Source organism: Xenopus tropicalis, chromosome 3, assembly GCF_000004195.4.
Source record: "Xenopus tropicalis strain Nigerian chromosome 3, UCB_Xtro_10.0, whole genome shotgun sequence".
Classification (NCBI taxonomy): domain Eukaryota; kingdom Metazoa; phylum Chordata; class Amphibia; order Anura; family Pipidae; genus Xenopus; species Xenopus tropicalis.
The window spans coordinates 43,940,910-44,085,088 of NC_030679.2; the positions used below are offsets into that span (position 1 = coordinate 43,940,910).

General features: G+C 38.5%; 2 protein-coding genes across 2 annotated transcripts; one reads left to right on the plus strand and one right to left on the minus strand.

Moving 5' to 3' along the window:
- The first annotated feature begins 14,981 nt into the window (after nt 1-14,981).
- ppargc1b (peroxisome proliferator-activated receptor gamma, coactivator 1 beta) lies at nt 14,982-77,723 on the plus strand. Its single transcript, XM_002936698.5, has 12 exons — nt 14,982-15,083; nt 57,499-57,666; nt 58,733-58,927; nt 62,356-62,472; nt 63,039-64,020; nt 65,026-65,059; nt 65,852-65,916; nt 66,265-66,991; nt 68,846-68,921; nt 70,179-70,297; nt 70,557-70,711; nt 71,314-77,723. The coding sequence occupies exons 1-12, from the start codon at nt 15,012-15,014 to the stop codon at nt 71,415-71,417; spliced, it is 2,814 nt and encodes a 937-aa protein (XP_002936744.3). The 5' UTR covers nt 14,982-15,011; the 3' UTR covers nt 71,418-77,723.
- Nucleotides 77,724-82,858: 5,135 nt separating this feature from the next.
- Nucleotides 82,859-120,480, minus strand: pde6a (phosphodiesterase 6A). The gene is made up of 22 exons (XM_002936704.4): nt 119,774-120,480; nt 104,897-105,049; nt 103,752-103,841; nt 101,851-101,991; nt 101,369-101,443; nt 100,626-100,690; nt 98,964-99,030; nt 98,764-98,811; nt 98,316-98,465; nt 97,703-97,846; nt 94,657-94,722; nt 94,430-94,576; nt 93,713-93,820; nt 92,437-92,546; nt 92,007-92,094; nt 91,769-91,869; nt 89,499-89,606; nt 89,248-89,311; nt 88,531-88,605; nt 87,215-87,298; nt 85,177-85,333; nt 82,859-83,856 (listed from the first exon to the last, which is right to left on the minus strand). The coding sequence occupies exons 1-22, from the start codon at nt 120,245-120,247 to the stop codon at nt 83,771-83,773; spliced, it is 2,601 nt and encodes an 866-aa protein (XP_002936750.3). The 5' UTR covers nt 120,248-120,480; the 3' UTR covers nt 82,859-83,770.
- Nucleotides 120,481-144,179: the final 23,699 nt, after the last annotated feature.

Consider the following 144,179-nt stretch of genomic DNA (forward strand, 5'->3'; position numbering starts at 1 on the left):
AATGGACTTAAAGCCTTCATTACTTGTGCACATATTCCAGTTGTCAGCAGGTATATATATATAAAAAAAAAACCTTGAAATGTCTGTGTGAGCTCAAAGAACTCATTTTGTAGACTGGTTCCCGCACACAGAATGTGGTAGGTGGGTGGTGGTACAGGTGTCCCCACTACCATGAAGAGAGTTGAGAAATTTGCCTCATACAGCAGCACCCCACAAGTTACCGGGGGTGGTAAAAAGTCACTCCTGGTAAAATCTGAATTTGCAGTTAAACCAGAATTCAGCTATTCTAGTGAGTTGTGGCTAATATTTTTAGTTATAGGGTTGCCTCATAGTATGTGGCATTAGCATGCTATTTTTTTGGCAAAAGTCTGCTGCACCTACTGCAACCCACTGTGGAAACCCTAGGTTTACTGCCACATTCAGTGTGGTGCCAATTGCAGGGTTCCCCAGAATCAATAGATGCACTTGGGCACTGTTTAACAGAAGAGGTAGGATGGACTCAATGATATATGGAAGTGCTAGAAGCATACTTTTATGCAAGTACTTTGCAATTTAGTGCTTGAGCACTTGCGGCTGACCCTTTATAGATTACTTGAATATGTGCATCAAACATAAAGCAAAAACATTATTATAAAGTCTTAGTTATTTGCTGCCAATAGCTCATATCCAATATAAATATTCCATTAATATTGTCTAGTCCCATGTAAACCTTGTTGCTTTTGTAGCAAATGTTTATCAAGTTTTGTCAACAATTCTTTGCAGACTTTTCCAAACATATCAACACAACATAAGAAATGAACCCACTGCCTTTCCTAGAGGATTGAGAGACAGGACAGGTGGTCAGATTAAGTAGTGAAAAGGTCAAGTGGAAAGGCAGAGGGGAGAAGGAAATGCACGAGAGAGACACAGCAGGGGGAACATAAACCACACTGAAGGCGTGTAACAGCATATTATGCACCAAACTTGCTTCTCTCATGTAACTGACAACTGTGAGCTGGTTCCTATTTCCTTATACTCCTTATAGACAATGCAGGATAAAAGTAATGAAACCCTATGTCTGCGGGCTTTTTACCCCCGCTCTCTTTTACGGCTGTTATTCAGCCTTTTGTCATGTTTTTACCAAGAACAGGTTCTGCCATAACTACCGCTAGGATAACTCTAACGGACAGAAACCAATTGAACTGTACTTGGCATACAGACTTGAAGCTCAAACATTGTACTGTTCTGGCTGTTCATTGTGTAAATCTAAGGAGACAGTTTATACATAAAACTCATTGTCACAAACACAATTATATATGCGTTATAAAAATAAATGTTGTATGCACAGCAAAAGGTTAGAAAGATATTAACTGCCTTCTTGAGCAGAGCCCTTTCATATGAAAAAGGAAAGTTAACGATATATTTTCTTCTTTGATACATGCTGTGTATTAATCAGATAATTCACATTTTTAAAAATAATTTCCTTTTTCTCTGTAATAATAAAACAGAGTACCTGTACTTTGTACTTGTTTCCAACTAAGATAAAATTAATCCTTATTGGTTTAATTCATGTTTTAATCATTTTTTAGTAGACTTAGGGGCTGATTTACTTACCCACGAACGGGTCGAATGGAGTCCGATTGCGTTTTTTTCGTAATGATCGGTACTTTGCGATTTTTTCGGATTCTTTACGAATTTTTCGGATCCAATACGATTTTTGCGTAAAAACGCGAGTTTTCCTATCCATTACGAAAGTTGCGTAAAAAGTTGCGCATTTTGCGTAGCGTTAAAACTTACGCGAAAAGTTGCGCATTTTTCGTAGCGTTAAGTTTTAACGCTACGAAAAATGCGCAACTTTTCGCGTAAGTTTTAACGCTACGCAAAATGCGCAACTTTTTACGCAACTTTCGTAATGGATACGAAAAACTCGCGTTTTTACGCAAAAATCGTATTGGTAACGAAAAATTCGTACAGAATCCGAAAAAATGGAGATTCAAATTACAGAAGGATCCAGAAAACCCCAGGTCGCGAGCACTCTGGATAACAGGTCCCATACCTGTATACATATTAACACTTAAAAGGCACACATTTTTACATATTTTCCATTGATAAATGTTCTTGCATACAGTCAAATTTTGAAGAAAAGAATCTGAACTCCATGGGCCCGCAATTTGCTTTATAAAAAACCCTTTGATTGTTGTGGAAGCACAGTGATGAAGTATAAACCCGCAGACAAACACTTGCCCTTTGTTTAATGTACTGAAGCAGCTTGTAATAGTCTGTAGACAGTTCACAACAGATATATTTATTGAAGGGAAAATGTCCTCATATATAATAGCCCCAGAGAGCAGGGCTGGATTTGTGGAAAGGCCACAAAAGCCAAGGCCTAGGGCGGCACAAATTGGGGGGCGGCACGACGCCCTGCCGCACCAAAATATTAAAATTTTTCTTGCATACGGAGCAATGGGGACCTCTCCCCACTGCTCTGTATGCGATTATAAAGAGCCACGCATGCACGATCGCGAATTTGCGCATGCGCGTGGGGATGTCGGACAGGGCGCGGCCTTGGGGCGCCCAGCTTACAAATCCGGCCCTGCCAGAGAGTGGTGAAGAAAAAAATGCTTTATACGAATAAGAGTATGGCAACAGTATAAAGAAGACAACTGATACTTTATACACTTATGTACAAAATGCAGAGTGCAGGATGAGACAATAAGGGAACATGCATAACCACTGAGATAGTAGTTAGTTCTTTAAATGGAAAGAAACCATTGGAGGTGTTTAAAAGGCATTCTGTATATGGTTCACTGGCTACATTTGCATTTCAGTCATCGTTTCTTTGTGTTATAAATATGACAGTGTGTCGGACTGGGAACTCACTCTGCTGCAGGTCTCAGGTTTATCTCATTTGTAGAGAAATTCTCTGGTGATAATCCTGCCTATTACACTTATTGGTAGAATGTCAGTGTTTTTGTGCATGATACTGAACATGCTGAACTCTTGTGGCCTAGCACAGCTTTGGTTTAACAGTTAAAATAGCATCGCTTAGTCACAACTTACATCCCCATGCAATGTAGTCCAAATGATACACATACTCATCTTGTTGTGATCCAACCAGCCTGATCCAATTTCACATGAATTACAAATGAATTGATAAAATTCTGCCACAATTGGCAAAGTGCTGTTAGCTTTAAAAGATTACTGATGTCATAATATTGGACAATATTAATAATACCATTTTATTTTTATATATGTGTTATTTAGCTGAAAGCTGATATGATTGGGTGGAGAATAAAGTTGCCCCATTTAAGTTACACTGCACTTAAGATGGCCATAAATGGCAAATGGCAATGGCCACTGTAGACCAAGTTGGTAGCTTATCTGCCAATGGCCTATCTGATAGATATCTTGTTGAAATTGGGAAGATATGTATCAGACAGGTTTCAAATGTGGCAAGGACCACGCTGATTTGTTGGTGCAGTCCTCTCGTAATGGCCTGCATAGGCATGTTCGCTTACTATGATCTGAATGTTTGGTTCGAGGACCAAATATTTAGGTCAGCCTAGTATCGACCTGTGCAACATGACTGTATTAAGAAAAGATTTATATAGCTTTATCCTGCATCCTTCAAACTCTATAAAACTCTATGGGAAAATTAAGATGGCTATATATATATATATATATATATCACATACCACAGTCCACATTTAACAGTTTCATATAAATAAAGCCCTTTGATAAAAAGTATACTTTTCTACTAATAAATACAAGTGTTTGCTTGGAACTATATCACACTCAGCTTTGAAGGGATGCTGCAAGGCTTTTGGTTAATATCCCATTTGGAATCCTGGCCAGTCGGACACTACCAATCAATCACACCTGAGGTGAAGTTTAAAGGCACCAGAATGATTTTGAAGTGTGAAGCTGCCCCAGACATTTGACTGTGTGGTCTGCACAAAAGAATTGGTCCACACCTGTTTCAGTTGTCCCTACCTTCCTTCACAGTAGCAACATTTCACACTAATTAAGGTGTTAACATTTAAACCAAGTTTACCATTTAAATCTGCCCCTGATAGATAGGAGAAGAGGAATCATAAATCCAATCTGCTTTAACAGCTGCAAAAATAAAAAGTAGGACTTGCAACACTGACCACAAAAGGACAGATGCCTTTTTGCCGTATTTTCCCATGCTCACACCTATTCGCCGACTTTTATATGGCCTTGCTTTCACTTCCTGCATCTTAAGTTGTTCTCCAAAAAGGATTATTTTGTGAATTCAACCTCATGTGTTGTGGTGTACACATCCCATCGTCAAAGCATAAGTATTAGATGACGTGGACACAATCTGTCAGGCAATGGGGGTCATTTACCAAACATAATTAAACACAGTACAACACAGCTGCCACAGAATGTTAAGTGCTGCACCCACATAGTTCCTATTTGCCAAATGGAGTACAAGTGATCACTTACACAAAGGCTCACCTTATACACTATGCCTGAGACCAGTAGTCTGTTCTTGGCATTTAAATCATGTAGCGACACCTTCAACACCATACTTGCTATTACTATTTATACAGTACATGGGAAACTGACCCACGTGCCATTAGCCTTACATATATGGTACAGTAACATTTTCAGGAGCAGCACTGGATCTTCAGTTAATAAACAGGATGATGTAAAAAAGCAAGCAGTACGGGATCAAAGGCCATTCACTATGAGAAGTTGTTTGGAACCAATGTATATATAGGGACAATTAACATACTGCTGTAGAAATTCTTTAAAAGCAAACTTGTTAACTGCCATTCTGCAGTTTCAAATCCAACCCAGTTAGAGTATTTTTTAAGGTTTTAGAAGCAGAAGACCTCTGAATATCAGTTAAACAAAAAGGCCATTATGGGTGCTTCCTGAGAGAGGGACAGTTTAGTAAAAGGCCCTCAGCTAATGGCTTACTTGGAAAAGAATGCTACTAAACTCAGAATGCAGCTTTTCATCACTGCCCTAACTGGGCTCTCTAACTGTTGCCATTAAACTGCAAATCATAAAAGGGATTTAAGCAAAACAACAGCTGCAGGACAGAGGCTGAAGCGTCTCTGCTAGTATTACAATGGCTACAAAGTTGACCAAATTCACATAAAATCTATTTAGGATATCTATTTAGGATATCTAGTTAGTCTATATGTTTAGGATAGGCTACACATGTAACATATTCCATGGAAATATGAAGATGCAACTCCATGCAAAATCATACCATCTTGTACTGGTACACTGAAATGCAGCTATTAGGGAGAAGACACAAAGAGCTACTTAGGAGCAGCTACTTGTGACGGCTACTAAACACCAGAAAATACCCTGCCATGGACAATACTGAGAATTGCCTCTGCTAAAACACACGTAGAGACAATTATCAGTAAATGATCAGCATTGTCTATTTCTGTAGCCATGACAAGTAGCTCCTATTAGTAGCTCTGTGTGTCTTCACCCATAGAAATGTAATGGCAAGGCAAATGCAGTACAGGTACGGGACCTGTTTTCTGGAAGCCCGTTATCCAGAAAGCCATCTCCTATGGACTCCATAATTACTAAATAATTCAAATTTTTAGAAACAATTTCCTTTTTCTCTGTCATAATAATACAGTAAGATAAAATGAATTCTTATTGGAAGTATAACCATCCTATTGGGTTTGTTTAATGTATAAATTATTTATTAGTCTACTTAAGACACCTTGATAAAAATTATGTAAAGGCCCCTTATCCTAAAAACCTTAGGTCCCGAGCATTCTGGATAACAGGTCCCATACCTGTACCACGAATTGCATGGTTTATTAACCATTTGATCAAACAGAAGTGCTTTGTCTCAGGTTTGTATGTTGCTACCTCTTAAAACAGTTTCACCCACATTATTTGGCCCTCCATGTCATGTGAGTCTGATACCTGTTAGAAAGATCGGTATGTCAGAAGTACAATTATGTGTTTATGAAAAGCAAAGTAATGTTATATAGCATTCATCCAAGTTACAGGTGCTATAGTAACACCAGCCTGGGATTTCTGCCAAGTTGAACATTGTTGCATATATTGATTCATTTGTTTTAACGTACTATTCCAGGCAAAATGCCAGGTGGCAAATTTTAAACTCCCGCTTTTCAAACTTTGAGTGCGGTAATTTGAAATACCCATTCTTAGTTTTTTCTACATAGTTTCTTGATGTGTTTGTGTTTACTTTTTATAATGCCTCTCATTTCCTATGTTACATTTCTTTATCACAGAATACAATGTTTTATTATGATTTACTTTTTTTATAAGAAAAGCTAATGATTTGCCTTGCGAAGGGCAGTAGATTGTGATTTTCATGTTCTGGGAAGTCACCTAATGGACTCTGATCTCCATTTGTAGTGTGAATTAACAGGAATTTTGATTAACAGGAACTATTTATAGAGAATGCCATCTGAACCACTTAATGTAGAAACATCACCTATACATTAAAGTCTATACACATAGTGCTTACTTGCTCTTGTTTCTAATTACTGTACATAGTATGACCATTTAGTATGTACAATATAAACAGACTTAGTAGTGCAAAATCTTTTCTTCACCTTGTTAAATAATCCATTTTACACATTGTGTTTAACTGAAATGCAGGTTTCTCGAGCGATTAGTCATACTACTTTGTGGGAATCTTCAGTGTTTCCATTCTACATAAACAAACAAGGGATAACACTGCTGGCTGTGCTTTGCTGTACCTAGTGCCAGTAACTCAGAATAGTGCAGGGCAGGGTGCACATGGGCAAAAACATGATGATTTGCACTGTGGACCATTCCCAGCACTTTGTAGATGACCTCTCTGGTCATTTAACAGCCTGAACAACAAATCCAGAATATTTAGTATACAACTACCACTGACTTCCTATTCTGAAAAATCTAATTAGAATGATAATTTGACCATGCAGAATTTTTCCCCACCATCCAATATAATAGCAGCTGTGTGCTGATTTCCACTGAGCTGGGGATTGCATCATTTCCACTTGGCAATAAACATAATTAGAGTATGACTCTTTGGGCACAGGAACACTAGAATTACTGCCACAGCACAGCAACTCCAGGGTTCCCCAACCTGAATAGACTCACTTTCACATAATTCATCAAAGCAGACTGGACTGCAATGGTGCAAAGTGCAAGGAGCATGTTTGGACACAAGTACCTTTAATAAATGGTGTCAATACACTCACCATTTGCTTCTATTTTTGTGCAACCGTAGCTGCATTCGTAAGTGACCCTTAAGGACTGTCCAGTTTTCAGTGTTGTGTGGGAAAGTAATACAGTGATTGGTTGCACTGCTAAATGTCGCATTGCAGTCAACACTGGTTTGTTTAATGGCCAGCAATGGACAGCAGCACAAGGTTCTCTCTCTAGTTGACTAGAGACTGTCACAAGGTTCTCCAGAAAGTGTTTCTGCTGACACTTATCCATTTAGGAACAGCATAACTGGGCCACAGTACAACACTGCAGGACACATGCAAAGACTTTCACCTCCTAACTGTCCTGTATTAAATCTCCTAGTAAGTATAAATGCGGCCTCTTTGTTAAATAGCAGGAAAGTTAATATTGAACTTCTCCACTTGCAGGGGTAGAAACAAATCTCCAACGAAAGCACTGAAAGAAGTAGGTGAAATAAGTTTTGTTCAAATGTTTGTGCAAGTAATAAAGTTAGCAGAGGGAATAAAAGGAACAGGGTGTAGAGAGGAGGTGGTCTTTTTGAAAGTGAAGAGTCAGGGACAGCAGCTTCTGGTAGGGAAAGGTAGGCCTCAAAAGCAGCACGGGGACCCAGAGAAAGACATTTGCTGCTACAAGGGTATCCTGTGTATGTGACTTGCAACAGCTGAATAAAAGAAAAAGTAAACAAGAATGTAAATCGCCGGTGGGATGGCATACACGGCGCTGCGATTTGCTAAAATTGCCGAAGTTGTCTTGAGAGGCGACTTCTGCGATTTCGGCACAGCGTATGCCATCCCACCGGCGATTTACATTCTAGCTGGTGGGATGGCATATAAGGGAGATTAGTCGCCCGCGACAAGGGAGATTTGTCACGGCCATAAGTTGCCGTGACAAGTAGCTGCTACTAAGTAACTCAGTGTGTCTTCACCCTTAGGAGAGACTGTTGAAGATGTCTAATAATTGTTGTGGTGATCGACAGGCACAAGAACATGTCTGATTTTCAGAGGAGAGTAAGAAGGTGAAATATATTTTATTTAAATGTTCACTGTACTAATAAAGTTGGTAGAGGGATGGAATAAAAGCAACTGGAAGTAGAGGAGGGGGCCTTTTTGGCAGTAGAGAGTCAGAGACAGCAGCTCTTGGTAGGGACAGGTAGGTCTTAAGAGGGGCACAGGGACTCAGAGACATTTTTGGCTACCAGGGTATAATGTATACATTACTTACAGCTGTTAAATAAAAGAAAAAGTTGACAAGTCTTCCAAATACCATTATTTGATTTTACAAGCAGGCAACCAGTGAGGCTGTGCTATGGGCATACTATCAATTAATGTACACTGTAATAAGCAAAATTAGTAAATTATTTCTATTATTGTATCCAGGAGAGATGAGGTTAGGCTGTGCATCACTGGGATACAAAAATTAGCTGGGGCATGGAAGAACAAAAACAGAAATTGGCCCATAAGGTCCTAAGGTCAACAAGTGACCCTTAAGCAAATGACTTGAAAACAAAAAACAACAGTCTTAAGGTGGCCATACACGTGGCGATCTGACGATGTTTCGTACGACCATCGGTCGCACGAAACATCGTAAGATCCGCCACACACCATTCAGGGATGAATCGGCAGGTAAGGAGGTAGAAACAATAGGATTTCTACCTCCTTCTGCCGATTCAGCTCTGAAGGGAGAATTTTGGTCAGGCGCCTTCTATGGCGCCCGATCAAAATTTTCAAACTTGTCCGATCGGCGAGTCGTCCGATATCGGCAGCTTCCTGCGATATCGGTCGACTCGCCGACATGCCATACACGCACCGATTATCGTACGAAACGAGGTTTCGTACGATAATATCGGTGCGTGTATGGCCACCTTAACTCTTTGTTAACAGGCAGAGCAGGATCTTTCTACAGGAATAAATAAATTAATTTGCTTGCTACTCATTAAGTTCAGGGAACAAATCAGAGGCTATAGTCTAGAGATCACAAAACATTTTCTGTAGTCCCCAACTGTATATACTGTAGGTATATAACTGGATCCCTTTAAGCTAATAAGCATATTATTCATGTGATTCAGATAGCTGAGAAGTAGTAAAAGTCTCCCTTGAATTTAATCAGTTGTTGCTATTGAATTGTACAAGAAAAGGACAACTAACACCTTTCAGTTTTGACACTTCACAAGATAATGTAATGCAAGTGAGCATGATAACACTTATTATGCTTGTTAATATTTTTTTTTTTAGAAATGGCAGCCTCCCACATACACCAAATTAGGGAGAAGAAATGCTGTCTGTTTTTTTTTTCTCTGAAGGGGTAACGCAGGGTTTTCAGACTCCCAATACATATATATGCTGTAGTACTTGTTTTTTTAAATTTGCATTATTTTCCTATTAGAGTGCATCAGAGCGGAAAATCCCAGGCGCCACGAAAAAAACAATAAGAAAACAAATGAAGCTACAAGTAGGGTGAAATCTGGAAAGCAATATAAAAAATTTGTGAAATGCAGCTACAGCGCATGAAATAAGTTGCAAGGTAGCTGCATTTCTCTATTTTTGTTGCCGTTTTGTGAATTTTTCAGCATTTTTGTGAATTTTTTTAATGTGACCTCGACTTGTTTGATGTGACCACAAACTTTTTCTCCCTCTACAAATTTTGTTACAGCAAATTTTTTCCGAATACTTTTGCTCATCACAATTTAGGGAACATTGGGTTTCTTGCAGGATTTACAGAAGCTTTAACTTATTAGACTTTGTTTATGACATGGGACTTTCTGGAGGTTTCTGGACACACCAAGCTTATTACTTTGGATTTTGCTCCATCAGAATACCGGGAGCAACAAATTCCCCTGGGTGTATGTAGTTCTGCTTCTCCATCGTCCCCTTTAGGAAATCCGCAACAAAGGCATAGACTCTTCATAGGACTGAGACAGCATTTGTCCAGTTGTCACGGTCTTCATGGACATTTGGACAGTGGACTGGGGGTGGAATTTTGGTTTAATAGTGTCAATTGGAATTTACCTGAGTTATGTTAATCTTTTCTTGTAAGGTTTTCATTAAAAAACATAAAATCCGGCTGCTCTCCCTTTTACCGGCATGCCCTCCTCTATACTGAGCTCTCTCTAGCACTGAGCTGCACTCGCTGGAAGATGGCGGACTGCAGCACACTGCTGGATGAGGAGCTTGAATCTTTCGTCTTTAATTATCTGACTGACAGCCTTAGGGAGGGGAGTCTTGGCTTTGCCTGAGCTGCTCTGCAGGCACCTGTCAATGGCACAGACTGGGCCATTTATTACATTACTGACAGGGCCTGTGCACCCCAAACTTTTTGTACCCCATTTGCATGCTCCTCACTTGACATGGAGGCAAGATTTAGGCGCAGATCCCCAACCCTAATAACACTGGCAATAATTGCACTTCAAATGCCCACATGCTTGAGATGCACCCTGCTGCTTCACTGCAGTAATATCCAACCTGCTACCCTCCAGAGCTAATGTTGGGCTACATTTCCCAGCATACCCCTTAACAACCTTTAAGGTGCAAATACCAGTAGTCTTTCTTCATACTGACGAGCATACTAAGGCAAGGCTAATGCTTTTTGAAATTCTAATTTTACTATAGTCATTATGACTTTAAAGTCCCCCTCACCCTGAGCTGCCACAAAAACTTTGTGGTGCTATTAATTGCCCAAGAGGCCCTTTTTATTGTTCTCCTTGCAGCAGCCCAGGACAGCATGTTCTAGTTATCCAGTGTATGGCTGGAAGACTCCACTGCAGAAAAAACTTAAGGTTGGGGGTACCCCATTGATTTCAGTGTAGGAGTGATGGGACCTGGCTCCTGGGACATGTGAATAGAAAGTACCCGCCTTGCCCATGTGGTGTTCAGCACTCAGCAGGATGTTGCATGTGGAGCTCGGAGAGGGGGTGTGGAGCCCAGGCTGCTCCTTCTGCCTGTGAGAGCTCAGATCAGCACTGGAAACTCTGTATCTTTCCAGAGCAGCTATCTCATTGCTGGGGCTAGGGTTGCCATCTGGCTGATATTTTACTGGCCTGGCCAATAAAAATGAGGCTTAATGCCAATGTTATTAATAGGGAAAAATATTAAAAATATAGAAAAGCCGGTATTATTTTTGGCAACCCTAGCTGGGGTTCAATTTACCCTAGCAACCAGGCAGTGGTTTGAATGACAGAAGATGAATAGGTTAGGGCCAGAATAGAAAGATAAGTAATAATAATAAAAATAAAATTGTAGCCTCACAAAACAATTGTTTTTTGGCTGCAGGGGTCATTGGCCTCTTTTTGAAGGCTGGAAAGAGGCAGTATTTGGAAGAAGAACAATTCAAAAACTGTTAATTGTTACTAACTACAAGACATTCTATAATAAATTTAAAGTAAGCATAAAGGTAAATTGTTATTAGATATTTAGGGCAGCTTTTTGTTGTGCTGCCTGAGGCAAGGCAGAAGAGCAAAACTCGGTTTTGTAAGTACTCCATTTGCCTGGTTTCTGCTTAGGACAACACAAACTAAAGCATGTCAGTTACTCAGTCCCTGTGACTGCTGTAGCATTCTGGTCATCACTGCAAATAGAGGTATGGGATCTCTTATCTAAAATGCTTGGGACTTGGGGTTTTTCAGATAAGGGATCTTTCTATATTTCTATCTTTCATTAAACATTAAAAAAAAACCAACAGGATTGTTTTGCCACCAATATGAATTCATGCAGCTTAGTTACCATCAAGTACAAGAGACTTTTTTTTTATTACAGAAAAAAAGGAAATAATAAAATTAAATTTAGAATTATTTGCTTAAAATGCACTCTATGGGAGTTGGCCTTCCTGTAAGTCAGGGCTTTCTGGATAACAGATTTCTGAAATAGAGATCCCATACATGTATATGTAATTGTTCACTGGATGGTTGACTGCTACCAGAAAAACATAGTATGTAAGGCACAGGTCTTGGAGTATATATGTACATTATCTTTGGCTTGTTTTACATGCAACTCTTCAAATAGACTGTGTTTAAAATAAATAAATAAAAAAAAGTCAAATGGGCAGCAATGGCTGCACAGGAAAACTGATTGTATTGCTTAAAGAGGTAGTTCACTTTAAATTAAATGTTAGTATTATTGCTGTGATATTTTTGCAAGTGGTCTCTACTTTTAATGTTTTTTAAAACATTTAGCTTTTGTCCAGTAGCACTCTAAATTTAGCAGCTATCTGGTTGCTAGGCTTCAAGTTGCCTAGCAACTAGGCAGTGGTTTGAATGAGAAACCAAATGAAGACCTGAACAGGAACAGAACATTCTATAACATACTAAGGGGCAGATTCATGAAATAACAAGTTCGAATCCCGAATGGGATTAATTCAGATTGGATACGAAAATTTCTGAAGAACTCAAATATCACAAAAATGCTTACAAAAAAATCGTATTTGTCACGATAATAACCTATTGGCGATTCAAAAGTATGTTTACTATTATTTGCAAATTTGCATATATATATGAGTGGGGGCTACCATGTTGCTTCCTGCTTTGGCTTTCCAATGTTGCAAGTTTCCTCCTGCAAGCAACTTTGCCCAACTTCAGAAAGCTGAAGCGATGTGTTGGCCTTTCCACCAGTGACTAGGCCCAGATTTGTGGCAAGGCCCCGGGTCTAGGGCGGCCCAAATTTAGAGGCGGCATGCCACCCAGCAGCACTGAAATTTTGCACCCATACAGAACCAAGGGGATGGGACGTGCAGAAACTTTAGCGCGTCCTCTCCCCACTGCTCCGTATGCGAGTTAAGTGGTGCGCATGCGCGGGGGGAGGGGGTGGGCAGGTGGCGAAAGGGGGCTAGCTATTCTCAAATCCGGGCCTTCCGGCGACACTTAGGGGCACATTTACTAATCCACTAATCTGAATCCTGAATGGGAAAAAAACGGATTTGAAACGAAAATTTTGCGAATTTTTTCGTCGCTGTCGCGTTTTTTTCGTATTTTGCGCAATTTTTTCGCCAGCGTCACGACTTTATCATATTTTGCGCGACTTTTTCGTTGCCGTCGTGATTTTTTCATATTGAGCAATTATAAACGGCGGAAAAACCAATCCGATTTTTTCGCGACGGCGGCGAAAAAGTTGTGACAATTCGCGAAACAGTCGTGACGGCGAAGAAAAAATCACAAAAAATACCAATCATTACGGAAAAAATGCATTCGGGCGCTTTTCGGACGTTCGTGGATTAGTAAATGTGCCCCTTATTGTTACCGGAGGAAAGGCATTTTGTAATGGTTAGTCGCCAAAGGTAGCAGTGATCTATTGCGATTAGAGCAACTCGTTATGTGGGTCCTTAGCCCCCCCTCCCCCCAGCAAACCAGAGGTATAGCTTCATCCCAGAGTAGTAGATTGTCTCTGCCTGGTCACTGTATACATTTGTCCCATAGCAATGCCACTGAATAGCTGCACAGAGGGCGCAAAAAGAAAAAGGAAAAAGTGTATTGCTCTCCTGATAAGATAAGCAGCAGCCTGTGCAGACTACTCACTGCCCATTCTCCCACTGGTTTAGTAATAGATCAGTGGGGGCTGTCAGACAAACTATCTCTGTTTTAAGACCACTAGATTCCCCTGGACTAAAAGCTCACTACTTTCTTATTTACATATATGAGACTGTCTATGCCTGTTTTCCAGTACCAGTAAGTCCCAGACAGGATTCCCACAGCATCTGAATGTTTTGTCTTTAGCTGAGCCCTGCGATTGGAGCAGCACTTACCAGGGCTACTATGCCATGTATCTACTTCCAGTGATGAGTGTCACAGATTCTTCTGTGCTCAAACTACAAAGTGGGCTGTGTACAAGAAGGGGAGTAAAAAGTACTCCAATCCTTTTCACAATAAATATGAAGTTGGCACTGCATTTATATACTGCTATGTGTATTTGAGTATTAAACATCAAGCTGGCATTTGTATACTGTTATGTGGGCATTAAATGTGAATTAATTTGACACTGCATTTATAATGCTATGTGCCAGACATTGAAAAATGAAGTTTCCATTGCATGTATAATTTATAATATACTGCTTTCTGTATTGGCAGCCATTATACATTAAGTTGGCGCTGGATATATATCATGCTATGTGTATCGGCAGCAGAGTGATATACTTTTTCTTGGGGCTTGCACTGTACAATAGACAGTGCACAGGGTGACAAAATCTGGGCACCCCTGAGCTCAGGCATTATCAATTACTTTATGAGCAATAGTACTATTGATGTGCAGCCATAACACACTAAGCTTTAATGCAGTGTATGAAGAATGTTTCAGAAAGTATATATAGTTTACTTTTTTGGTTGATCATAAATAATTGTAAGGTGCCATGTAGACTGTAAAATTTGCTATTGGCAAGAAATGGAGAGTTCCCTAATGACATATTATTGAGAATAAAGAGCAGTTGCTACATTTGCAAGTGCTGTGGTTCATAAGGCAACCATTCACCTACAGTGCTGGAGTCACAACATGGAAGGGGGCAAGTTAGACATTTGCAGCCCTTACACAAGCAGGACTATATTTGGAGCAGTTCATCTACAGCAAACAGACCCTATTGCTCACATGGTAGTGGCTGGCAGAAGTTTAAAGCAATTGCATGAGTTGCAGAGCTACAGGTGGCTGAAGGACTATGGCCCATGGGAGGGTAGAGGTGCCTGCTGCTAATAAAGTGGGAAGAAGAAGCAGTGAGAGAGAATTGCTGTCAGTGTAGAACCAATCCCTCCCTCCTGCCTGCCCCTGAGCCGGCTGCTCTCCCCTCCCACTTGCCGGCTCCCCCTCCTCTATACTGAGCTCTCTCTAGCACTGAGCTGCACTCGCTGGAAGATGGCGGACTGCAGCACACTGCTGGATGAGGAGCTTGAGTCTTTCGTCTTTAATTATCTGACTGACAGCCCGGTAAGGAGCCGTGGGGGGAGAGGAGACATGGCTTTGCCTGAGCTGCTCTGCAGGCACCTATTGATGGCATGGACAGAGCCATTTATTACATCACTGACAGGGTCTGTGCACCCTAATCTTTTTGTACCCCATTTGCATGCTCCTCACTTGGCATGGAGGCAAGATTTAGGCGCAGATCCCCAACCCTAATAACACTGGCAATAATTGCACTTCAAGTGCCCACATGCTTGAGATGCACCCTGCTGCTTCACTGCAGTAATATCCAACCTGCTACCCTCCAGAGCTAATGCTGGACTACATTTCCCAGCATACCCCTTAACAACCTTTAAATGATCAATGGAAATACCGGTAGTCTTTCTATATACTGGAGAGCATGCTAGTCTGTATGAAGCAAATGTGGCAAGTGAAAGTTAGAAGACTGTTTTTTGAAATTCTAGTTTTACTCTAGTCATTATGACTTTAAAGATCACCCTCGCCCTGAAATGCTGCAAAAACTTTGAGGTGCTATTAATTGGCCAAGAGGCCCTTTTTAATGCCCCCCCACCCCCCTTGCTACCATGTGGAGCAGCCCAGGGCAGCATGTTCTAGGTATCCAGTGTATGGCTGGAAGACTCCACTGCAGAGAAAACTTAAGGTTGGGGGGTACCCCATTGATTCAGTGTAGGAGTGATGGGACCTGGCTCCTGGGACACGTGAATAGAAAGTGCCCGGCTTGCCCATGTGGTGTTCAGCACTCAGCAGGATGTTGCATGTGGAGCTCGGAGAGGGGGCGTGGAGCCCAGGCTGCTCCTTCTGCCTATGGGAACTCAGATCTGCACTGGAAACTGTATGATTTTACATTTTGTAGTGTGATTGAACTAAAATGAGAAATGTGTGTGTGCTTAGTGGGAAGCGGATAGCGTGCAGCAGCAGTCCTGCTTAACCCCATGCTGGCAACTTAGCAAACCTGTGGAGTAAATGGTTAAAAAAAAAACCTTCTGTCTGAAATTCTGCACATCTCCTTTGTATGGGTTCCTGTAGAATGGATTTGTATTGGATGTCTGATGTGGAGTACAAGGAATCAGCAGCTGAGAGCACAGTTGGAGTGATTATCAAGCCAGCTATTATAAAACACAGGAGCTCTGTGCCTGCCTCCTTGCATTTGCTCTTAGGGTCAATAAACTGCGCAGTTATAAATCCATATACATATTAACATATATACATAAATAGGCTCCTCTAAAGTAAGTAATGTATGTCTTTTAAGGGCTGTATGTATCATTACAGAAGTGGCGTGGATGGCAAAGAGTTAAATGGCATTTGTAATTCGCTACACACCAGCAGGCGGTTAAAATATTACAGTATAGGAATGGTGCCGCAAAAGCAGTTTAATAAGTGAATAAAAGTAAAATAAGAATGTGCCTTTGTACCTCGGATGCAGATGTATTCATCCTTAACCCTTTATTGCCTATGCTAATCCCCAGAGCCAAAGTGCGTTGGTCGATCTGTACTAGCAGGAAGCAGGTCTGTGCAGTACAAAGAGCAGCACTTCCAGATCTGCTAAAGGAATCCACTGTTCCCTAATAGCAAGCCATGCTTAGAAGTGTGCGTGTCTCGGGGCTGGGAGTTTCATAACCGCAGTCTGCTGCTTACAAAACAGGAGTATTCTGGGCATGTGTGAGATGCAGCTTCACTGATGGCTATTATGGGCAGGGAGATCTCTCATTATTGACATTGTATAATGGATAGCGGTGGCCAAGCCTGAGATAAAATCTTCACTGAGCTAGATTGATCAGATTACCAAGTTTTATCAAGCACATCCAATAAAGAATATCTCTTACATAAGATCCCTTACCCACTAAGGCATAATTAATGCAGGTTTGTGCAGTGCATATTCTATGAGAGATACAGTAGGGATTATGTTATCGGGGATAGGCAACCTTCTGTACTCCAGATGTTGCCAAGCTGCAACTTGCAGGGGATGCGCATCTGCTGTCATGCTAAGGGTGCCAAAGATATTGGCAACATGAGTGGCTGATTTTATAATTGTGTTTTGCACTTTGCTTGGAATAATGTCAGAGGATGTTATTAATACTATATGTTCTGTGTTGTCCGATACCACAGGGGTGTGTGACACAAGTGTAACCCTCTTAATGCCTGGAATTGTTGCATTGCCTGTGTGATCCAGATCTGGCTGGCATTCGCTCCTTTAAGCATAGTGTTCACGTGGCGTGCTTTGCGCTACTTGAATTGCATATGAAGTCAGATTGATACCTTAACTATCACATTGCCTCCCCACCCAAAAATAATGTTCTGTGGAACAGTTGTTGAATTTAATTGGTGCTTTTGCTGATGCAGCAGAAAAAAGGTGTGTTATAATCAGCACTCAGAGGAACAGACAATAAGCCTTTTCCTCCCCTGGGACCCACACCTCAGGAGGTAGCATGGCCCAATAATTAACCTAAGATATTTCGCTGTGCTGTGCAAACACTTCCTTAATGAGAACCCTTAATTCCAGCCTTATGATGTTCATAAAAAATTGATTGTAAATTGCAATCCTATCAGGGCCAAGAATTATTGATAACTAACGTAGCCCTATAAGTTCTAGAAACTGCAACCCAGGATAGTGCTTTCTTTTGATATTGATAAATAGGCCCCAAGGCCCTCTGGTACAATGTTCTTTGGCTCATTATTGAGGTGGTGTTTGCTTAGCAATGACTGCTAGTAGTGAACAAACTTCAGTCAAGGTGATGAGAAAGTGACTGGAGCTAAAGGTGTGCCCTTTGCCTTCCTCTACTGCTATGATATGACACCAGGAATGAATGCTGATAAAGAAAGTATAAAGGGTGCCCTCCCCCCTTTTACACTCAATTCTAGGAACATGTGTTTTTTCTTTTCTGCTGCCTTCAGGTGACATTGGTTTAAACTTTTGCCAGCCTCTACCATGTGAGCGATAGGGTCTGTTTGCTGTAGATTAACTGCCCTAATATAGTCCTGCTTGTGTAAGGGCTGCAAATGTCACTAGCACAGGGGTTTCTAACCTGCCCCCTTCCATGTTCTGACTCCAGCACTGTAGGTGAATGGTTGCCTTATGAACCACAGCACTTGCAAATGTAGCACCTGTTCTTTATTCTCATTAATATGTTATTAGGCTGTCTCATAAGCGCCACACTACTTTAAATTTAATGATATGGGAATCATTAGGGAACTCTCCATTTCTTGCCAATGGCACATTTTACAGTTCACATGGCGCCTTACAATTATTTATGATTATCAAACAAATTTAGACTATATATACTTTCTAGACAGCAGCATCAGGGTGGGGGTGTGAAACCCTTTATGAAACATTCTTCATACACTGCAGTAAAGCATAGTGTCTTGGCTGTTCATCGATAATACTATTGCATTTATTTGGTTTTTAAACCACTGCCTAATTGCTAGGGTAACTTGGAAAACAGCAACCAGATTGCTGCTAAAATTACAGGCTTAAGGCTGATACCACACATGGCGTTTTTATGCTGCATATTTTCTCAGCCTAAAAACGCCACACAGCCCCTGACTGGCGTTTTTCAGCCTAGTACTGGTGACGTAGCAAATCCCTTTTCCCATGGTGCTATTAGTGCGAAATAGTAAAAAAACGCAGCGTATTTCCGCTAGGTCTGGCAGCTGCCTTTGTGTATACATAGGAATAGGCTGCTGTGCAAATAACGGCGTATTTCGGCAAATACTTGAAAAATTTGTGGTAAGGCGTTTTCTAGCGTATTTACGCATTGTGTGGTTTCCTTCGAGTCTTTTCAAGTTATTTCTATGGATGATGATATTGTGCGTTTTTCAGCCACCGAGAGAATTAGAAAATACGCAGTGTAAAAACGCCACGTGTGGCATCAGCCTAAGTGCTGCTGGACAAAAAGCGAAATCATTTCAAAACATTATAAGTAAAGACCAATTGCAAACTGTCAGAATATCACAGCCATAATACTAAAACTTAATTTGAAGATGAACTACATCTTAAAACAGTAAAATCATTGTTCCTGTGGGACAAACAGTCTTTGCTGCTTATTTTACTTTTAGTTATAAGTGGTTTAGAGATGCAAGTAAAGATTGCATGACTGAGCATACAAAATAAGTATTAGACCTGCTGTGTGTGATTGTGCATATAATGATGTAAAATAGCTTGAAAGCCACCTATGGGCAGTTTTATCCGAAAGATCCACTAGTTTTATTACTATTTGAACACAGTGAACCTATGTGCTGAAGAGGTATTGCAAACACTATAAACATGGGTCGTGGTTGCAGGTTTCATTTCCAGTCAGAAGAATAGAGTTAAATGAAATAAGATGGCGTACAATGTCTAGCTCCTATGGAGATAACACTGTATAAAGGTCACATGGAGCAATAAATCTCTTACTCATAAACCTCATTGTCACCATGAAAACTTAAGTACCAGATTAGATTTTTTTATTCCTTTTTTTTTTTTAGAACTAGAGTGCCTCTGTTCATAATAGCAATTTACATTCACTTGTACGCCACTGAGCATATAATGGGTTAAATCATTTCTTAAAAAGCCCATTAATGCTTGATTTCATAGGGAAACCAGGCCCATGCATGAAATGCTAGGTGTGAAATAGGATCTGGGAAGCAATAACTGTTTTTTGCTCTCAGTGGGAATACTGAAGGTACCTTGTAGAAAAAGTGTTGTCACTCTATCAATGAGAAGTTACACATCTGTGATGCTGCTGATTTTCATTTGAAATAAGACTTTTGCGCTATGCTGTTCTCCTTAGATGCTGGCTAAATGTGAATGCTGGGAGCTGTAGTTTAGAGTTTTATTTCTACTTGGATCATCAGGGATATTCTTGTAAGTAATTTTTGTGACATGCACAGTGGGATTTTGAGGGAGGGACATCCTTTAAAATATCTAACAATTGTTAAGCAACAATATATGTAATTACATCAGCACTCCCATGATCTGTGGGGGCCCAGGACCCCTCTCTGGCCAACCTTACAGCAACCCCCTTCACTTTCTTTTTGACTTGGTTAAAGCGATTGCTTGCCTGCAGTTCTAAGGGATCACGCCCGCCTGTGTTGGAAGCGTGCACCTCTAGCCTCTGATGCAACTGCATGCAAAGCTTCCAAGAGCAGTCACATGCTCTCCTGCTGTAAGTTATAAATGGGAGGCATATCCCATGACTGTCGCTGACGTCCTTTCTTACTACATCACCAACCCCCTTCACACCCCCTCCTGCTTACAACTGGCTTTCATATCTGAATGGAGACTCTAGGCTGCTTGAGCAAAGTCTGTTTGGCTTTATCACTCAGTTACATGGAGGACATAAGGCAGCTCAGAGCCGTTTCCTCCATACAAATTAATCCTGAAAATCTCTTATCCCTCTTGCCAAGATACCCCCCTCCCCTTGGTGCTTTTGTTTCAAGCAGTATTGCAGAGGGTCTTCTGATCTGGGGGTAACTCTCCATATGTCATACATAACTGCAGCCTTGCTACAGAAATTAGAAGTTACACTTATACACTGATACATTATCTGAACACAAGACACTCTACTTAGTATTTTTAGGTTGCATCCAGTATTGTATCCCTTTGTCATTGTGTGCAATTTAGAAAAAAATGAATGTTGCAATGGTGTACAGACACTGTGACACTTTGCTACTTACTTGCTAAAGATATCCATGTATATGCCCATGTATACAGAAATGCAATGATACTTTAGCTAAGATAGTCAAGCCGTGAGTAGGTAGTACTGGCATTGTGGAGCAAACACAGCAGGCAGCAATGATGCCATAGGAGTTTGCCACCTGCAAAGCTGACAGAGATGTAGTTTATAACTGGGGGCAGATTTAGCAACATTTCAATTTGACTTTTACCACAATTTTGTGGTAAAACCACAACTTTTACCACATCTTTTGTGGCAAAAAAACAGGAATTAACTCACATTTTTTACATGTGAAAAAAAAAAAATCAAATGAAAACTCAATATTGAACTCAATGGGAGTTGTATTATCAAATTTCTTGGCTATTTTTTAATTTGAGTTCTGAAAATTTTAAATTTGGCAGACTGAATTATGATTTAAAATAATGGGTAGAACGTATTTTCACTGTATTCAATTTGTTTGTGTTTTTTGTGTGTTTTTACACAATCAAGTCTTCTGGTGACACACCCCTGACTTGTCTTCTTGTCATAGGCATTCTTCAAAGGCTGATGTTATGGTAGGGCTGAGCAAAACATTGGCATTCTAAGAGCCTTATATAAGATCAGACTACCAGCAAGATGGTTAGACTTTTGTTGGGTCTGACTTCCAAGCACATGGGTTGGCAAATGTAGCCTGTCCCATGACACTCTGAATACTAGTACTCTGAAGAAGTTAAGGAGTTCATTAAGAAATTATTAACTCAATGCAGCAATGTATGCAGTGTGATTGTTTTATCAATAGCTAGATACCAAAGAGCCAGTCTTCTCTATGGTATCTTAACCACACACAAATGAAGCAAGAGATAATTGGTGGCAGGTATGTCTCACAACTACTAGATAGAGCCATTCTGATAATTAAATTGTGTCATGATGTGAAGGGTCATTAGGGAGTTATTTTTCTTCTCTCCTCCCTAATACCAGCCTTTTGTGTGACCAGTTGCATCTCCTTTTTTAAAAAAAAAAAAAAATGTACAAGGCATTATCAATATACTGAATGGGCAAATTCTTTTAAAATCAATATACAGACATAAACTTCACAGAAACAGAAATCAATCGTTGTGATTATCCAGCACATAATAAGTGACTATTATCTCCCAACAATGAATGACTTAAGTGATTTATTAGTCTTTTCAGCTAACACTTGATGGTTCTTTGTTTTAGTCATTCATTGTTGGCAGTTCTGCTTGCATCCCCCCTTTTGTGTGCCACTAAGCAAGCCATGTATTGGTGCTTTATAAATAAACCTAGATAATCTAATTGGATTAAGTGAGCTTTTCCAGTTGGCAGTGGTAGACACTGTAAAATACTTCTCTATCTCTTCCCAGTGTAATCCATTTTACTCTGTTGAGTAAAATTACAGTTCAGGAGCCTTTATTGGCTCAAAATAAAAAAACAGTACAGAAATGAAATGGGAAGCTATTATTTGTAAGTGACTTATCTAGATCTTAGACTAAAGTAGTTTCACGTAGCAATAAAGTCTAAATTGTTAGATATATAGAGATGTAAATTGTGGAATTCATTTGTATAGAGTTTTACCATTCTGCATTAACTATGTGAATATATAGTAGAATTTAATGTCAAATAGGTATTTTGTATTATCTGGTTACTGAATCATCCCCGCTCAGGAAAAGATATTGGTTTGGTTACATATGCAATACTTGGGCCTAAAGGTCAGAATATCTATTGGTCAGAAAATCGATCAGGCCACTTGTTTGCAGGACCACGCAGGTAGTTTTTCTAGATTTTAGCTCTTGTGTTACATGGGTGATACCCAATCCTCGTGGGATGCTGAAAGCGAAACACTATGCCTTGAGCCAGTGGTAGATTTTTTTTTACTATAGACATGTGGCCTTATTGACATGAGCATATTTAGCTTAAGTTTTCCTTACTAATTACAAGAGAAGACTGGACAGATTGGATATGTTTATACAGGAGAAGCTATTTTTCTGTATCCAATCATATTTTATGTTGGAACACAGAGTTTATAGGGAACATTTTTATTCAAGATTGCAAATAAGTCAAAAGGGCATTTACTATGATTAAAGAGAGAAATTTCCACTTCAATAAAAGGTCAGAACTCAGGAGACCTTATAGGGTGACCTTGGCAGCTGAAGAAGATATTACGAATCAGCAAACTAAGTGGCTTATTCAATAAAATTGCTAGTAACATTCCTAGCTCAGTGCACCAGTTAAATGTTGTCTGTGAAACTGGGGAGTTTAATGAGATATTGTTCTTTCTAAAACACATTCAGAAAGCCAGGGTGCATGACTTAAATAAATGCACATAATGAAATGGCCTGTGCCTATTCAGCTTGGGATCATGGCATGAAATTAAAACTTAGTCTTGTAAGAGAAATGGAATAGTGAAAGCACAGAGCACCTAGATGCAACAATAAATGCCATTTTGTAAGGAGCATGTACTGTACCAGTGTGCAAAGACTATCCATAGCAAAAGCTAGCCGGCACAGGCTGGAAGGAAAAACACAGTAGATTGCTTTCATCCTTAAAAAAAAAAAATCATAGGCCAGGAAAGGCCTACGCATCATTTTCCAAAGTTGCGTAAAGTTGCCTGCAGGAGGAATTTTTTCTTGTGTGAATGTTAAGAGAATGCCATCCTCTGCAAGGCAGTTTGTACTTGTGTAATACAAGGGTATGGTGACAGTATTATTATTTTATAGCTTTATAGTGTAGACATATGTAGCAGTGTTTTATAGAGATTATATTGTATGCTCCACTAGGGAGAATGTATTAAAGTTCCTATCACAATTGCATACTATGGTATGATTTATCATGTACCTCAGGAAACCCACGCAGACACAGGGAGAACATGCAAGGTACTTGCATATAGTGCCCTGGATGGAACTGAACCTACAACTTCAGCATTGCAAGGCATTAGTGTTAACCACTGTGCCATCATACTGCTCTATGGTATCTGACCCTATAGTAACAACAACAGGGTTATAGGCTATAGAGATTTTTTAACCCGTGAAGGAAGGAAGAAGATTGATCGCCTGCATTTACCCCATGCGGGTGCAGTTTTCTCCTAACAGGAGCACTTCTGGGGGTTTCAGGTAAGCAATTACAATCCCTGGGGGGTGTCTAACATTTGGCACCCCCTAGTGATTTAGCTTTTCTTTCATCTTTAAACTGATGCAAAGCTTGTCTAAATCTGGCTGAATAAAGCAAATAGGAAAAATATAAACTATTTCCATAGTTGCACAGGTCAAAACTGAACTTTTTAAACATATTAAACCTGAAGCTCTTGATAATTCAAATTAATGTATTTATGCATCATTCGTAAATATAAAAGCAGAAATGAGCCTAATAAAAGTCTGGGATCTACAGTGTGTTACTCTGATGCAGTTCAGCCTGGGAAGAATGTTTGCCCTGTTCTACTTTGGCTGCTATGCAACTGGGTCAGTATATTCTATGGAAGAGTGCAATTTCCCAAAGGCTAGAGTTTGCATTCATAGCGTGTGCACATTATGTTGTGTCATAGATGCTCCTTGGTGAGGGAAAAGTGATTCAAAATAAGAATCAAATTGCCTTGTTTCTTGTGTGTGTATTTGAATTAACTAGTTAACAGTGTTTTTGCTCCAGGCTGCTTTTCTTCCTGCTTCTGCAGCTCTTTCTCTTAGTTCTACTGTAAATGTAAAAATATATATACTTGTAAGAAGTAATGGGATTTTAGTTATTTAGACCTTTTACTTGCATTTTGCTTACTGTATTTTCCAATAAAAATGTACTGTAGCAAGAACACAGAACTGTCCACAGAACAGTACCACCCAGTGGTTACAACTAGCATCTTTTTTACCTTTGATTTCCTGTTTCTCATTACTTTAATAAATAAAACTAAGCATAAAATTACCCTTACAGTCATTTACCCATTAACCTGTTGTGCAAAATGTGAAAATAACAGTTTGTAGTTGATTGATTGGGGGTACAAATAAAAGGTAGTTTGGCTGCAGGTATAATCTATTTATAGCTAACTTTGATAAATAGTATATCATGGACTCCTTCCATACCACATAACTCCTTTTCAGTCTTGTAAATGGCATTGCCAAGGCTGGGGGCTGTTAAATCTAATAGTATATCACATTTTATGTTTAACTTCTGGCTGCAAGCACTGGGAATAACCTTGGTTAAATAAAATGTAAGTTATTCATTGGAAGCCCAAGGGCATCCATGCATTTAACTGGCCTGATTGTCTGCATGCCTCCTGAGACCCTGCTTGCCTTTAATTTCCCGTAGATCATTAACACGGAGAAGGGAGATGGTCACAGGTGAGAGCACAGCCCCTCACCCCATGCAGAAAGTGGTACTGAACAGGGCTGGGTTACCTGTATTGTGAGTTACGCCGATTCACATGTTGCATATGCAAAGTAGTTTCCTTGCCTTTCTGCTTATTGCAAAATTTGTTTTTGTTCATAGGAGGAAGTAATTCTGCACGTACATAATTTCCTGCAGGCCTAATAGGGAAGCCACACTCAATCAATCTGGCAGCATTTCTTTGGTTTAGCAGTTTGTCTTGCAGAACCAGCATATTGTCTTATTCTAACCAATGTGCACTCCCCGATGCACTAAATCTGCAGTTTTCTTTTGGGCAGGGGAGGGGGTGCACTGTCTGTAACTTTTCACCTACAAATGAAATAACCATTTTTTTAAGCGCTGTTCTTGCATGTTCCACCAGGTTGTTAACATTCTAATCATGATTTTCCTGAAATCTGCAGAAAATGAAAGCAAAATGAAGCAGACATTTGAGCACCGTCTATGTGGATATGGCTTGCCTTGGCATGTAAAATAATAAAAAATAGTAAATGATCTGGCCATGGCAGCCACTTCTAAAGCCATGTTGTAATTCTAGCTTACGAAAGGGTGACAGTTTGCTTTTACAGGCAATATGCACACCCATTTGGCTAGGATAAGGTTTAAAAAGGCAGCAATGTGCACCTTGGATCAATACCTGTGACAAATACATGTGATCTATGCCTGCTGTGTGACAATCTGTCATCTGTACTTGAGAGGGTGTCACATTTGGCATCCTTCTATAACCAAGAGGTTTGGACAAGTCCAGTTGCCATCTAGGTGCACTTTATATAGTGTTGGGGAAAGGGTACATGAAAAAAGGAATCCAAGTTATTGCCACTTCTGTTTTTTAGGCCCTATGCACAATGTAATTGTCTGCTTGTTCTGTCCAACCAGAGCACATTGGCTGCCAATACTGGCCCAAGTATGGGCACCTTGAGTTTGACATTATTACAGCGAGATCCTGTAGTTAGTACTTCAGTAGAGCTAAATCGGGTCAAGAGAATCAAGGGCAGATTTATACAGTCTCATCAGGTTACTCCTTGTGGCATTTATGTGAGGTATTGCTAGAAGGTTAGGGGCTGTCAGAAGATGTAGCCATAATCATTTGTGATGTGCTGCAATGTTCAGAGCTAAGTGAACGCTTGGAATAGTGCAGATTACTGCGGTATCTGAATTTCAGTAGCTATAAGCTTTACAGGTATCTGAACAGCACTGGCGTCTGCAGTCATTTGCATTCTGTCTGTAATTTAGTTTGGCCCCAGCTCCTACATATCCCTGGCTATTATTGGTAGATCAGTATTAACCATCTCATTTTGAGAACAAGGAATTTCCAACACAAGACTTAAAAATGCTGTATTGGAATCTCTGCATATCAAGGCTTGTAAGCAAGTGCTTCCTTGTATGCGGTTTCTAAGAGATGGGAGGCAAGCTTTCCAGATTTAGAACACGTTCCACTGCTCGCTCAAGTGCTGTGTGACAAGTCTTGTGACTGTGTATCAGAGTGGAATGCGTGAGAGGGCCTGCCAGCACTGCCCCTCTTCTCTACTGGCCTGTTCAGCTGCAGGATTCTTTTTTCCACCATTTCCTTTTAAAGGCATGATTCCAAAGAAAAAAAACCTTTCCATGCTCATGGGGACGGCGAGTGTGACTGCTCTCAGCAATGGTCTTTATTTCGCCTTCCTTTTTATAGTATAAATACACTTTTAACCTCAACAGGGTGCAGAACATTTCTTCCTGTTCCACTAAGTCTGTTCTAGTATTTGGCATTTAGCTCTTAAGCTATGATCCCATGCAGGGATTTGATATTTAACCTGTCATGTGTAGCAACAGCTGATTATTGTACAGCGAGTGCTGCATATTAGAAACACTCTGCTGGCAGATGCATGGAATGCAGTGTTAGTAGGTGGCCTTATTATACCTGACTGTACTCTTTAGGTGCACTGATAGTGATGAGGGGCATATTCCTTAGCTTGTAAGTGAGTGGCTGAGGCACAAGTCTAGGTCTGGACTAGGACGCAAAGTAGGCCCTGGCATTTTAGTTACACGGAGGCCCAAATAGCCCCCCCCACAGACCCAATAAAATGTTCCAGAAATTTCAGTTTTCCAGTCTGCGCCAGAAAATATACAATTTTTTTGTCAGTTTCTGACTGAACCGTATAACCACCTATGCATGAGTGTCTGGCTCCAAAGCCCTGCCCTCTTTACGACAGCCATATTATATTTTAATTCTCTTGGTGCTACTCAGGTCCGGATTGGCAATCTGTGGATTCTGGCAAATACCAGAGGCGCTGGTGTAAGATGCCATAGACAGTCACTATTAATTGGGCTGGTGGGGGGCTGTTTGGACCTCTGTGTACTTGAAATGCCTGGGCCTTCCCCTTAACTTCAGTTTCTTCTGTACCACCCTATTGTCGACCCTGTCATGCATTGAATATGCCAAATAATGATCTTTATATAAATGTATTAGTTGTTCACTGTTAACTAACTTCTTTGGCATTTATACTTGTTATCTTTGAGTAATTTACCTCTGTAGTTTAACAACTGCATTACAATAGGAAGCCAGGAGCTGCTTTATATTCATCTGTCCAGCAAAAAAATGGCACATTTAGATATACATATGTAATTGAGAGTATTACCCCTCCCTCAATCCACCACTCAAATTTTTAAATTCTCATTGGAGAAGGTTAATCATATGCTAAGGAAACATGTTAATTAATAAGGTTCTTTCATCTGTACCTTCTGTAAGCAAAACCCCCTCCCCTCTTTTGTATGTACAAAGCTGAGCAGGCCGTATAGCCTCTGCTTCACTGATCAGCAAAATTAATTTTCAATTCGCTGGCTGAAAAAAATACATTAGTCCATTGGAGCTTTTATTTCTACAGGTTCTGTACATTTTCCTGCCGTTTAATCCGACTGTATCATTGCTCACTGGCAGGCAGTTAAGAAAAGTATGATCTAAATGAAGATGGCAGTGTTTAGGCCAGCACACTGTTGGGTAATGAGAGATCGCTTGACTAATGTCTCCTAGCCTTGAACTCTTCCCCAATGTCATGCTAGGTATTATGATCACTGTGACTTTTTCAAGGGTAACATGCAATGCAATTACATGCAATGCGATCTTGAAGTAGGACACGCTAAAATATTTGGGTGCATTTATTACTGTATTAGTGTTAGTGTACTTTAGAACAATGCTGTCCAACATATTACACGTAGTGCATCAATAATATTTCATATAGCATGTTGGAGGACCAGGTTAAATTAAGATGGCAATGTTATATATTGATGTCTATGGAAGCTCTGAGCAGACTTGGGGACATAATCCTTTGTAAGGCCCCTGGAACTTCAGTTGGACAGCCCAGCTTTAAAGAAATGCCAAACAATGTATACATTATGAATTAGAGTTGCCAAAGGGTTTGTTTCACAAAAAGGTTTTGATAGTTATATTACACTTTTCGTTCTGTAAATGTGCAAGGATAAGACTTTGGGTAATATGATTTATGAGCCATGGTACTTTTGTGATCAATACATTTACTATTTTGCAGTGAGGCTGGAATTAGGTACAAAGCTTTGATGAGGTTTGTTTTACAAAGTGTAGGTGGTTGGAAATGATAACCAACAGTATATTCCAGAACCTACAACATATTACAGAAATACCCGGTGTTTCCATGGCCTGGGCACCTCAGTGGAAACAGGATACTTCCATCCATTAATGGATTCCATTTCTTTAGCGGTCTGGCTCAGAGGAGAGATCTGTATTTCTGCAGGTGAACCAGGTCATTCTATTCCATTACGCCCTGTGCTTTTCAAATCATTAGCTGAAAGGAAAGGAATCCCCTGATCCCGATGTAACCTTTGTTCCAAATGATCCATATAGATCATTTTGTAAGATGGCACAACTGAGGCTCCTTGGAAAAAATGGCTTTATTTATATGACCACTAGAGGTGCAGTTTATTACTATCAACGTAGAAAATAACATTGATGCACCAATAAATATATATAGGCAGGGAAATAATATTCTGTTCACAGATAATATCAATGCACAAACTGCAAGCCCTGATATTAACAAAAAGTAGGGGGTGGCAGTTTGTTAGGTACTTTGTAGTCAATCTAATTTCTAGCCTCCTGGTGATGTTGGGTTTAGTTCTGAATTAAGAAATTATGCTGGCACAAGGTGCATTTGCGTCTTTTATAAGACTGTAGTTATTCACCATCTTTCCATAGGGTATGGAGGACAACCGATCTATACCAATAGCACAAACCTTATGAAAACATTAGTCACAGTATAGAAGTGTACAAATCGGGGATGTCAGAGATTTAATTTATAGAGTTCAGAGTACAACTACTGGCCTGCAGGTTTGAGGTGCATTGGACACGATTACAGAGGAGCTAATTATGTGTTCTCTAAATACCCTGTAAATTTACGCACCCTTTACGCACGCTTGCAATTTTAGGCATTAGTTCATAAATACTTACCAGACGTACAAGCACAGAAACAAGGCACTTCCAGTCTGGAGCAGTTAAAGACTAGCAGAGACTCTTCACTGCTCCAAGAATGCTCATCCTTTATGTACAGAGTTACATTTACACATGAGGCAGTGCTACAGACAATTTCCCTTATATCAGATACATTTTTAACTAAAATAAATATCAGTAGACAAAATACTCAAATGTGTACACACACACACACACACACACATATTTCTGGGCCTCACATGCTTTGTTTGTCTCATCCGGGTCTATTCATTACTGGGAGGATCTTTCCCTGAAGTAATTTCTTGTAAAAAAGACTGTTTGGTGATAATTCTGGCTGTAAGGCGGAGCCCACACGTTGGAACATATCGTTCCTGTGTGCTTTTGGGAATTGTGAGTAATGATGACTAAGTAAAAATCTTCAGGAACAAAACTAATTTCAATTTACAAGTTGTACATGTTGTTAGATCTCTGGATAGAGGCCAATTGTGCATATAACTTCAGTGGTTTAGTTTTTTGCACCTAAAGGCATATAAATGTATGTATATACTGTATATAAATTGCTAGTCTGGCCCTGTGGACAGGGATAGGTGTTAGTCACTGCTCACTTATTTTATGAAGCTACATTATGTTTTCATGGAAATTAATTAGGCCAGAGGGCTCATTTATGAATGTTGTGCTTTGGGCAAAGTGCAATTTTTGGAGGCTAATCTACTTAGTTTTTTTTTTTTACCCCAAGGCAGCCTTGCAAGATGAACCAAACACAAATTTGTATTCATTTTAATATATTATGTGCAAGTTTCTTGCCATTAAATTTCTCATTAACATCTAATCATTAATTGTGGCTACTGATGCAACCCTCTAGAGCCTGGCGGCCTGGACCTGTTGGTAATTCTAGGGTGTTCCTAGAGTCTAGGGGAACCTTAGAATTACCTACAGGTCCAGGATACTAGTAATTTCCTTGCATCAAGGTGTGTACTTGGCAGTAACTGTTCTGAGCAGGCTAGGTTGGCACATTGATGCTGGCTAAGGTTTTTTTCTTTTTCTATATGGCACAATAAGCTTAGAATGGGAGATAAAGGACTTGAATTGATAGGGAAAACATTTACTGTCTCGTGAAACACACCCGTTGCAGCAAGTAAAATCTTTAGCTTTACCATTTTAATCCTGTTTGCCTTCTAAGATACAAACCTATCCCTTAAAAGATAAGAAAAAAATCCATTGTGCCACTGGTACGATTCCTAGATGTCCCCTCTCCGCAGCACTGGTCGATCAAGAAGCGTATGCGTCATTCTGACAGATATGGACGTGCTGTTGTCTGATCCACCTGGGCTCTCGGTTAGGATATCTCCATTGTGAATTTATAAGATATACTGTATGAGTACGAGCTTTAGCTTATTCATGGAAATTTCCATTGTGTTGGATTATACTGTGTTTGATTTATTATCCCAGGGAATCTGATGCTCCCTGGATTTGTATTGTGCAGCGCTGAATAAATGAATGGGATGTACATACAACTGCTCAAAAAAAAAAAAAAAAAAAAAAAGCATCCTCTTTCTGTAATCATTCTTGTTTTTACTGGGCATGTCCTGTTGCAGATGTTAGTGAGGTGGAGCAGACATGCTCAGACTGATTGTGCCTACGTGAGATTTTTAGAGAACAATTTTGTGTAAGCATGACTAGGTGAATCTGTTATTCAATTCAATTCAAAGAAATATTGTACATTTTCAGTTTTGCTTTTCATCATTTGTATTATGTTTACCATATTGATTTAGTTATTTGGATCTACATAAGGGCTTGATTACTATGCTGTCATGAAGAGTGCAGCAGCCCTGTACTGTCTGCCTTTCAGGTACTAACCTTTAAGGTGAACACACAGAGCTACTAGTAGCAGCTACTTGTCCCAGCTACTAAATGCCAGAAAATACCCTACCATAGACAATACTGAAAATTGCCTCTACTAAAACACACGTAGAGACAATTATCAGTAAATGATCAGCATTGCCTATTTCAGTAGCCACGGCAAGTAGCTGCTACTTGTAGCTCCGTGCATCTTCACCCTTACATGGTGGGTCCATAAAACTTGCCTTGGGCTGCAGCGCCCCTGAAGTCTCCAGGGTAGGCAAGCTCTCTGCACTAGCAATGTGGCCCCCTCAATGCAAAAGAACCTAAGCACTAAAAGGAAGGCTGGGATAGAGTATAGCTAGGTTAGGGGTACAAGATTATATTCTTTGTATAAGAGATGACAGTACCTAGGACATTGCCTATGGCAAAAATTGATGTTCCAGCAATTGAGCTTTTGCCATAGTAACAAACTGAAACAAATACCACAAATGTCACTGTTGTGCTGAGAACAAAGACTTCTTGGGCTCAGTACAAAGCACACCTAAAAGTGCAGTGCACCTGCTGCAATGGGGATTGTTCTGCTCCTGTGAATAATAAGATTTGATATAAATAGGATTTGTTGACTACTACACCTTTTCCCTGCTTAATGCAAATCTTTAATCATTTTAATTCAAATTTATATTTTAGGTCTAAGACCATCAGTGTTTGCTATGTAGGCTGATGCTTTATGGGGCTGATTCCTGCCCAGAGATCAATTGCAGGCAGAGAATCGGGCACATGCGGGGGGTATCCGCAAAAAATACAAAAGAGTTCACACAATGCTTCCGGGTGCAGGCAAGGTAGTGGGCTGTTGGTAGCAGAGGGACTTGTTCTTGGCAAGTGTTTTTCCGTAGGCTGAGAATTCAGGAAAAACATATTTTTTTTACCCACAGAATGAGACAAACAAAGTAGTTGTCAGATGTTTGCCGGTAAAGTTGACAAAATTGAGGCTAATGAGAGAGTCAGCCCCGTGGTGGCTTCAGCCTAAGGCTACTTTTGTGAAGTGGGCTGCTGTAGATACCAGTGCGTCTGCTAGTGATGAGCGAATCTGACGTTTAGCGTAGCCAAAAAATTAGCAGAATGTGGGTACCACAACACACAACTTTTTTTCACCTTTTCTACGTGACCGCACCTTTTTTTCCCCTTGACTGCAATTTTTATTTTTACATGCCCGCAATTTTTTTGCAGCAATTTTTTTTTTTTACACAAAAATGCCTATTTATATAACCATTTAGCTTTTGTAATCTGTTTTTAATTTCAAACTACCCTAACTTTAATGCTTTTTTTATATGCTTTTTATCCAGTATTCTGAAGCAGATTATGTATTATAGTCCTCAGTTTCTCATGGTCTGTTTATTTCTGAAGTGACCTATGGGGTGGGATGTTTAAAGCTCTGTGGGAAGAGACAAGGGTGGTACATTAGGAGTGCAGCTATGGGATTGTGTGTCCTAAAAAGCGTAATTACATTTCAAATATGAGAAATTTGTCATCTGTGCAGCTGTCCTTGAACATAACTGCTTGTCACCCAACCTTGCCCATTCATCAGGAGGTTGTGATTTATGGCAGAAAAGGTTAACTTGTGGCACCTCAGGGGTCTTTCAGCCAATAAAACCATACTTTTATATACCTGGGCACATCATCATTGCTTCTTTCTATCCCAAGGCTGCATTGCTTCATGAGGCAGCTGGGATTTGCTCTATGTTTGGACATAATGACAAAATAAAAGTGAAGACCCAACATTATTGCATTGAGGGTAATGGATTTTAGGACAGCATAACTGTGAATTACAGCTAACTAGAAGTAAAGCTTCTTTGATCAGTGTCTGGTAACCATATGGGAAAAGAAAATGAGAATAATGGCCTTTTTGGCCTTAATTATAGATTCTACAAACATAAAATCTCCAGATATTTAAACTTATTCACAGATGGTATATCATTTATGTGAAAGGTGCTGCAAAGGAACAGAGGTTCTCAGGGCAATGCAGATAGAAAGATACTCTATAAATAATAGATGTTTAACCTGCTTTTTTTAACTGCAGTTTCCCCTGCACCCTGACAGCCTTTCCCAGTCAATGGGATGCTGGAAGTTAAGTAACTGTAACAATGATTATACTAATATGTATTCCTAAAGATATTTATTGCCCATGACTCTGAGGCTTGCTCTGTGATAGGAGGCCTTGCTGCAAATGCTATTGTATATTTTCGTCTTTAAAAATTCCCATTTCATAAACATATTCGTTTATGTATACACAGAAAAGCACAAAAGGTTTGTACATATGTATGTATTTTTCAACAGTTTTTTTTTCCAAGTATCAGTTATCTTAAATTTATAAGGCATATTACATGTTCAGAAAGAATTACTGCTGCTAAAATACTGGTGAATGAGCTAAGCCAGGCATAAATAAAATATTTTGCCAAGAAGGGTGGCACATAAAGTTTTCATAGTTCATGACTTGACTGCAAGCCAAAAGTTGAGAGGCTTTGAGCCAAATTCAATCACCTTAGAAAGCCATTACTTCCAGAGAAATTATTAAACTGTATGTGACTAAGATATGCTTGGCAGACTGTCTCTGATTGGTTAAGGATGTAGTCTAATCTGTATATTTCATGTTGCAATGAGTTTTCCTATGAGGAAATCAAATTTTTATTGGCTCAATACCTTCTTATCACATTAGGTGTGAAAAAACCCTCCTGCTGTAAGTTCTAGTGGTATTTAACTGTGACCCCTCATACTAAGCTTTTTGCAGTATTAAATGAATTCCATAACTCGGTTAGTAGAGCATATTAGAAGCTGTGTTACCTTTAGATAATCCCCTTTTATAATTTTTTTTTTTTTTACTGGTCCATACACATACGAGAACATCTCAAATTAGTCTGCCTGATGTGCTTTATTGTGATTCAAATAGGTTCCCATATGTACTTGCTTTTGTGTCCCTGTCAGACTTGGATTTGTGGCGAGGCCGCAAAGGCCTGGGCCTGGGGTGGCACAAATTTAGGGGCAGCATTCCACCCAAGCCACACAGAAATTTTGCTCACATATGGAGCAGTGGGGACCAGACATGCAGAAAATTCAGCCACATGAGTTAAATGGGCGTGGGGAAAGGGGGTGGCCTTTGGGGCGCAGACTTATCAAATCCGGCCCTGGTCCCTGTGTTGCGTTTAAATGAGCATTTTGTGCTGAAACACAAGGACACTGTTGAGGTCTGCCAGCTTTGTCAAATTCATATATACATCTTGATTTCTACTTGTACTCATCAATAATGTCAGATATTCAGGTGTATGCACCCTAAGGGTTTGTGTGCACATACTCACATCTGTTGGGTATGACATGCAGTATAACGCAGATGTTGGAGGTGGGACGCATACACTGAATGTGCCTTCAAATGCAGTGCAAATATCAATGTTAACTGCAAGGTAAGGTTCCTGCTCTTAACAATGCAGGTCACATCTAGCAAGCCTTGGCAAGCTTATTTTGGTTGGCATGGGCTCCTCTGCCAAGTATAAACGTGATTTAAGGAGCTTTAATATCAGAATAAACAAACTCCTAATGTAGCCGAGATACAAGTTTAGCAGAAATCAAGGAACAAATTCAGAATGGGATTTTCCCTTGTATTTTCAGTTGGATTCTTGGCTCACTGAGATGTATACAAAGAAAGGCTAGGCATGCATTCAAAAGACAGTATTTCATTTATCTGTCTGAACTGTGTGAAAGCTACTCTGTCATTTTTTTCTAGCATAATGCACAATCGTTAAGCTGCTCCTTGTACTAATCAGCCAGAGTCAATAGTACCAGACCTACTTTAAGCCACTTCTTGGGCGTGCATATTCGATTAAAGACGCTAATAAGACATCGATATCATAATTATTTCAAAAATAAATAAGATTAAGCTGTTTTTTTAAAGTGGAACAAATAATGAAGTGGGATGGTACTACAAAAGAGTATGCTCACCAAAATTTTGGGATCTGAAGTGAGGATTATATTTCCAGAAGCCTCTATTAACTGCACGGGGAAACTCTAGTAAATACACCTGATACATGTATACTGTAACTTTCAAGTAACTATACCTGGCACACATTTCTTCTAAAAACCTCTAGTAATAACCTGGAACACACTTCCTCTACAAACCTCTAGTAACCACCTTGCATACATTTCTTTAAGTAACTATACCTGGCACACACTTCCTCTTGAAACATCTAGTAACCATCTGGCATACATGTCCTACAGTAACCACCTGGCATACACGTCCTACAGTAACCACCTGGCATACCTGTCCTACAGTAACTACCTGGCATACCTGTCCTACAGTAACTACCTGGCATACACGTCCTACAGTAACCACCTGGCATATACGTCCTACAGTAACTACCTGGAAGACACTGGCAGATTGCTCTAACTCCACCTGGCACATACTTTCTTTAGAACACCCTTGTACCTGCAACTGGCGTACTCTTCCTCTAGAATATCCTAGTAACTACTCCTGATGCACAATTGAAACCTCTAGTAACCACCTAGCACAAACTAATTTGAAAATTACAGTTTACAGGCCATTTTGCTTATATTTATTTTATTTTTATTTCTTGTGGGGCAATGTCTGATTTTAATAGCAAAACTATTGACACTTTAGGAATGTGTAGCTGTCTGATTTTTTGGATCAGTTTTAAGAGACTCTGCATGTGACCTTTTGCCATAGTGTAAAAATGCAGATGTCCTTTATTTCCACACTTGAGTTTCAGGGGAATGTTTGATTTTCTTGGAAAAGCCATAGTGCAACCCTTAGTAACCTGCCAAGCATTACGAAATACTTCTGCTTTGGAGTCTTTGTTTATTAAATAAAACCAGCTAGAGACCTACTGCTTGAGGAGGCCTTCGCAAAGCTTACTATCCTAATAATCCCTCCATCTTGTGTACAACTTTTTCTGGCATATAACTGTTTGATTTTTACACTAAAAATATATATTGATGACTACTTGATGGTATCCAGCACACCTGGCTACAGATCTGAAATATGCCATTTGACTGTACACCACCTTTTATGACTGGAACGATCCAACTTACTTCCAGTCAATATCCCTTGAAAATGTTGCCTCTTTCAGGGAAGTATTTTATTGACCTTATGAAGAGTCCACAGAGTCTCCACTAACACTGTAACATATAGTTATTGACTAAATATATTATTTGGTCACAAAAACGCTGCTATAACCACAAACATTAAAAACATTTGACATTCAATGTGGATAGCTGCAAACTACTAAAATCGGCTTATACACAATATTTTAGCAATAATAGGATATCCCTATAATATTCAACATACCCCTTGAGTTATCTCATCTACACTGCATCTCCTAGCACTGCACTAAGGGCTCTGGCACACGGGGAGATTAGTCGCCCGCGGCAAAACTCCCTGTTCGCGGGCGACTAATCACCCCCGTGTGCCAGAGCCCTAAAAAGGCCTATACTAACTTAAAGGTGGCCACACACGTGGCGATCTGACGATCTTTACGAAAGATCGTCAGATCCGCCACTAACCTTCAGGGCTGAAACAGGCAGATAAGGAGGTAGAAAAAATAGGATTTCTACCTCCTTCTGCCGATTCAGCGCTGAAGGCAGATTTTGGTCAGGCGCCTTCTATGGCGCCCAATCAAAATCTTTTAACTGGCCCGATCGGCGAGTCGGTCGACTCGCCGACTTGCCATACACGCACCGAATATCGTACGAAACGAGGTTTCGTACTATATTATCGGTGCGTGTATGGCCAGCTTAAGTCGTAGACAAGTCTAACATCCCTGTATGGTTCCATATGTTACCTTTGCTGTCACACTGTACCTCTCACACTGTAGTCCAGAAGTGGAAACCTGTAATCCTTGTTGTAATGCCACTTGTAAGCATTTACTGATTCATGAATGAAGGTTTATATTATACTAATGGTTCTCTTTTGTGAAGGTTGGAAACGCTATACCCCTGCTGAATCAAGGTATTGCATATGAGGATTTTTATTTTTAGTTGGCTGGAATAAACTGTTTTCCTTAGAACATCTCATATCCTGCCATGTCATACTCCAGAGTGGGCAGGGAAGTGATTGCTTGATCTGCTGCAGGGTCATCTTACTTGCAATGAAGGAAACTGTCACATGTATTTATATAACTGACGCAACTTAGTTGCTTTCATAAAGCACATGTAGTGCCCCTGTACAACTGGCATCTTTAGCACTGTAGTGCACACACACAGTATGTGACTGAATCCATGGGAATCTAGTCTGCTGGTGTTAATCTTCCCTTTGCGTCTCGTGCCCTAAGCTCTTGTAACACTGATAATAGAAACAGATGCAGTCATTCCCCATTTCCTTTTAGAGTAAATGGTCGAGAGTCTTGATGAAGCGGGTGCAGTTATTTCTCTTTTGCTGCGCTTTGCCTTGTTTGGTCCTCATGTCTCATCTTTATGGCTTACATGTTCCTGATCAGCCTCTTCTTGCTAGTTCTATACATACTGTGCATGCTAAACTGCAGGCTTATCAGACATTTTCTCTCAGCCAGGAGCTGCATTAAATAAATACTGCCTAGGCCAAAGATGTGAGGCTTAAAAGGGACGTACATCATAGTATGATGTAGATATCGACATCATGAAAGCATTTTCAGTTGGTAATTTTTTTATATTTTTAGAATTTTGGTGTCTTAACTTTTTTCCTGCCTCTTTGGAGCTCTAGGTTCAAAGTGCCTGCCATAAAGCAAATTTTTATAACATTACATTTACATGCTCCTTTTTATCTTCTAGTCTGCAATTTATACTACTCGCTTTTAACTTAGGTAGGACCATAGCAAACAGATGTATCTAAATTCCCAATTTGAGATCTGCAGAACAAAATATTAATATAACACTAAAATATTAACACTAGAAAGAAAAAAACTTGTTTTCCACAAAGTTGTTGCTATGCTACTTGGAATCTGCTGATCCTAACATATACAGGGCCATTAAGTCTTTGGTATGAATGGAGTGCAAAGTTCTGGTCATACTGTTGACAAATTAACTAGGGTTATTTGCATAGATCAGCATAACAATTATTAACTTGTGCTACAATAAATTTGAATTTGAACTACAGCTCCCAGCATCCCCCTTTGTTTTTGTATGGAGAAGAGTGGAGCAGAGTGCTGATGCAACCCCTATCTAATGGGATTTTTTAACCTGCCCGTTGGGAGGCTAAATATGTTGGTTAGTAGACTGCCACCTTGGTCTGAAGGGGCTAAATTTGCAGTTTTTATAGGCCTGTGCATGGCCAGCTTAACACACAAAAATGGTGTTTATGGAGATGGGAATTGTAAAAGAAAACTGTGTACACACTGTCATTGCTAACACTGAACAATGAGTGTATTTTTTTTTTACTTTAACAACTTGAAGGAGGATGAACTGTTCTCCAAATTCCAGGGTGGAAGACATTTATTGTAATTACAACACATCAAGATGAAATGTCTCCCTGCTTATGTCTAACACATCTTTACTCTCATTTTTTCATTTGGCCTCAGGGTGTCTTCCATTTCATGTTGTGCAATGCTGCATTCTCCCTTGAGGGCCCTTATGCTCCTCTCACCTACAGGCAGTTGGTGTAATTAGTGCAGACTGGTCTAGTTCTTTCAGGAAAAACCAGAAAGAACACCATTTCAGTGTCAGGAAAAACAATATGTTTATGGGGTACTAATAAATGTCATTAACAGAAAATATGCCAAGTGCTAACCAGTTTTCCTTTGCACAAATTAAAAAGAAGTTTTGCCAACCTATAATAGTGTTTAGTGAGTCATCCACCAATGGCAACAAATGTTATAATATGTGTCAGTGTGCAGTCTTGCTAATGTATGATAAAAAACTTCTTCTGTTTCATATCAACTAAAAAAGTGCATGTTTACAAACAAATATTGGCTTATACGAGGGTTAAAGGCCCTACTCAATAGAGATAAAATATATAATCATTATAATTCTTATATATCATAATTGATAAAGCTGGTAGCTCGATCAGGCATGTATCGCAGAATGACAGTTGTTAATAGAAAGCTTGTTTGAAATCATAATACAATACATTTACCTTTTCAAAGAGCAGCAGCTTTTTGTAGTAAATATGGGAGGAGTAAGGGAGTAGGGGCTTTAGGTGTGGGATAACCTATATAGCTGTCAGACATATATATTGGTGTTGCTCAATGATAGCTTGTGGTTCCTCATTCTGTTTTTTTCCTAGAAATCTCAGCACTCACCAACAGCCTTCATTATAAAGTCCTGAAAAAAGGCCACTATGCCTGGAAAGAAGAAATAGTCATGCAGCTGCCATTGTAACACTGCCTTGGCCTATTTTTCTAATGTCTAATGCCTAACAGCCTCTTAGATGTGGCAGGAAAAGGCGGCTTACTAAGGAAATGAGCTTGCTAATCCATAATGTTTGATATTCTGAGCTCAGTGAAAAGGTTTATTTTTTCCTATGAGTTAAAAGGAACACTACAGGTACAGTACTTAAAAAAAAAAAAAAAAATTGGTCTTATGTTTAAAAATAAGGTGCTATTAGAAAAGTTTAGGTTTATTATGAGACTCTTGTAAGGACCTATTATCATTATGTTATTATTATAAGAAATGTTGTTATACCAGCTCCACCTAATTAATTCTTGATAGATGTTGTGTGTAAACAGTTTAATGTGTACTAAGTAAACAGTCCTTTCTGTGCGGTCTGTGTGTTACTTTGTGTATATGTACACATGTACCTGTCTGTGCAAGCAGTGCCTCTGTTTAATCTAAATACTGGCAATAATAAGACAATATTATTTGTTAATATATATGAATATATATATATATATATATATATATATAAAATTATTATTATTATTATTATTATTATTATTATTATTATTATTATTTTTTTTTTTTTTTTATAAATTTGTTACACTTGATTCAGAGTTATAGGCTGTAAAACTGAAAGGTGAACTGTGCTGCACTAACTTGGAGAAGGGGTTGGTCGGACATGCTAACTATAAATGCCTCTTATGACCGTGTTGTTTTTTGTTCTGTGTTCAACCACTACCTGAACTTCCAGGGAATAGGAGCTTTCATGGTTTACCCTTTCTTTTTGAATCTTCACAGGCATATCAAAAGCAGCCTGCGGCAATGCAAGTTTTCAGGAGGGCAGAAAAACCATCCTACGATCACGCTCGGTCGGGCAGTGATAATAAATGAGGTGGCTATATTTAGCCACTCACTCTGTAGTATTGTCACGTGGCTGTCAGCACATTTTACTATAATGCGTACTCAGTCGCCTCCTGCCTACTGTTCTATCTTCTCACAGTTCGTCATTGGGATCCTATTTATTACTGTGTCAATTGGAGGCTGAAGAAAATAGCAAACAAATGACAAACCATTTTGCTAGTTTGCTCTTTTTAGTGAACGATCGCTTTGGGACAAATATACGACACATAAACCTTAAAAGGAAGCAACAATTTCATTTAATGGACTAATACTTCCAATTGATTGTATTCCCCCATTTCTTATAACCCCTTTTAAAATCTACACCTTTTTAATTCATTTCTTGTTCCTTTCTTCCTGATTTTTAATGCAGCCCTCAAGCCTTCTCTTCTGCAATGCGTGGGTTTTGAGAATCAGAATCTTATGAGAGTGTTATTATTTTGTTGGTGGTGCACCTGCACCTATTGGGTTGCTAGTGTTTGTCATGTATTATTAGCGAAACGATGCTGAGCTGACCAATGGTAAATAGGGCAATGTTTTTCCAGGGACAGAAATATTACAGTAGTAGAAGGGGTCAGTGGGCCTTGTGCCCCATACCTCCCATGTTGCTAGCGGAGCTACAGTAGGTGTACTTAGTATTATTTCACATTTTAATATTTTAGGTACTTCCTTTACAAGGTTGGATATATTTCTTCCTTTCCAGCTATTTGTGAAAGTGTCTTCAAATCAATCAGCATGAGGTTTCCTTTCAAATGGAGGGTGGCTCACATATCAAAATATCAGTAGTAATCTGACACCCAGAATTTTCACCGTGACCTAATTTCAAAGAGAAGTCTCTTTAAGGTACGCAGTACAATGCTTGGTTTGCGTGGCGGTGTTGCACTGAGAATTCAGAGCACATCTTATTCTTCCAGTAAAATAATTCCCAAGTGTAAAGGATAGGAAATGCAATCATAGGGGAATTTATTTGTACCATTCTTTCTGTGATCACAAATTGCTTCTCTGTGGGTTTAAAATGTATATTGGGATAATTAAATGGAAACCCTGCAATGAAAGCTTGAGACACTGTGCCTGCTGGTTGTTCCCTTGGAGCAGTCACTTTCTTCTCCCAGAGTCTCTGCACATACAATGCAGCCAAAGATGGCTACCTTGCTTTCTATGGAGCATCTGTATTCCCTGGAGTGCAGCACTGTATAAATCAGATGTATTATACAGCATAGCATATAATAACATACACTGACACCTACTTCTGTAAACACATCCATATGACAATATGACCTGTGATAAATCACATTTTACTGGTAGACGCATATGCAGGATTTGTCCTTCTAACTAGTTAGACTAACTAATAATTAATAATTAGTATGAGTTCCTGCAGTAACTAACAAGGACACACTTTATAGCTTTTCAAGCAATTTCCTTCTGCTCTTTCATCTATAACAAGAAACAGAATAGAGTACAAAACAAATTGCTCCATTAATCCCTCAGATTATAGAAATATCACTTGTTCATCAAGATTATGGTAGATTTAGAGGTAGACATGCTCTTGAATGAAATGCTGGCATTTCAGGCCTTACCAGAACTAGAATGTTGTAAAAGGGTCCTAAAGTATGCCTGCAGTGCATCCTAAAGAACAGACCCTGTACGCTGGATGTGAGTCTCCAAAAGATGTTTTGCTCTATGCCTTACCAAAGGCCCACAAACATTTTATACAGTGGATTATTGTCCAATGACATAGAAAAACAAGACAACACTCTCATAAAAAACACCTGTTCCTCTAACATTGGCATAAATTGATTTTGACCTTCACAAAAAGTCTTTCAGAGGCTTTTTCTCCCTGTGCTAAAGTGCATTTTACATACAATTTTTAAAAACAAACCATGATCATTTTAGAATTCATCTTCCTCAGGTTAATGATCAGAAGAGAATAATGGACAGACTGTCCACTCCAAGATAACACCTCTGAATTGGAGTCACTACTGCTACATAATACAATTTCTTATAACTGGTTTTCATTTTATCAAAGGGCTCTCTGCTGTTTGATACCCACAAGGCACATGCTTTCTGGAAAGTGGTGCAGCCCATCAACATTTTTTACCCATATCAGTCAGTGGTCTATCTCCAATTGCTACTTGAAACCCTGTTAAAACAGTGAAAATGCGCACTGACATTCCTATTGGCTGTCTGTGCACTATTCCTTTATTGCTGCAGTAGGCTTTCCTGCAATCTACGTATGTAAGCTTTGCCAGTAACCCTAGCTGGAGGACAATGCAAGGTCTGACAATTCAATTGACATTTCTTCCCAAGGGAGAAGCACTGAGTAGAAAACCAGGCCATTCTTTCTCAATATGCTACCTACATTTGCTGTAGGCTTTCTCTGAAACAGTGCTTTACTGCATTTTTATGTGAATGCAGTGGCTTGAATGATGCTCTTTTCTCTGTCAGGATCTCTATCTGTTAAACAGGACGATTGGCCAGAACACATTTATTCTAAAACTAGAAAAAATAGCATATACTCAGAAACGCCCAGCTAGAGGCAGCAACATATTCTTTGGTCATCATCACTTTAAATAAACTGTGTACTCATAATGCACCATTTGATGTCCACCACAGTCAATGTAACCATTCAGACAGATATGTAAGTTCATACAAACAGACTTTATTGTTTGTGAATAAGTCACAAGGCACAAAACCTTCTGCTTGATTGTTTTATTAAACCACTAATCCTATTGAACCTGAGGTGGAATGAAAGAATTCTTGTTCATGACAAACGCAATAAGGCAAAGGCTACTTAAGCGATTTCTAGAGGAAAAAAAAAATACATTTCCATGCATCGCTGGGAAAAGATTTAAGGACTGACGTTGGTTACGATTTTAGTGAGGCATGCACACTATGGCTTTAAAATGTGCACATGCAGGTTTTGATTCTGACCAAAGCCTACATGTGCCATAACTATGCCATGTAACACACCCATTATCTGTACAACAAGGGATACATACCATTTTGTGGAAATGCTGTGGACTCTAGTCTGGGGGGGATGACCCTCATAACAAATTTACTATGGAAAATCTATTAGGTCAGATTGTGTTACTTACCTAGATGACACTTACTGAATGTGGATCTGTAGTTCTCAAGGAGGTTATATCATCTCCTTTTTCACAAAACTGTTTTTCATTGATTGCAGGAGGTTACTATAAAGGTCTGGCTCGGTACTCTCAGGGTTCCAGTCCTGAGTTCTAGAACTAAACCTTCTTTTATGTAAATATGACTGAAAGTGAACCTCAATACAGAACCCACAGTCGCATTCTGTAATAACAAGGAGCATTTTGCATTTCCCAATGTGCCACTTGATCAGCTCTCGCTTTTTATTACAAAGTAAATGCCTTTTTGTGGCATCCAATTCATCGTGTTGGGGGAATCACTGAGAGAAGAAATGGGACTGAAATTCCCATTGTAATGCAATTATTATCTAATAACGTTTTCACTTAGAGTAATGTAAAAATCTAATTTCTGTGGCTGGCGGAGTAGGCAATTTATTTGAGTGTAGAGATAGAGAGGAAAAGCAGAATCGCTCTCTGAAGCCTTGTCAGCATATATGACTAAGCTTGAGCATTAGAAATGAACAAGGCATGAAAAGACCGTTTCCATCAACATAGCAATAGCCTCCCTTTTATCTAAATTGGGTCTGGAGACACATTTCATGTGTATAAATCAGAAAAGTCTATTTGTTTAAAATAAATAATGTAAGATTGTCTATTTTGATAGACGCAAGCATGCCCCTCATAGTAATATAGTAGATTTGCTTTGAAAAATAGACCATCAGATCCAATTTCCATCATGTTGGACTGTACAAGCAAACCAATTTATTTTCTTCCTGGTTCAGTAACATTGGACACTCTCAGCTTTTTGGTCTCTAGGTGTAACAATGTTGTGTAGTCGTACTTCTTATTGTACAGCATGGTGGGAAAATTGAATTTATTTTCAGCTATTGTTTAGTACATAGGCTTTCCACATTAAAGGGATTCTGTCAAGGCAAAATATGTTTTTTACTAAATGCATCAGTTAATGGTGCTCCACCAGCAAAATTCTGCATGGAAATCCATTTTTCAAAAGAGCAACCACATTTTTGTGATATTTAAATTTAAAGTTTGTTGCTTTCTGAAAGCACAGGATCAGGCACAATGCCCTAAGATGGCTGCCTACAAAACAATATTACAATTAAAAAAAGATAAATTTCTTTGGTTTAATAATAAAATTTCAAATGGTAGAATTAATTATTTCTATCTACACCATAGAAATCATGATCAAATCCCTTTAAATGAAAGTCCCATATTGGTCTGTGCTGGTTGTTGATGACTTAGATAGCAATGCAGTAAAGATAGCACTAGTATATTTTGACCATCCAGGTGGACATGCCCAGGGCACCTTGGCATAAAAGTGCCCAAGTGGGATTCTTCTGTGCCCTATTTGGCCAATCTACTTAGAGGTGTGCCGACTTGATTAATATATTCACTTGAAAATGTATATTATTGCATATTTATTTTGTTCAGCTAGAGAAGTTTTGAATTGGTATGCAGGTTTGGGATCAGTTATCTAGAAACCCATTATCCAGAAAGCTCCAAATTACTGGAAGGTCACCTCCCATAGACTCCATTTTAATCAAATAATTCACATTTTTAAAAATGTTTCTTTTGCTCTTTAATAATTAAACAGTACCTTGTACTTCATCCTAAGTTAATTAATAAGAATTAATTAACTTAAGAAGAATAGTTAATTTGTATTGGTGGCAAAACAGTCCTGGTGGGTTTATTTAATGTTTAAATGATTTTTTGTAGACTTAAGGTATGTTAGACTTAAAATATGGAAATATCTCTTGTCCGGAAAACCCCAGGTCCTAATCATTGTGCATCGTAGGTCGCATACCAGTATATTGTTAATTTATATAAAATTGCCAGGGGCCTGCCTGCCCATTTTTATATAAAGCAAAATAACCTTGAACTAGATCTGTCATTAGGCAAAAGGGTTTTAGGAAAGCAGGTGAAAATCTTCCTCCAAGACCAACACAATGTAGCCGCCAATCAACCGACAGTATTTACTGGACTGCTGAATGATAGCACATAGTTGATTGGATGCTGCTGGTTGCCATAGGTCAAAAATGAACTTTTAACAACCATGAAAACAGATCTAAAGTCTCTTGAAAGTTGATACTCCACCTAGTCTACATGGTTATAGTTTACTATATCTTTTATTGTGCCAATAGCTTGTTTTGTTTTTGACCCTCTTTAAAGAGTATGCCAGAAGCAAGAAATCCTTTTTCCTCGAATGATAGAGTTTGTAAAATGCATTGATTTTACTTGTGTTTCTGCTGCATAAAGCAGAGATTTCATTTCCTTAAGGAAGCTATAGGCAAGATATAACAAGTTTCCATTTTATTGCTGTCAAAAAGCAACACTAAGATGTGTGCTTTTCTTTTATTGTATATTTGAGCTCACATACCTTAAACAATAACTCCAGATTTTATTTGCTACATTTTTCGTCTTGTTCTTTTAGGAGGTTAATTTTAAACTAATTTATCCACATCAGAGTAAATGACTTTTGCTCAGAAAGCCGTAAGTATAGATCAGCAGAACATTCTGCAAAGGATTGTGTTGCATCAGTCTAAATAATGCCAAGGGCTTTGCTAGTTCAGTAGGTTTCTCTCTGGTTGCTTACATTACATTAAATGTCCTTCATTTAAAATATTCTTTAGGCATCTAGTTTCTTCTGGTTGAAATAAAGACATAAATGACAGATCTGATTTAACGAGGAAGAGCTAGAATGAAGTGGCTTAGTAAATGGCACTTAGTCATTGTAAGGGTAACATGCTTGGTCTTTTACAGTATACAGTGTGGGGTATGTCATTATCACCGTATGGTTTATTGGTTCATCTCTTACTGAACTATAATTCACAGATTTCCACCAACTGCTAATTATTACAGTCGTTGTCAATAATTACAGTATTTGGTTAATTAAAGTGACAGTGAACAGTTATTGGGCGTCCAGTTGACAAGAAAAATGATTATATATTCTTTTTCCCTTTCTGTTGTCTGTGTAGTACAGCAGCTTAATTGCTGCATTGACTAACCCTGTGCTAAAGAACTAGATAAAGTGAGGTCATAGCAGAAAAGCTTGCACTTTTGGGTTCTACTGTACTTATAAGGTTCATCTTCAAAACATATAGTAGACTTTAAACTTTAAAGTATCTCCAATGAGCTTCATGAATATGTACATAATAGTCTAAGAAAAACATCTCCCTTTTTCCCATCTTTATGATAAATATTGGGGAGCAAAGTGATAATCCAAGATGCAGAAATAGATCCATACATTGCAGAACTATCTTTTTGTTCTTTTGTAAGCATCAATTGGTATTTTCCTCCTGGGAATGGGGGGAACAGCTGCAACAGAAAGGAATCTTAATGTCTTCTGTTCCTGGGAAGGATACTGAGCCCCCCCCCCTGAAATCTCCCTGAATAACTAAGAATGTAAATCTTGATTAGTGTAACTTTTCCTTGGAAGCCTTGTAATGGGAAAATGATTCTATTTGCTACACATTTCAGATGATATTCTCTCAGACTATAGACCTCATATGAGGTGCTCTAAACCAGTGCTGTCAAACTTATTACATGAAGTGTGCCAATTATTTCTCATACATTGTGTTCGAGGGCTAGATTATGATTATGATGATGTTATACATTAAAGTATGTGAAACCCTAGAATAAGCTGAGAGCCATACAAATCCTTAGGATTGCCACACCAGACCCGTGGGCCTCCAATTGGACAACCCTGCTCTAAACAAATCAACTGTAGAGAGAAACCATTATGGGGCTCAGGGCGCTAGGCCTAATTTACTTTGTCAACAAATAGCACCAGATTAATTAATTGGCTCTGTTCCCATTGATTCTGATGGCAATATTAAGGCATAAAAAATGGGATAACATTTCTAGAGTATGACATACTGGTGCCCTGCACGACAGTATACCCTAGGCTGGTCAAAAGTATTTGCTGATTGGTTGCTGGGTAGCATAGCAGTGGGGTAAATACTACATGAGGCCAACATTGTTTCCTTTTAAGAATCTATTTAATGTGTCTGTGTCACTCCTTTTATCTCCATTTTACAGCACGTGTTTGTGACATTAAGGAATAGTTCCCCTTGCTTATATTCACTTTGTGACCCCCTTAAGAATATCACGAGATGTGTTATCAGTGCATGGAAATAACTCTATACGGCCTTTATGCACCTGTTCCTTTGAGCTCACACAGGTTTGCCTCTTCCCTAATGAATATTAAATATTTATAAAGTATAGGAGGGAATCTATTCTGCCTTCTCCACACTAGGCTTAATTTGTGTTTATAAATATATTCAGTTGTCGGTGGCACGTAGACAAAGGCCCCAACGGCTTCTATTCACTGTGACATTTTATACAGTACACAGCAGGAGGTATATTTACTTTATCCGGTGTTTGCAGTCTGACATTAAACGCTGACAAATGGCATTTCCAAGCTTTGCACTGTTTTTTTTTTATTTGTTATCTTAGCAACATTAGAAAGTAATGACTAGCCAGAAGGCGGGTAGTCAGCCAATGCCAAAGATTTCTTCCAAAGAAGAGGGTAAGAGTCCTCTTATGACCTGTAGTTGTTATCTGCTTAACAACGATGAGACCTGAGGGTGCATGACACATCTAGAAAGCTAAGGAAAACCAAAGCTATAATACAGTTGTTCAACTGTTGGTCATAGTATATGTATCTTACAGCAAGAATACTAGTACATATTAGTAATTACAGATCTCATAGTAACAGGATCCAAAAAGCACATAAATGTTCACCTGAATTCTTATACTAATTGATTGTCTAACTGGGCCCTCATCATTCTTAGTTCTCCACCCACAGTTGTCCTAGTCCAGAGTTGAGAAATCGACAGAGAAGGCATAACTGATGCATTCTATACATTATATTATCATATGTGGTAGAACTAACTACTTAAGAGAGTTTGGGTATAATTGGGGAGAATCAATGCATGTTTTTATGTTTTCACAATGTTCTAATTCAGTTTAAAAGAAGAAAAAAAATGTATATGAAGACCAACATATTACAGGTATAAGATGCGTTTTCCAAAAAGCTCTCAAATAATTCTAATTTTTAAAGATGCTTTCCTTTTTCTCTGTAAAAATAAAACAGGAGTTTGTACCTGATCCTAAGCTATAATTAATCCTCATTGGAGGCAGAACAATCCTATTGGATTTATTTAATGTATAAATTATTTTTTTTTTCAACTTAAGGTATGGAGATCCAAACTATGGAAAGGTCCCTTATTGGGAAAGCCCCAGGTCCTGAGCATTCTGGATAATAGTTCCCATACCCGTATAGGGTTGTGAATTGTAAGATCACTTTAGGTATAGGTATTAATTAAATATTTTGATTTTTACTTCTTCATTTCTTCATTAGCTATTGGTGTTGTTCATTGTTTACAGGTTAAGCCAAATACTTATCTAATGATATGGCCCAGAGTGTGATTAGAGATTAAAGTATACATGTAACATCATTTGCCATCTGACAACAGGCCTCTGATTGGGATGTGTGAAAAGATAAAAGCCAGGCCAGTTCACAGTTATATAAAGCCTTACACAGTTATATAAGCCAACAAGAGAAAGAAGGCTGTTTGTTACTCATGTACTTTGCAATAGGCCTGCCCATTTGTAGCCCCTGGGAATTGAATATGCCCGACAAAGCCCATGGTACTTTTGGAATCCCCATACTGCCTAGTGACCCAGTAGACTCACAAATATGATATAATAATTTTGATATAATATAATACAATAAACATGGTATGCCAATCACCAACTGCATGGAAAAAGATTGATGGCACTGATATACTGTAAATATATTTTTTTGAATAATGCTTTTTATCACATTGTCTTTGCTGATTAAAGTGACTAAGAATGTGCTTTTGGCTCAATTCCAGGATTAGTATTATAATTCTTTGCCAGTTGTTGTTGCCACATTTGTAAAGGCACTAAATTTCCATTACAATGTCAATGGGAAGGCCATAAAACTGACCAATTGGTTTTTAGTGCAGTTTACACCCATATTTGTTGACTGCAAGCTAAATCCGTCTGGGAGTTTACTTCTCGGGAAGCTTGCTCAATAAATGGGCCTGGATCAACTTCTTGCAGTTGCATGCTGATTTCAGCTTGAATTTCCAATTACTGTTGTTTTTGCCTCTCCCCAGAGCAGAGTCCAGCAAAAGTCAACTAGCAAAAAGATGAGGGTGCCAAGTAAAGCAACACAACCCTGTTCAGGTTACTACTGTGACAAAGGCCAGTAGCTACATATTGTACCTTGCTCTCGAATTCAAGGAACTGTAAAGTGCTCTGATTATGAATTAGGGCAAGAATTTCTCTTCTTTTTAAACACACAAATGTATTGATTGGGCAATGAACCTAACTTAACATAGACATTCCTGGAATCTATCAGGTTCCGTCCTTGGAATTAGGGTTGTGATCAATATCTCAGGGTCATGTAGGCCTATATCTTTCTTAATGCCCTTTACTGAATTTCAGCTCATTCTTACAAAGTATTACCCCAAACTGAAATTCATATAGTTAATGATTTTCATTTTTAAAGGGGGTCTTTTTACATATGTGATTCAAGATTTTCCTAGATAAATTTATATTCACCATTCAAGTAACTGTGTGCTTCTGTTTGTTACCATGTTATTAGTGCAACAGGTACTACATTTCCTGACTCATTTACTGCAGCATAAATATTTTCTATATCCACCAGTGAATGTTATAGAAAACATTTGTTCTCTATGTTGTCACACTCATTTTCTGTTTCCCAGTTCATTGCAGGTCTAAAAGTCCACCTTAAAAGTCCTGTTGCCACTCATTTGTTTTAACTGAGCACTTTACCTGTAAAATTGTAACAGTAGTGGCTGAACCAAGCTATCGAATAATGCAAATGACTTGTACAGGTTTGGGATCCCTTAAGCAGAAACCCCTTATCCAGAAAGCTCTGAATTACGGAAAACCTGTCTCCCATAGACTTCATTTTAATCAAATAATTCAGAATTTTAAAACTGATTCCCTTTTTCGCAGTAATAATAAAACAGTACCTTGTACTTGATCCCAACTAAGATATAAATAATCCTTATTGGATGCAAAACAATCCTATTGGATTTAATTAATGTTTATTGATTTTTTTTTTTAGTAGACTTTAAGGTATGGAGATCTAAATTATGGAAAGACCCATTATCCGGAATACCCTTGGTCCCGAGCATTCTGGATAACAGGTCCTATACCTGTATTACCTGGTCTTAGGTACCACTGGTCCTATAGAATTGTTTTGTGTTTTCTACATTCAGTACAGTAAAGGTATCTGAATTAGCAGTGCTCAAACTGTCTTTCGCTACAACCAGTAAACCTTTAGCTGTTATTAAATAGCATTATTAAGCAGTCAGTAGTTGAGGGATGCTGGAACTTGAAGTTCACAGCAGTGTGTGGGCTATAGGCTGGACAATCCAGATTTAAACATTAGTGTTACAAGGTATAGAGGGGCAGGGGTGTCCTGCATATGTCCCTTATACTTTCCGTGATCAAAGGTCCGCATTACAAATCACCATAATGCCGTTCTCATTCCTCATCCTTCTAATGAGAGTGCAGGCTGGGTAATGTGGGCATCCTGTAAGCTTTAAATCCAAACAGATGGTTTGTGGGCTGCTGCATTAGTGAGGCTTTGAGCAGGACATTCAGCAAAGCTCTACATCATGCCACTATGGATGTGATGATTTTACATTTTATTTTAAATCCAGCAGGCATTTCATTTAGTGCTGTTCAAAACAGCCTCTTTGCTGATGCACGGCAGCCATTTTTTATTTTACTAATTAAACTGACGGCTATTCTAACATGCAGAAAACTAGGTCCCATTTCTCAGCAAATAAGTAAACAAAGAGAAAGAAAATAAGGGATGATTGTTTTTCCCTCCATTACAAAAAGTTAATGAAGGAAAAGTAATAGTTTTATTTCAATAACAAATAAACATTGCATATACAATATATTTTTAAGTAACAAAGTAGATGGCAACAAATATTGCCTCTTTGGGGGATGATGGCCCAGGCCTTACTTTTCTGCATCAGACATAAAGATAGACTAGGATAAGTAACTTACTAATGCTAGTAAAAAGCTCTTTCCTTTAGCTGTGTCTGTTTCCTCCTATTAACTTCTCTCTCTGTCATTTCGGCGTTCTAAGTGAAAATGTACCCAGTCGCATTCCTTGTGTACAATAGGACCCTTAAACTTGCACTCAGCCAGCTGTTAATGGGTTCTTGCTTTTGCAGGGAGTCCCAGAGAAAAGATTGCTCTTTGTTTTATCCGACCCATCCTGCCGTCCTTGGCGAGCAGACAAAATGCTATTGATGTAACGTTTCATTCCCTCTACTATACAGGTAGAAACAGACAGACGGTTCCTCAGTAGAAGACATCTGTTGTGCTGCAATAAAAGCCTTGATTTAGAGCAAAGTGACAGATGAAGGAGTAATACTGAGAGCAAGTGTGTTACATTCTGGTTATATGTTATTTTTTATTATTCTAAAAACTTATTTTACAAGCAAATGAGCAGTGCAAAGGAAAATTGCCCTGGTGTGCTAAAAACCTGCCCATGCAAAATGCATTTAGTATGTTTAGTAGGCTTTTGGCTTTATCTTCAAGTTGGCTTCTTCTTTCCAACTTGGTCTATGCCATGGCAGGTTCCCATTGACCCATGCCCCAGCCATTGGCCTCAGCACAGCATTTAATCCTTCCAAAGTATCTTTCTTGTAAATGTGATTGATGATCAGTGAGAGACAGATTTAAGGTTATGAACAATAACTGTGGGTCACAGCCCTTGACCTGGTTTCCAAAACCAGCAAAGACCTGGGGCCTGCTGGTGGCATCAGTGGGGTGTAATGAAAAAGAGAGTTTCTGTTTAAGCTTGAATAGAAAAACTGGCAATCAGTTTTGAGTAAAGATTTTTTCTAAAGAAATAAAACCAGGCAATCTGCATTTGAATACGGGGCCTAGCAACTACATCTAACAGAAAGCCCTCCCAGGCAAAGGGAGTTGTTGTCCAACAGCCATAGGTGGATCATCAGTCATTATTTAAAGTATCACCTTCCGTTTAATTATTATACTGTAAGTACTATGCTGATCAGGTTCATTTTAAGTTGACATTTATCGTGATATATGGATGAATATTTCAGAATTCTGTAATGTGTAGTTGAAGCAGGAGTATCATTTTAATATAATATTCCTTCAGGCCACTGGCAGATAAATTAGGTGCAGGGAGTTTCCTTGACCGCCATAACCTCACGTTCCTGGACTGGGGAGTGAATGGGTCACTGATTTGGATAGATTCCCTGCAATGGGACAATACATTTGAAATGCTTAATAAAAGCCACACAGTCTATACATGTCCTCCTTGGTGCAGCGGTACCTGTTTAAAATAGCAGCAGGGTGCCACCTTGCTTACTATATGTATACATGACTGAATAAACACAGGGCAGATCTCTCCTGCACATTTAAGATTGTGTTGTGCCGGTCAATCTGTTTTACTACTCGAAAAAAGTGGTGTCTTGATTTTCAGACAAAAATATATTAGGTTTTCATGATCACACAAGGAATTGCTTGGCTGAGTTTATACAGCCTCTCGCCGATTAACTGTCCTTCAATATTTATTATAAAGATAACCTAATGAGGAATGGTTTAGTAATTTGAAGTCCATATAAATAGACATTATTGATTTTTTTTCTAGTTTGACCATGAAATGTGTTTTATATTATATTTTTCCTTTTCCCTTGATAGAGGTCAGTTTTAAGAAGTCAAGCAGTGAACAATACATTGTGTATGCAAAGCTTTTAAAACCAAAAATATACCAAATTTTAAGTCTTAACATGAGGAGACACAAAAGCTGACAATCTTTATTCTGCATGTTCACTACTATCTGTATTCAGCTTCTTGCTTGCAATTAATGTAAATGAAAATTACTGTGTTTTTGGTTTTGGGCCTACAGTCTGATAACTACTGTTTCCCACTGTTGTTGATGCCCAAATCCAAATGAGAGCTAAGATGTTTGTCTACTGTAGCTCTGACCCTAGAATACCACTGTAAGTGGCATATGGTAACTGGAGATTGGGAACACTGTGACTCATATTTATAAGAAAATATGAATTATTGATTGAGCCTGGATCTGACTGGTATGGCGTGGCATCACATAGTGGTTGTACAACTCCTTTCAGAAACTGGTACAAAGTTCAGCTGAATTTCATTTAAGGAAATAATAATGAATTGGCATTTGTCAAAGAAACAGTCAGGGTTTCATGTACATTGCATTATATTTATTTAATCCACAGTATAATGTGTTTTGGATACATACCCAGGCTGAGCATGTATCCAGGCTGAGAACAATGATTATAATAGATACAATAGTCATACAAGGAATGGTTTATTTATTTTTCTCCAATATTTTGTACATAAAAAGCAGATACCCATCAGTCCCAATTTGTCATAGCTTAAATTCTACTTGTGGTTGGTAGTAAGTTACCCAATAGCCCACAACTTCCTACTAATGACAATAGCTCCTAATAGCTCATAGCCCACAATAATGGAATAAAAACTTACCTGTTTGGATTTGCTAACTATGGGGGATATAGGTTTCTTGTGTACAAATTGGGCCAATTATAATAATGGCATTTGTACAACCCTTTTAAACAATTCACTTTACAATTTTAGGTATGTCTTTAAATTGTAATTCTATGTTCTGTGAAGTGTTACGTATATACATATAATAAGATTTACTGGTAAAGCCTTCGCACACCATTATGCCTACAGTACTTCTAATCAAAAGTACAGGTTGTGTTGTCTCTGGAATAGAACACCACTCCATGTTTCCCTGTGACGTTCTACTGTGTTATCTAAACCCCTCTTACTAGAATATTTTTTCACCATTTTTTCTTCTTGTGTGAAAGGTTAGTCACGGTTTGAACAAAAGCAGCAAAGATATATTTAGAGTCCTATTTAAGGGTTATAATTGAGTTGAGTGGGAGATTCTTACAAAGCCTATTGTAGAGAAAATTCAGAGCTACTAGGGCTGCAGTATTCAGAAAAATGTCTTCCTATATCCATATTAAGACTCTGGACTCTTGATAAGAGCATTCTGAGCTTGCACATTTATGTCTACAGCCTTTTCCTTTTCTGATTTATCGCACACAAACGAAAGTATTCTTTTAATACTGAATGTTAAATGGAGGCTAAAAGCTATTGGGAACTCAGAAGGGTAATGGATAAGTTGTCAGTTACAAAAAGGCCATAATTGCCTTTGGTTTGTTTTGTTTACGCCAACAGATTCTAAAATCCGCTCACGTCAGTGGAGCCCCTAAAACAATTACTTCAATTGTTAGTGATTAGGTACTTTTTTTATATTAACAGATTATAATGCGTAATGAAAGTCACAGCTGCTTAGAAATCTTTTGGCTTAGTTTGCAGTGACCAAGCTGTTTTGTTAAGAAGAAACTAGAGCTAAACTACACTTTCCTATCTGTATATATAAAATATATAATATGTACAGGGTGTAAGAAGTAGTGCAAACACATCTATACACAATACATTAGTTATCTGGACTGTGTTCCATGAAGAATGCCTGTACAGTTCCTTACTGATTTTAGCACTCAAGCCCTGCTCTCTCCTATTATTGACTTTTTAAAATAGACAATTTGAATTTAACCACAGATATACTGCTTTTTTAATTTCATTTTAGTACAGGTACTTTTGATATTTTTATTCTCCTGTTCTTGTGAGCAGCTAGTGATTCTCTCTCTTCATCCACAAAATGAAGTAGAATTTGGCGTGTTCCCATTTGCAGAGGCTTCGTAATAAATGTAGCCAACCCAACTGAAATAATCTTTAAAGGTACTGGTATTCTCTCCTGCAATGCTGACCCAAGGATCCTTCCTTGGTTCCTATTTACACATCCTCTCCAGCTTTATGCTGTGCCAGCCATCAGTGAGAGTAAAGAGGAAAGAGTCACTCTAGGTACCAGCTGCTTTGTGTAATTAGAGTGATATATTTAGCTATGTTCCCAGAGCATGCAGTTAAGTCCTACGCACTCCAACCATCTCCTCCGCACATCACATGATCCACAAAACACTGCTTGAACAACATTTTCCTCTTGTTAGTAGTAGAAGAAAGCTTAACCCCTTTGATGTGAAGACGGCACTGGCTTCCTCTGGCAGTAAGGGCTAATTGGAGACAGGCACCAGGGACTTGAGAAAACCATGCGTCAATATTACATTTATTGTAGCATACGCACCCTAGTCTTAGCTCTACAATGATGATAAACATAATATATGCCTCTGTCTTTTTATTATGTTTGGGCTATCCGCCTGGAGGCCAGAGGGCTGAAAGTAGACCTCAAGGGTTTTTTATTTACCTGTCTTAATAGAATTATTAGTCTTTGATACTTAAACTCAACCCGCTACTACCAAGTTTGCTGGTAATGTTTGTCAGTAAATTAAGTTCTTGCATTATAGTGTACTAAGGAAGATTGGTTCAGTAAATGCATGCACTCCATACAGCTTATTTGCCCATGTATGGGGCCTTCCCGATCAACATTTGGCTGAAAATGGGGCAGGTGCTGATCGGGCAAGTTTGATTTTCCTGTCGAATCAGGGACCACATCAGCTCATTGATGCACTCCTCGCTCCAACAACACCTATGCCCAACATTGTAGCTTGATATTGTATTAGCCGATATCACCCACCTAAGGTGGGCATATCGGTAGAAGATCCGCTCGTTTGGTGGGGCCACCAAATGAGGCGATCTCAACATGTATAGCCACCTTAAGTGTAGGGGCCATACCCAGCTAGAGGGTTGGCTCTGGCTCCCAGACAAGCAAAGGGCTTAAAATAAGGTCCTAGCCAATCTGTTTTCTTCAGGGCTGCTGCTCCTTTAAGTGCATGAGAAATGGTAATATGTACAAGTATATTCCCATGTGAAGCATATCTTTAATCAAAGTAATGAAAACCTGTCATAATGGGTGCTGAATTTGTTCATCTTTATTGAACTGATTTATTATTGTGTCTTTTGAGTCCCGTGTTGTGCAGTCTAATGTGCACGGGAAAACCTAATTTATATTGATTTTCAAGCTCTTTTTTTTTTCTTTTTCTTTACGGTTCACCCAAACTTAAATTAGTTTTCCTATCTTAGAACAAACTTATGGAAACATGATACATTTTATTCTGTGTAGATGGGGAAACAGAATGAAGGTCTTATTGCAGATGCAGAGCAGAAGGGCTTTGCATTAGAAACAAAATGGCAGCAAGCCAGGCCAAAAATGGTTCTGCTTATGAAATGAGCTAGAGAGATCCATATGTTCTGAACCTTTGCAAAATGCTAATAACCAGTGTAGAAATGATGGCAGACTATGCAGATGTGTTATATTAAAAGGCTTTTAAGATGGCTCATATTGCTGCAGGTGACCTACTTATTTTAATGCTGACCATTGTCTTTAAAAAAGTTGATTACATTTACACAGTCCCTTAACTGCACCTATTTTTATAACCCACTAAGCAACAGCTTCAGAGTGTGGGTGTGCTCAGTTTAGCCTATATTATCAGTATTAATATTCATATTAAAAGAATATTGTTTAGATTTGTCTACAATGGTAATACATAGACCAAAAGGGAGAGCTAGTCCCCTGTATTCCGACATAATGTGACTCTTAAAACTAAATCATGTTTTCAGTCGAAATGACCTTACTTTCATTTGTCGTCATTATATGCTTTTGATTTCTCTTTCAGGAACCTGGTGTGGAACCTCTTTCATTGGACTTCCCTGAGATCGATCTGTCCCAGTTGGATGCAAGTGATTTTGACTCTAACACTTGCTTTAATGAGCTGCAGTGGTATAATGATCAGTCAGAAAATGAATCTAGCCAGTACAGCACTGACGACTCAGAGTTATTACAGGTAATTGAATAGAGCTTGAGTGGATTGCACACTCAGAGGGTTGACCATAGTAAAGCATGAACTCGTGTTGCATCTGTAAAGATTGTAAAGGTAACTCCAAATGCACCGGACGGCAAGATATTTTCTTAAAACTTAGTCTTTATTCATCCATTTAAAAACATGCCACGCCTAACGCGTTTCGTGCACAGATGCACTTAATCATAGGCATCTGTATCTGCATTACGTGTTCTGGCTTTTCCATTACAATATTCTCTCTCTACCTAACATTAGCTTTAACTGTTCCTTTTAGCCATCAAGGTGTATTTTGATGAGTATTTCAGAGTGTTCTACAGAAGTAAGGTGCATGAAGGGACATATAAGTCGGGTAAATTCCGGTTATACCCAGTGGAAATATAATCTTGGAAAAACAGATTTGGATTAACACTGCCTTGAGGGATTTATAAAAGCAAAATCTTTCCTTTTCATGGATGGAACAATCAATCAATTCTATTTCAATGTTCTTACATCACAGCCAACTTTAAGACCATCTTTCCAATAGGACACTGGGAGACTTAAACTCGGAAGATAAAAGTGATTAACATGAAACATAAATTCCCTTCCTGTTTCATTGCCACTATGAGTGAACTATCTGGTGCTATTATATGGCTGTCTTGTGCATGCAGAGTATCCTTCCCATATGAATAATAGCACAAAGTAGGCATTGTCTGCAATATAAATGGTAAAATCCGGTACATAACTGCATTATGGGTATTTAGGCTTACCAGAAATGCCTGGAGTTTTAATGTAACAGCTTTAGGACCATAGGTCTGACATCTGTATGTTAATTCATTAGGGTTCATTGTTAAGGTAAGCAATGAACACCAATGAATGTAGGGATGTCGGACCTATGAGTGGTCGCAATAAGTCAGACTGGTAAAATCTGGTACATAACTGTATTATGGGTAATGACCATTAAGAACATCAGTGAAGTATTCAAATGATTTCATAGAAGCATAGAAAACAATCTATTGGTAAAGTAAATGAATGAGTAACAATGCTAATCAAATACTGTTTTATTATCTTTTAGATCATAGACAGTGAAAATGAGGCCTTATTGGCGGCACTCACACAGACACTGGATGATATTCATGATGATGATATCAGCCTCTCTGCCTTCGTATCTGCGGGAGATGAGAACGTCGGCCCATTACCTGTCCTCTCACCAAAACCCAGCCTAGCTGAACTTCCATTGAGCCCCGAAAGTGAAGATGAGCTGTCTATAGTAAGAATCACTTCCTACTGTTTAAGGTGGAAATGGATGAGGCCCTGAATAGCCGCCTGCATGGGTATGATAGGCAACAAAGGTCTGAATTTTTTCATTTAAGGCTTTAAAACATATACAAAACTCATCCATATGTTGTATGTGTAATTTGAATGTTTCCATAAATTTATGTAGGGTGACAAAATCTACGAATATATACTTTTTCAGGGTTAAACCACAACACTTCTTTGTAAACCGCTATGTTGAAGTGATGTGTATGGGTTAAGCATCTTTTTTTTTTTTTTTTTTTTTTTTATAAAGTTAGGTTAAATTCTTCTTATTAAAGATTAATCGCTAGAAATCAGCGTCTTGAAAAATATAGAAACATTTAAATTAAAAACTATGATTTACAACCCTACCTAATACAACATGCGCCACATCCAGTCCTATTAAATGTGGCTGCCTTTGTGTGAATAGGGCAATAGATATTCAGAAATAAATGCCAACGTGTTTGATGGCATGATCAGTGTTAAATGAACTCTTCCTGGAAATACTGAGAACAGAAAGCCACTTTGGTGTCTCAGGGTGTTTCGTATTAATGGGGAATCTTGCTTCAGTTTGTGTGCATTATCCTAATTGACGTTGACAAGTAAAAGCTTAAAGGGGGATGTTAACCCAAAAGTGAAAATTTGTTGTTCGAATTCAAAATACAAAATCAAAAACAACTTTTAATATAGCTCATAATGCAATTGTGACAAATGCTAGAGACATAGGATTTCCCTGCAGCTAACTCCCATATGTAATAAAAGGCACTGATTTCCCAGGAGCAGAAACCCATAGCAACCAATAAGATGTTTGCTTTTACAGAGGTGACCAGTAAATTCTACATACTCGGGAATATCAGAATGATTTCAGCTTGCAGCCCAAATTATTTACTTGATAAGGATAGGGAACAGCATCATATAGTACAGGTATAGGACCCATTATCCAGAATGCTCGGGACCAAGGGTATTCCGGATAAGGGATCTTTCTGTAATTTGGATCTCCGTACCTTAAGTGTACTAAAAAATTAATTAAAAAATTAATGAAACCCATTAGGATTGTTTTGCATCCAATAAAGTTTATTTATACCTTAGTTGGAATCAGTTACAAGGTACTGTTTTATTACTACAGAGAAAAAGGAAATCAGTTTTAAAATTCTGTATTATTTGATAAAAATGGAGTCTATGGGAGACTGGCTTTCCGTAATTCGGAGCTTTCTGGATAATGGGTTTCCAGATAAGGAGTCCCATACCTGTAATATATCTGGATACCCTGGAGCAATCTCCATAAGTAAGGTCAGGTGCAGGAAGCATTTTGTTTATTACAAGTTACCATTACAAGAACCATTATACACATTTTTACATTTTGGGTTGACATTCCCTTTGGCCACTATCAGTTACTGAACTGGAGATAGTGTTTCCCATGTTACTGTAACACTCACTTTGGTGATGGCTCTATGGTGATCGCACTACTATTATTTCACCCATTCCAGCATTTTTTTTGAAGATGATTAGTTTATCAAATGGATGTGTGCAGCTATTAGATTATGTTATTGAGTTCTGTAAGACAAGCCATTAGCTTTCTCCAGTGCAGCCTTTGGAACAAGACAAGATGGGTCAATGCAGATTGACAGATACAAACAAGAAAATAAGTGGGTTAAACGATCCTTTCTCATTGTATGCCTATGGACCTATCTGGACTATACTGAGCACTTCTTGCTTGTTGTTATTTCTTATTATTTGATACCAAATGATGAATAATATATTCTGTGTACATTTATAGAAGAAAAATACACATTTCTAAAGACCCTGATTATAACATTATTGCAGTAGGCTTGTATAAGTATTGCAGTATCTATGTACCAATTGGTACAAAGAACGACCTCCTAAAATGTTAAGCACTTAGAACATCTCTCCTTGTTATATTTGACGTTACGTGCTTGGAAATGCTACACAGGGCATTCGTCATTAGCATGAGGTTGACTAGCGCGAATAGCAGTTGCAGCACAGCCTGTTCTGCATTGCACCTGTGTTTTGTAAATAAAAGTGCTAACGCAGCAAAAAATATAAACTGGGATAGAAAGCCTCGCACATGCTGTATTTCCTGCACAGGTACCAGCACCAGCATTGCTATATAAAGTGTGTGTGTGTGTATATATATACATTGCATTTGCGACAGACAGATAGATAGAATGTAGTAGTGCAATGGAACTCTATATAAACTTGCTGTGTATTAACAAGGAAATGAAAAATATGAAACACACCACAATTTTAAAACTCTGCAAGTCTAGGTATGAGTAAATAATAATCAAAGTAATGACCTGTTTCATATTCCTTCATTGCCCTTTCATGGATCTTGATTCGAACTGCTCTACTTTGCCTTTTTATTTATTAACAGTCAAGCTATATTTTGTAGTAGCAAAACCATTTTGGGTAGCACTGGCAGGGCAGCTTTTATCTACAATAATATACTGCATGTTGTACAACATTCAGTGGATGTATAAGCCATTAGAAACAAGATTACTTTGCTAGTTACTAGTGTTTCTTCTGTGAAGCTTCCAAAAGTTTGGGCCCATTTAGCACTTGAATAATGGGATTAAGGGTTATATGTGCTGGAATGTAATGGAAGAGAGGGTTATGCTGCATATTTCTGCTGTACATGGGAAGTTCTTCAGGTGCCCTATGTATTGAAACTGTCTGACAAAGCATAGTTCCCCTTTAATTCATACCCTTATAGTGCAGGTCGGTAAATTAATGTACTATATGAATAAGGTTTATTTTCCATGTATTTTACCTTTCACATAGTTAATGTCACACAGCGTATCATATTATAAAGAGATGTTACCCTTACAAGAAACAAGCATTTGCTTACCCTTCATTTACCTAAAAACAGGAGGCATCGTAGAAAACTATGTTCCAGGTGGCTTATCTAGTTTTACTAGTGGCCTATCATTCCGTGACAATGTGTTTAATATTTATGCAAGCCAATAACCAAATTCGTCTGGCTGGATCATGTAAAGAACTGGCAAGTTATATTGATCAATTAAATGCAATAATACCATTGCCTTGGTTATAGCACAGAAGGTCATGATTCAAATATAAGGACAGTTTCCCATTATTTAATCTCCGCTTTTAACTTTACCTGTGTGACCTTAACCTACTGTATATTAAGATATTTTACAGAAAGATAAACCTATGCCATTTAGGTATAGAAGTGCCATTATACTTCGGTTCTTTTTAGGAAATGGTTATACCAGCATTTCCATGCTGAATTAATGTAGTTGCTCTGGAAAAGCGGTTGATCTTTTTTTTTTTTCGTTTATATATAATAATGGGTGTTTGTGTGTGGTTATACTTTATTTTTTACACTGTATGGTCTCTGATGTGTCTTCACTACATTTCTTACAGCTTAAGAAGTTGCTGCTTTCTCCAGCACAGACACCCATTGCGACTGAGACCCAAAAGGATGGGAATTCTCGGCGTCAGGGAACTTCTAAATTCCGCCCACAGCGGGCTTACTCTAAGGTACTTTAGTCTGTTTGCTCCAGAAGACAATATAGTCCTCGTATTTGATCTCTGTGTGCTCTTAAGAGTGGAAGGATATTTTCTTTAGCATTTCCTGTCTTTAGAGTTTTACCTCTGCTGAGCCAAAAATCTGTATCTGTTTTCTCTATTTTTTTGTCTTTGTAGAGTGTCAAGGACACTTTTGTAAGTTACAGGTATGGGATCCATTATCTGGAAACATGTTATGTAGAAAGCTCCATTTTAATCAAATAATTCATTTTTAAAAGTGATTTCCTTGTTCTCTGTAATAATAAACAGTATCTTGTACTTGATCCCAACTTACATATAATTAATGCTTATTGGAGCCAAAACATTCCTGTTGTGTTTATTTAATGTTTAAATGATTTTTAGTAGGCTTAAGGTATGTAAATCCAAATTACTGGAAGATCTCTTATCCGGGTTACCCTAGGTCCAGAGCATTATGTGTAATAGATCCTATACCTGTACCATCAAGTATAAGTAAATATGAAATGTGTGTAATCAAACTGTTCTAAAATGGCACTGATTCCAGTGTTTCAAATCTACAGGTGGAGAGCCCAACAGACAGACAGTCTGGGTTTCCCCAAGCCCAGAGCAGAAGCTGCACAGAGTTGCACAGGCACTTAGTATCCACTCCATGCGTTCCACAAGCCACCTCTTTTTCCAAGGATAACAGCCAGGACTGTACAAAGGAAGGAGAGAGTGACTCATATGAAGAAGAAGGGCATAGTGAGGATGATACATTGGACACTTTACTGACACCTCCTCCAGAAGAGCAGAAACCACAGTTTACTTGTGAAAAGGAAAAGCGTGCAGTTGTGGACCTCATTCGGTATATGCACACTTACTGCCTTCCAGTAAAAAAACACCTCAGTAGTGAGAAACACCAGCATTGTAAGAGACCTAAACTGGAATCCACTCCTCAATCTTACTCCTGCTCTAATCAAGGCAAACGGTTAGATTCCAGAAGTGCCAAGGTAAGCTGTCCTGCGGTTGGTAAATACAAATGGACAAAGCCAGCAGGGACAAGGTTTTCTATCTTGAAAGAACTGCTAGCAAAGGATGTGTGTGGGGATGTGAGCAAACCATACCGGTTGGCACAACCTGTATATGCAGCTTTCTCTGATTCTTGTGGCAGTGATTTCATAAAGAGGAATAACAAAAAAGATGAATCTGATTTGGGGAAATCTGCAAATACTGCTCAGGAAAATTTGACTGTTAAAACAGCCCAGAAACAGGAAAACTCTATATATGCCGTTAGGCGGTCAAGCAGACTGAATCCAGAGTTCAGTGAATGGTTTTTTGATGATGAAACCTCCCCAGTAACATGTGTGACACAAGCTAGTGCTGACCTAGACTTCATGTCGGCAACAGGCGACTTTTGCTTGACCAGTGAATCTTTTGGAGATGAAGGAGAGGTGGCAGAAGTAGAAGTGGGAGAATTACTGGATCCTCTTGATAAATTCTTACAAGAAAGGGATCTGGATGAAGCACAGATTGACAGTGTTATCCAACAACTCCAAACCAGAGGTAAGATTGACAAGGAATGCATCATGGCATATACTCTGTGTGGTTATTATATTGATTAGGAGTCAAAATTAGGTTATTTTGTTTCATGGAATACAATATTCACATCATTATTAAGATTTAAATCATTGGTTGTCCCTTTGGTTGCAGTATTAACTGCTAGTCTATTCTCAACCTTTATAACTCTACCATAGTTATGAGTGAATCTGTCCCGTTTTGCTTCACTGAAAATGCAGAAATTTACCTCAGATCCATGCCTGGCAAAAAATTTCTCTCATCACTACTCTACAAATGTTACGCATGTAAAGCAGTAGTGTAATCTTCTATAGCCCATAACCGTGGTACAGAGTTAGAAAAATATACTGGTAACCTTCGCTGTAGCACAATATAGCACCTCCCAGGTTACAGGTTAATTGGCCCTTGATCCTTGTATGTGATGCGCTTAATCTCCACTTGGGAAGGGACTGATGCGAATGACTAACCTCTTGCAGGATTAATCCATTTCACATGCATTTTACTGCATTTTTGGCGATACTCATGGGTATATTTTGTATTTAAGTATTTTTATCAGTGGTGATTTTAAGCATTTGTTCTAAACGCAGCATGCACATTTTCTACTGTTTAACACATTAAAATGCATGAAAATATACAGCAAAGTGTGTTGTGAATGCATTTAAGTTTATATTTGTATATATGTGCATATATATGTGTGTGTGCATATAGCCTTAAGCACAGGGTAATATGACAGCACTAAATAAATAAATAATAATAATATTAAGCAATGTTAAGTATTCCACTTCAGCCAAACTTGCAGCTGGTTACTGTATTGTTCAGTGCCACCCAGTGGGGGAAACGCATAATGTCCACTAATCAAGAAAGCCATAATAAAAGCCACTCTAAATGATCACTTTTGCTTTAATACAAAATGGCTTTTGTATAGATAAAATAAATACATACATTTAGCTGTAAATGTATTCATTAATTACTGAATTTATTCTCTTTTTACAGATAGTTCCAGTTGTTCTTCTCTTCCATCCCAAAAGTAAGAATTTCCTAAAATCATATATATATATATATGTATACAAAAGGGTTTAATGAAGCTTTGCAAGTTTTGATTGATTTGATATGATTTTGCTAGACCTTTAACTAGATTTTTGCAAGGTATTGAGGTCCTACATATTTTCATAACAGCAAATCTAGTTCTTGGTGCAGGCACTGATACAGCTGCTTGGAATCCATGCATACCCACCCCATCTTTATACATGATAGAGTGATTTTATCAAGATATGGTCAAGAGGATGGTTTCAAGCCTTTGGAGGCTATGCAGTAACACTGCAACTGTGTCTCAGTGTAGTTACGCAGTAAGACATCTGCTTTCTTTATTCTGACTGCAGCAGACCAGTCAGATGTCTTTGTCAATGGAAGTTGCAAAATGAATAGCTGTGTTGGCGCAAGTTATTTCGAGGGGGAGATATTTTTGAATCAGTCATTTTTACTGCATCAGTCGTTTGCCTGTTGCCATTTTATGCTGCATACCCATCTGCTAATGGCAGGGAGAGAACACCGAGTCCTGAGGGAACTGCATGTACTTGCTACCTTTTTGAAAATAATCTATAAAAAGAACAATGCACAATGTGAGTGAGAGCCCTTGCGAAGGGTGTATGAGGCTGACCCCTTGTGGGCTGCAGAAGTAATTTACACTTGTGTCTCATTGCAGTAGTCTAAGCCAGACTGTTCACCCCCCTTGGGTAATGTGTAGGGTCTGTACCTAAATATTGCTACACTTTCAGGTGCCAATGCATTTACTTGTATGATGTTGCCATTCCTTTTGCAGTGATTCTACATTTGAGAATGGGAATTTTGAGCAAGCGCTTACTGTTGAGCTCTGCGGCACTGCAGGTAATTTATCTCTGTCATTCGAGTGGCTGTTAGGGTGCAGGCTTTCCCTACTTATTAATAGATTGTGTAAGTGGGGAGGAGAGCCTGAGATTGCTTGTTCTGTGCAAAATGTCTGCTTTTAGTAAGCAGGCATTCAGCCATCAAACTGTGTAAATATTTTAAACAGCCTTGATGTGTCATCTTCCATTTAGGTTCTTTAAAATGCATTTTAATGTCGTAGTATATGACAGCTTCAACATACTAATAAACAAAGTAAAGCTTAGAAGATATTCTATACATATATGCTTTACTGGGCATTTATAAAAATTAACATGAATGGAATATTTATAAGATGTCTTTCTTTTTTAGGCTTGACTCCACCCACTACGCCACCATACAAGCCCACAGAAGAGGATCTTTACAAGCCGGAACCTTTGAAAAGTGAACCTCTGATCAGCACACACTGCAAAATAGAGGTGACTGAAGAGCATCGGTCAGTAAACAAGAAAACCGCAAAGAAACACCCAGAGAGGACTGAGCTATTTGCTTATTTAAGCCGAACTGCAGACCCTCCTGCTCGAGTTGAATCACAGGGCATAAAAAGACCGTTATCCAGGTCTTTCGGTGACCATGATTATTGCCAGGTCAGGAAAAGTGAGACTGCTTTTCAGAGGAAAGTAATAAGGTCTTTAGATCTGCCAAGTTGTGTGGAGACAAAGCCCAAGCAAGCGCTGCTTCCACTGCATCAGCGGAATGTAGAGAAAAAGACAGAAGGGACTCCCAGAGACAACGGCAAACTGTTAAAAGACCATGAAATCAGAGCAAGCCTCACAAAGCACTTTGGGCTTCCTGATCATAACCTCAAAGATGAGAGTGATGCACTGTACAACAGCCCTGAATATGACTCTGTCTTTGATGACAGCAGCAGTGAATGCAGCTCACCTGTGGAGGATGATGGTTTCTTTTCTCCTCTTAGAAGCAAAATATGTTTAGAAAGGAACACCTCCTCCAAACCCAAGCTTCAGTGCTACCCTCTAAACCGGACCAGACCTCGTTCCTTGCACCACAGTTCAAGAGACAGACCAAGAGTTTTCAGGTAGGTGTTGTTGGACGGGTACGGGACACTTTACCCCTTTTTCAACATGAGGTCAATGCTTAGGGATTGTGCTGAATATACTTTCTTCCTATTGTTTCAATCACAGTGGTAGATAATTAGATTGCCAGTGCACAGATAATCACCGTGCGTAATGGACTTCTGTTCATTTGTGCACTAGCAATCTAATTATTTACCTTACAAGGTGTAGCAGTTTCCCTGTTTAGCCCAAGAAATAACCCTTTCAAATGTACACCTGCACATAGGGCATAATTTTATGATGACATTGCTTTCAGTTGATGTACTGTCAGAAGAATATTCCAGAGCAAGAGACTTAATCAGACCTTTATCAGCACTTAATCGTTTTCTCTAACTTACCCACTACTATTACTGTTAATATTGCAAAGACCTGTCTGTTTAGAAGTTTTGACCTACTGTATCAGAACCAAAACCTTGATAAAATCTTCATACAGTGTGTAAGAATGGAAAGCTAGACTTTAGGCTACATATTTTAAAGGAACATTAATCCTTTAAACATTCTTTAATAATATGCAAACCATAATTCATAGTCATTAAGGCCACCAGGTGGCTTTTATTGCAACATGGACTGCTCTTTGAGCTAACTAATGCTTCTCTCTCACCCCTAGAGCAAGCTATAACGGGGCCTATCTCTACCACTAGCTTGTCCTCATTCACAGGGTCCCTTCTCCATATCTACAATTCAGGTGCTTTCTTACCTCAAGACTCTTCTATTCCTCTTTCTGAGACCTTCTGCACTTTTTCCATCTACAGGGTGGAGTCCAAAGAGGGCGACTCTAGCTTCCTCCTTCCAGGAGCCTATGAATCTTTTGGCTCATACAGAATGACTACCTTAGCGGAAGCCCTTTCCTCTCACCCATACATACATACATACCGAACCCTCTATCTAGAGCCTTACTTCTTTTTCTGTTTCCTGGAAGAGTTAAGGGATTTCTACACTTTGACATTAGAGTTTATGTCATTAATATAATTTGCCTCTATCAAAGAAACCAGCACAGGGATAGTGCTTGCTGTCGTCACTGCTTGTTGGCTAGAAATAAAAGGTGCATTTATATCACATGGCTTTGCTTGGGTATTTATCCATAGGAACTGAAAGCTTCTGTTTTGCTTGCCTTAAGTCAGTCAATGTAAATTCTGTATATACGTGTATTTCAAGCATCCACAACTTTTGCCCACTTAATGTTCAAGTTAATAAATAAACCACATTGACTTCCAGACTTGTTTTGCAAAGCAAATGGCAGTCAGTGTTTCCATTCTCTTGCTTTGTGTAATATCCTAATTGTGCTTACCAGGCACATATTTGTAACTTAGTATGAGTATAAAGAAATGGAAAGGCAGACTATACAGTTTCTTACATGCAGGATAAAATGTGCTCAGGAATCTGCACAGCGGGATGTTCGCTCCTTTTAAAATCTCATTTTAGTTTCCATTGGAATATAAAGAAGATAACACACTTGAGGTTAACAGCAACAATAGCAACATGCAAATGGTTTGGGGAAATAAACTTCCAAAAACACTAAAACGCATAATTTCAATTGAAAATATGAATGAATAAGCAGGTATAGTGTCTGGGGAATTAGCTGTGACTCCTGCTTTTTCTGTAGCCACAATGTGTGTCAGCTCAGAAGGGTTGGCTGGCTGTATAATTACAAACAGAACTTAATATTATGCTTGAATACTATACTTATACTTTGACTACTGAATTAACAATAGAATGGAATGAAGTTGTGCAACTACAGGGGAATGCAGGATTGTGAAAGGGTGAAAACAAACTGTTTTTCAAATAATTTCTTAACCGTTTTAACTTTTCATACACAGGCATGAGAGAGATGAGCACCAAGGCAGCAGGCAGCCGAGCCAAAGGCAGATTCAGAGGAAAAGAGAAAAGGCAGTTGTAAGTGTTGCACCATGAGCATATGTGCATTTATAATTCTGTTCATGTAGCACGAGCAGGATGTGCACCACTCAGTGCAGCTTCTCTCATGCTACTGAATTTTGTTTGAAACTGCCCTTACACACACCAATGAAATTTTTAACTGTTTGTATTACATGTGTATGCTGGCTCACTGATGCCAATCGCGACCATTGTACTATGGATACTGGCCGGTCTGAGGATTGGGCTAATTTGAAAATGCACCATGTTGGCTCATCTTCACTTCCTGTTGTTCTGCTTGTTCATATGCTCTGCACGAACAATCAGGACAATAGAAAGTGTTACATGGCCCCTTGTTTGTCATCTGTCCATTGTTCAAGTCAGACCAACATCCCTGTCCAACTACTTGCACTAGCGCCATAAATACTACAGCACAAGAGGCCTCTTAGGGGAGCAAAACATGGCTTGAGCATTTCATAATTTATTTCTTTATGTCTGCTGCCCTGCAAGTGCAGCTGTATCCATACAAAGACATGCATTATATTTTATAATTAGTTGCCAACTGTTCATCTTATTGCACTTTTATTTTAAAGTACACTATATAATGAGTATGTGTTTCCATTATATTGTATTTTCAAGGCACTTGTACTTCTCAGCCACAATGTGTTTTAAAATGACAGTGCTACTAGCCACATATTTGATTTGTAATAAAGAGAGCCTTGTAACGCCATTCGCTCCTTAATACATGATTTATATGTCATTAAATGTTAATGCCACTGGCATTTTGCAGAACTGCATATAATATACAAATATGCTGTAATATACATATTCTATGTGCACACACCTTAAACCCGTAGACATTGGAAGTCATGGTTTTAATAATAGTTTTAGTTATGTGTAGACATATTTGATTTTTGATCCTTATGGCAAGTCTTAGAGCCATTGTTTTCCAAGACCTTTAGATAGCTTAGGGTGTGGCCTTGAAGCCCTAAAGTGTGCAAAACTGTTAGTTATTGACAACTATACCCTGTATAAATGGAGCATTTCTATTTTTCCTGTTTTGTTAATAAAAATTTACATATTTTATTCTCTTAATATTCAAGAGGGAAATTAATAGACTAGATTTTGCTGGAAGGGGGCTGTATATAGATTTAAATGTAATGTATATCATATGCATACATCTATCTATGTAAAATGATAAGGACTAACACACCCTTGAGTACAGTAGCAGGCATCTCATACTCGAGTGACTGCAGTCGTGTTTTCTGTAATTTGTAGGGTGAAGGACGGCTGATCTACATCAGGAACCTTTCCAACAGCATTAGTGCTAATGAGCTGAAGAGAAGGTTTGAAGTGTTTGGAGAAATCACTGAATGCCGTGTCCTTCTCAAAAGCAGGTAAGCTGCCCATTAAAGCTCTCTTGTTGTTCTTTTATAAGCTAAAACCTCCTCTTAGTATTTGCTACCCTAGCCCTCTTTAAAAATAACACATGGAAATAAATAATAAATTATTACATGGACATAGAGGTTAGAAAAAAAAAATTGAATGTACCTTTCTACCATATTATATGTAAAGATTCTGGTTTTATTTTATTTTCCCCCCTTACACTGGGGACTGGAGTTCCAGAGATTAACCTATTATCCACTGTCTCTTCAGGGGAGAGAAATACGGCTTCATAACCTATCGGCATTCGGAGCATGCAGCCTTGGCTCTACAAAAAGGAGCCTCCCTGAGAAAACGGAGTGAGCCCCCTTTACACTTGAGCTATGGGGGGCTCAGGCATTTCTTTTGGACCAAATACAATGATCTAGGTAAAAATATTGACCTGTTGACCATATTAGCATTAGTGCAATAGGCCCTTATATTTTAAGTACACAAAGGCCCAAACCACCCCCACCAGCCCACTAAATAGTGACTGTCTATGGCATCATACAGCAGCCCCTCTGTAGCCTTATTCTACACTACTGTTATATCTGAACACCAAGTAATTAGCACCACTATGGCATACATAGGTCATTTTTACCTAACTTTAACCAGGTCTATGTCCTGCTGCCATGGCTCATTTTCTTATAGAATGTGCAAGTGACGTTCTTCTACAATAATCTCATTCGAAGGCTTTCCCTGAATACGTTGCCTGGCTTCATGCACCTTCTACAGTGAGATGCAAAAATCAGCCTGCAGACTTAGGCATGCTGGGAATTACAGTCCTCAGCAACTGGAGTTCTAAAGGCTTCCCAAACTTATATGAAAAGAATGTTATTACAAAAGTAACCAGACCAAGTGATTATGACATACTGAACTCTCTGAGACATTAGGATGGCTTACGCTAGATTAATATTTCTCTTTTCTCTGTTTTAGAGTTGTAGACAGAGTCTTGCCATAGTTAACCCCTTGTTGTCCCAATCTTATACAGATTCAAATGCAGTGGAGCCTTCATCAACAGTAAAAAAGAGTAAATACGAGTCAATGGATTTTGATAGCTTGTTGAAAGAGGCACAAAGAAGCTTGCATCGATGACAGCCTTAACCCCATTAGGAGGAGCACCTCAATACCTCAAGTCAAGGCACTTCCCCCTATGTTTACGTTTTAAAGAAAAAAAAACAAACAAAAATGGAATACAGAAACAAAAAGACTTTATCCTTTAAATTGATGTTTACATTGAACAAAGCTGCTTCTGTATGTGATTTTTCTCCATGGTGTCGCTGTCTCACTGCCACAGTTTAGTATACTTGCTTCCCGGGTGTGTCTGTCGTCGTCCCGTCTCGGCCTCTTCTCTTTCCTGTTGTAATTGCAGCTGCGTTCTCCATAATATTTTGTCTGTAGTGCGTGTAAAAGAAAAGAAAAAAAGTCAAAACCATACAAAAATGCAATGTCATTTGTGACTAGAGTCTAAATTACAAACTAATTTTAATAGGAGAAAGATGTATATTCTTAAATGAAATGATGTATTTATGGTTCACATGTACTGTATTTCAGATTGATGTATGCTTCATTTTGAACTATGCACTGTAGTGGGGTGTTTGCAAAAGATCAAAAATGTAATCCTCATACACTAATAGCCATGAACCATTACTGGGCATTACTCTAAAGCTGAGAGACCGCAGGGCTTTCATAGAGTTACTACGGTGGGGAAGAATCACGAATATCTATTGGTAGCAAAACAGAGTCTTCAGAGTCTTTCGCAACTGAGGTCACGGAATCTTCAGGACTGAAAACTGCATTTTAACTTCTTTATAACTTTTACGTTTTTAAAAATATATATATCTCACACATTTTTCTTTAACAGTCTTTATCCCAAAAAGTATTTTTAAAACTGAAATAGCAAGATGCAAAGAACATATATTGCAATGTCACTAACTGGTAGCCAGCCCCATGTATTGTGGTTGTTATTGAGTGGCTTCTCTTACCCGTTTGTGTCTGTGTCATCCTTGGGAAATCATAAAGTACAAAGAAATACATAAATATAGTTGCAATCATAATATATAGCATTTGCTGTGCCTGTTTTAAAGGGATGATTAACCTTCAGGTTAACACTTAGTTATAAAACTATTTGCTTTTCTTTTCTGAACTTTCCAGTTTTCGAAGGGAAGGGGGGGGGGGGGGTCACTGACTCCAGCAGCCAATAAACTATTGCTCTATGAAGCTACAGTTTTATTGTTGCTGTTACTTTGTATTACTTATCTTTCTGTTTAGACCCTCCTTTATTCATGTTTCTGTCTCTCTTTCTAACCACTACGTGTTTTGCTAGGTCAAACTGGACCATAGCAACCAGATAGCTGCTGCAATTTGAACTGGAGAGTTGCTGAGCAAATAGTTAAATTCAAAAACTGCAAATAATACAAAATGAAGACCAACTGCAAATTGTCTCAGAATAGCACTCTCTGCATTATACTAAAAGTTAATTTGAGGGTAAGCCACCCCTTTAAGACCATAAATTGTCTCCACATGGCACAGAATGGACTGATGCAGCCTAAACCTAATGGGTGCCAAAAGCATGAGAGCTACAGACAGGTGACAAAACACTGAACATTCTTGTTAAAACCTTTGAATAACTAGTGCATTCCCATGCCGCTGTCACTTTAAAGCAATCGGTTTTATTGTCTTCTAACTGACAGTGAGGTTATATATCAGTTTTGTAAAATATATAGTTTTTATTCTGTGTAAGCACTTTCAGAGACACCTTATGATTTAACCTAATTGCTCAGTTTAAGCAGTACAATGTACTACACATTTCCCAAAATGCATACAGCCATAAATATCCTCCTATACAAGTGCTGAAGAGAGTGGCCACATTGTCTACGCATGGTTATGTGGGGCTGTATAGCCTAATAGCCTGTCCATTGCTGATTTTCAGCCAAATTCATGGCTCATGGAGTTGGATATTTGTTTTAAACTCTCATTAAATGCATTACATTTAAAAAAAAAAAAAACAAGTCCTGAACATAAACAAGACGAGAGTTACTTTTCTGTAACCAAGGGACGGTATGGTTTATTATGGTATTTGAACTGTTCAGTCTGTCATGCACAGTATGATATTTGCTCCAAAGACAACCATGACATAGTGGACGCCATGTTATCCTCTTGCTAGCAGGGAATGCATGGGGCCGCTGCTTAAATAACACGTGGAGGTCAAATATGCGGCCTTCAACGCCCATTGTATCCTAAAAGCTGCAGGTTTCATGTCCCTGTTGTAGCACACAGCAATACTCATTTGAATGCTGAACAAATAACACAGAGTTGGGGACTTTCAGTCTCCCACCTTACAGTTTCAGCTTGTCACAAAAAGCCATTGTTTCCTCTGACACAGATGTGTTAGGGACTAACCATTAATGTCTGAGAATTGGGGCTACTAGCTCCAGTTAGGATTTCTTGAATATTTAGCAGGGTAGCATAGAATGTAGGATTAAGCCATTATGCGTAGTTAGCCTTACTTCTAGAAATAGTCATAGCTGGGATATTTTCCGGTTTCATATTCTGCCAAAGTTTCCAGCAGCACCCATAATCCCTTGCAAGGATTATAACTTACTCTTTGGCAAACACCTTATCATAGCTCTGCCTTTTTCTATCATTGTATTCCCACACAACAATGATGTTTACATGTGATTGCTATAGAGTTTACTGTAGGAAAAAGAAACTATATACATATATATATAAATATATACTTATATAACACCTTTAGGGTGAATAGTACTGTTCTGTGCTGTGCCGGTTAGTTTTGATGTCAATATGTGAAATATCTCTTATCTCTTGTCAATATAATTTATTGGCATTTCTGTAGGTTTAGACTTTCTGTTGAACAAAAGAGGATTATTTGTATAGAGACAAGCTTCCCGTCACTTGGCCTTTTTATCTATTCTAACCCCAGAGAGTTTTCCTACACAATGCCAGGCAGTGCTTGGATTTTTCTCCCTCGCTCGTGTGATTTGATGTGGGCAGCAGGGCTTCCATGTTGCAATCATTAGACAGCAGATGTTTGTGGGATTTCTATGGGCAGACCCATATCACCCAGTGCAAGATAGAGATATTAATGGAGAGAAATTATGTTTTCCCCCCTCATGAGGCCTTTAAAATATTGTTTAACAAGCATATTTTCCAGCACTTATGCAGACTATAGGCACTTGCACAGGTCTTTACGCACAGGTAGTTTAGTTACGGGTTCACCTCAACTTTCTACATTTTGTAGATGTTTTAAAATTAAAAAAGCAAGTGTTTAACATCTGTGAATGTTAACCAAGGTCGGCTGTGGCTAGCAGCAACTCTCTGCAATAATACAGCCTGCTTTATCTTGGTCGTCTTTTCTTTTTCTTTTCCTTTCGCCACTTCTAAAACAATTAAGTACAAAAGAAATGCAATCGATGTAAAGTTTAAGTTATGTATATATGTATATTTTTATTTTCTGATAATCAGTAAAACATTAACTGACATTGTATAACGAGTCATGTAGAGAATGCCGATTGTTTGTTGTGTCGACGAATATTTCTAAACATGTTCTCCGCTGATCATTGAAATGATGGTAATAAAAGAATTTCCTTCTTTTTTTTTTTGTAGAGATCATAATCATAAAGGACTACTTAAATGAATAGCAGTTTTTAAGATGAAGTTGCTCCTACATAGGAAAATCGGTAATTACTCGGACATCCAGAGGTTATTTTCAGTGCAGAATGACCATTTGTTGATACCTTACACTAGTTCTATAAAATATGCCTCCTGAGAGTGGGGGTTCCAAAAATAAGCTTTAATAAAAGGAGCAACTTGATTTTAAATACTACTTTTCTACTAAACAAATGTCTTTACACTGAAATATAAACTATCAATATAGCTTGAATCTCCAGGGGGAATCAGTCATTCTTCTGTCCACCTTTTGCTAAACATCTGTATTATATATCTTACAGGTAGCATGCAGATCACAACTGTTATCATTGCTATAGGGCAGCCTGCACTGCAGTTTGTGCCATTCGCTCTGTATAAATACATATAAATATGAAGGTATCCAGTGAAGTTTAGCCTTAAAGCTGTAGATCCCAGGGAATGCTGATTTTTCTGTAGTCCAATTTATTTAATTGTAAAGGCTTGTATTTTCTAGCAGACGTCCTCATCCAATGGTACAAAAGCCAAATCATAATGATAAAGCCTGAAACTTAATGCAGATTTGGGGTTATTTTTTAAAGAACGATACTAAAGACAATTTCAAAAGCCCAAAGAAGAATAGCTTGAATTGCATTAGGCATTCAGCAGTCATTGTCAGTGCAGTTGCAGTGGTGCATTGCCACTAAACCTGTGTATTCATTGTACACACCTTATTACTGCACTTGGCCCCATGCTATTGCACCACCATACCCTGTAAATGACATACCATCGTTTTTTAACTGGAAAAAGATATCATTAAGATCACATCCAGCTGATTAAAACATGGCATTTGTTTGAATTATTGCAACTGTCATCTACCAATTGCGTTGCTGTAATAACAAGCTTTTTCATTGGCTGCAACAGAATAATGCTAAATAAACTAATCTGCGCTGCAGACAGAACAACTGATATTTTTATGATCTTGATAGTGTTTTCCTCCCTTTTTTAGTCCAGGGCCACGTGGTCCCATAATGGGATGTTGACTATGGGATTGATACAAAGCAGATCCTGTTTTTCTCATTTTACTTGATCATTTTCCATAATTAGCATTTATATATTCAAGTTTCCCCCCCCCAAAAAAAATCAATAAATGAATACATACATGTATACTAGGCAGCCTGCCATTGTGGTTGTGAAGGCAAATATATTCTAATATATTGGCATACAGCATATGTATGCGCAACAGAATATCACAATACTGTACTTAAATTGTGCAAGTGACACCAGGTTTTCTGAGGTTTGTAAATACAAAGCTGATATTTTATTTACCACAATCAATAGTATTGTTTTGTTGCTGCAGGGTTTTTAATGGCCTAGGAATAGACAACCTTTCAGTGATTATGTGGGAACTGCACAGGACTGTTTTAATCACACTTTGCAGCAATACTTTTTTTAAAAAACATGGCTCAACCGTGGCGCTTATTAATGGCAAAGGTGCAAGCCTGTTTAATAGCACAGGTACGATTGTGGCCAGTAATACCGCAATGCAAGTCCTTAATTTAATGCACCATGGCATTATTAGTACTAAATTATAGCCTTCATAAATCTCAATATTGCTTGGAATATTCCCTAAACAGTATCTGCATACAATTGGGTTAAATCTGCTGAAATTTTGTTTTGCTTTTCAATTTCATGATTGTTGCATTTGTATTGTTTTCCTTTTTAACCAGTTTTGTGTAAACGACATTCTCCTTCTGCTTCCTTGTGAAACACGTATATATGTTTTCTGACATTCATGTACATAGGTATTAACTGTGTGTCTTCCATGTTAAGCAAAGGTAAAGAATAGCTTGAGGAACAATCCGTCCACTTCTGCTGAATTGCTGCTTATAATGTATTCTAGTACCATGGTTCATTACCTTGTTCCCAGCACTATCCCCTAGCCCAAAATGGACACGTTTTTCAGGATATTTAGTGGATCATTCTGTACATGTACACACCTCTCTCCTGAGGATATCATAAAATATGCCCTAGGAACCAAGGGCAGTGGAATAAACACAATTCTAAAGTACACAATCTAATCTAGAACTCAGAATATACGAGTAGTGATAATTGCCGAACTAAAACCGATACAACATTTTAAACACCTTTTTTTGAATGTGATCTGCATTTCGCCAGGGAGGTGTAAGTATTTCAGTTTGATTCGGGGGTGGGGGGGCACACCATCTTTGTTATTTAAAAAAAAAATAGGATAAATCTAATTTTTTAAGGACACTGCAAATGATTGATTTAATGAATGCATTGATTTAATGTTTTTTAAATGGTAGGGGTGTTTTTTTTTATACTTATACTTTTTGACTTTAGTTCTGTTATGCCTTTTATTTATGTAACATACTTTTAACCTCCAGCGGCATGGGTATCTATGCCTTTTGTTTTCTTTTTAGTGTGATTTAAATGTCTTCCTTATAAAGAAAATGTTTTATTGTATTTTTACATTGTCAAATCCTATAGTTTCGTAGGTAATTTAACCAAAATCGGTCAGTATATTATCCAGTGAGTATAAAGTCTATTTTAAATTGTGTAAATACTTTCTGGACTGGCTTCTATTTGTCAAATTCTCTTCCTATGAATAAGGAGTTTCTTGTTTACATCACAAAATAAACTGTAGAATCTCTACATTCATGTACTGTAAATAGCAAAATGTGTTCAGCCTTCGAATAAAATTAAACCATATATGGTATAAATTAAACCATTAAACGTGTGTTCTGAAAATGCCTTGATTTAATCTATGTTTATAGATCTTTTATGGCTCTGAAATGTCACACCGTTATTCCACAGGAACCATTTGTAGGGTTTGGTCCATCATTACCAACTTCACTGACCATCTCTAATGGAGATGCTGAAAGGTTAACTACTACAAAAATGCATAAACATGCACATTTCCCACAGATCAGTACATTATTGCATGTAAGGGGCTTAGATACTGCATCTGACTAAAGTTATATTATGAAGGAATGCAAAGGTAGATGAGGGTTTGTTTCTCTGAATACATTTTTTTTATTACATTGTATCCATGCTAAAAGGTTGGGAAAAAGTTTGGTGGGAGGTGGAAGGGAATTCCAGAAAAGGGGTGCAGCTCTGGAGGAGGTGTTTATGAAGCCATTGTAGAGAGTGAGAGAATGGAGAGGCAGATATAGAGGGGTTGGTGAGGTGAAGAATAGTGATGGGCGAAATATTTCGCCAGGCATGGATTTGCGGCGAATTTCCGCGTTTCGCCATTGGCGGATTGTTTCGCGAAACGGATGAAAAAATTCGCTGCATGTCAAAAAATTGTCGCGGGCGTCAAAAAAGAATAGTCGCGGGCGTCCAAATAATAGCCGCGGGCGACGAAACAATAGCCACGCAACAAAAGAATAGCCGCGGGCGACAAAAGAATAGCCGCGTGACAAAATAATAGCCGCGGGCGGCAAATTTTTTTTGTCGCACGACATTTTCGCCGTTTCGCAGATCTTTTGAAAGATTCGCGAATTTTTCGGCGAAGCGAAACGGAACAGATTCGCTCATCACTAGTGAAGAAGCCTGGAGTAGTGCAATTTTATTGAGAGGCTGCAATAAAGAGTTGCAGTAGTCAATATATCATACAATAAGAAACTGAATTCTGGTCACATCTTGTGGTTTTGGAAAAAATTTCTTAGGTGAAAGTAAGCATCATTTAGTTTTTCATTGGCTATAACAGGGATCCCCAACCTTTCTTACTTATGAGCCACAGTCAAATGTAAAAAGACTTGGAGAGCAACACAGGCACCATAAAAGTTCATGGAGGTGCCAAATAAGGGCTGTGATTGGCTATTAGGCAGCCTCTATGCACACTATCAGCTTACAGGGGGCTTTATTTGGTAGTAGATCTTGTTTTTATTCAACCAAAATTTGCCCCCAAGTCAGGAATTAACAAAAAACTACCTGGTTTGGGGGAACTGAGAGCAACATCCAAGGGGTTGGTGAGTCACATGTTGCCCCTGAGCCACTGGTTTGGGATCACTGGGTTATAAGTAATGAAGCAGATGCAGGACTGAATTTCAGTTTGACAAAACCACACTCTAATCCTTAAACGCCCTTTCCAGGACCTCTGCCTATAAAGCCTTCCACCAAAGCCAGTACAGGTATGGGATCCCTTAAATCAAAATCATCTCTCATAGTCCATTTTAACAAAATCTTGGAACTTCGAACGTAAAGTGATTTCCTTTTTCTCTGTAAATAATTTTTATTATTTCTTTAGACTTGAAGTATGGCAATCCAAATTATGGAAAAATCCCTTATCAGGAAAACCCCAGGTCCCAAGCATTTTGGATAACAAGTCTCATACCTGTACTTGCCAGTACCTATGGTCTTTACCCAATATGTATTTTTTTTTTTTATTTAATTTATAATTTGTATTGAAATGTTATCAAAGTTACAAAGTGAGTAAGAACAAGCAAAAAGAGAAAAGAATAGAACATGTTAGCATTTTGGTAATAGTTAGGTAAAGCTGTTCAGAACATGATGTGGTTAATAGAATGAATCTCTGAGCATTGGAAATGATAGCTGGTGGGGTATGCTGCCATTCCGTGAGGAAGGTTGATCACATGCTTAGTAAAGAAACAATTCCAGGGGTGGAAGCTTATCCTCTTAGTTCCCATATGGACAAAATATGAAGATAGTGGGCTGTTTTGTATTGTAGGAAAGATTCTAGACTCAGAGTCTATTATCATTAACTTTTATTAGGATTTAGGCAATGGTTGCGTGGCTGTGGATTTCCATTTAGAAGCTATTGCTAAGCGTGTCATGACTATTTGATTAAAACGCCTGGGTGTGCTTGTGAGTTTTGTCAAAAGCTTTGCCCAGCAGAAAGGTTGGTATATCTTTAGGGACTGGGGAGCCTAAAGGTAACTCAGTAAGTTGGTTATTTCTGTCCATAGTGGTTGGATGAGTGCCCAGTCCCAAAATACGTGCCTTGTGCACCACAGTTTCTCCAGCAACTTGGTGGACAGTTCAAGAATAATTTGTGGAGTTTGTCGGGGGTTTGGTATCAGAACACCAGGAGTTTGTAAATGTTTTCTTTTTGCCTTAAGAAGGCCACCATCTTTTTGACATTGGCCCAAATGGATTCACTGGCCAACTGAGAAATAGGCTCCAGTAAAACAGGGTTCCATTTAATAATGTAGGGGTGATGGGGGAATTGGTCAGGAACCAAATGTAGATTATTGATCTCTTCTCAGACAACTGCTGCATTCCCACATAAGTTTTAATTAAGGGCCCCAAAACATTTGTAAGTTGACCTATTCTACCAAGGTATATTAAAGATTGCTCATTAATTATGGTCTTACTGGGCCCTCTACACTCCTGAGCCCCCCTGCACCCGTGGGGTCTGCTTGCTCTGTAGCCACGCCCCTGCATTATGGGAACTGTTGGCTATGTAGTCAAAGCAAGCAGTGGAGAGATCAGCAAAGGACAGATTCTGGTTCAGTGATAATTAAAATGAAAAATCATATTAAAATCAAGTAAATAAATGTTCGCCTTTAGAGCCTAATGAATGTTTACTATAAAAAATCCATTCAGTCAGCCAATAAATTAGAAAGCGTATAACATTAAATTCACTTCACACTTCTATTATTTTTTAATTTAATCCAATATCTTGGTTACAAAAAATCAGACTAAGACTTTCATTTGTCAAGTTATACATTTTATTAGTTTGAAAAACACTTGGTTAGAATATGACAGCCTTACAGAGGTTCCCTACATGTATATACAATGATACTAAACACCCTACTGATGGGAATTCCCAAAGCACAAGACATATTGACAATGTTTTTAAATATAATCTGGAAAACTACATTTACACAGATTAGTAGTAATTTGAATTCACAATCACATTTGCTTTTCTTGATCAAATCACAAGCAGACAATGATTTCTCCTTAGTCACCATTTATCTATCCATCAGCCTTAAGGTGGCCATACACAGGTAGATTTTAGCTGCCGATTCTGGTCCTTCAGACCGATGTGTCAGCTAATCTGTGTATGGGCACCCCCATGGGCCTACCCAATCACATCTGGCTTAAAATTGGCCAGATCTTGATCGGGCAGGTTTGATCAGGGACCACATTGGCTCATTGATGTGGTCCTTGGTCCAACATTGCCTGTGCCCACATTTGTAAGTTGATCCTTTGGCCCTATTGGATTAGCCAGATATCTGGGCATATTGGGAGAAGATCCACTTGTTTGGTGACCTCACCAAATGAGCAAATCTTCCCATGTATGGCCACCTTTAGTGTACTCTGAGTCTTGTCCAGAGCTACAGCTGCCCTGAAATACAGACCTCACTGCCTACCATAGGTAGTTTGCACACTCCCATAGGGAATAATGAGAAGCAACCATATTTTTGGTGCTTGGTGAGCAGTTGGGTCTATATTTTCTGGATGCTTTAGCACCAAACATACAGAAACATGGACAAAATGAATGCCATTCCCAAGATACTGCTGGGAATAGCTCTTCTGCATTAAAAATGTAATCTTGAGCTGTACATATTGCTTTATGGACCACTGCAAAGCAAGAGTAATGGCTGTTATTCCTTTAATATTTGCATAGATATAATGTGCTAGATTTACAAAAGGGTGAAATAGTCACAGCAGTTTTTTCTAAATATTTATTTAAACATGTAAATCGCTTATTAACAGGAGCTGCAACTTTGTACAAGTGCATTTACCTATAACGCACCTTTGTTTTCATCCAACACTACTCCAGTGATGAAAGATACTTGCTGATTGGTTGCTATTAATTATTATTCTAGTATATTACTAATAAAATGGATGAATTCAACTTTTACAACAAATTTAATAATTGTATATCACTTCTTTTTCTCTTTATTATAAAAAGGCTCTTGTATGGGGTCAATTACTCTTTACAAGTACATTAGAGGGGATAATAGACAGATAGCAGGGGATCTTTTTCCCATAAAAACAATCAGCGCACCAGAGGCCACCATTTTAGATTAGAAGAACGGAGCTTCCATTTGAAGCAGCGTAGGTGGTTTTTCACGGTGAGGGCAGTGAGGTTGGGGAATGCCCTTCCTAGTGATGTTGTAATGGCAGATTCTGTTAATGCCTTTAAGAGGGGCCTGGATGAGTTCTTGAACATGTATAATATACAAGGCTACTGGGATACTAAAATCTACAGATATTGGTATATATGGTTTATGTATGTGAGTGTATACATGTGTGCACTGGGGTTCATGTAGAGAGGATCAACTTAATGGACTTTGGTCTTTTTTCAACCCAACTTAACTATGTAACTATATGAAATGCACCGAAGGACCCAGTAAATTAGTATTTTTGTTCAGAAAATGTGTTCTAAAAATGCAGAGAAAAATAAAAACTGTGTTCGTAAGCATAAAAATTATGTCTGAGGACATAATAATGATAATAGTAAAAATAAATATTGTAAAATAGTCAGCTCCTTATTTTTCATAGTGGACTTTGAGAGAGAGTGGTTCTAAAGGCTATGAACAGATCATCTTAAATACTAGATAAAAGTTGGCACCTACCATTGGTAATACAACCACTTCTGAAATGTCCATGCTGCAAGGCTGAGATCAGTACTGAATTCAAGCTCATGTTGCATGACTGCTTAGACGCAGTGATCCCCAACCAGTGGCTCATGAGCTACAAGTTGCTCCCAAACCCTTGGATGTTGCTCCCAGTGGCCTCAAAGCAGGTGCTTGTTTTTGAATTCATGGTTTGGAGGCAAGTTCTGGTTGCATAAAAAACAGGTGTACTGTCAAAAAGACCTCCAGTAGGCTGCCAGTCCATATAGGGGCTACCAAATAACCAATAATGGCCCTATATTTTTATGTTTGTGCTGCTCTCCAACTTTTTTTACATTTGAGTGCAGCTCACAGGTAAAAAAAAAAAGGTTGGGGATCCCTGGTTTAGAGACCGGGGTCTCAATCTGTAGCATGTATGGTGCTGGTTACTAATCAGACATGCACCATGTGGCTTTTATAAGTGGTTGGTATTAAATGGACAATATGGCATTTCTAATTCTTTGCTTATCTGGGGGAATATTGGATAAATCACCTGCATTATCAGGTTTGTATGCCTTTATCTAAAAGATTACTGCTGTATATTAGAATTTCTATGTTGCCATGTTGTTTCCAGTCACAAATATACATCCATTCTCTGATAATTTCTTGAGACTTTTCTACATACAAATGTTTGGAGGTAGGTAACATAGGAGACCACAATCCAACCTGAGCTATTCATGATACAGGACTTGGGCAGATCTCTGAAAAGGATTGCTGTTATGACTATATATTTGCACAATAAGAATCAACCTATTCAATGACTAACCCTAGAAGTAAATATACATTAGACATTTCAGTGATCCATGGTAACAACAAATTCATTTCGTTCATGACTATATTGAGGCTGCCATTAAGTTCTGATATAAGCATATTACAATGTACATTATAACTAGAACATTTATATTGCAATTTATTAGCATTTTCCTGTGCTCCATTGGTGGCTTGGTAGTTCAGCTATTTCCAAATGAAACTACATAGTCTATCATATATACTAGTATTTCATTACTGTAAAATAAAAGTATTGGACATTTGGGTGACATATATTTTTAATTCTTTGTACACACATTGCAAAAATATATAATAAAAGATTGAAAGAGGAACACAGTACTTCACTATCCTCATTTATTCCCATAAGTGCCCTAACAAGAATGATTAAAAAAATAATAGTAATAAAAAATATTTACAGCCTTATAAGATAGAACAACTTTTGGACTGTGGTGCTGCTTCGGTAACTGGGACGTTTCCTCCATTTTCTCTCACTGTAGGTTGTGGAACTAAAAAAGTAGAAAGACAGTGTTTTGATGTTTATAGTAGTGTTTTATTCTTATTCATAAACAATAGATAATAATTTTGCAGGCAGATAATTGGTGCCAGTTTGGCCATTATTGGCCTATTGGTCCTTATGGCATTCAGGTTACCTAATCAACATCTGATTAAGCTTATTTCATTGGCCAGCTGGCCACACTGGATGGACTATGTGACCAAATTCTTGCTACAAAACATGGCATTTGGATCAAGCCAATATAGTTCATGGCTATGTGGTGGAGCTAGGCCATGTAAAAACCCTACCATATGGAAACCAGGCCAAATAAATGATCTGGTTTATCAATATTACTGTGCTTGTCACTTACAGATGTTAAAGATCCAAAATGTTGTTCCTTTTGTAAAGCCAATTCAAAATATTAAACTGAAGTAATATGGTGGGGTACAGTCACTGTGTTTCTTTGGTAGAATTAGGGCTGATTTATTTGCTAGCAAGCGCTAATACAGAGGGCCCAGTTTATGAACATTGGTGCTAATTGTAAATGAACCCTAGCATAGATATGTTCTCTGGCCTTATTTCAGATTGTATTTAGTGACTTGTCTGATTCTCAATAAAGATGCCCAAAAAACTCACTGGGGACGTTGACATTTTTTCAAATATTTACAATTTATTTAAAAATATCTATTGAAGACTTCTAAAGGCATATAATTGCATACAAACAGATTAATAGTCCATAGATCTAAATTTTAAGTTGATAAATCAAATTCTGACATTGATAAATCACGCCCTTAGTGTCTTTTATTCTATAGCCCACTATGGGTTCAATGTTCATCTCTATGCTATTATGGATTACTCTACTGGTATAGATTTGTCTGTTGCTAGTAAATAAGCCTGAAACTTGTATATTATTCCAAATCAGATCACATTTTAGCTATGGGGCTTCTCTGCGCTGCACAAACTTGTCTATTGGGGTCAACTGCCAGCCTGGACTTCGGCATGAATTTCAATTGGGTCACTGTCATGTTTTGGAAAATGTGTATATGCTCCATTGTATTTTATTAAAAAATGTGCTGCCTGTTGAAAGTCTAAAAAAACTGCTTTTATAGATAAGAATTTAGGCCAAGTCAGGACCAAAGGACTCTTATATACATGTCCCCCCATGCAAGAGCTTCCATATCCCCAGCAGAGACAACTACAACAATAACATAGTCATATATTAATTATAGAAATAAAATAATGCAGTTATGCTCAGCATTCTGCACTGCATGAAATAAAGTTAGTGCTAAATTCTTATTATAAATAAGTTTAGCCTTTCCTCTATTTCTGTTACCTTGTTTTGGTGGCTGTATCCCCTCCTTTTTTTGCTTGTCCTCTTCCAGGGTTTTCATTTTTGCATCATATTCATCAGCCAATTTTTTCCACTCCTTCTTATTATTTAGAATCCCATCATACATTGGCTGTATCTCAGGATGGAACCTAGAAAATTCCTGAAAGAAAGAAAGGTTTTCATATTTAGTTGAACAACAACATGCATTTTCCAAAGTGCTTCCTCTTGCATTAAATTGTTCTCAGTAGCTCCCTACAGTGACTTTTCAGCCTCTGTTATTATTGTTTGAGAGATAGTTATAAAATCATACATAGCGTTTGTCGCATGTGCAATTTCTAGCTTCTGGGCAAGTGGCAAATGCTCAAAAATACCCTTGATTACCTTTATATTCTATGCTGGGTTACTTTTAAATGTTTTGCCAAGAATGGGTGACAAACACTATTACACAGCATAATATACAGTATATGCCCCATATTTATTATGCTGTGTAAAAAACGGAGAGAAAATTCGCCACACCTCGCCAGGCTTTGCCGTGTAAAAAACGGCGTAAAATCGGCATAATTTTTTTTTCTTCCACAGGAACTTACAGAAAATAATGGCGTAATATCCTGCGTTCAGACGGCAATCTTTTCCATTTATTTTACACATTTTTTTACTCCTTTTTTCAGCAAATTAGTTTTACACAGCATAATAAATATGCCCCTATGTCTTTCATTAACCTCAAAGAAAGTGCAAATTGCAAAACTTCCCCACACATGGGAAGGAAAAAGTAGTGAAGGTAAAATAAATGCTCCATCTCCTATTACCCTTAGGGAAGTTGTTACGACCACATCAAGAACATACAATTAGCGTGGGATAAAGGGGTGAGCTGAGAGAGGGAATTGGAGGTGAGTGAGGCCAGAGGACTAGTTATTACAAATTTAATGGCAAGTACATTGCTGGTAGATTTGTAATAGCAAAAAAGAGAAGGGGATTGATCAATGCACATTCCCTGGTCCCGTTTCATAAGTAAATTATCTATGCTAGTGCATGTATTGACAAAATTGTGATGATAAGATTGGTAAGCCACCATACCACGTCAAGGTAAACCCTGTGGTCCTGGCAATCTCTCTCTATAAAAGCTAAAAGCATGGGGGTGGACTAAGCCCTCTGACTCAAACCAGCCCCTAGGTCTTATGATCATAATTTTGTAACTAAAAACCCCTGTTTTTATCAATACATGCACTAGCATAGATAATTTACTTATGAAACGGGACCAGGGAATGTGCATTGATCAATCCCCTTCTCTTTTTGTATGCTTGTAGCTAATTTGGCCAGATCAGTCGCACTTCCATTGTATTTGTATACTCTATTTAGCCTTGGAGTGCTCCCACAACCCCCTTCTGTGTATCTGAATTTGTAATACCAGCCTCGGCCTTGGCCAGCCAGGTGGCAAACCTATTGGGGCACATTTATTAATTTTCACAGAATCACATAAACCCCTAAACAATCACAACTTAAAGCAACTGAGTTGTTTCTGCAGTTGAGGTTTTTTTTCTACTTTCTATTTTGTTACACCCAAATCTTTTTTTCCTGTGCTTTTCATATTACAAATAAAGCTGGAAAAAATGTGATCGCAGAACCCCACTCAAATAAAATCTCTGTTTGTGCAAATAAATGTGCTCTATACTGTCTGTATACAACATTATTGGCAATAATACAATAATGAACTTGTGAGATGTAAACAGCAGAACAGCCAACATCATGCCTGCCACCTCTAATGAATTTTTACACCCTACACCATGAAACAGTTCACTTGAAAATCAGATTGACTTGTAGTCTGCCATAACCATTTTAAGGGTAAATCCCACAAGACTGCAAAATTAACATGCAAATCTAAATGATTTAATCCTGTAAGTGAAGACAAGATGCTGTTTGTTCTTCGAGTCATGATTCTTCACCTAGGTTCAAACATTGTTTGGCCAGCTTATGCCAATATATAATGGGCAGTTCCTTTTCAAATGCAAGCATTACCTAACACACACAAGATATTTCTTCCTACCTTATATACAAACGTGCACACAAAGTCAATGAAACCACACTGAAGCTTAGGAAGTTCATCTGCTTTGTTCCTGTCCATCATTGGCTAAAAAAATATAAAAATAAATTAGAATGTATTTAGTAGAGTCAATAAAAAATTGTGAATAATTAAAGTGTAGAATAGTTTTAACTATGCCTCAAGTGTGTCTATAGGAGAGAACCATTGAAATATATATATTTATGTATGTATGTATGTATGTATGTATAACTTTATTTATAAAGTGCTACAAGGGTACGCAGCGCTGTACAATCTTACAAAATCCAAAATTACACACAGGAAGGACGAGTGTTATAATAAATAAATACAATAAATATATATAAATGCACAGGGAATAAGTGCCATGAGGTATGAGACACAGTAGGAAGGAGGTCCCTGCCCCGTAGAGCTTACAATCTAAGTGATCTTAGATTACAATCTATAGATGTAGTATACAATTAAAATAAATATATGATCGCAAAAAAATGCTCTTGGTACCATGTATGTATAAGATAATATGATACAAGTTTAGAAATGATAAATTGGATTACTTCAATCTGTATTATTTATACTTAGAAATCTGTAAATTGCCCTGATGGTGTCTCATGTACTGTTCATGTGGAGCAACAATGCCCCCTGGTGTTTGTCTGTAGTTATAGTACAGCTATGGATTAAGATTAGATGTCTGCCCGTGCTGCTTTAATAAAGTCTTATTCCTTTTCTAAAGAGCTATTGTTAAAGAAAACAAAATATCACTAAACAATGTTTTCCAGCACAATGCCAGTAACAGTGGTTCAGCCACTTGGCCCGAAACAAATCCAAACCCTGAAAGTCAAGGTGCATTAAAGCATGGGACAAATGACTAGAGATTTAGTTTTTCAGGCAATTACATTATTTAGGGATTTTATTTTCAAACATAAATATGCATATGCAAGTTGCATTCTACTGCATCCAAAAATGGTAGATAAGAGCTCACTGCAGAAAAACTCTTTTCTGTTCATTCCTGTGGGATTTTTAGAAGTGTATTTATCAATGGATGATATAGTTCCCCATTTTATTAATACACTTCTAAACATCCCATAGGAATGAATAGAAAGTAGGTGAGTTTTTCTGTGATGGGCTCATTTTTAGAAATCTGCCCCTATGGGTACCCCTTTAAATCTAACAGCAACTAATATAAAAAATTAAAAAACATACTATTTATAATAGTTCAAACTCATGCCAACCTTTGCTAAAGGAAAAAACCTTACATTGTTGGTAAATTACAAAGGTAATAAACAAGGACTTTTCTGTGAACTTACGATTGGGTTTTGTTGCAATACAGTCCTTTCCAAATCACCTTGTTCCCAGAATTCTGCAGCAACCAACAACGCAACCTGTGCAAGGGCAACAAAGAGATTGTGTGGTTTTGTTTCATGTATCAGCCAAAATAGTGCATTTGTTACTTTGACAATAACATAATGTTCCATCATATGTTTTGTAGATCTATGGGGGGGCAAACATTCAAACCACCACCTATCCACTTCCAATGTGAATTGACAGCAATGGCCGCAAAGTCAAGCAACAAGTGCATATTGCTCAAAAACTACTAGTGCTGAATTCTGCCTTAGCAAAAAATTTTCTGAGGGGGTCATTTATAAAGAAACTGGCAGTGACCCATGGCAACCAATCAGGTATTTGCTTTCACTGCTTAACCTGCAGCAGGATGAAAAAGGCTAATCGCTGATTGGTTGCTATAGGTTACTGCCCAGGTGCAAATGTGTCCAGTCTTTATAAATGATCCCCTCTATCTTTAGATGCTACTTGATACCACTAGGAGGGTAACCTGTAGCTAGAATGGGAGGTGGGGCAGGAAGTAGTAATTGATCTTCTTCATTAAAGCTAAAGTAATTGATGACAGATAACTGGTACAGTAACTGTATTAGATCCAAACAGAAGAGAAAGGGAGAGATAGTTGTTTGGCAAGGATAGCTAGCCAGATGATAGAAAGATACTTAATAATTAGATGAATTGTTTACCTTGCTTTGTATATCCCAGGGCTTGGCTATGGCTGAGAGATCACAAGCTGTCATCATCATTGCCCTTAAATAATAAGAAGACAAAAAAGTTCATTCTGTAATGTATGGAAATTCTTATGAACAATATAATTTTGTATTTCTTAACATAATTACTGGAACAATAAAATAATACATTACAGTTGTATTACAACAAATGACATATACAAAATGTATAATTTCAAAATTAAAGAAGAAAAAATTCAACAACCTACATGACAATTTCTTTACGGGTCTGTTCCAGCATCATATATTCTGTCCAATCTTTTTCACTTGTGAATGTTTGAGACTGGTCAACTATCTTCTGAAACATTGCCCTCTTTCTACACAAGAAATTCAAAATTGGAAATTCTTAAATTAAAACATATAAATGAACAGTTCTGTTGTATAAGTATCAGTTCACATGCTATACTGCAAGATGAAGGTTGTATAGGATTTTTAGGATTTTTGGGCACTCAAGCCCTCAACCCATACAGCCTGGTCCCTGCCCAGCACCACTGTTCACTGGTATGTATGTATGTATGTATATATGTATAACTTTATGTATAAAGCAATACAAGCATATGCAGTGCTTTACAATCTTACAATATACACAATTACACACAGGGAGGACATGTGTTCATAATAAATACAATAAATAAGTATAAATATACAGAGATTAATTGCCATGTGATATGAGACACAGTAGGAAGGAGGTCCCTACCCCATTGAGCTTACAATCTAAGTGGTTGGGTAACATACAGGCACAAATTGGAGGTCAAAATTGCACAAGGTATGGGCATTTGCCCTTAAGCACAGGACTAGTCAACATAATGTTTTAGTGCTCCAGAAGGTAGAACCTGAGTATTATTCTTATAGAGAGGGAGTGAGTGTATCCTACGAAGGAATTCAGGGCTAGAGTTCCAGAGGTAAGGAGCAGCGAAATAGAAAGTTGGGTGTGGATGGTAAAACAAGATGGAGGCTCTGAGAGGAGACACCCAGGAACATACAGGGAGACCAGTGAATAAATGTGGTGAGGAGCAGAGGAGAGAAGGGCTTTGTATGTTAGCAAAAGGATTCTGTATGCTACCCTTTACTAAACAGGCAGCCATGCTAAAGATTTGGGACTGAACTGGTTCCGATTAGAAGAGAGCAGGAGGATCTTAGCAGCAGAATTTAAGAATGATTGGAAGGGAGAGAAGTGGGAGTCTGGTAGGCCGGTTAGTAGGAGATTGCAGTAATCTAAATGGAAAAGGATTCATGTTTTAGCTGTTGTAAAAGAAAGGGGCGTATCTTGGTAATATTTTTGTGACATTAGATGAAAGGATCCAATTGCCAAGAGAACAGGACATCCACCTGAAAGATGCTGGCTGCTTATAGGACTGGTGTGGAGCCAAAATGACACTGGCTCTAGTGCTTAGTAGGAGGCATACACCATGAGTGGCTATAAAATGAGCACAGCAGCTTTTCTCCAGAGAAGCATACAGGAATGTGCCCTTACTCAGTTCACACAGGAGGGGAGGTTTGCCTGCCAAGCTATGAGATGTGCAGGAGGTTCCCAATGGCTGTTGAGAACGCAGACAATGGGGAGTTGCCTGTGAACTCCAGGGTGCTAACCCCTCAGAGCACCCCAATGAGTACACCCAAGCTATATGGGAGCAGTTGCTTTTTGGTAGAGTCATTAAGAGGACAATAACTTTTAATGAATGGTGTTAGTCAGTTAGCTAGTCTATATTTGCTTGTTAATCAAATAGGTCTCATCTACATGTTCTTTTCTGTTGTATTAGCTGCCTGCTTGTTGGTTGGGTATCCTGTATATAGTTTACAGTTAGAATTATATGTGTTATGTATTTTGTTTTCTAGTGGGAACACTAGAGGTGCATCATTCATGCATTAAATAGAGAGCCATATAAGAATTAGGTTTCCTATCTCTCTAATTTATGCCAATCCAGCATGTTAACTGATGAGCTTTTTATATATTTGTTGAAATACTATTTTTGTAACCTATGATATTTGTAAAAAGTAGTTCTTGCAGGAGTCAGAACAAGTCTGATTTAACAGATTCAAATATCATTATAGTGCAGGGCATTTGTTGCATTTGTTTGGTCAAAGATGCCAGGCCAACATAGGCTGTTTGTTTCTCTCTCAAAACTAGTCCTCCAGTTACCATCTGGGGGGTGTATTTATTAACATTGGAGGCAAACATCACCGGTCATGTTGCCCTTAGCAGTCAATCAGATCTTTGCTTTGGTCTTCTAACTAGTAGGTGACCATTTAAATCTAATTGCTGATTGGTTGTAATGGGCAACATTATCTGTGATACTTGCCTCTGAATAAATATGGCCCCTGGTGTAGTATTCCTATATAACTTTGTAGGCATACTTGGTAGGGTTGGCCTGACATAATGACAAGGAATGACTTCAGCTAGAGAAAAGGTACACGATTGCTGCTCTGCACTATTTCAAGTTAAGATTTTAATATTAGATTGCCTTAAAAAAATACATACTTAAAATACAAGGCTAAATCAGTTGCAATGATTGCAATATCCATCATGTGGATTGCATGGTCGTACTGCCTCCTGTTGAGGTTTTGGAAGATATTCAATGACTGTGAAAAAAAGACAAAAAAAATATCAGCATGGCTCCATCTGCAATCTCCAAACAGAAGAACAAGTTATACAAATAGGCAGAAAGGGCATTTATGTAGGCTCACTGAGAAGTAGTAAGAAACCTTTGTGCCATTACCTCATCTTTCAGTAAAAATTTGCCAAATTCCAAATGATGCCTTTCTAGAATTGAGGATCCATGGAGCTTTGCTAATGGATGCCCAGACCTGCGGGAAAAAAATTAACTATGAATTTGGTGTGCAATGATATTAAACGTGTTGGAAGATCCAGGCCCTATGGCCATATGGTATCAGTCTGGATATAACATAGCTTTACCCCAATTAACCCTTTAAGTGATTACGTAACAGATTCTATGGCACTGATATCCAAGTACCAAGGTGCCAACACCATAGATTAAAGGTTGACAAGCTGTGCACTAATTAAAAAGAATAGATCTTTCAGACATGCATTTTCCCTTATACAGACATTTCTATTTTTAAAACACACACAGAAGGAGAGAGAGGCAGGCTTCATACACTTAATTCAGATTCATATACAAATTTACTCACTTCATCTGGTACAAGTTATTAGTTCCTCTGTGGTCAATGTCATGGCAGAAAGCTGCTGTTACCATAGCCATGGCCTCCAGATCTGTATAATACCTCTTTAGGTTTCCAGTCTGAAATTGGAAAATGGTTCACTAAACATTCTCTGGATGATAAGGGACAATTATACAGGTACCACATTTAGGGGCAGATTTACTACAACTCTAACATTTCTTGTTTTAAAAATTGGAATAAACTCAAGTGTGAACTGAAAAAGTCCACGTGGGAAAAAGGCGCAAAACTCTGAATGTTTTGAATGGTCACATCGAAACCTCTACTTTTTCAAATGGTCGCACAAACAAAAGGGGTCAAAAATCCGAAACCTCTAACGTTTCGAAGCAAAAGAAGAAGGGAAGGAAAATCTGCCATTGACTTTTTATTGGCAGATTCAGCTTTTTAGCCATTTTGAAGTAAATCTTTAAAAATTTGAGACTATTTTTTTCTGTGACTTATAGCACTAAATAATCTGGATTTGGAGAAAAGAAAATCAAACCATTTGTAAATGGCCCCTTCAGCCTTGTAAATAAAACAAAGGATAAAGCACACAAAGGATCAGATTTACTAAAGGTTGAGTTTTTTCCCCTGAGCAAATCCCATTCCCATTCATGAAATGTCGCAAAAATAGATGAGATGAGATTTCACACAAGCCATTATTTTTTTTAACATAAATGCATGCTTTCCTGCTATTTACTAAAGGATTTCTTCAATTCAACTGTGACTTTTTTCACGCACCAAGGCTAAAAGTGAGTTTACTTTACAAAACAGAAATATCAGTTTGGCAAAGTGATATTGGAATTTGCTGTGCGGGATCACAATGGGACCTGTTATCTAGAAACCCACTGTCCAAAGATCCAAAATACAGTAACATCATTTCCATAGAGTCATATATAAGCAGACAATTCTTAGTTTTAAAAATATTTCCTGATTTCAGTGATTTATACCTGTATTTCACTGATATTGCACTAATGTTTTTACAGCTCTGTAAAACCGATGAAAACTGATGCAAAAATATCTGCATATATGTCAAGCAATATTCTTTTATATTATACACTAGGGCTGGGTCATACAGCTGGAGACCCAGTAGCAGTATATGTACCTCTACAGAATTTTTATACCCCCCCCCAAGTCTGTCCAAGTTTCTTATAACCCATAGACCATGGTATTCTCTACGATAAATACTGTATAATATAATGTATATTCCCCCAGTCCACATTTCTAGACTTCAACCATAATTTCTTACCATGAGAAGTGTAAACATTGTCTGTCCGACATTAAAGCCATGCCGCCAGTTGTGATAGGTTATTTTCCGGTATCCTTTGCTTACAGAAAATAAAAAGCGGACTAATACCTAATTATACAAAGAAAAGGAAACATTCTTTAAAGCCCACAGTTTTTATGATATTAGTAGAATATGTTTTTAACCAAGTGCCAAGTTACACATATTTTATCATGGTCAATATGCTGGTATAATTAAAAAAAACATTGAACGAAGGAAGTTCATTCTGGCAGCAATTTATTGTAGAATGTTATTAAACCACAGGATGGGGTTAAGCTTTAGTGGAAAACATTGTACAGGTATGGGATCCCTATCCGGAAACCCATTATCCAGAAAGCTCCGAATTACGGAAAGCCAGTCTCACATAGATTCCATTGTAATAAAAAAATATAGTTTTTCAAACTGATTTCCTTTTTCTCTGTAAACAGTACCTTGTAATTGATCCCAACTAAGATATAAGTAATCCTTATTGGAGGCAAAACAATCCTATTGGGTTTAATTATTGTTTTATTGATTTTTTAGTAGACTTAAGGTATGGAGATCCAAATTATGGAAAGATCCCTTATCCGGAATACCCTTGGTCCCAAGCATTCTGGATAACGGGTCCTGTACCTGTAGTATGATATTTAAATTAATTTTATTTTTAGAAAGCCAAAACACATTCCTCTGATGTTCTCTTACCTCTTGTGGTATATGGAACTTGTCTACCACTTCCAGCTCATAATATATTTGAATTGCGCATTTGACCAAGAAAAGTTCAGAGACTGGTAAGTCGCTGAAGTGGAATTCATAAATTTCGGCTTCTGTTGGGTCAGGAAGCTCTTCTTGCTGCGAAATGGAAAATGTTATATTGATAACCATGGAAAGATTTATAAAAAAAAAATCAGGTATACTGATGTGAAACTTACCAAGATTTCATATAATTCTTCTTCTTCGCACTCTTCTGGCAGCCTGTTATAGATTTCCTTAGTTTTCTGTAAATGCAACAGGAGGTAATGTCATTCTAATTGTAATGGCAATTGTCATTAATGTGATTATCCTACAACGAATTTTTAGAAATGATTTCCCTTTTCTCTGTAATAATAAAACAGTACCTTGCACTGTATCCCAGTTAAGATATAATTAATCCTTATTGGATGCAAAACAATCCTATTGGGTTTATTTAATGTTTGAATTATTTTTTGGTAAACTTAAAGCATGGAGATCCAAAACTACGGAAAGATCCCTTATCCGGAAGACCCCAAGTCCCGAGCATTCTGGATAACGGATCCCATACCTGTACTTAATCACAGCAAGCAGGCAGGTGCCATTTTATAAACACTGTTATTACGACAAGCTTTGCATCATCCCAAAATCTTGTTTATGCTCCACAATCTGGCACCTGATGCCCATGGCCATGTACAGGATACATAAATCCAATGATATCTAGGAATTGCTAAATGGAAAGTTAAAGTAATTCCCTGCCCCATCTCTATTCCTCTAGGCATATTGTTGACTGACAGCTCAGACTATTAAATACATGTATAACAGGTATGGATGTTTTAATAAAAAAAATAATTTGGGTTTCATATTTAATTTGCAATGGACTTTTATTATACAGCTTTTTATATGTAGGTGACAGGTCCCCCTTAAGTCTTCAGAGACTGTTATATGAAAGAAGAGTCAATTATTGAAACAGAAAGTGGGTATTTATGAATAGAAAATCATTGTATTACACTATTATGCATTAGAAACAATAGAAACATGTACCAAAAGAATCACACCATAATAAAGTTTTAGTGCTCTGATGAGCCGCAATCCTCATTCTAAAAGTGTGTCAGAAAATTGCATTTTGCACATTGCTCTGTGTTTGTAAATGGCCCTTTATTTCTGTATAACTATTGCAGAGAAAGTAGCACATAGATTATTTATAACAATATGCCTAAGGAGTTTATACTGTAATATATTTTAGGACATATGGTAAGACTACGCTACAAACTGTGTCAGCATACAGTACCATTATAAGATGGTTAATAAACTGTGGTAAATATTATTAAAAAAAGAAATGAGGTATTTAATTCTAGTAACTCCATTGGGATTACACACTGAGTGTAAGTAGATATGGCAGGGTTAATACAGATGGGGCATAAATGCAGCCAGCAACCTGTGTAACAAGTAAGGCATTTTGTTGGTGCAGTAAATAGCTCACACATTTTACAGCTCATTATAATAGGATTATACATGAACAGCCTTATACAAAGGGAGAGATATTATTAGTGACATTATTAGCATTAGCAATGTGCTGTGCTAGCATATTCAGTACAGTAAATCCTCCTTTGTGCTTCTCTTTGAATAGCCAATAATGAAACCAAAGGAGAAAGAATATTTCATATAGCAACTGCAAATTGTTATATTGCGCAAAATATGCTGTGTCCCTTGGCCATAGTTCCTTTGTAACTCTTTGTTTCACAGACAATAATCCTGCAATGGTCTTTAGCTACATTCCCTAACTGATTGGAGTCCTGTGCCAACTCTTGCACCATGGCTTTGTGGCCTTTGTTCTGTGGCATGCACCATGAGTAGTGGGAATCATATTTTTGTGACACCATGGGTTACTTTGCTTTGAAATAAAGGTAAATGTCCCATGTAGGCCAAACCTTTAATGCAGGCATTAATGAAAAGCATCGGTTTGTCTCTGAGTGATAACCACAGGTGCTGGACTACTTGTCACTCTTTTCACTGATACTATTGCAGAAAAAAAGGAGAATAATAGGGTCTTCCCACAACAGTTTGCAATCTAAAGGGAGGGTATGTGGGAAAAAAAGTGGGAGGTTTCCATGTGGGTCTTCAGAGAACCTTTAAAGGTTTGGAAGGAAGAAGCAGATATAATGGGATCTGGTAACAAAGAAAATCCTGAGGGTTCTTAAAGCTAAGAATGGGAAGACACTATTAAAGGGTAAGTTATAGATATCATAAAGAGAAATGTATTCACAGAATCTCCAATAAAGTAAAATATATATTAATCAAAAGTGGAAACATGTTTTGGGGGCGTGCCCCTTCGTCAGACACCTAATGAAGGGACCCACCCCCAAAATTTTGTGTTTCCACTTGACTAATGAACCACAGGGGAAGATTCCCAGGCATGTGCTTCTGTGTGCTGGTTCTGTTTGTACATACTGTACAGTAGACATTGTTGAGGGTGCCTCTCTCTCTCAGTACTACAGAGGTAGTCGTGACAGCTGTATGTGGTCTACTACTTAAAGGAACAGTAACACCAAAAAATGTACATATTTTAAAGAAATTAAACTATAATGTACTGCTGCCCTGCACTGGTAAAAGTTTTGTGGTTGCTTCAGAAACATTACTAGAGTTTATATAAACCCTGGTGTGTAGCCATGGGGGCAGCCATTCAAAAGAAGAAAAGGCACAGGTTATACAGCAGCTAACAGATAAACCCTGTAGAATACGATGGTGTCTTATCTGTTATCTGCTATGTAACCTGTGCCTTTTCTCCTTTTTTCCAGCTTGAATGGCTGCCCCCAGGGCTACACAGCAGCTTATTTATATAAACTATAGTAGTGTTCCTGAAGCAAACACCCCAGTTTTACCAGTGCAGGGCAACAGTACATTATATTTCCATTACTTTAAAACACTTTAATTTTTTGGTGTTACTGTTCCTTTAATAGAAAAAATGTTTGCTTTGAAGTGACCAGCAAATGATACCTCCTGCTGTTATTTGCATCTTTAACTCAATGTTCCATGAAATGACCAGCTGGGAAAGGTGCAGAGCACATTTGGCAGTGTACAAAGGTTTGAAACTGGTGCTTTAGGGTGCATTAATTGCCCTGTTGTAAGTGCTATTGGAACATCTTAGTCCATTGTAAAACTATAGAAATAACAAATGTAATATTATAAGCAATATTGTAGTTTTCTTTAAATAAAATACAAGAAGCAATAAGACATAAGATTTCATACCAATATAATCTGCAATTCATCGTTTGAACATTTCACATGATAGTTGACCATGTCTTGGTAAATATCCTTTCTGTTCTCGAGTTTGTTCATTTTCTCATACGTATCAGTATTTAGGACAGACCATCCCAGGAACTGTGTTAAGGACTGCAAAACAAAGCATTTGTACAATACTGCAAGGAATCATTTCTAATAAACTGTTGATCTGCTTGAGTTTTACAGCCAACAGCTACTAATGCTGATCAAAACATTGATATTTCTAATTTTGTTTTTTGCCTTTTTTATCTTCAAAAAACTACAACTTACTTTTTGTCTTTTGGTTGTAACATTTAAAATCATCTTGTTGGCCAACTAATTAGAGTCAGGATCATGACAGTGGCCTTGACTTGATGGAATGCAATAAATTGCTTTAGTATAAAATCTGGAATTAATGTCAGTTATTTGTACTTATTTGATGCCCTTTTAGATCATAAGCAAATGCAGTTGTATTTTACATTGCCAGTAATTTTACATTCTCCACAAGTTATTGTAATTTTTGGTTTGGTTTTGCATTTGCAAAGGCATTCACATGAACAAGGCCTGGAGGTTTCCTAGTGAGTAAAAATGGGTGACATACTTCTGTCAAAACTTCGTCCATTTCATCAAAAGGTTTTCCATCCTTTCTGTTGTAAAACGTTGCAACTCCAAGAATTTCTTCTTTCTTGTTGACGATTGGCATGGAAAGGACATTTTTCATAATCCACCCAGAGTCGTCAACCGGACCTTTCTGTATAAGAGAACTTACATTAATGTAATTGTAATTAGTTAATTCTTTCACTTATTATTACTATTTGTCACATAATTTGCAATGTTTAGGCAACTGACCTAGGGGCCCGTAATCTGACTAAACTGTGTAACTGAACCAGTAAGGACCAGCACACAAGGACACTATGATGAGGGGATGTCCCCTACGCTTATTGCATCATACAACTTTATGTGTGACATCCCCACATCATAGTGTCCTTGTGTGCTGGTACTTACCCCCTTACTATAACCTTTCTCTCTTGGTTTATTTAATACTTTACCTGAAAATCAAAGTATTCATCAGCACTTGTGTTCATGATATTGCAAATCTGTAAGAAGAAGCATAAAGACAGAGTGTTCATTAACTAACATTTGGTTAATAAAAAAAAATGTATATTAAACACATTTGCCATTTAACCTACATTACAGAACCTTTAATGTGCCCTTTCGTGGTAAAGCCAAATTTCTCTGTGGTACTTACAAGACCGTTTTCAGCAACGTAACTTGGTAGTTTGCTAACCAGAGACCAGTGATCTGCTGGGGGGTTCCTGAACAGAGAAAAAAATGTATGTATTTTATATTTTGTATGCATTTGATAAACCTCTTTTGAACTATGTATATACATATGAAAGTTTTATGTCAATAAGCACATTTATTTTATACATTTTGAACACACTTTGATGGTAATGTACTGTAACAAAAAGTGTTACATTTGCTACAGTTCTAATAACATATACACTGGATAAAAAAGCCTACACACCCCTGCAAAATGGCAGGTTTTTGTTTAATAAAGAAACCCAAATAAATACTGTCAGCACCCCTAAACATATTCTTAATTGAAGCACCTTTTGGGGTGCTTTTGGGGCACTATATTGGGGTAAGAGTCTATTAATTTGGCACATCTGGACCTGGCAATATACAAACATTTTCCAGATTTGTCAAATTGAGAGGGCCTCTCCTGGGTGAGACAGATTTTCATTTGGATTGTGGTCTGGGCTCAGGCTGGGCCATTCAAGAACATTGATTTTCCTTTGGTGAAGCCATTTCTTTGGTATTTAGATGTGTGCTTTAGGTTGTTGTCATGCTGAAAGGTGAAGTTGTAATTCCTAGCAGATGCTTGAAGGTTTTGTGGCAAAAACAGGGCTTGAATGTTTTTATTTGTGAGTAAAGGCTTTTGATTTGCTACTGAACCCCACAACCCAGTCATATTGATTGTTGTCACATGAAGGGAACAACCAGTACTATAATGTTGCTGTAGGCCTCTTGGTGGCCTCCCTGACCAGTTTTCTCCTTGTCTTCCCATCAGTCTTGGAGGGACTTCCTGATCTTGGCACCATCACTGTTGAGCCATATGTTCTCCATTTGTTGATGTCTGTCTTCACCATTCTCCATGAAATGTTTAATGATGTGGATGCTTTTTTGTGACACCTTTCAATGATGAGATCCCTTCCATGTATTAAAAAAATTTTTGTGGACCGTGACTTTTGTAGTATGAGACCAAGAGGAATAATCCTACAGGAACAGCCAAACTTTATCTGAGCTCAATCAGCTGCTTTCCTTGATGTCAGGTGTATGCTTACTACTATTTGAGATGAGACTGAATATGATTGGTTGATTCTAAATGCAGCCACACCATTGATTATTAAAGGGTCTACACATTAATGCAACCTGGTTTTTGTATGATTTTTTGCAATAAAGGTGGAATAAGTTCCAACAGGATTTATCTCCGTTTCTTTTTTTTATTAAACAAAAATCTGCCATTTTGCAGGGGTATGTAGACTTTTTATATCCAGTGAAGCAACCAATTAATTTCTTTTCAAAACAGCTCTAATTTATTATACATGACATGCTGTCTGCAGCCACAGTCAAATTTCTATTATTTGTAACATTTTCCATTCAAATCAATTATTTTACGTCACTGGCTATGCAGCTCGACGGCTTAGGCTTAATTTTCAATGAAAATACTAGAAGGTCAACATCTTCTATGCAATGTTCCTTGGCATTAGCCAGATATCGGATGGCTGAAAAACAATGAACTAAATGAACTACTGAAAACCTTCTGACTCTTGATACTTCCTTCTTAAAACTATTTTAGCATTTGGAAATAAATTCTGGTTTTGTCAAAAGCTTTATGAAAACTTACGGTATAACTTTAATTTCTTCTTTTCCATGTAAAATATAGTCAATCACTTTGTAGAATGATATTTCCTGAAAAGAAAAACACAGTTTTTGTTGTAAGTCTTAAGACTGTAAGGTGCTGGATAAAACCTCAATTTCAGCAGAGGAATAAGCTATTCATGTTTGCTCTGTCCTTGCAGGTCGAATACGAATTCACTGGCAAAGATCCCAAGTTTTTTCATAATCTGGGTGCAATGCGAAGTGTTGAAAGCATTACAGTAACTCTGTTATACAGTATAGTATGCCAAGTACACAAAGGCTTGCTCCTGCAGACTAATACAGACACAGGAATTCATACCCTGAATCTGATGCACCTATAATTAATTATATGTTACAGATATATGCACACATGAGGAGTGCAAAGGAAAGTTGTACTTTTACACACTGTGCTCTGCCCTTTAGGAATTGCTGCAGGTCCCTGTGCTTCTCCCACAGATACAGCTCTGACTGTTGTTCTTGCTTCTGCTCCCTTTAGTGCTCCAGCACTTGTGCCCTTGAGTTAAGTAAATTACCTCTCCCATATGGCATTTTCTATTTTTTTCATAAGAGCATTCTATTTACACTAAACATCAAACATATTACCATTTGTTTTATGGCTGGTGCAGCTCTTATCTTATGTGTGAAGAAAATGCATAGCCAAGGTTTCATCCATGCTTTAATCTACAGTAAGTAAAGAATGAACACAAAATCCGAATATCAAATACCTACCCTCCCATCAGGAGTCTTGGGTCCTGAATATGGGGGGACTTCTCCCATGAGTATTGGCCATTGGTCAAAAAATTCCTACAACAAGAAAATATACAAATTAATTATGTAGATTTTTTTGCACATTTACATACCAACTTTTTTGGTCCCTGAGAACACAGCAGTGTTAACAACATTGGATTTTTTAAAATAATCTACTTATTTGCACATGTTCCTCAACAAGTATGGTAGAAAGCTTACAAATATGCAACAGAATATTGTTACCATTGTGGAAGCTACATTTTACTGCCCCGTTGCCACTAAACCTCCACCCACTTCATCTCTTTCTGTCCTTCTCTTCTTATCTCTAACACTCTGTTTGACATATGAACTAACGCAAAGAGACAGCCTAATTTCCCTGTGATCCTTGTGTTGCACTCAGTGATGCAGTGCATTAGCCAGTGAACTATGTTAAATGTAAACACTGATATTTTTCCCACTCTCACCTTAGTTTTAGTCATATCCAGCAGTCCCACAGAGTATCTGTCACAGTTAAGGAAGGCGCGGACTGTGTAAAGCGCTTTGTGAAACTGTCTCTCTATGTCAGTAAGTTCTTCAAAAACCTTATTGGCTGACCACAGAAGTATCTATGAGGATAGACAATTGTAAATTAGTGTTGGCAGAAAACAACTTAATGTTCAGCTACACTTTTGATACCAATTTAGTTAACACCATCTTCCCAGCAGAAATGAATGCCCATATTCAATCAAACTAAAATAATTGCGTAATATATGAACAGCATTTGTGTAAAGAAATGATGCAGCCTGCTGTGATAATCACTTCTATCTTGGTGTACAGAGCCCTAAGACTAATGCCTGGGATGTGCTGACTTGAGAAAAGGTGACAGATTGGATTAAGTATTGAACTACACGTGGCCTTTTAACTGAAACAGTGCCCTAAATTTTTTCCAACTACAGGCTAGAAATGTAGGTATAGGACAGCATTCAAAAGCAGAGCAATAAATTATGATAGTATACTGTTAACTGAAATACTGGATCATTATGGGGGAGGTCATTAGTGGCGTATAAAAAAATTCAGTATTTTAGTTAACAGTATACTACCATAATTTATTGCTCTGCTTTTGAATGCTGTCCTATACATACCTACGTAAAGATTGGCACTCATTTGTATTAAACTCTCACAGTTAGCTTCACATGACAAATCTTACACTGATATTTTCTAACATGAATGAGGAAATCATGCACAGAGCTGCAGAAGGTAATGTTGATCAAAGTCCTATAATGCTGTGATTTTTAATGAAAGTGAAACTGCAGTCTGAGACAGGCCCAGACTGGCAATCTATGGATTCTGGAAAATTCCAGAGGCGCTGCTGTAAGATTCCATAAACAGTCACTACTTAGTTGGCTGGTGGGGGGGCTGTTTTGGTCTCTGTGAATTTTAATGTAAAGACAAACTCAAGTGCTCATTTATGAATGCAAATATAGGTGTAAAGTGCTTAAATGGAAGAGTTAATTTTCTCCAATACACACTCCTTACAAGTTGAATGAAGTGCCAGTGTGCTGAACCTGTTCTTATAAATTGTGCACAACTATGCACAAGTATGGGGGAAGTGACAACATTAAACCATAAATTAAGTTAGAAAAAGTGCAACCACAATCACTGCCAAGTTGCAGCCACACTAGTAAGTTGCACACAAATTGCAGAATTTTGGGACAAAAACATTGTATCGTAGGTAAAAAATTGTGGCAGTTTTTATCCATTTTAGCACTTTGCTCAGCGATTTGTATCCATTTTAGCACTTTGCTCATTGCACTTGTGATTGTCAATGAGCCTTTTGAGTATTTTAATCACCTCTTAGGGACAAATGTAGCAACCAAAACCCTCACCTAGACAGAAGCTATTTCCTTTAAGTAGGAAGCTGCTTTGTGGCACACAGTAGGAGCAGTAGGCAATTCTATCTGTCATCCGTGTTTCCAAGCAATGCCAGCTTCCTAGCACAATGGTGCACCATAGGGGAGCAATTTCTCATTCAATGGAATGAGAAATGGCTGACAGTGTGGCTAGGTGGCTTTGACTGCTGCTGTTCTCCTTGTTCTGGCCCCCTGTGCAACTTGTAATTAGAGGGCAGAGACTTTAAGTGCCATGAACACAGTTTTCTGCATTTTTTCATCAAGGCCTCTGTCACTGCTTATGCTTTTCATATTTGAAATGGCTCTTAAATGTAGCTGCATACATCTGGTCTTCACAAATTCTATTCATAAATGGACAAATAACTACACAAATATGCCTTTCCCGTTTCCTTGAAATATATATTACAGTTGCACCATGTAAACCATGTAAAATACTTACTAAACCCATGATCCTTTTGTGGTTACTTATTGCTTACCTGTCCTCTTCTAGTCTCACAGTTGTGAAGGTAGGAAAGGTGATAAACCTTGAGAACCAGATTGGCAAAACTCAGGTACTTAAGGAACATCTAAAAAAAAACAAAAAAACAACAGTCAATCAAATCTGTTGTATTAAGTATTAACCATTCAGTGTACCAACCATTACACATACAATGATTATGACCTGGAGTTTTACAGTAAGGTATGCAGTTATGGTTCTTATTAAGAAGTCTTAATGCTACTAAAAACATTTCAATTAATAAAGGAATGTTTGTCCTTAAAAAAGGATTTAAATAATAATAAATACAAGTACAAGGGCTCATTTACATCCACAACTGCTGTGGGCAACATTCCCAGCAGTGAGTTGCACCTAAAGGTGCTGCTGTGCCTACTGACACAGGGAAACCCGGGACCTCCTCCTGACCAGGCGTTGGCTCCAGGATTCCCTCAGCGCCCTGCATCAATAGGGGCATCACACTTGCACCAAAAGAATAAGGCTTACTTGTCACACTTGGCACACTTAGAAATGATTCAGTACAACTGGACCCAATTTGCAGTAAAGCACACACACACAGTTGCATCCATTCTGCTGAACTGGATGCAACTAATAAAGATGCAGCAGAATTAAGACAAGAGAATCACCCATTAGCTTCCGCAATGACACCTGAATTCTGGGAAAATTGCTATTCCCATAAGTGCAATATGAGAAATTAACAGCTATTGCCCTTTGCACATTTCATCTAGGTGAATTGCTCAAAAATTCAGACAAAAATGCATTGTTTAATACATTGCCTATCGTATGAGTCTGATGTTGCCATGCTGCCAGACAACACACAGTGCAGTGTGGTTCATAAAGGAACACTCCAATGTAAATTGATTGGCATTTGGGTCCCTGACAGCTGCCATCATACATTGGGCCAGATCTAATCCAGTGAGAAAAACTCATGGTTGAGATTCAATTTGAGATGCAATTCAATTCAGAAAAACTTATTTTACTGTTTATCAAGTTAAAACTCTAGCGAAAGTGAAAACTTTAGCGTATTTCTCCTTAGGGTTTCATCTGCATGATTCTGAGCCTGAAAATCCCACATTGTTTTAAAGCAAATAAACCATTCAAGCCCACCCAGCGTTGTGCTTTTCTTACCTCTTCATCAGTTTTGGTGAAATTGGTGCCATCTGATTTATTGACAGCCATTATTACAGCGACAACATCCTTTCCATTCAGGACAGGAGCAGCCAGGATGCTTTTGGTGTCATACTCTGTAAGGTTATCTACAAAGCTGCAGAAATGAGAATCCTAAATATAAAAAACAAAAATCAAATCTGTAAGTAAGAAGCATTTGCCAGGGGCATCATTTACTAATTAAATTTTTTATGGGAAATTGAGAAATTGGTCATTGTTCAAGCTCCTCTGTCCTGTGACTTTAAATATAAATAGATTCTACTCAATCTGATTAGACTAGGATATACAGCCCTGTGCAAATTTAGAATACAGAAAAAATACATGACCATGCCATGAGTTAAGAGACACAGTAGGAAGGAGGTTGCTGTTCTTTAGAGCTTACAATCTAAGTGGGTGGATAACAAATAGTAGGGCCAAAGTACACAAAGGTTTGGGCATTGGCGCATAAAACCATATATAGTGGCTAAAGAAAGGAGCAAAATAAGGGCAATGCTGGCAAACCTTAAACAATCTTAAATAAAGATTTAAGATGGCCATAAATATACTGGAATAATTGTACAAAACAACATTTTGTATATTTTTGACATGTGTATCCTGTCTGGACAATCTAAACTGATAACTTTGTACCATGGATTATGGTTGGTTCATCAGTCACGCAAGTACATGATACACCATGGCTGGAATAAATGGAAATACAGGTGAAAGTGGAAATGTAATAAAAACATAAGCACACTTTTTTAAAAAAAAATCTTCAATGACAAAAAAATGATTCTGTTTCTAAACATATACTATCTAAACATCTCCTGCCATTGCGTTGTTTGTCAGCATTTTGCTCATGGTTTTAATAATTGTGAGGCAGAATGACACTCAATTCCAAAGATTTCTTTAGAGGATAATCACACTGTATCTCTAATACAGCAATCAATATGTAGATTTTTTTCCTAGAATATTTACAAAAAAAGTCTTTTAAAGAATAGTCCCAGTATAATCCTGTACTCCATGTTTGTGATAGAAAGTGATGGAATTGTGTTGTTTGTACTCAGGTCCCCCAAGTGTCCTCTCTTCCACTCATCCCTGTAGGGGAATCAGTGACAAGGCAGCAAGCATATCAGTGTTCATTATTCACTGCACCATAGTATTGCTTGAATAATGACATTCTTTTCATCTACGTTCAAAGTTGTGTGGTACTATATATACCATCTATATCCTGTACAAGAACCCTAAGCATTCACAATAGCAACAAATAGTTGGTACAGGTACACTGTATGCTTGAAAGAAATCCCTAGGCTGACCGATCATATGGTAATATGTTGGTGCTAAGAGCCACACTGATTATGATCAAGTTTTTTTTAATTAAAATAAATTATTAAAACTCACTCTAGTAGATTGCGGCCACTGGAAAAGTGAATTCATCTTCAGCACCTTTACATTTTCAGCCCTTGTGATAGGCTCACTTAGACTACATGCTCACATGTGCCTGGCTCATTCAGGTCCTTTGGCCTCGGAGCTAGACCTATTTTTGCAAAAGGGGCTCTCCTTAATTTTTCATGATAACAGGTAAAGTATCTTGAATCCAATGTCTAACAGGCACGGGAGCCAGATATTTTCTACATTCTCCTCTTTAATATTGTTTGGTAATGAATGTGCTTCATGCAAATGACTTTATTTGCAACCAGTCAGTACATTCACTTTTTTTTATTGCTTTTAATGTCTATAAATGACCTCTGTAACTCTCTCCAGTATAAATACATTAGCAAATAAGTTATGGTCATTGGTGTCTATTAATTCAATATCATAGAGTTTCGTTTTGAACAGGACTCTATCTATAAAGAGTTTGTATTCTCCCTGTGTTTTTCTCTGGGGTTTCTTTCCACACTCCATATAAATACAAACTGTTTAATTGGATTCCTGATAAAACATACGTGTGCATGTGATAGGGACAGTGACTATGAATTGTCTATGTAAAGAGCTGGGTTATATAAGGAATAATGCACCCCTATTGTAAAATATAACTTTCATACAGGTCATGGAAATCTAAAGTAGCTTCTAATATTCTTAAATTTTAAAACAGGGGGTACATTATTTTTTACTATACACAAGTTTCAGTAAGTCACATGACATAAATTACACCACTAGGCACATCTATAACTAACGACATGTTATTCATGGCTCTTGTGTATTATATATAACCGAAGAAACTAATGCTAGACATAGGAACATGATGTGTATCTAGACAAAAGGGTACAGTTTCCTATTGCTTTTATGTACAGAAGTAACAGCCTCAAAGATAAATGTATGTCTATATTTATTGTATATGAGACTGTAAATGCAACAAACATGACTCATTACCCTTCTGTTTCATTATTACACTCTAATCTTATCAGTGGTTGTCAGTATAATAATGCAGAATAAATTGTGACTATATAAAGAAAAAATTATAACTGTTTTAAAGTGACATGCATTGGGACATTTCTCTCACAGGTCAAGCAGCCAGGAAAATTAAAGCATAAATGACAGAGAATTATATCATGAAAACTGGAATCATTTGCTGGTGTTACACAGCGGCGTCACAGGGGACCTACAGAAAAATCTTCTGTGACCTGCTGTGCACATGTACTATATACTGAAATTCTGCATCATGAGGCCCTCTGGGTCCCTTATTGCTAGGGTACTAGAAGCCACTGGACACTACTTAGGAAAAAAAAAATTGTGACAGTGCCAAAAGGGGCCAGCGGCAACATAGGAAACTAGGTAAGATGAAAATAAGTTCATTATACATAAAAATTTATGTAGCTGTATGTGTTTCCGCTAGATGGCACTGTATAGCCAGTTACATGTAAGTTATTATCAGATGGGTAGATGTCATTACCAGATTAGAACCCCTTAGGGTGCTATGGCTATGGCCAGCGCCGGATTTCTGTCAAATGCACCCAGAGGCCGCCCCCCAGTCTACGCATCCTGTCCCCAGTGCTCCGTATGTAAGAAATTATAAGTGTGGCTATGACTATGAGCATACAAATATATACAGCAGGGCTGTCCAACTGGAGGCCCATGGGCCGGATGTGGCCCTCCAAAGGATTTGTATGGCTCCCAGTTTATTCAAAGGCTGACCATCATTTTGATTTAATCCGGCCCTCAAACATGCTATATAAAAAATAATGGGCCCACTACATGTAACACGTTGGCATAACTGATATACAGTATTATTTCAGCAGCCACACTTCTAAATGAGGGTGAAGTGAGGGCAGTTGCTGTGGTCATTTTGGGGGTTGGCATTGTAGCTTCAAGTGTATCCTCAAATCAACTACTAAAGCACTTAACTTTATAGCAGTTATTGCTTGTCACAAAAAACAGGGCAATGCCCACTACTAGGAAATGTGATCCAGTTAATAGTTCTAACATTCTCTTACTGAACCTGCCATGCTTAATTATCATAGTTTCATGAGGTTGTGGCCTCAGGTTTAGGTTTGCGCGCTCTGTCTGTGTGCAGTTTAACCCACCAGCAACCTAACCTGGCCGAACAAGCTTTGTCATTGGGAGTATCCCTGCTTGCAATATACTAATCCGTACAGGCTGCAGTGTGATGTAAGAAATGTGTAAATAATGTTCATATGTTGAGTATAAATATTAAACTTACATAAACATCTCCACCTCCTTATCCATCTCTCTTTTACATACTATTACCAAACAGGTTTATCCGGAATAACTTGTGTACGCACCACAACACTGGAGAAAAATCTAAAAAATGATTTTCCCTAGTGTAACAGAAGGAAGAAACTGGGGCATTAATTCAAATTCAGAGCAGGTCTGGAAAAGACATTTTAAGCATGAAATCACTAATAAGTTAGCATGCCTTCATTTTGCATTCAAAGATCTCCTTTACCTAAACACTATACTGTTATAAGCCAATATACAGCAATGAGTTTGCCCTGCATGAAATCTATTTAACTAAAAGCAATGTACTTACATATATTTAAGTATTTAAAAATACTGTATTTAACCCATTCCGCAATGCACTGAGAGTCAATATTGTTGGGCATTGCGTGCATAAACCATAGCAGTGACTTATAGACACAGAGCCCAAAATATCTTCTACTATCTGAATAATGCGCAAATAGAAGATGTGCAGGAGAATAATCACACAATACCCATGTGATGCCAACGTTAACAAGCATTCATTTATTTGCAATTTAAATTGTGGGTATTTATATGGTGTTTGTGTCTACTGCTGCTGTTCTTGGTAGAAAGCCAGACCTTGTCCCCTAGACAGTATGGAGGAGCAGGCTTGCTCCCTCATCTGTACAGATATGGGATCTGTTATCCGGAAACCCATTATCCAGAAAGCTCTGAGTTACAGAAAGCCTGTCTCCCAAAGACTCCATTTTAATCAAATAATTAAGATTCATTAGGATTGATTTCCTTTTTCTCTGTAAAAATAAAACAGTACCTTGTATTTGATCCCAGCTAAGATATAATGAATGTTTTATTAATTTTTTAGTAGACTTAAATTATGAAGATCCAAATTATGGAAAGACCCCTCACCTGGAAAACCCTTGGTCACGAGCATTCTTGATAACAGGTCCTATACCTGTATAAGTGTAAACTTTTCCAAATTTGTGACTCACTGTAGATGCATGGGTGTCATTGTTATGAGAACAGTTACAGTGCCATTTCAAACAGACAAGGACATATACACAAAGAAGCTCTCACAGGCAAAGGCATATACAATACTGAAAGGAGACCTACAGATAATAACGTTCTTTGTGCAGGTTAATCTAAGACTATTCTAATTATATTAGGATTATGGGATTAGCATGGGCTTTCTTGTTGACACTTTACATAAGTAAATGTAGATACCTCTCTTAGGGCTCTGGTACACGGGGAGATTAGTCGCCCGCGGCAAAACTCCCTGCTCGCGGGCGACTAATCTCCCCGAGTTGCCTTCCCCCTGCCATCCCACCGGCGAACATGTAAGTCGCCGGCGGGATGGCAGACGCGGCGGTGCGATTTCGCGCAAATCGCCAAAAAAGACTCGCAAGGCTTTTTCGGCGATTTCCCGAAATCGCCCCGCCACGTCTGCCATCCCGCCGGCGACTTACATGTTCGCCGGTGGGATGGCAGGGGGAAGGCAACTCAGGGAGATTAGTCGCCCGCGAGCAGGGAGTTTTGCCGCGGGCGACTAATCTCCCCGTGTACCAGAGCCCTTAAACTAGTATTTTATTATATGTGTGGCCAGGAGGAAAGGTAAATACATTTTGCTGCTTCTTGAAATAAAAGATTTATGTCTAGATTGAAGATTCTGATGGGGTAAAAAATTATGAAAAGGTAATATGAAGCAGTACTCATATGGCCACTGCCACTGTAATAAATATATTGCAGTATTTGTATTATCACTGCTCTTGCTTCATTAACCAGTGAAATAATACTTAATTGTGACTATGAGATAACATTATTTCTTGATTAAAATTTAGCTTAAAAGTTAGTGCCAGGTAGTAACACATAGTAACTAAGTAGATATTTCCAGAGTTGAGGTCAGGACCAAGGAGGAAGCTGGGTTCAGAATGTGATATCCAAGGGGATAATAAATATATTGCAGTATTTGTATTATCCTTTTATTGTCCTTTTATTTTGAATTTGGTGCCAAAGCACAACGTGATGGCATGCTGGTGTTCTGAAGCCAGGAAACAACCTGGCTCCTATGGGTGCTACCATCAAGGCTTGCAGGAGCCAGATGTTTTGTTTCCTACCTTATGAATGAGATCCAGGATAGGTGCTATGCGAGGAGAGAACCCCTTGCTGAATTGTCTATAGTAATTAGCAAAGCTAATAAATCTCTGTATGGCCCTGGTGTTGATAAGGAGAGGCCAATACTGAATTGCAGAGATTTTGGCGGGATCCATTTCATACCCTTCCTGAGAGATGATAACCAAAGAAGGGAAGCTTGGGGACTTCAAAAGCACATTTCTCATGCTTAGCATCAAGTTGTAGGCCCCATGGAGATCTAATTTAAGATAGACCCTAGCCCCTTTTAACTGGTCAAACAGCTCAAAGATGAGAGGTAGGGGATAATGATTCTTAAAGGAGAAGGAAAGGCAAAATATGTTAGGCACCCCCAAGTGACTTTAACCACTTACCTTGTACCCCGGGCTGGAGCCCTTGTTAGGAGAAAACAGCACCAGCCTGGGGTACCTGTAGTGGAGCGCTTCCTCCTTCCAGCGCATACGCACGGAACCAGGAAGGAGGAAGCGATCGCAGCTACTCTGGGCTGGTGCTGTTCTCTCCGAACAGGGGCACCAGCCCGGGGTAAAAGGTAGGCAATTTAAGTCACTTGGGGGTGCCTAACATTTTGGCACCCCCAAGTGACTTTGCCTTTCCTTCTCCTTTAATAGTTATTTTGGCGCCTGTAATCGATACAAGGAAAATCTAGCCCCAGCAGGAGAGGTAGATGGCTATATAAATCCTTGCTGAAGACTATCTTGGATGTACTCCTTTATTGCTTGGGTCTCTGCTGGAGATAAAGCAAAAGTACGGCATATAAAGGGCATAGGAACAGGAAGAAGATCGATGGGGCTGTATTAGGGGTGATGGGGAGGAAGAGTTTCAGAAGACTTCTTGAAGAAAACAGTTTCATAAGTCTTTATTTGCCGATGGTAGGGCTTGACGATCAGTAGTTGCTACAGGGATACAGCGAATACAGGTAGGGGGCAGACAGTTCTTGAGACAGTAGGATGAGAGGGTTATGCAGGTGGAGCCAAGGTAAACCCAATACCATAGGAGCAGAAGGACAAGTGAAAATTAAGAAACACAACTTTTCTTTATGTAGAGACCCCACTGTCAAAAGTAGCTTTCCCTTTGTCTCAGAGATGATTTTGAATGTCAAGGGTCTGTCATCAATCTCCAAAACCCACAAGGGTGTAGACATAGGAAAAGATGCTTGGCAAAGGCTGAGTCCATGAAATTCAAGGAAGATTCAAGGAAGGTTTGCAAATCAACAGTTCTGGTAGCCAGGTAGAACTGCACTGGAAGCAGAAATCTGTGGTAATTCTTTTGGGGAGAAGGTTCATTGCCACCCAAATATCACTCCCAGTCTTACCTAGGCGTTGGAGTTTTCCTGTTTCAGAGAGCAGTTGTTGGTAAAATGAGTCTTCCCACCACAGTACAAGCACGGGCCAACAGAACACCTCCACAGTTTCTCTTGTTCAGAGAGGTGTGCCCTTTCCGATCTGCATAGGTTCCTTTGAGGAAGTGAAAGATGGCTGATGAGCAGGGCTCTGGAGAAGAGGTCTTTGGAAACATGGTGCCAGGACAGGCTGAAACCTCTTGCCAAGCTCTTTTTTAACTTGGCACTGCGTGAGGTGGGTATCAACCTTTATGCTGAGAGCAATCTCATCCTACAGCTGCTCAGGAAGAGACAAGGTCATCTTTTAACTTGACAGAAAACTCCTGCCAATAGGCTAAGGGCAATCACATCTTACAGTTGCTCAGGAAGTTCTCTAGAGACAAGGTCATCTTTTAACTTGACAGAAAACCCCTGCCAACAGCCTGCCATGTAAGCCTCATTGATCCAGGTAGTGTCTGCAGCCAGAGTCCAGAATTTAATGGTCTACTGGCTAGTACTGCAGTTTCTTTGGTGCATCTGCATGAGGCGTAAATAGGTAACTGCTACATAGCCAGGGGCTTCAAAGGCAGTTCGGAAGGTCTTGAGGAAGGCTTTGGCATCATTGATAAAGCAGAAATAACTATTTATAAGAAAAGACCTATAATCAGGCATTGAACTGGGTCTTTGTTTTCTTTTTGTATTGAATTTGGTGCTGCAGCACGACGTGATGACATCACTCGTTGCCGCACGCTGGTGGCGTTCCAATACCGGGAAACCACGTGGTGCCTATGGGTGCTGCCATCTTGAAGGATGAGCCACGAGAAGAGGCATGCACGGCAGTGCTCCTTACAGAAACGGGTGACCAGTAAATGCTACTTGTTGATTGGTTGCTATGGGATACTAGCCTTGGTACAAGCTATATGACTTTTATTAATTGACACCTAGGGGCCTATTTATCATGATGTGTAAATCATTTTATACAGTATGATAAATTGTGTCCCTACCAATGTGTATCTTGATCATCTGTATTAAAATATCACCATCGTGCCTTTCCACATTTGCCAAGTGTTCATATTCCCTTTGTCCCTTTGTTGAATAAGCAAATACTACAATAATTTACATGCTGCACTCCAAAAACAGAATTACATTTCCAGAAAACAAACACACACTCATAAAATATTTTAATTAAGCTTAATAACAATTGTAGGCCTCCTGACCCATTAACATGGTTACAGAGGTCATATTTATTCCAAAGATGGACTGTTTCTATTATGTGTTACCTATAGAAGAATATCCCTTTCACATTGCACATATCCCAGACACCTAAGCACCAGGGTATTATGAGATAACCCAGAGATTAGGCTTATCTCACCCTTCTGATTATCCACTAAAAATGTAATTGTGCCTTTGGGACAATGATGGGTATTTATAAAAATAAACTGTGCTTTAATACACAATTGAAATGCAAATTCACTTGGCAAAAGGAAAAATCAAGAAAAATTGTTATGTAAATATGTTGGACAAGATGCCAACAGTACATGTATGGAGTACAGTTAAGGTTACCAGACTCTGTAAATGAAATTAGGATACACAGAAACAAGTACCCCAAGTGATGCCTATTAACCTCAAAGGGTCAGTAATACAGTACAATGGTCTTTCTGCATATTGCCACATAAGGCCACTGATAATACTATAAGGGCCTATATGAATATCACCCTAAACCAGCCAGTTCTATAGATCAAGGAGCTTTGTGTATATCCCAGACAGTTCAGTAATACAATACATCATATTACTTTATACTTGCCACTAATATAGCGCATGGTAACTATTTATTAAAAGATAAGGAACGTCAACAATCACTGGGGGTGGCAGTGGCCAGTGCTCCTATCAGCAGAAAACTGCCCTGGCCTGGGGTCCTTCAGCAAGCACAATGGAGCAATATTTTTTTCTGCTTCTTCTTTCTTTGCAGTGGTGCACATGTGCAATAAAGTGAAAAGCTGAACTTTAGCAAAAAAGCTAGCTTTTCCACTCTGCTGTGCATATGTATCAGGTAAGTGAATACAATTACTCGGGGGTGCCTAACTTTATTTCTTTTTTAATATTACCCCAGACAAATGCCATCCTGAAGAAGGGACCTTAAAATCTAGAAAGTTTACTTTGCAATAGTTCCAAATTATTTGCTATTGCAAGTATGTCATTTATTCCTTTCTTGTTTTAGTTCTTAACCTAAGGACAAGTTTGTTTTACCTCTGATCTACTGGCCAACACAGTAAATTCTTGTTTTTGTAACCTTTGCAGAGAGGTGAGTGGCACAGTTCAAAGAGCTCTGTTCATATTACATCAGCAAGGTTAGCAACACACAAAAAAATGATGAAATCTTGGAATAACATCATATTTAATGGTCAGTATAGACCAGTGCTATGCCACTGCTACAAGTCATGCCACTGATCTTCTCTGCCCCATCCTGCTTCTTGTTGGCAAGAGGCACTGCCATTTAGAAGAATGTAATGATGCAACATAATGCACCAACCATACAGGTATTGGCCTTCAGTGTGAGTTTAAGAAAGCAATGGCTGTTACTAACAGTGAAAATAAAGCAAAAGCAATGGAAGTTACTAATACCAGTGTGAGTCTTTTAAAGACTTGCTGTGAGTTAGGGTGAGTATTGTTCTGCTTGTGACTAGTTACAATGGGGCTGGAGATGTTGACATACACATAAGAGCTGCAAAGTTTTCAATATATGGTTGTGTGGCTTCCATATTGACTTAGCAGAAAAATATATACTGCATTTAACTTAAAGAAGGGCCTATCATAACCCACATACATCTCACCACAACCCTCATACAACTCATCACAACATGGTGCTACTCCAGAGAAGGCATCCTGGATTTCATACATTTTCTCCAGCAGAAAACACCATGAAAACACCTTTGTGGACCATTTCTATTTGTCAGAGACCACTCTGAGTAAGTTTACATTAATTCATTTTTTGGGTTTTGGTCATCTTTGATTAATAGGTATATTTTCTGCTATTGGCTGAACTATTTTAATATTTTCTATAGCCCACATCTTTCACTGAAAACACAGGTAGCTAGAATTTTTATCCATTTTAACCTAATGCTACTGGTCTATACTGAAAGTCATTTACCCCTGGCTTAATTTACAATATAAGTTATGGTACCCATGATTTCTCCACCTCACAAACCCCATGTCATTATGATGATAATAATCAGTCCTGGAATTGTTAAAACCTTATTGACTCTTTATTCTAACTGGCAACATGAAATAAAATGTACACACATGCCCAGTGTGTACATTATTACTAATGATAATGGATAATGATATGGAATTGACATCTTATAATTCATGTATCATAAGTGTCAATTTACACTAAAAAGGAGTTATAAAAATGATTGCATTCTACTCATGCACCTTGTAGTATCTATGGTAGCCCCACCAGGCAAAGAATGGTGGCTTTGTATCTGTTGCCACTCATTTGCAACCCTTCAATGGCTACTTTAACCATCATACACGTGTCCAAGCAGAGATGTAGTCAAATATTCACTGTTGCTTTTGGGAGTTCAAGGTTTCCACTTCATACACCAACTAGTCTCCCAAGTTAACCCAAGGGTCAGACTGGGGGGTGCCGAGCCCACCTGGGGCCCTTCAGGTGCCCCCGCCGGCCACGTCCACCGCACCCCTAACACATTTTGTATTATGCAGCATCAGAATTTATTTTGTTAGTTACGGTTTTACTGACAATGCTTGACACTTTCCTTTATCTTAAAATAGCAGCACCCTTATTTGTCTAGATGAACTAAATATATATTCTCCAGTACCTTCTTGGATGGCCTCCTTGTGAACCATACACCACTGTCACATGCATTATGAGACATACCTGTATATCTAATAATGAAGGAGTTAATTTCTTTGCCCCTTCTTTATGGCAGTAATTTCTGCTACTACTACTTGCTGAAATGGTTACTTACTCAATTTTTGAAGAAAGGAAGCTGACCTGCTTCAGGACTCTACATAATGTTCATGTACTCTTTAATATACCAAACCACAGTGTAGTTTACAGTTGCTTATATATAAATAAATATAAATCATTGCAGAATCATCATTGCAGAAACACAGTGATCTAAAAGTCCAATAAATCAAATTGATCATAAGGCCAGCTTCAATTTCCATAGATCCATATATTAGTTCAGCATAAGGGCTGATTTACAGGTTAGGGTAATGCTTACCCATTGACATTATCTTCTTATAAAACTATCCTTCCTGGATTTACTCAAGTTCATCAAAGTACTTTACTGGGATATAGGAAAAGCCCTAGTTTCCACAACCAAACAAATGATTAGTCTCAGGCCTTAAATCCATTTCATAAACTTCCATGTATAGCTAAATATAGGCAGGTATACCCGCACTGTACCAGCAGACTTTAAAACAGAATATGGCCCATTAAGTAAGACTACATAGCCCAGGCAATGACCAATTCATCACAAGGCCATCCACGGTTTAGCCAAGGAAGGGGAGAAACACCAAAAAGATACTTTTTGGCATTTGTGGAAGGTTGGCAAACATGCTGATGGCCATTACCAAAGAATGCATAACTTGTTTGCCAAGGTATGACTGACAGAGGGTCACAATGAGGAGGAGTTAGAGACAGCTGTGATCTTAAAAGTTGGCAAGGTGGAAATTATTAGTTGTTGATTGCAAAATATTTTATAATACATTTAGGCATAGTACAGTCAAAGGAGATAGAAAAGGTAGAAGTTGCATATAATCATTTATTCTAGGTTTCAGAGGAGACACTGAAATCTCTGGAAGATACATCAAAGACAATAGAAGGAATCATAAATGAGGAGAAACTTAAAATCGGGGTATGTAAAATTGAGGATTTGCTATAATTCTTCTTCTAAATGGTGGAGTGGTTGTTCAGATGTATATAAATTTAACGAGTCCTAATACTTTTTGGCATATTGTGCTATGTATTTCACTTGTCGAAGTTATTTATTCCTGTAGGGCTATGACACATTTAACCACAGCTGTTTTCCACCTGATGGCAGTAGTGGATAAATAACACATGTACCAAAGCCTTAAAGGTCAAAAATTACTATGGAAAATGGGAATTGTGCTTGTTTTCAGATTTCTTTGTTCAGGACCCACTCTGTTGCACCACGTTTTTTGAGCAAATAAGCATCCACCATGAATCTCAACCCAGGACCATAACAACCCTTAGCCTCAGTGGCTTGGTAACATCAAACACAAAAAAGGTACTACAAATTCATATAACAGTACTTTGTACTATACATGTAACTCTTATATTGGAAGCACAAGCCTTGGTTCTCTGTTTAGCAAATTACTCTGTTGTGTTTTATTCTCTCTAATTAAAGTTCCACCTGGTTATATACTGTATGCTTATGGTCACAGAAGCAAAAAAAATCATAAACAGTCATTTTAAATAAAATTACACTTTTGAAATTTGCATAGGACATAAAAAGAGCAGAAATTCTTAACATGTAAGACTGCATATTTCCTGAAAAATACATAATGTGATTCCTGATCGAAAGAAAGAAAAAAAAATAGTGACTAATTTATACATTTTACATGAGTACAAGCACATTCTCTGTCATATGATATTTGTTTTCCCTTATGTTGTACAAAGTCATGCAGATCAGGCCATTTTGTTTATTTAATTCCATGTGAGCATTTTAATCAGTCACAAAAAAAATAAAATCAGAAACCTCTTTCTCAGATGATGTGGAACTAAGAACACTCTAATTAAGTTTTAGCACCTAGCACAGACAGTTTGCTACAGGCTCTATAGTGTCCTGCCCATAGATATGCATTCATACAAAAACAGAAAGCTGAAGTCAGAATGCATCTCATAACCATTACCAGACTGGCAATCTGGATTCTGGCAAATGCCAGAGGGGCTGCTGTAAGATACCATAGACAGTGACTATTTATTGGGCTGGTGAGGGCTGTTTGGGCCTCTGTGTACTTGAAATGCCAGGGCCTATTTTGGATCCCAGTCCGGACCTGCTATTGACATTGCCATGTCAACACTGCTTAAGCTAATGTACAACAGAATTGGGTCCTTCTACAGTCTTTTCATTCTGGCAAATGTTACTTTTTATTAACAAAAAAAAATAGATAAAAAAAAACAAAAAACTAACTTATAGGGTAACTGCCACAGCTATGAAATGTGCCAACACTGCACAGGATGCATAATACATTTTGCTTGAGATAATAAATGATATAAAGACAATAATATAATAAAAGATGCTGCTGACCTAGTAACCTACAGGTTATCAGGTTGCATTTATCAGTTGTATGAAAACAAAACTCTAATTTATTACTATGGGTTATATTGTGATATTTACGTTCTGTATATATATACAGTATATTGTGAGTGGGTCCCTAAGCTCAGGTAAGTGACAGCAGCACAGGGTATGTTCAGGGAATCAGCAGAAAAGAAGATGGGGGCTACTGGGGGCATCTTTGGGAGCACAGATCTTCCCTTCTAAAGGGAAAGTAAAAGCAAACAATTCCTCTGAACTAAAAACAAATGTCACAAAACTCCTCAATGTCACAAAAATGTTCAAAAAGAAAATTTTAAAGGATATTTTTAAAGGTAAATTGTATGCTCACAGCTCCATAAGAACTAGCATTCTAGCCAGAAAATATATAATATTAACAGGTTTCCAGGAAATGTTGAAATTGGTACTATACCTAAATATGGCAGCTATGAGAATTTTCTTTTTCTAAACATACTACATTTTTATATAATGTTATATATAATTGCTGTTCAGTTGTTTGCTTTGGCCTATCTCAATAACACATCAAAGTAAGGGCTCAAATTCTAGCAGTGTTGCAAAATATAGGTCTTATACTTTACCTGTGGTCTAAATGCTTTATTATAACCATACAAAGAGAGACCTGGGATTCTTACATCCATAAGTAATAAAAAAGCAAAATGTTTGCCCAGATGCTGTAACCCATAAAAACCAAGAATTTTGCTTTAAAACAGGTAATCTGAGGTGTAGCAAATCATTTATTACATTACCTCATATATTATTTGATTACTATTTGCTATGTAACCCATTGCAAACAATAAGATGTTTGCTTTTCAACAGGTGATCAGTAAATTATACTGCTGATTGGTTGCTATGGGATACTGCCAATGTACCATAACCGTAAGGTTAGATGGTGACAATAAGAAGCTTTTGTATCTGGTGTATGTTTTTGCATTAAATATTGTTAACAGATGTGAACCATGGTAATACATGTAATTCTTGCTTGGTTTAAATATCTCTCATTAAATGGTGTTTCAACCAATCAGTTTATATTATTTCAAGATAATACTACAAGATGATGCAAGCTGCATGTAGTATCACAGTATAACATGGATATACTAGTGCCGAGAAACTAGGTATCTGCTTCCATGGCCAAAGTGTATTCCTTTTTCAGATGTGACACAGAGCTCAGTGCATGGAAGCTTATCTGCCAGACACAAACCTGCCTTTGAAAGGAAAGATTTAATCCTGGATTAGATATCCTTATGTATTGTGCCCTATTCTAAATCACAAATAAGTTCACTAAAACAATATCCCAAATCTTCCTATTTTTACTAAAGCAATGATCCTTTATATGGCACTGTTACCTCCACTAACACATAAATCAAATGTACACACAGGTATTCTCACTATTAGATATAATGTTGTTGGACTCACCTGTGTCACATCTGAAACATTCACTAATTTCTTAGACTGTGCCACATAGCCCAATACTCCAGTATCCAGAGGAAACACAATCTCAGAGTCTGGAACCACCACACATTCGTCCAAGGTGGCATCTTTATTAACATTAAAAAGCCTGGTGGCAAGCTCAGCGGTGCCATTCCTCATGCGGTACATGAACAAACTCATGCGATCTGCCTGAATTATGAAAGACATCATCTTGAGCACACTGAAAACACATCTTTCAAGATTGAGGTTCTCCTGGAATCCTCTGATGAGGTCAAAGACAATTTCGCTCTCCTCCACACTGCTCAAAGTATGAACGTGGGAGAAGTCCACATTGGTCCTTTCAGTGCTGAGCAGATCACAGATTATACCGGGTCTAAATTTAAGGTCGTAGTACTGTTTGGCAAAAGATGGGTTGGAATCCAGAAATTTCTCCACTTCCGCCTGCGTTATAGAACTCATGATGTAAACTGTTGCTTACAGCTTGAGGAAATCAGACTGCACCTTTCCAGAAATGCCTCTGAATCCAATGGTAGTCAATTTCAACAAAAAATCAACACAAAAATTTAGGGTGGGGGGCAAAAAATGAAAACCCAGGGAAATCCAGGTATCCCTGGGTGTTTCTCCTTCAGGAGACAAAAGGAGATCTCGGACTCATGCCATCTTCTTTCTCTGAGCTGTAAGCCTGATTTGGTAGAATACAGTTAAGATGATTCTTAGCAAGGCTAGCATTATTCCACTAATAGTGAAGGTGAAATGGGGATTACCCTGATCATTTTAAATGGTCACATGACAAATCTATAATCCACTAGCCAATCGAGTTAAAGGCTGCAGACCACTGTCAATGCCAATGAAGCAGAGGCCACTACAGATGGCAGATTAAGAAACAGAGAAGCAAGAGGAATGTTGTTGGTATAAAGAGAAAATAGTTCTCATAGCTCATAACCTATTTCCAGTTTCAGAGAAAACACCCTGCCCTTATGGGCAGATACAATAATGATTATTGCCAGGTCTTCTCAAAGTACCCGCTCCTGCTGAACGAAATGTTCATCACTTATATTGTTACTTTTCTGCACACTATTTGATATCTTTAATTATTATAAATATATACAAATATTTTGGTTTTTATTAAATATATTTGTAACCATTTCTTTAAAATATTTTTTTGCTGATGTAGATTTATTTTTTACTGTATCATTATTAAATTAAAGCATACTGAAATATAGCAGTCCCGTGTTACCCAGTCTTCCCTACAGCTAATGCTCTGTCACTTGAGTCTTTTATATCACTTCCTTTTTTACAAAAATGTGAGCTTGTGGGTGCGGGACCTTAATCCATTTGTCTCAGTAGGTTTGTGCAGTTTTTTGTAATATATTGTGGATAAAATAATGCCTTTGATCATAAAATAATGCTGCAGCATTCTTTGGACACTGTTGCATTGAGTTGCACCTAGACTTCACACAGGCACTGTACGGCGATATTGGGGAGTATAGACCTGACTTTAATGCAAAGTAGCTGCTAGTAACAGTGAGAGTGGTGGAGAAGCTTGCTCCTCAGGAACAAGCACAAAGTAGTTGGGAAAGAGGGCAACATTTTTGGTTGGGGAGGCTTTGCATTGAAAAACTTAATTTAGCAGTTGATCTCTTTTTGGGAAGGCTAATGTGTTCCTGAATCTTATTTATTTTCCATGAACTACTTATTTTCACTGTAAGAAAATAAAAGAATCTAGATGTCTTGCTCATTCGTCAAGGCTCAGGATTTATTAAAACTGTGATGGAGTCTCTTAGTTCAAAGACTGACAACAACTACCTATTCAGTGGGGCTTTTACATATGTTCGATGTAGAGGTACTGCCCTGTAAATCCTTTTTCCTTGTCCATCAAATAAAGGATGCAAAGTGGAAGAAAAGAAAATAAACTATTAGAGCCTTTATAAAAGAGTTCTACAATACCAATATGTGGCACTCTAGTGTGACACCAACAGTTTAGCAACACTGAATCTACCACTCTTCCACACATTCTTCCCCAATATTGTCTCAGAAACACAGAATATAAAAATCAGAAGAGTTGGGAACAAATGCAGAATCATAGCAGTAACAAGCCTTGGATAGTCCCCACTTGGCAAGCATGTAACTCCATACTCAACCCCCCCCCCCCCCCAAACCCTGAGAAGTATTTACAGGATTAAGCACACAAGATCATACACAAATCTTAAAGAGCAATATATGCTTATAGTAATTATAAGCTGAATCGATAGGGCTGGTATTGGCTTGGCTTCTTTGACATCTAGTATACAATACAAATGTGTCATTGTTTTGGTTTTAAAATTAGTAACGTCCCTTTGAGTCAGATAATGAACCCTGTACATATGATTACAAATTTATACATTTAAGTGTTTGCCTGTGTAAGGTATAAAATAAGGCACAAAATAGAGAAAACAGACTCTTAGAATGCATTAACCAGCTGAATATACACATAGGTGAAAGTGGCACCTCTTGGTATGTAGCAAAGGGATCATTGTTAAGAAGGAGAAGAGGCCTTTTTACCACTCACAAATCTGCTAATTTTATAACTTTAGGGCTATCTAAAACTATTTCAAACATTATAACTTCAGATTTTAATAAACATCTTAGTTCTGCATAAATCAAAGTGGCAGGGGTTCCTGCAGGCTATAACATAGCACTTTTCTAGCTTGTACACAGCAAGCAAAAGATCCTATTAGGATCCTGCGGGTCATAATATCTGGTTGTTACAATTTTTGTGCATTGATTATTGTAAATATGATCTGATCAGACTATCAATGGCTCTCATTCACTTCCATTTGTTTAACTGTAGGCTTTGCCTCTTGATAAGGGCAGTGCATTAGGTTAAATTATATTTATCCTTGTAAAGGAGAACTAAACCACCTGACAGACAAAAGCCCCTATTCGCTGCCCTCCATTGGCCCCCCTCCATGCTCCCTACCCACAGAGTTTTTTTAACATGGAAGAGAATCCCTATTTGGGAACCTGATATGTAGATGGAAAGGTTTCATAGGCACCATTTTCTGTATTTTTGGGTTTTAACACTGAACTTTCTGGTGCATGTACAGTGTTTTCTTTCTAATTTAAATAAATATACTTCAATACTTCCAAATAATTTGGTCAAAGAAGATTGCTAGGGAAATATATAGCTCATGTAGTTTAAAAGGTGAAGTTTGCTCTTATATTATGTTTAAGTATTTTATAGATGAAGTTGGTCTTCATTATTTATTTTGTATGGTTATTTTTGATTTGCTTTCTAACCCTGGCTCCTTTCAGCCTGCAACTGAAAATGCTGCGTGATTGTGTGTGTGTTGTGTGGAAGGGGGGATAGGTAGATAACAACGGTACTCAAGAGCTTAATACGGGACTATGCCCTTCAAATACTTTATTGCGGAAAATGGCATTTTCTGCAATAAAGTATTTAAAGGGCATAGTCCCGTATTAAGCTCTTGAGTGCCGTTGTTATCTACCTATCCGGAATCTGTGGGGAGGGTGCCGATCCCTCTGAACACTGCACCGAGCATTGAATGGTCGGAGAGCTGAGGGAGTGCAGGTGAAGGTACATTTTTGCATTCTCGAAAGTAAAACTTAAAACTGGTAGCTAGAAAGCTGCAGAACAAAAAATGTAAATGCAACCCCCCCCAAAAAATACAAAATTAATTAGTATTTATGCAGTTTATTGATAAATCCACTACTCGCTAAAATATAACAAGGTAAGTGGTGTATTTCAAATAGACCAAAGTATACTCTTGAGTTATAAAAATGTTAATATGTTTAAGAGAATTCAGCTAATCTAATGCTAAGGGTTAAGTTTGATTTCCGCTCATTACCATTTTTATACCTTGTGCTTTACTACTAATACATTTTGAGCTCTGCCTATATTCATGTCGAGCTGCTGCACTTGTACATAATGAATGAGACAGTCCCGCACAGGTAATTGTACACAACAGGTCACTGGTTAGTCTCCCGCAGTGGTCTCCAGCCATCACTCCTCATTAGGGTAATGCCTCTTCTGACAGAGAGGATTATATGACTCATCTGCTCTGCACAATTATTGAGACGGCAGAAGACTTTACAAGGTGAATGCGGCAGATTCTTTTTAGCAGCTATCAAAGAATTATTGCTAGCTAGCCCAAAGAGATAATAAGCTGCACCAAGTTCTGCTTTTCAGCCAGTAGCCCTTTTTTTTAGATAGCTTAGATAAATGATTTCTTTTTGACAGACAATATAGAAAGGTATCAGCAGTAAGCTTTATTGTATATTTGCAGCATTTTTAGCTTAAAGGTGCCCATACACAGGCCTACACTAGCCATACACTTAAAGGTCTGCTAATGTGGAAAGGTCACCAAGCAGGTGGATATTTGTCTGATTTGGTCACCCATGTGTTGGTCAACCATCTGGTCAGGAAGCAGCCTGATATCTTGGACAGGTGTGAAAACCCAAATCCAAGATAAGTCCCTGTATATATGTATAAATCCCTAGACTTACCAGTAGAGACATTGGGTGCCAAAGCCCCAAACCTACAGCCAGGGGAGCGGATCAAACCATGAGCACAAAAGGAGGCAGGCACACAATAAGTCCAACATCAACAGGTTATAATAAAATAATAATTATATCTTTACTAAGTCAATTACATGTTCATAGAAAGACCTTATGAGTTTGGTGATGTAAAACACTTAATTATAGACATCATCATCTGGTCAGGGAGCAGCCAGATATCTTGGGCAGGTGTAAAAATCCATGTGGATTTGGTCCAATCCAAACAATTCTGCTTAGGCTTTTATTGTAATTAATTTTTTTACTTGGATGCCAAATTATTGCATCATCATGAAAGGGCCCACCACCTAGTAGTGACGGACTTGGATCTATCCCATCTATTTAAAATTACAACTGCTCATTTAAACTTGGATAATCCATTATTTTATTTGCTTACTCTTGGAGTATCAAGGTTCATGTGGCCTTTGCTATGTGTTGTTTTTCTCCTCATATCTGCTTGCTGTTCTCATTGCTCCCAGATAACCAACAATATAATAGGTCAGAGTTCAGGATCAGAATTATTTTCATAACCTGACTCATCTCTCAGTTAATCAAGAACTACTAGAACCCATCATTTGCAATATGTACAGTAAAGAAATCTCTGGGGTTCTATATATAATTATAGTAACACTATTTGTTATATATGTGGGTTCTTTAAATATTGCTATAATTACTTATATGTATGCATTTTGGATGCAATGGTGGTGCAATAAATTGCTTTGCTGTCTTGCAGTGCTGGAGTCCCAGGTTCAATTCCAGCCAGAGCAATATCTGCAAGGAGTTTGTATGATCTTCCCATAATTACCTAAGTTTCTCCCAAAAACACGCAGGCAGGTTAACTGCCTTCTAATAAAATTGACCATAGTGTTTGTGACTATGATAGTGACTTAGGGGCACATTTACAAAAGCACGAACGCTCCGAGCGTATTTTCTTCGATTTTTTTGGGCGTCCGCACGACTTTTTCGTACGGCGCACGACTTTTTCAGACGTTTGCATGAAAAAATCGGAAAGTTTTTACCGCTGTTTACAATTGTTCGGTATGAAGATTTTGTGACTTTCGGATCGCCAATACGATATTATCGTGACTAATACGATTTTTTTGTAAGCATTTTCATGATATTTGCGATGTTCCGAAATTTTCGTTTCCAATACGATTTTTTCCCATTCGTGATTCGGATTCTTTGATTAGTAAATGTGCCCTGGGGCAGAGACTAAGCTTCTGGGGCAGAGACTGATGTGAATGATGTATAATCTCTGTAAAACTCTAAAGAATGTGTCAAAACTATATAGATAATAATAATAATATAGATTTTATATAGGTGACTATAGGATTTTATGCAGAATTCTATGAATGGACATGAAGACACTATCTGATGTTAATTGAGTAAGTGGTTTCGGGATTTTGATGCATCCAGCCCAATCAAAACCCCTGTAATGGTTCTGCATAGCTTATCTCTCAAAGTAAACCTTGTATTGTTAATGTTGCACAGTGGCGGCTGGGTTGGAATCCCCCCATGTCTAATATGGCTGTTTTAACTTTCTACTGTATATTCATTAAAATTGGAGACAAACATCACCAGTTATTTTGCCCACAGCAACCAGTCAGATCTGCCTTTGTTTTCTAACTTGTTGGTGACTAGAAAGAAGCACAGAAGGATGCTGGGAAAATCTTCACATACCAAAGAAAGAGTGGGGTTCTTAGTGTCTCCAAGTCTATCTTCTCTGAGCTGCATAAACACTTGAAACATGGTACCCAATAACTTTTAGTAATCACTTGCTGAATTAGCCCTTTAAGGTATGCAGCACCATCACAACACAAAGGGGACATGTATACCTTAGTTAGTGGAATAAACTGGAGGTCCACATGGTCTTGCAGATAAACACAGAAACAACTTTATTCACATTCATCAGTATACTGTAGCATCTTCAATATTACTGTTACACAAATCACCAAGCAAATAACAAACACATTTTTATTTAAAAATCTAAAATTACTCTGTACATCCCCCAGAATATTTTTTCTCCCTGCATGTAGATTTATTTTGTTTCTCTATTACAAGCAGCTGAACTACAGTTGTTTTTGTTACTTCCTTGTCTTTGTTACTTCCTTTGCTTTCTGAGCACTCCATCACTCTCTGACTATAATGATGATAAAATGCAGAGACAGTAAACATGCCCACTAGGAACCTCTTTGAGGTTTTCATAGTCGGCGAGAGAAGGAGTGCTCAGAAAGCAAAAGTGGTGGAGCTTCACGCTTGACAAGTAAGTCAGTAAAAGAGCTGCAGTAAAATACATTTGCATGCAGGGTAAAAGATATGTTATTCTGGGCACTGCTTAGAGAAATTTTATAGGATTTTAAAGTAAAAGGCTTACTTTTCCTTTAATAGTGCCAGCTAGCGACTGGAACCAAAACAACTATTTGTTCCCCTTACACGCTTTTACTCAAAACAACAAATACATCCAATAAAAAAAAGTACAAATGTAAAAAACCCTTAAAAAATCATCCCCACAACAATAAATCAACAACATTGCACCAAACATAATTTATAAACCTGAGTACTTCAGAGGGTAAAAAACAATGAGAAAGAGAACGCACAAAAATCTAACAATACATATGTCAGTATCGTATCTCTTTGGTCACAGTTGTCAATCAAAATGAACTGGTGCACCTTGAAACAGAATACCTTGAATGCTTTTGTTGCTTAATATTCTTGTCAGGCCAGCAACTTAGAATTTACAATGCAATGCAATTTACCAAACTTATAAAATTGCCACGCGGCATAACCTGAAATACTGTATCACTTTAATACATTTGTCTAACTCATGCAGCTCATCGAACTGTGTGAATGTAAATATTTATTTCCTGCTCCAAGGGAAAAAAAGGATGCTATTGATGATGTTTATATTTCAGCATTGTCGTTAGAAAGCACTTACCCATACCTGTCCCCATCTATCATTATAGGTCTTTAGCTCTTTAAACCTATATTTTTTTTTCCAAAACCTTTTTACATGAAAGGTTCTGCGTGTGAAAAAGCTGTGTCAGTTACACCTCTTGAAAAACTCTTTTGGTGTGTTTACTTTTTCCAAATGACATCCAGCAGGAGTAGGAACAATTAGAAGGCAAAAGCATTAGTTCCACTTTACCATATCAGTGTGCTGCTTGGCAGTTATAGACTTTACATTTGCAGTTGCTAGGCCAGCTTCCCGTACAGTAAATGTTTGCAGAAAGTGAATTGCATGGCTCTTCTGCACCTGAGTGTATCCTAGGTTAAAAGGTAATTATACATTTGTTTTCACTATGTACAGTTCATATCAAAGGTAAGGAGAAAAAGCACAGTGTGCCGAGCAGAAGCATCTAGCATAAGCAATATAGTTATCTGTATGGAAGATAAATGTTTCTCAATTTAGCTTTGTATTTCTGGTTGGTAGCTTGTCGGGTAAATTAGGGGAGCTGCAAGCTATTGCATGTATTGAAAATTATGATTTAATAGGTATCACTGAGACCTGGTGGGATGATAAATGCGACTGGGCTGTGAATTTAAATGGTTATACACTTTTTAGGAGGGACAGAGAGATTAAAAAGGGTGGAGGGGTTTGTCTTTACGTAAAGTCAGACTTAAAGCCATGTAATAAAGACATTACCAATGAAAACGTCGAATCTCTTTGGGTAGAAATTTCAGTAGGGCTGAAGGTCACAAAGAAAATGATCATTGGTGTATGTTATAAACCACCCCGTATAGATGAGGGGGATGAGGCCCAGCTATTGTTGCAAATGGAGGAGGCTTCAAAACTGGGTCAAGTTGTTGTTATGGGGGACTTTAATTATCCGGACATTGACTGGAGTAATGGGGTGGCTAAGTCAGAAAAAGCTAGTAGGTTTGTAAATATGCTAAATGACAACTTTTTATTTCAGGCAGTTCAAGAACCCACTAGGAATGACGCTATTTTGGACCTGGTGATTTCTAATAATAATGAACTTATCTCTAACATTTGTGTGGGTGAGCATTTGGGGAACAGTGATCACAACATGGTCTCCTTTGAGATAATGCTGCAGAGACAGCGCTATAAGGGAGTAACTAAAACACTAAATTTTAGACGTGCAGACTTTGCCAGTATAAGGGCATCTCTGCAATGTGTCAACTGGGAAAGGCTTTTCATGGGGTTAGACACAGAAGGAAAATGGAACATCTTTAAAACATTGCTTTGTAGGTATACACAACAGTATATCCCCCTAGTAAGCAAGGAGAGGCATCGCAAAGCAAAACCTTTATGGCTGAATAAAAGTGTTATTGTCGAGGTTGGTAAGAAAAAACGTGCTTTTAGGGCATTCAAGTTAGCTGGGACAGCGGAAACTTTCATCAGGTACAAGGAAGCAAATAAAGCATGCAAAAAAGCTATCAGGCAAGCTAAAATAGAAATGGAAAGGGATATTGCAGCTAGGAGTAAAAAGAATCCAAAATTATTTTTTAATTATGTGAATAGTAAAAAAATGAAGCAAGAAGGGGTGGGAACTTTATTATCACGGGGGGGTACGTTGGTTGATGAAAACGGGGAAAAAGCTGAAATTTTGAACTCTTATTTTTCATCTGTCTATACATCTGAGGAGCCAGATAATGAAGGCTTCCCTTGTAATATGCCCAGTTCTAGTAATTTAGCTACTGACGCATGGGTCACTCGGGAGGAAATTCAAAAGAGACTTGAACATGTAAAGGTAAACAAAGGTCCAGGGCCGGATGGGATTCATCCCAGGGTATTAAATGAGCTGAGCGCTGTGATTGCCAAACCTCTTCACTTAATTTTTCAGGATTCATTGAGGTCTGGCATGGTGCCAAGAGACTGGCGGATTGCTAATGTGGTGCCGTTATTTAAAAAGGGATCCCGTTCTCAGCCTGAAAACTATAGGCCTGTTAGTCTGACATCAGTAGTAGGAAAACTTTTGGAAGGGGTAATAAGGGATAGGGTACTTGAATACATTGCAGTTCACAATACTATTAGTTTGTGCCAGCATGGTTTTATGCGTAACAGATCTTGCCAGACTAATTTAGTTGCCTTTTATGAGGAGGTGAGTAGGAACCTTGATGCTGGAATGGCAGTTGATGTCATCTACTTGGACTTTGCTAAAGCGTTTGATACAGTACCTCACAGAAGGTTAATGATCAAATTAAGGAATATTGGCCTAGAACATAATATTTGTAATTGGATAGAGAACTGGCTGAAGGATAGAGTACAAAGAGTGGTTGTAAATGGAACATTTTCTAATTGGACCAGTGTGGTTAGTGGAGTACCGCAGGGGTCAGTCCTTGGGCCTTTGCTGTTTAACTTGTTTATTAATGACCTGGAGGTGGGCATAGACAGTATTGTTTCTATTTTTGCTGATGACACTAAATTGTGCAAAACTATAAGTTCCATGCAGGATGCTGCCGCTTTGCAGAGCGATTTGACAAAATTAGATAACTGGGCAGCAAACTGGAAAATGAGGTTCAATGTTGATAAGTGCAAAGTTATGCACTTTGGTAGAAATAATATAAACGCAAACTATCTACTGAATGGTAGTGTGTTGGGGGTATCCTTAATGGAGAAGGATCTAGGGGTTTTTGTTGATAACAAGTTGTCTAATTCCAGGCAGTGTCATTCTGTGGCTACTAAAGCAAATAAAGTGCTGTCTTGTATAAAAAAGGGCATTGACTCAAGGGATGAGAACATAATTTTGCCCCTTTATAGGTCCCTGGTAAGGCCTCACCTTGAGTATGCAGTGCAGTTTTGGGCTCCAGTCCTTAAGAAGGATATTAATGAGCTGGAGAGAGTGCAGAGACGTGCAACTAAACTGGTTAAGGGGATGGAAGATTTAAACTATGAGGTTAGACTGTCGAGGTTGGGGTTGTTTTCTCTGGAAAATAGGCGCTTGCGAGGGGACATGATTACTCTGTACAAGTACATTAGAGGGGATTATAGGCAGTTGGGGGATGTGCTTTTTTCCCATAAAAACAATCAGCGCACCAGAGGTCACCCCTTTAGATTAGAGGAAAGGAGTTTCCATTTGAAGCAGCGTAGGTGGTTTTTCACGGTGAGGGCAGTGAGGTTATGGAATGCCCTTCCTAGTGATGTGGTAATGGCAGATTCTGTTAATGCCTTTAAGGGGCCTGGATGAGTTCTTGATCAATCAGAATATCCAAGGCTATTGTGATACTAATATCTACAGTTAGTACTAGTGGTTGTATTTATAGTTTATGTATGTGAGTGTATAGATTGGTAGGTGTGGGTTAGGTGTGCTGGGTTTACTTGGATGGGTTGAACTTGATGGACACAGGTCTTTTTTCAACCCTATGTAACTATGTAACTAACTATGTAACCAAATGTATTTTTCTAGTTGCTTTGCCCAGGGTCGGACTTGGCTGGACTGGGCTCAGACCCGATCCCTGCTGGCACTCCCCCGGGCCACTGGTTTCCCTCCCCCGAGTATGTGTACAATATAGTCACCTTTGGGTGTGTCGGGGGAGGTCAGCAGCCCAGGGGTTGGGCGGCAGAGGGCCCCTGGGGGGACCGTAGTGGGCCCTGCACCCCAAAGTTGGACCCTGGCTTTTACAAACTAACCTGTGTGTAGGTACTAAGCAGGTTTTTTGTGCATTAAAATACTGGTCAACTTAAGCCTCCACCAAGAATGGCACAATTTTTTAAGCATGTTCTAACCTCTATCATCTTCAGTAACTTTTATTAACAACCTGTTTCATGAGATGAATATAATATGCACCTAATGCATAACATTTTATCACAGCTCTGCCAAAATATTGCTCTCTAATAATTTTTCATCTAGAACACCCATAAATCAGACTGCATGTCCTAAACTATAGAAGTGAGGCCCTCAGATATGTAATATTCCAAAAATAAAGCATTTTAAAATTTAGGCACAAGGGGGGTAAATTCTGCAGCCAGCAAGAATAATACAAAGGCCTAATCTGCTGAAATTATGGCAAATTCCAACCCAAATTCCTACTACACTAAACTGATCAAAGTTCATTGCTGATTAAAATTAGTACATATAGTACTAAAGGAAATCCAGTAGCTTTCTGTTCAGATAATCAACAAAACCTTATTTTGCCTTAAAATAAGTATTCCATCATTGAAAGGTTGTTATCTGAAAATACAGAGCTCACATATACAGTACAATTGGTTTTTAATGTGTTTTGTGATGTGGTCCAATGCAATGTTGTAGAAATATACTGAACCATAGTCTTTGCCAGTTGTCTAGTCCTTTAAAGTCACATGACATCCTGGGAGAATGTTATAAATTAATACACAAAAAAACGATTCCAAAAATGAATACAAATAAGGGAGAATTCCTGTACCCAGAAGCAGTGAGCATACTGCAAGTTCAAGCACATTTACCATGTTATTTTCCCAGAATGCATGCGTCATTTTGGACAAAATGTGGGCATTGGGTGCAACTGCATTGCATCCAGCGTAACTGGATCCGATTTGTCAAAACGCACCAATATTTTTTAACTCTTTCTGGCGTCATTTCCTGGCCTCACATCAGTTCCGGTGTTTTGTGTGTGAGTGACATCTGGGCCTTTAATCTTAAGGAGCAAGTGTGCAGCATCTATTGATACAGGCCTCTGAGGAACCCTTACTACCGCCTGGTTCTCTGGGGTTCTTTAATAGACAGTAGAATAGAAATTGAAATATTTTTCTGTTTATAACTTTTATTACAATGTCAGCTAATGATTTGGATTTGGCTTAGCCAGAAGCTCAGGATCTAAATGCTCCTTTAAGCATGTAATGTACAGTTTATTGCATGCATGCCAAGCACATAAAAACTTGGCATGTTGTGTATAAAAAAATAAAATGAAACAATCCTGTCCTAAAATGCAAACCTTAAGGTTTGTGCATTTAATTTGTCCATTCAGTTAGGTGTTATCTGCATCTCAAACATGCGTCAAGAACATGAAAAGAATACCTGTGTGTAAGGGCATGCTGTAGGCTGCACTACTGTGTATACAGCCATGACTTGTTCTTCCCAATTCTCAATTAATTTGCCATTCAGAATCAGTGTTCTATGTGCCCAGAAGTGAGGTGGCAAGCCCACATCACAGGCAAACCAAAGGGCTTGAACACAAACAGGAAAATGTTGCTCTGTATTAGATAGAGTAAAGGTGGCCATACACTATAAGATCTTTCCACCAATATGCCCACCTAAGGTGGGTGATATTGTAGTAATCGGATCCTTTGGCCTGAATCACAGTGACGGGAATAAGACCCGTTGGAGTAAGGACCTCGTCAATGGGCCGACATGGTCCCTGTTCTGATGGGAAAATCAAACCTGGTCCGTCAATATCTGGCCAATTTTAGGCCAGATAACACTTGGGAAGGCCAGTCGGAGGGCCCCATACAGAGCAACCTTTAGAGTTAGCATTTTTGTATTTACACTATTGGCAGACTAAAAAAAGGCATGAAATTTCCAGCCAGCTCTGAGTTCACACATCCCAGTAGAGTGATAATACCTGTAAGCAGTTAAGCCACAGATTAAGGTGACTCAGCTAAGCGGCTTTGTGAATTCTACCTATAATTAGAGGGCTGCTGTTTGTACTTTTATTGGAGAAGGTTGGTTATTAGCAAGCTGCACATGAAACAGCGCTGAGATTTATTTTCGTGGCATTTCCAACTCAATCATGGATGGAACAACCCACTTTGACTTTGATATCAGTATTGGTTTTAGAGATAACAGTGCTCTGTATAAAGTGCCATTGTTTAGATTTGTTTGTCAGTGGATACTGGGATTTGTAGCAGCTGGAGGTTACTTGTTGTTACACTTTCTAATCATTATCCATGTTATTCTAAATCAGTGCACTCACTGGCCTTACCCTATACAAGTAACTGTTATATGTCAGGCCCCCAAAACATTAATGAAGGTCCTACTTAGAAAGTTCAGTTTGATATTGCTTTGATAGATGTTTTCAGAGAAAGATGCCACTAAAAATGTCAACTGGCCAGTTCTGTTTTTTCTCTGCATAAACAATAAGGAATGCTAAACTACAATTTTTTGTCAAGCACACTTAAAAGTATTACACTTCCAGTCTGAGCGTTGGCCCTTAAGGAAGCAGGGCTAACATATTCTGAAGAGTAGTAAAATATATATTTTCTTAGTGAAGTCTGCTACCCACCATGGCAAGTACACAGTAGGGGTTTTTCCTGCCCTTTCCAAAGTTAAACTGACAACTCACCATTCCACAGTAATACAGTCTAGGAAAATCATCCACAGAGCTTATTAAAGGGGCAGTACACCATCTTGTTCAACATAAGTTTAATGAATAAACTTACACATAATAGCCAGAACACTACTTCCTGCTTTCAGCTCTCTAACCTCTTAGTTAGTAAGTGACTTTAGGGGGGCGCATGGGACATAACTCTTAAGTTAGTTTGTGAGCAAGCAGGTCAGATTCAACTGCAAACTAACTGAACAGTTATGGCCCATATGGACCCCCCTCAAGTCACTGATTGGCTACTGACTGCTTAGAGAGCTGTAAAGGATGAAGTAGTGTTCTGGCTCTTATGGTAGACATCTGCCCACTATATATAGATTGCATTTTTGGCAAGCTATATTGAAAACATTTTTTTATTTTGCACAGTCTATTTTACCCAGTTTCATTTACCAGTTTTACACTGAACTGTTCCTTTAATGTTGTCAGACCTCCACCTCCACATGGGCTCCACCTCAATAGTGCATCTGTTTTGGAGAGAAGATGGTTATAAGTATAAGCACAACTCCAACCTCCAAGAACTGCTCTACTCACATGAGCAGTTTTGCTGAAGTCTAGGTAGGAACCATGCTACAGCATGGGCAGCAATTCTCTAATGTCTTTGAGGCCATATGCAGAAAATTTATTTTATGAGCACTATTTCAAATTGCTGTGCTCTAAGTGCTGGATAGGTCATGGACTGAACTGAGCACAGGGTAAAAAAAATTGCCCATGTTGTATAACATTTGTTGTATATCGTACAATATTGGAAGTACAAGGATATTAGAGCAAAAAAAAACTAGAACTCATTTCTAATACATTTGATTCAAAGGTGACTTATTCTAAATATCTTAACAGAGGACAGGTTTCCACACACTTTTCCATACACGGTTTTAGTTACACATCACACTATGTAGAATGGCGAAACAACGAACACATTCAGACCAGCTTAGTTTAGTGCAGTGTTAAATTATTCATGAAATCATGGAGAGCATTTATATACAGAAAGCATGGCGCTGTGTTTATTTAATACAAAATGCTTCCTGACTGGGTACAGTATTCCTTATCTACACTAATTTAGTCATATGTACACAAAGCATCACGTTGTACCCTTGAAACTCAGACAAATCATAGATAAGAAGCACTGTTTTGCACTGAAAGCACAGACTAAAGGTGGCCATACACGCACCGATATTATCGTACGAAACCTCGTTTCGTACGATAATCGGTGCATGTATGGCATGTCGGCGAGTCGACCGATATCGCAGGAAGCTGCTGATATCGGACGACTCGCCGATCGGACCAGTTTGAAAATTTTGATCGGGCGCCATAGAAGGCGCCTGACCAAATTCTCCTTTCAGAGCTGAATTGGCAGAAGGAGGTAGAAATCCTATTGTTTCTACCTCCTTACCTGCCGATTCAGCCCTGAATGGTGTGTGGCGGATCTTACGATGTTTCGTGCGACCGATGGTCGTACGAAACATCATCAGATCGCCACGTGTATGGCCACCTTAAGGGCTGTGACAGACGGGGAGATTAGTCGTCGCACGACAAATCTTCCTTGTCGCGGGCGACTAATCTTCCCGAAATGTCATCCCACCGGCTAGAATGTAAATTGGGATGGCATACATGGCACGGCGGTTTGCCAAAATCAACGAAGTTGCCTCGAGAGGAAACTTTGGCGATTTCAGTGCCGTGTATGCCATCCCACCGGAGATTTACATTGGAATGGCATTTTGGGGAGATTAGTCGCCCGCGACAAGGAAGATTTGTTGCGCGGCGACTAATCTCCCTGTCTGTCACAGCCTGAAATGTGGCCCTACACGTAGCAATTCCGATCTTTCGTGCCATTGTAGAAACAATAGAAATTCTACCTCCACCTGGCGATTCAGCCCTGAACGTAGATTTTGCCCGGGCGCCTTCAATGGATCAAGTACAAGGTCCTGTTTTATTATTACGGAGAAAAAAGAAATCGCATTAAAAAATTTAAATTATTTGATCACAACGGAGTCTTGTAATGAAGCTTGTAATTTCTAGCTTTCTGGATAAAGGGTTTCCGGTTAACGGATCCTATACTTGTATTATAAACAGAGTGTGGCATCACTATAGTAGATTATATTGTAAGTTTACCAAATGTTAATAATCACTATAGACCCAGTACAGGGCTACTGAACTAAGAAAGAATAGCAGACATGGTAGAAAATATATGTGAGAAGAGAAAGACAAATAGGCCTAATTTACTTATGTTAAGTGCAAAAGCAGTGCAAACCTTCTTGTTTTTTGCTCATTTGACCCATAGGCACTTTGTGAATTTCTCATGAATACATTGCTGTATGCATTGCTGTCTTGCTGTATTCATGAGGAGAAAGCTGGGGCAGCATGTGGGTTGCACCTCCTAGCCTGAATGTCATTGAAATGGCCACAAGTAGCAAGACAGCATAGGACAGGCGTTAAGTACAGGCCTCCATTGTGCCCACCGTGCTGCATTCTGCACCTTGCACCCAAGAGCGTATTATGCAAAATGCAGTTTTGCCATACACACAAGTGCTCTGTATCAGCAATTTTGCTCCCTTTAGTGCTCTAGCGCTTCTGCCCTGAGCTTTGATAAATGAGCCCAATATACTCGGGGGCAGATTTACTAAAACTCCATCATTTCTCATTTTTTTTTCAATTTTAGAGAAAAATAAAAAAGAAAAGCCATAAGAAACCCGACTTTTTCAAAAAAGGGAAGGGACCTTTGCCATTGACTTCTACATGAACTCGGCAAGTTTAACCTGGAAAATAGTGACAATTGGATTTTTAGTGATTTAGAAGCATAGTAATTCTCGGAAAAGTTGCAGCATTTTTTCTCTGCAACTTTTTGCGCTAAAATTTAATTTGAGTTTTACAAGTAAAATTGATGTTTAGTAAATGAGCTCCTCTGTGTACCTTTTCTTTTTTCACTTGTTTTGTTTTATTTTCAGCAGCTGTTGTACAGTTCCCCATGGAATATTTTAGCATGCTGTACATTCACTTAATTAGAAAAATAAACGTAGTGAAAGAGGAAAAGGAGGTGACAGAGAACTTGTCCTTTACTAGGCAGCACAATCACACTGATCAATGAGGAGATAATCATCTCTCCAATCCATATGCAATTCTATAATCCCTGTTTTCCAAATTTCATAAACAAAAGCTTTGCTTTTCAGAACAAAAGAGCTGTTATTTACCACTGTATAGTTCTGTGTGTTTTCTGTTTGTTTACTTATAAAACCTTCATTTCAGTAATACCCCTCTATCATGGACCCTTTTTTTGCTTGACTAAAGAATGTTTATGAATCCCCAAAAGCAGTGATTTCCAACCAGTGGCTCGTGAGCAACATGTTGCTCACAAACCCCTTGGATGTTGCTCTCAATGCCCCCATATATCATATATATAGTGTTCCATAGATATTACTGGTATATGGTTATATGTAACTGGTGGTATAGTCCCCAGGAGCCAAAAATAATAGTGGCCCTGCATAAATTCCTTCCAAGAAATTGGCACAGTATAGTACAGTCTGTTGGGACCCATAGCATTATGTGAATTTAAAAACAATATACAGGGTCGGAATGGGCTGGTGGAACATGGGAACAAATCCATCGGGCCCCGGCCCTTGCCGACCCAAACCTTCCCTGTTGGTACCTTTCTGCCACCCCCATTCCCGATTCAGAAGAAAAGAACAGGTACAAAGCATGCACATGAGGGGGGAGGCTGGTGCTGGGATTGTTATGCACAGAAGCAACTGGTGTGGTGGTGGGGGGCCCTGAAGTGGCATCCCTGGTGGGCCCCAGACCACCAGGGCTGAATCCTGGGATGCAGCGCCCTCTCTCTGACTCTCTTTGCTAGTTTCAGGTAGACCACAATGATAATAAACAGGAATCCTAGCAATTAAGGGTCGCTGCCCTCTACACGTTTCCCTTTGATTTGTGTCGGTATGTTATCAACCCCCTTAGCTTGTAAGCTCTATGGTGCAGGGACTGCCTTCCTGCTGTGTCTTCTAGCACATTAATCTCTCTACATTTATACTTACCGTATATACTCGAGTATAAGCCGATCCGAATATAAGCCGAGGCACCTAATTTTACCTAAGAAAACTGGAAAAACATATTGACTCGAGTATAAGCCTAGGGTGGGAAATGCAGCAGCTACTGCTAAGTTTCAATAATCAAAATAAATATCAATAAAATTATATTAAATGAGTGGGGTATGTGTTTTTAAATATTTAAACAGTAAACTAGCTCTAGTGGAGAAGAGGGTCAACAAAAACAATATGGTATCAATGATGATACCTTAAGAGTACTACCCCCTTAGCTCAATCAGCAACCAAGCTAAAACACAAAGAGTTAAAATCCTTCAAAAATATATATAGTTTATATCGTATATAAAGTGCAATGTCTAGTGCAGAATGGGACAGGTGAGGATGGTAGATGACAATGAATTTGGGAGCAGGTCAGGGCAATGGAGGGTCTGGTTGTGGGTGGCCTAATTTGCACACAAAGGACAGAGGGTGCTAGTCTGGAGGGATCCATGGCAGCCGACTCGAGTATAAGCCGAGGGTGACTCTTTCAGCACATTTTGGGTGCTGAAAAACTAGGCTTATACTCGAGTATATACAGTATGTATTATTATGCTAGTTATTTATTATTGTGTTAGTCCTTTTCTAAAATTGAACAGTGCTGAGAGTCAGGCTAGGGCAGATTTTTCCACTGAAGTCATTATCCAATCCATTGTTTATAGTGCAAAGTCATTCAAAATTAGAAATCATCCTCAGTGTATATTCTGACAAGAAGAGAATTTATGCTCCACAGTTGCAGGTCTTACAGCAGATAACCCCCTTCACCCACTTCTGCTAATTCTAGAAAAAAGTGCTGTTGTCTTATACAGTTGCTCTTTGGTGCCACCCAATGGTCAATTTCTTCAACATTCCTACACTGATAACAAATGGGAAGTTATTCTAAATGTTATTTTAAAGCATGATATGAAGTGTGACATGCTTGTGTTTCCATTCTGTCATGTACAGGAAATTCTCCCTTTGCCCAGCATTATATTTTCCCTGTCAGGGACAAATTGTTCATCTGACCAAGGGGCACAAGCCCAAAACACTGTTTGGTCTCCAGACTGACTCAGAAATACAAAGGAATAGTTCCCTGCTTTAATTGCCGGTACCTTCTTTTTGCTTACAATGATCCATGTTCTGCCATTAACTTCAATAAAGTCAATATCATAAAGAATTCAAAAGTCTTCCCCAATGTGCAGAATATCTATGACCATAACAATATACACGTTTGTATGAGAGCGCGCTATGATGGTACGTATTTATTCCACTTTATTTGTAAAGTGGCCCTTATTTATTAAACTTTCTAAAGAGTTTGTTCCTCTGTTGTATAGTGTGGAACTAACAGTGCAGATATCCTTGGGTCCCAAACATTTTTAGAGGCCCTAAAAGTAGAAATGTAAAAGAAAAAAATTGCAAAAATAAAAATAAGAAACAAATTAAACATTCTGTGCAGTTTCTGAAATAATCACTCTTTATTGCGTTCCGTCTCTCTTCCTGCAGTCACTGTTAGATTTTGAATGACAGTTTGGTCTAATATATTAATGTGTGCTCCCTTTTCCTAAACAATGTATCAGAGCTAACTGCTCTAAAATAACTGACTATGACCCAAAGCTTCAGGTAGAAGCATGTTGTTTTTTTACTTAAAAAAAAAAATGTTTTTTTTTCATTTCTGCTGGCTGTAGGGAACAACAGGATTAGACAAAGTGGCTGCCCTACCAATGTTGTTGTTACACAAGATATAAAGTTTTTTGTTCTGCTTCTTCTGCAGGGACATTCATATGTGCCACTGCTGCCACAGACTAGTTTCCACAAGTTTGTCTAAGGTGTCTGTTCTGCTTTTTCTCCTGCAGTGACATTCATATGTGCCACTGCTGCCACAGACTAGTTGCCCATATGTTTGTCTAAGTTGTCTCTTTTGCTTCTTCTTCTACATGGACATCCATATGTGCCACTGCTGCCACAGACTAGTTGCCACAAGTTTGTCTTCTGTTTCTTCTCCTGCACCCAGGCATAAATAAAAATAGACCTGTGCCACCTGCCTGTTCTTCTGTTACACAGCTTTTGTCAAAAATGTCAGAGAAACATGCCTTAGTGGGTAAAAAACAGAAAGCTCAAAGGCTTAAAGAGCAGCAGCAGGTGGACCTGCTTAGGAACATTGCTAAATTGACTGGGTATTTTAAGTCTGCCAAATCGTCTTCCAGTCATACTCTTGAGCAAGGCCCAAGCTTTCTGTTAGGAAAGCATAAAGGAAAACATTCTAATGGTAAGAACTGGTTTAATATTTTTTGACATTTTCCTGTCTTTATCTTCGCATTGTTATTGTTTTGTGTTCAGTTCAGTGATAGTGCAGTTGACATACACTATCAAATTACATTGTTTTAAGGTTGTTGCTTTTGAGATGCATTTATTAAGCCAAGTCTTTCTTGTGCTCTTTCTTCTTGCATGTGTGGTACAAGCTTACTGGTTGTTTTTCTGATGTGGATTGATACCACATATTTTTTAGAAATTATTTTACTGTTACTAATAGTTAATTGTTGTATATTTCAAAACTTTTAGTAATGGGAGTGGCCTAGAAGGGGGCCCTTTGGAAAGTGAAGCCTAGGGGCCTCACATCTCATTAATCCGCCACTAATCTCCCTGTGTATCCAGGGCAGCCATCAGGGGGGCACAGGGGGGACAATCGTCCCGGGCTCGGGCCCCCTTTAATCAAGTCCAGGCCCTGTCTTTCGTTGCGTCCTTCCCTATGTGCCGCGGCTCCCTTCTACTTCTGCGCTTTTATAAGGTTGCGCCCCGTGCGTGCTGACGTCACACACACGGGGCGCAACCTTATAAAAGCGCAGAAGTAGAAGGGAGCCACGGCACATAGCGACAGCTTCCTGGGGGGGGGGGGGGGGGCTGGGGGGAGCCAGAGGATGCTGGGGGTGCCCTTGGGGAAGCAGGAGGATGCTGGGGGGGGGGAGCAGGAGGATGCTTGGGGGGGCCTGGGAGGAAGCAAAAGGATGCTGGGGGGTTGGAGCAGGAGGATGATTGGGTGGCCTGGGAAGAAACAGGAGGATGCTGGGAGGGAGCAGAAGGAAGCAGCGGGGAGCAGGCCATAGTATGAGTAATTTGGGGGAGGACCACCAATGTTTTAGGGGGCCCTAGGCTGGCTAGCAATGATTTAGGGGGTACCTGCCCTGGCACCAATGCAAAATACAACCCCTGGCCACCAATGTTTTAGGGGGCCCTGGCTACCAATGTCTGTATGTCCTTTGTATTGATGGGAGGGGTCACTGAGGGAGGGGCCATTGGGGGTGTGGGAGGAGGGGGGCCCAGAAAATTTTGTTGTGAGGGGCCACGTGATTTCTGATGGCAGCCCTGTGTGTATCATTGCCCTTAATAGCACCATTAGATAAATACAAAAGAAAATACAAAATAAAGTCAGGTTTGGGATACTTATAAATACATAGTTGGTCAACCCCAATTAGGTGCTACTCTGATCCATTAATTAAAAATTTCGAACCGCTTCTAAGGTGAGGGTCACATCTCACACAGTAGCTAAGTATCCATATGCGAGGCAGTTTTCATGGCGCAGAGTGCTGTATTTCCTGAAGGCTGATGCCCTTGCTAGGCTCAGAGGGAATAACTACTGTCAGGTATCTATTTGTAGTGCAGGCCATAGCAAAACACGCAGGACCGCAAATGTTTATCACAGACAGTAATTATGACTAGGGCTCAAGAGGCACCTCCTCATACCTCTATTCATGGAGTTTAAAACTCCAAATCCTTTTCAAGCATGCATTTAAAATGTTATATTTGAATGGCCCTGTGCCCTTAATTAGAGTTTTAGTTGTTAGGGTCAAAGATCCCTAAATACACTTTAATTACTGTATTGCAAATGTTGCAAAGCACTGTGTTATGGTGCTAGATAGAAAAATGTACACATACGCATGTACATAAGCATGTACATGCTAATTCTGGCAAATGTCAGACATACAGAGTCACATATAGGAATATGTTGTATTTAATATGCCATACAATAAATGCCAGACCTCACCATGCTTCCTTTGTAGATATGGTGCTCAATGAGCCTGGCTTTCGTTAATTAAGGTGGGGATATCAGGTTACAGAACCGATAGACTTGCTAGTAAAATTACCCCAAGCAGCCAAGCAATGCTCTCTGTCTTAGTCTAGATAATATTTTAATAGATGTGCTCATGTAGTTTGCTTTTATTTGGGCATTGCAGGGCACTACAGTATAGGCATAATGTGCCTTGTACCAGATCCCTCTTAATGGGCTATCTGAATTGTTACAGGCAGCAACAAGAGGTCCTCTGCACTCACCCATTATAAATATACAGTATATAGCAGGGGTAGGGAACCTACGGCTCGGGAGCCACATGTGGCTCTTTTGATGGCTGCATCTGGCTCGCTGCCAAATCTTTAATAAAAAAAATAATGGGGGGCGTGGCCTGTGCTCGGCGGATAGAAGACGTGTTCTAAGCCTTGCCCTCCTCCGCATTCCGGCATCTTTGGGACCCACCCTACCTTGCCCCGCAGCATCCGCGGCCAAACATATTGTATGGCTCTCACGGAATTACATTTTAAAATATGTGGTGTTTATGGCTCTCTCAGCCAAAAAGGTTCCCGACCCCTGGTATATAGGATATTAAGATATACTAGGGTTGATTCACTAAAGGTCGATAAGCGTTATTGCATGCTTTTTTGCGTTAAAATTGACACGGAAAAAAACGCACGATTCGCTAAAGTATTATCGCATGCTTTAAGTCGCATATTGTGTGCGTTAAATAGCGCACAACCTTATGCGTTTATTTTAATGAATTGCAGTAATTAGCGCACAGAAATAATACTAACGCATGATTCACAAACACTTAGAGGCGCTAAATATCGCATTAGTCTGTGAGAAAATTAACACCTACTTGGGGCAGGCGGTAATTATAGATAAGTACAGTTCATGAGCTTTTGGCAACACAATATGGACTTTGCAGTGTGATTTATTCAAGTCTGTGTTGGCCCTAGAGTGATGTAGCCTCCAGTTTGCAGGGAAATGGGCATTTTCTGAACAGTAGTTTTCCAAAAGTAATGGCGTGTATGGCTAATCTGGCATGTGTTTTTTCGCATGTGGTGACAATTTGTGTTAATAAGCGCGCATTGCGTCAAATACCGCACAAAAATAGACTTCGCGACTTAAATAACGCAAACAGCATAGCGTCTAAACTAACGCAAGTATCCTTTTAGTGAATCGTGCGTTAAGACAAATACAACGAAAAATACGACGCGATAAAAATTTTAACGCATGCTATAAATAGCGCATGTTTTATCGCACTTTAGTGAATCAACCCTACTGTGTATTAAGCTACCAAGATATGCCCTCCCCTTTAAGCAAAACAGGGATTGTTTGTCCATATACTGTATTGCAATATATTTAAGCTGGCCAACTACGTCATCTGATTCATTAAGAATTCTATTGTTTCAATATACATTTAACAGAGGGACTGAGTTTTACTTGCAACTTGCTGGTCTCTGCTCCTGTATAAACCATAGAAAAAATGCTGGCATACCTGTAGACCTTTCTGTACTGTCCTATACTATAGGTTGGTGTAATAAAGCTGCAAAGTTTTAGCAAATGCATTAACCCCACAGCAATGAATCATATATTTTTACAAGGCTATTAAACACTGCATGCTGATCATTTCTTAATATACTTGAACCAATGGTGTCTTTTTAAGGTTGTCATACTTTGGGGACTAACAAAAACTGAACATTCCTGGAGATTTTTTAAATCTGTTTAGCTCAAGGCCACTAGATGTGTTTCCAGTGCAAGTGACAAGATGTACTATTTTGGCATCAAATAACTTTATAGCCATATAACGTGTTATGTACACACAGTCTGTTGTTACCACAGTCATGAGGTGAATGCCCCAAAAAATGCTGTGTCACGATTACTCCTGGGTCTTTCTAAAGACAGTCCTATGTTCTGAATACCAACTTAAAAAAATATTTGAATAGGTTTGTGGGTAGGATACAAATAATAATGCCTAGGTGTACTGTAGACATTTGGTGCCCAAAGAGTTTGAACTGTGTCATTTGGAAATCCACAAAGCTAATGCACCATCAGTGGAAAAGAAAGCCATCTCCCAAACGTAAAACAACAAATGTCAATATCTAAAACCCTTTCCAAACAAAATAATTCTTTTCGAAGAGCAAACACAAATGTTATAGCCATTTAGATCACAGTTCATGGTCAGGGACACAGTGTAGAACATTCAGCACAGTGTAGAACTAAACAACATTCAGTAGAACATTCAGCAGTGTGGAACATTCAGCATTCAGTGTAGAACATTCAGACTGCCACCTCTAACATCAATTAGGTTACTGAACTTAAACACAGTGGAGAAACTGACCTATGTGCCATTTGCCTTAACATTGCCTTAGTAATGTTGGGCACCCTATAGACCTACAGATTTTATTCAGCTACCTGTTGGAGAAGCAAATTAATACTGGAATGGGTATTGTACTACAGCTGA

Bases quoted from the DNA above. Each gene is read 5' to 3' on its own strand.
- ppargc1b (XM_002936698.5), top strand. From the start codon at position 15,012: ATGGCGGACTGCAGCACACTGCTGGATGAGGAGCTTGAGTCTTTCGTC. The intron at 58,928-62,355 runs GTAAGAATCACT...CATTTCTTACAG, and splicing joins GTGAAGATGAGCTGTCTATA to CTTAAGAAGTTGCTGCTTTC. The intron at 70,712-71,313 runs GTAAAAATATTG...AATCTTATACAG, and splicing joins GACCAAATACAATGATCTAG to ATTCAAATGCAGTGGAGCCT.
- pde6a (XM_002936704.4), bottom strand. From the start codon at position 120,247: ATGAGTTCTATAACGCAGGCGGAAGTGGAGAAATTTCTGGATTCCAAC. The intron at 99,031-100,625 runs GTAAGTTTTCAT...TTCTCTGTTCAG, and splicing joins GAAGAAATTAAAGTTATACC to GAACCCCCCAGCAGATCACT. The intron at 83,857-85,176 runs GTAACAGAAATA...CTACTTTTTTAG, and splicing joins GATACAGCCACCAAAACAAG to TTCCACAACCTACAGTGAGA.